Source organism: Agelaius tricolor, unplaced genomic scaffold (genome assembly GCF_023055355.1).
Source record: "Agelaius tricolor isolate 1412-34295 unplaced genomic scaffold, bAgeTri1.0.p SCAF_34, whole genome shotgun sequence".
Classification (NCBI taxonomy): Eukaryota; Metazoa; Chordata; class Aves; order Passeriformes; family Icteridae; genus Agelaius; species Agelaius tricolor.
This window is the reverse complement of record NW_027269294.1, coordinates 2,669,365-2,813,543: the sequence shown is the minus strand read 5'-3', so window position 1 is coordinate 2,813,543 and position 144,179 is coordinate 2,669,365. Positions and strand designations below refer to the sequence as shown.

At 40.7% G+C, this 144,179-nt stretch overlaps 2 protein-coding genes across 10 annotated transcripts; both read right to left on the bottom strand.

The window, feature by feature from the left end:
* Nucleotides 1-12,901: 12,901 nt before the first annotated feature.
* On the bottom strand, nt 12,902-35,860 carry SMARCA5 (SNF2 related chromatin remodeling ATPase 5). 2 transcript variants are annotated; one of them, XM_071452300.1, is made up of 24 exons: nt 35,484-35,860; nt 33,065-33,139; nt 30,700-30,866; nt 29,995-30,095; nt 29,246-29,346; nt 27,096-27,275; nt 26,594-26,749; nt 26,346-26,477; nt 26,009-26,077; nt 25,524-25,633; nt 24,476-24,702; nt 22,906-23,027; nt 22,665-22,817; nt 21,286-21,422; nt 20,685-20,829; nt 20,180-20,299; nt 19,836-19,946; nt 19,184-19,297; nt 18,443-18,565; nt 17,073-17,205; nt 15,998-16,116; nt 14,672-14,884; nt 14,095-14,205; nt 12,902-13,196 (listed from the first exon to the last, which is right to left on the bottom strand). In XM_071452300.1, exons 1-24 carry the CDS (start codon nt 35,625-35,627, stop codon nt 13,131-13,133), a joined length of 3,129 nt encoding a protein of 1,042 aa, XP_071308401.1. In that variant the 5' UTR covers nt 35,628-35,860; the 3' UTR covers nt 12,902-13,130. The 2 variants fall into 2 exon arrangements, with proteins under 2 accessions (XP_071308401.1, XP_071308402.1); XM_071452301.1 differs by lacking the exon at nt 14,672-14,884 and having other exon boundaries at nt 35,484-35,771.
* A 9,957-nt stretch (nt 35,861-45,817) lies between these two features.
* Nucleotides 45,818-137,814, bottom strand: GAB1 (GRB2 associated binding protein 1). Of its 8 annotated transcripts, none has more exons than XM_071452341.1 (11): nt 137,676-137,814; nt 82,839-83,133; nt 74,348-74,561; nt 67,237-67,838; nt 65,294-65,379; nt 64,784-65,087; nt 53,302-53,391; nt 51,455-51,548; nt 50,991-51,114; nt 47,918-48,040; nt 45,818-47,709 (listed from the first exon to the last, which is right to left on the bottom strand). In XM_071452341.1, exons 1-11 carry the CDS (start codon nt 137,745-137,747, stop codon nt 47,551-47,553), a joined length of 2,163 nt encoding a protein of 720 aa, XP_071308442.1. In that variant the 5' UTR covers nt 137,748-137,814; the 3' UTR covers nt 45,818-47,550. The 8 variants fall into 8 exon arrangements, with proteins under 8 accessions (XP_071308442.1, XP_071308443.1, XP_071308444.1 ...); XM_071452342.1 differs by having other exon boundaries at nt 45,818-47,706; XM_071452343.1 differs by lacking the exon at nt 50,991-51,114 and adding an exon at nt 48,658-48,733.
* Between the last annotated feature and the right edge of the window lie 6,365 nt (nt 137,815-144,179).

Here is a 144,179-nt window from a genome sequence, read left to right as displayed (position 1 = left end):
TGGGGGAAAACACCCTGTGCCTGCCAGGAGCTCTGACTCTGCTTCTCTACCAGCTCCTGAGCAGTGTCAGGGCCACCATGAGGGCCTTAAAATCCAAACAAACCCCCTATCCCACACAGTGAATAATCCAAATAAAGAAATGCATTCTTGTCATCAAAGCTCCAAACTGTGTCAGGAGCTCTGGCAACAAGTTAATGGGATTCCCAGGAATCTCATGAATGCTCTTGGTTTCAGTTTTATGTATTTTTAATCCCTCAGTGGGCAGCCTGTACAACTTATCCTGGGATTGAGAGGCTGAGCAGGGCTGGCTTTGGGTTGACCTTCACCTCTGGCCCCAGCCTGTGCAAACAGAGCTTGTGCCAGGCTGGGTGAACTCCTCACCTCAGCGTTTCCCTCCTAAATATCCCCTCCTTATCTCTCTGGAGATTCACTGACATTTTGCCCAAACCATGCACTCCTCACCTCCATGTGGCCTCCAAGTGTCCATTCTGTTCCTCACAGGTGCCCTGGTGCCACTGTGTTGGTCCCTTGGCCTTTCTCCAGCCCGAGGCTGCTCCTCTGCTCGCTCTCTGCAGTCTCATCCCACAGGGATCCTCTTCTCCCTTCCCTGCTGGCTGCTGCCAAGGAAGGAGGCCACAGGGAGTCTCCAGTGCTGCCCCCTCAGCCCTGGAGAGTCCTGGCTGTGGGCCCGAGGGGCCTGGGATTTCCCAGGGAAATTGTCTGCTGGTCTCCCTTCAATGACCTCAGCAATTCCCTCCAAAATGCCACCTCACTGCCCCTGACATCCCCTCACATTCCATTGCCCTACACAAACAGTTCTTGGATCCCCTCTAGATCACACCAGGTTTTCAGCCACATGAATGGCATCACCTGTGCCCACTGCTTGTTATTCACCCAACCAAAATCAAGAGCAAATGTTGGTTGGGCTTTAATAACAACTTGAAATAACTTTACAGCAAAATAAATCACCTTTTTCGTCTGTGGGTTTTTTTTCCCTTCAGCTGCTGGGCTTCCCTGTGAGGATGTGTGCTGAGCTCTGGGTGGAGGGGACTGTCAGGCTGAAGGGCTGTGGGTTTGTGTTCTTCTCCCTGGGCATCAGCCATTGCCCCAATCCCTTTGCCCAGGCTGTTCCCTGTGCCTGTGCTCAGGCTGGGGCAGCACAGGCAGACACAGCTCTCAGCACTCCCTGCTCCAAACACAGCTCTGGCCTCCGCTGCAATCTGGCTCTGCTGGGAGGTTTGCTCCTAGAGAAATCCAAGAATTGCTCGTGGCAATGTGGAGAATCAATCTCCACAAAGGGAGGTAAGGAATAAAATCCTGCTCTGGGAGCCCTTGGGATCTGCAGGGCTGCTGAGGGAAGGGGACATTCCCTGCCTGCAGTGCACACAGCCCCACCTGCAGCAGCCAGCCCAGCCTGCCAGCTGGGCTCTGCCAGCCCCTCTCTGAGCACCCTCCCTGTGCTGCTCCCTCTCGGTGCCTTTGGCAATCCCAGCCTGAGCCTGAGCAGCCCAAAGCTCTGGCTGGCAGCCCAGGGACAAAGGGACGCTCCCAGGGATGGGGCACATTCCCAGCAAACGCTCCCAGCAGGGCCCAGAGGCACCCCTGGAGCTCCTGGCTGGGGCTGGCAGGAGGGCACAGCCCCCAGCTGGGCTGGCAGTGACAGCAGTGACAGCAGCCAAGTGCCACGCTCTGGTGGCACAGCACAGACACCCAGGCCAGCACTGCCCGTGGGAGGGGCACAATGAATGCTGCTCCCTGTGCTGCCCCATGCCAGCAGGAAAGCTCCAGGGGCATGGAAACTCCTGCCCCTTCCCCCCAGCCCAGATGGGCTCTCCTCAGCTCCCAACACCCAGTTCTCACCTCCAGCCTGCTCCCGGGGCTGCTGCCACCTTCCTGACAAGGTGCCAAAGGCCCCTGGGCACAGGGCTCCCTCTGTGTCTCAGGGCTTGGGCACGGCAGGGACCAGGCTGCTCCAGCAAGGACAGCCTGGAAGCAGAGCAGATGTCCCAGGGCTGGCAACGGGCTGGGGACAGCAGTTCTGAAACCCAGAGTGCTGAAAACAGCCCCCAAAGTGTTCTATGGTCACACCTTGAACATGGCTCCAAAGGGCAGCAGCTCTGATGCCAGAGCAGCACCTGCACCATTCCCTGTGCCAGCCCTGGCTCACTGAAAAACAAACAAATCAACCACACCCAGGCCTTGTTTGCACAATTCCTGATCCAAACCCTCACCTTTGCTGCCCAGCACTGAGGCAAATCTGACACAGCATTGAGAAGTGACCTTTGCTGAGAGCAGCCATCATCCCAGTCCTCCAGCCTTGGCAAGATTGTGCAGTGAATGGACCTCAGCTCTACTCCTAAACCTCAATTTCTGTCACTTTTTGTTAGAAAGATACTGGACAGGAAATCATGCAGCAGAATTTGCAAATTGCACAAGGAATAACAAGGCCCAGAGCAAAGCCAACCACCCCCATCACTGCTGCAGCCCAATTCTGGGAGAAATGCTGATCTCATTTCTAAATACTGCCCTTCCCTCCCACTCAGTCCTTCCCTGCACATCCCTGCAGAGCATGGACTCCATCTTTTGCTGCCAACAGCTCCTCTCCAGCCCAGAGCCCACTGCTCACAGACACAAACTAAGCAAGCCTAAGGCAATGTTCCCAGCAGCAGATGCAATTCCTGAACTCCCTTTTCCCTGGATTCTGAGCCCTTGCAGGAAACTCAGCTCAGCCCAGAGTCTGTTCTGCCTTCCCAGAGGGAAATACAGCCTGCTGGGCCCCAGCTCTGGCACCACATTGCCCTTGTTCCTGCTGCCCTGGAAAGGCACAGGCAAAGCCAGTCCCTCAGAGCCCATCCCTGGGCCCCAGGAGAGCTGGAGCTGCTCCCAGATGCCAGGGCCCTGCAGGGCTGTGCTGACACCAGCACAGGCTGACCCCTGTGCCCAGCACCACCCCTCACTCTGCTCCCACGGCTCCCAAATGCTGCCAGCCCTGCCCCTGCCCCTGTGCCAGGGCCGTGCCTGCCCCCAGCCCCAGCAGAGGCTGTCACCCAGCCCTGCAGCGGCTGCCAGCCCTGGCAGAGCTGGGCATGCACTGAGAGCTCCCCAAGGAAGGCCCAGAGCAGCCCTGGGCTGCACAGACAATGCCCAAGCTGCCCTCAGGGCACAGCCAGCACCACAGCTCCAGCAGCCCCAGGGAACTCTGGCACTGCCTCTGCACCTCTGCCCTTCTCCAGCAGGCACAGCTGGGGCTGGGCTGGCAGCAATGGCATTGCCATGGCAGCTCATGCCAGCAGAGAGGAAAAGGGGAGCCCTGTGTCCCTCTGACTCACCCCACAGCGTGGGCAGGACCAGAGCCCTCCAGCGCAGAGCCCTGCTGCTGAAGCCTCTTGCCTTTGGCTGCTCCAACACCAAAGCTTCGGGCAAACATGGCAGGAGTTGGATGATTTTTCCTGCCCTGAAAGAGAGGAGAAAAAGAAAATTAAGTCCACTGTGGAAGTCCAAGGATCCCAGCTCTCATAGCTCTGCTCTGCTGGCTCACTATGGGGTTTTACCCAGGAGAGGTGACACCAATTCAAACACAAACATGTCCTTTGCCAGCACTTTTATTCCTGACTATTTCAGACAATGAAAGGATGCTCATTTTTCATCTTGCATTCTCTGCCTCATTTGAACAGAACCATTTTTATCCCAGAGCCCACGTGGCAGCCATTCCATCCTTTCCCATTGGACTTGGCACAAAGGAAGGGACACCCGGGATGCTGCACCACAAGAAATCCCAAAGAGAATCCCCTCCAAAACCTCCCAGGGAAAGGTTCTTTGCTTTTGGGACACAAGAAAGGCCTTGGGCCATTTGCACCCACATGGAAAGCCCACACTGAGCACTTGCTTTTAAAGATGTTGCACTTGAAGTTACAGACACGGAATTGCTTTGGGATTTGGCATTTCCTGCACCCACACAAACACATTCAAGGAATTAAGTGCAGAGTCCTGAAGTTTGGTTATTCCAGTGCTGTTTTGGTAGTGCCACTTGACACACCAAAATCCACAGCAACACTTCAAAAAATGAAAAGCAACTTTCACCCCCACAGCCCCCTTCCTTTCCATTTTGCAGTTCTGGGGGCTCCTCTTAAGAACAGGTTAAAGAAAAGAAGAGAAAAGGCCAGGACCTGCTCCCAGCCAGTGCCCCAGCCACCTGTTTGCCAGAGATTCTCCTTACAGCTGATGGCTTTTCTAAGAAAGCTCCAGCTCAGCCTTATCACAATGCCCTGGCAGCCCTCACCATGAGCCCCAAAGGCCAGGGCACATCTGTGTGCTGCCTCAGGAAGCTCAGGGGTTCTCTGGGGGACAAAACCTGGTTTGGGCCCCAGAGCTGACTCTGCTCCCTGCTGGCTGAACTGTGCAGCTGTGGGATGCAGCTGGGTGCTGCAGGGCAGAGTGTGTCACCCTCTGTGCCAGCCAGGCTCCAAAGGCAGCCCTTGGTGCCCCAGCAGCGCTGCTGGAAGCGCTGGCAGCGCTTGGCACGGATGGGATGGAGCCTTCCCACAGCTCTGTGCCCTGGCACCGAGGCTGGCACAGCAGAGAGGCCGATGGCAGCAGAACAAACCCAGCTGGGTTTCCATGGGCACTGATGGCACTGAGAGCCCCAGGCCAGAGCTGCTCCCTGCCCAGCCCAGGAGCTCCCAGTGCTGCTGCAGGGCACGGGCTCTGAGGGAACCCTGCAGCTGGGACAGGAACGCAGCAGCGACAATTCCCAGGCACAAAGAGATCCCCACCTGCTCCAGCAACTGAACCTCTGGGGCTCAGCCCCACGGGCTGTCCCTGCTCCAGGCAGGAGGAGCCACACAGCCCCCGAGGCTGGGCTCACCCCCTGCCCTGCCAGCAGGAAACAAGGGCTTCATGAAGCTCTGGGGACACCTTCTGTCCCCAGAGGGCTCTGACACAACATCCAGCAGTGTGGATCTTTAATAAAGACACCTCGGACCTATCCTTGCCACAGACTCGCCTTTGTTATTGCCTCACAGTCTCTGCTTTAAAATGTTTTGCTATTACAAGTGTTTAAACAAGACTGACCGTGAGCCCTGCACCCTTGCCGTGCTCCAAGCCCGAAGGCAGAGCTGGATATCCTCACACTCATCCAGCCTGAGGGAGCTGCTGCAGCATTTAAAACATTTACAAACCACCCCTGCCCTGAGGCTGTGCAGCCCTGGGAGGTGCCTGGGTGCCAGCCCAGCATTAGAGATGGGACATCAGGAGAGCGAGCAGACAACGCCCACTGCAGCCTCTGCACTCTCGGCGCTGCAGCTGCACGATCCTCACTGCTCAGCGACTCTCAGCTCTGATTCCAGGACTCCCGCCAGGAAACTGAGGGCCCTTTCCAGATGCAAATCCCCACAGAGCCACTGCTCTCCTCTCCACCCACCCTCCTGCTCCACCTTTTACCCCTCTGGTAGCCACCACCCCACCCAGGACACAGAGGAGGCTCTCGGGTGCCAACTGAGACCCAAATCGATCCAGGTGCCTCAGGAAATAAATACAAACCAACTCGTCCCTTCTAGGCTAACAAAATGTCCCGGTGCCCAGTTCCTGTTTCCTAAGGCAAAACCCACGGATCAGGGGAAAATGGCAAGTCCCAAACCCAACCCAACCTGGTTTGGCATCGGTTTCCATCAGGACCGTTCAGGTTTCCCAGTGCCCCTCAGCTGCAGCCACAGGAGCAGCTTCTCTCTGGGACCCAGGGGGGTGGGCACAGGGACACCCATCCCGCTGCTTCCCGGCAAACAGAGCTCAGCCCAGCCCAGAATGGAACAGAACAAATGCAGTTCTTGCCCTTGCCATTTATGTCTGAGCTCTGGCACGGTGTTATTGAGCACAAAACTCCCGAGAGGGGACAGCCTGTAACTACTGCTCTGGATCAAGGATAATCTGTCAGTTCGTGTATGCACTGCACAGCTTTCATAAACAGCACTGAAACAGACACTAGTTTAGACTGCAGCATCATAGAGACTGTGAAATGTTCAAATGCTGTTACATGTAAGGAACTCAGAAAATGGTGTCAGATAATGAGGTGATTTCCCACAGCTGGGGACAATCTTATCTGAAACACAAGATAACAGAAACAGAAACCAGAGCACTGAAAAACAAAGGAAAAATTTACTGACCCTCGTTATCAAATAATGAGGGAGTGAAAATAAAACAGGATGGCACCACAGGAAGAAAGAAAGTATATTGGTTTAATCCACAAGATGGCACGAAGGTTCAAACCAAGCAAAAAAACATCTAAACTGAAAAGGACTCTTTGAATATGTATAAACTCTAATGAATATGCACACCCCACTGCAATGGAACAGAATCTAGAGAACACGGTTTAAGAGAACCGGGTGCTCCTGGCAAACAGCCAAGCACTCCAGCGCTGCCTTTTATCCCTTAACAAACGTGTAAAAATTCTAGAGAGTGAACTCTGTTTCTCACCCAATAAAACGCTGTTCCCGCAGCTGGGACGAGCCCCAGCTTTGTTCCACGGCACACGATCCCAGAGAGCCGCAAGGCCCGGGACAGAGCCGTGCCACCCGCAGCGGGTCCCACGCAGCAGCGCCCAAAGCAGCCCCGGCCCCCTGTGGGTGCCCCCGGCCCCGGTGCCCCCGGCCCAGCTCCCTCCCCTCCGGCCGCTCACCTGAGGGCACCGCCCGCTGCCTCCCGGCGCTGCTGCCGAGCCGAGGGCATTGTCCCCGCTCCTGGCCCAAAGGCCGCGTTCTGCGCTGCAGGGCGCGCTCCGGGGGACGCGGGGGCGGGCAGGGACAGGGTGAGCCGGGCTGAGGCGGCTGTCCCAGCGCTCTGTCCCCTCCCGGGGCTCAGGCCGGGGAGCGGGGCCCTGCCAGCGGCCGCCATTGCAGCGCGGAGCAGAGTCAGGTAGGGCCGAGTGGAGCCCAGTGTGGCCGAGTGGGGCCGACAACAGCCGAGTGTGGCCGAGTGTGGCCGACAACAGCCGAGTGTGGCCGACAACAGCCGAGTGTGGCCGACAACAGCCGAGCCTACCCGAACGGCCGACTCTGGCCGGGATTTGCCGAATCGATCCGAGCTTAGCTGAGGTGAGCTGAACGGAACGCGACGGAACCGCGTTCAGCTCAACCGAACTAGATAAGCCCGACCGAACTAGATAAGCCCGACCGAACTAGATAAGCCCAACCGAACTAGATAAACCGAACCAACGCGAGATCAGCCGAACCCACCTGAACATTACGTCGTCGCTCACTCACCCATCTCTCAGTGTGGGCAGGCACCCTCAGCTCCAAGGAGCCGTGCAGAACGAGCGCTCCGTCCCTTGGGAAGCACGGAGTGATCAGCCCCAGGGACAGGAAAGTACAGACAAATGCCGTGGTCAGCCCTGAGGATTCAGGAGGATTCCGAGCCAGTGGCCCAGAACCTGCCACAATTCTATCTACAATTGCAATGTAATTACGGTGGGACAGTGCAAGGCTGGAGTTCAGAGAGCTCAGCCGTTCCACCGGGGCTGGGGACATGACTGAGGGGGTTTTGTGTCAGTCTGATGGGCCTGAGCAGCATCGAGAACTAAAAGGAAATTTTACAGAAATGTTTTGAGATGGATTGCCCCAAAACCTTGGGCTGCTTCTAGGGGGACAAAAGATGGAAAAAGCTTTCTGTTGAATTCCTGTCAGAAAGTCCAGACCCACAGCTCTGGAAGGGATGGATATGATGCACCACAGAAAGAGACAAAAGCAGAAAGGTAAAAAGGTCTATCTCCCATCCTTCTCCAAACACGCTCCAAGGAAAAAGTTTCAGACAATGAAATAACAAAGAACTGGTTCCTACCTCTGAAGTTCAGTCCTACATTTTGTCCAAGTGCTGAGTGGGATGAGTGGCAGTGCTGTGCAGCCCTCATCAGTGGAGACTCGCTCTTAAAAGCTGCCACACATCAGGTGCCAGCGGGCACATCTGCAGGAGCAAGGTCTGGCACAGCGCTGGTCTGGAAAAGGAATCACCCTGAGCACAGGAGACAGGAGCTGCCTGAGCAGTCCGGCCGTGCCGGGGCTCCTGCCTCTGTGGGCACATCCATGGCCTCGTGCTGCAGAGGACTTGGATGGGAGCCATTGCAGACACTGGCTTAAATGGTGTCATGTGCTTATCCATATGGGGGACTGCATCTACATCCCTGGAATAAAAGCATTGGCATATAAATTCCGTTTTGTAGGAGGGTAACTATATACTGAAGTCATACAAACACATGAAACTTACACTGCTCACAGAAAAAAAAGGAAGCACTGCCATTACTGTCAATAATACAGAACATGAGAATATGCACCTCACCTGTCAACATCTAAAGGTCAGAGCATTTCCATCCTGGAAGTGCTTCCCAGATGGATCCTCTGAAGATTTATAGAAGCATGCTGAAGCAAAATACAAGCTAAACATATTTGGGGTGAGAGGAGAAAAGAAGGAACTGAGACAATTATTCCAGCTGAGCCTCATCTAGTGTCAGTTCTGGGTCTTAGGTAGATCTGGAGGAGCCCCATTTCTGCTGCAATCCTCTTTCTGCACGGCCTGACGTGGTGTTCTGTGGCTGCCTGGAAACTGCTCCTTCTGGGCTTTGACTGAAACACTGCACAGTGTGCAAGGCAGCAGAGACTCATCCCGAGACTTTGAGACTTCTGAGTTATTCCTGTTCAGCTGGAAGCTGACATTCCTCTGACAGGCAGCTCCTACCTGCTCTATGCTCACAGCTTTTCAGTTTCCCATCCTAGGGACACAGAGCAGAGCAATGCTCTTTTCTTTTTCCTGGCTTGTGTTCTTTGTTGATTTGTGAAAACATCTCTCGGGACAGTTGATAACTTCTGGCTTTGTATTGCAGGCACAGTTTTTCTCCTGGTATCAGCTACCTTCAAAGCCTGAAAGATAAACTTTTTTTCCCTCACTTGCTAACTTCATGGAGGTTGCCTTCCTGCTACTCAATTAGATTGCATTTCTGCCATGTTGGATAGACAGGAATAGAAAGGAAAGAAAGCAGAAAGAGCCCCCAAACGTGCCACTGTTTCCCATTTTTGGCACTTCACATTGCAAAGAAATCAATCAATTCCTGTAACTCCCATCGTGGCAACACCAAAAATCTGAGGCTCATCTAAGCTCCACTGAATGAGAAATAGAAACAAGGAATTTAATTTTAATGCAATTTTAGGATTGAGACATAGGTTGAACATAGATGAATCTGATTGTTTTCAAGTTCCCTGATGCATGAGCCTTGACTTTGCACGTGACACAAAAAGCTGTCATTGATCTTTACTTCTTCATTTTGCCCTTCAGCCAATTAGGTACTATGAGCTCCAAATTCCAGAACTGCAGCTTTTTGCCTTAATTTAGGGTCAACAAAATTATGCTGCAGCCTCTGACTGTTTAGTAGAGGTTACTACATGAAATGAATGACACAAGTGCACAGGCAGAGTGAGATAAAGGCGAATCAAAACATTTTATCTACAACTTCTCCCCTTTTACAAATCATCTTGGAAGAATGCAAATCACCCTGCACTGCAGCTCACTTGTCTCTCAGCTTCTGCCCCATTAAACAGCGTTGTGTCCCTTCAAGTCTCTTTCAGTTTCTTACACTTTGCACTCTTCCTTCCTTCCCCCTGTGTCTGCTAGAACACCCCTCTCCTGCTCCATCACTCTCCCTGCCAGATTCCTGCCTGCAGCTTTGGCAGAGCTCTGCTTTTTGTTGTAGCTCCTGTGATCTGTTTTGGTGCCCAGGGTGTCAGCTTGTTCCTGAGAGGACAGATCTGATGGAAGTGAAGATCTCTGCTCCCTGAATTCCTCATGTAAACAACTCAAACTCTGCCTGGGGAGGGACTGGGAACCAGACCTTCCTTTCCTTTTTCCTTCACTGTGCATGAAGGAATGTGGGTGCTGACTCCCAGAGATGGGGAGAGAGGGACAGGTTTATATCAGAGCAAAGAAAAGTAAGGTGGGAGGAGGAGACTTTTCCTGTCTGACCATGGCTGCACCCTGTGAGAGCGCTTGCTATCAAAACATTTCCATCTCCAATGAGTCTGACATTATTCAGCCCCTGTGAGTGGCACAGGAAAAGGTCACGGGGATTATGCAGAGTAAGAGATTTTCTGGGCCCAGGATCATCAGATGGTTCAAGCTCAGCCCCTGTACAACACATGGGCAGTGACCCCACCCTGTGGCCCTGGAGTCCCTCAGAAATGGGCAATCAGACACTGCCTTTAGAGTGGCGTTTTGGGGATAAAATGTGCATTGTTACCTCATGCTGAACCAATTCAGAAAGTTTTGAAGATCCCTTCGTCTGTCTTGAGATGGTGAAATACTCCAGGGAATATGCAGGAACGACTCGAGGTGTTTAGGCCTTACTGAAAAGGAAGAGCCCTGGGAACCAGGAATGCTGATTGTTAAAAGGAGCACCAGGACTCACTGCAGAATTGATTTGTCCTTCCTGAGATCAGTCTTCAAGTGGTGACCCATCATCCTCGGGAGGACATCCTGCCCAAAGAGAGGGAAAAGGAAAAGGGATTTTTCTGAATGGCTACTCTAAGTTTTAACAAAAGCATGATCATATAAAAGGAGAAATACCAAGAGAGTAGGGAACTTTCTGGGGGGAAAAGAGAAGAGATTGAGCATTCCAGGCCAGAGACTGTCAGAACAGACTTGGCCACCAAGTTCAGCTGCAACTGCAGCAGTTGAATTTGCTGGATAGAACACTTGTACACCGAGGCTCCTTGACTTGGATTATTCTCAGTTGCAGACTGGATGCAGAATAACTCACCTAAAAATGAAAATAGTTCTTGATCTCGGTTTGATTCTGGCCCAGGGCAGGTGCTCACAGCCACTGAACTCACTCACTGATGGGAACTGTAATCAGGGAAACTTCTGGTAATGGCAGTATTGGACCAGAAATAATTTTGGTTTTAATTAGTCCCTCATTTATCAGTCTAAAACTCAGTTGTCCTGTCAAGAACTTTATTTTACTTGCTGTAATGTTATCAGATTGGTAGTTGTGTATGTGTGGTTGTGGGGTGCCCTCTAGTGAAGAGAAGAGAGAACTTTGCTTAACAAGAACTGCACTATAAGGGCCATAATTCAGGATGAATTGTAACAGAAAATGAGACTAAAAATGAGCCTAAAACCCATGATAAACCAGTTAGCGATAGTCATGGAACATACTGTTTTCACATACAAAAATAAATACACTTAAAGTTAGGCAATTCCTCTCCTGAGAGTTTTTGATAACAGCTTGGTAACAATGTGATTTAGTAATTTTAGACTGACTGGCATAAGGTGAAAGGTGTTAATCTGCTTTACCAGGGTCTGAGATCTATGGGTGGATCCAGTTCAGAATCTCTGTGACTCCTTCAGCTGCAACACGGAGGTGTTCCTCTGCCCTGGGCAGTGCCTAAGTACAGTCAGACCACCAGGAATAGGGATGGATGTCTGTTTGTTTGCTTGACAATAACATCAAAATACAGGCCAATACTTATGAAAAGGCAGCTTGCTTTTTTTCCAGATGACACTCGGAAAACACTTAAATAACCTACAAGCCAAATATTTTCATTGTTTTCCTTACTTATTGAAAGCAAATGCATTTTCTCTAACTTGTAGGACACCACTTGGGAGAGTAAAGTTTAGTTCCTTTCACTTCCTGCATGTGGACACTTGACAATCATTACAAATAAAGTGCTGCTTAACTACAAAATAAATCTTTCCCTTCTGTTTGCTCTTAAAGTTTTTGTTTAGATTAATTTAAAACAAATGCTCACGGTTTCTTTTGGAGTTTTTTTGATAGTATTTGGTTGGTGTTTTTTGGGTGAAAATGGATGCTTTTAAAGGAAGGCTTCAGCATTAAAGCATTTTTCTTTAGGGTATGCTAAGTTCAAGCAGGTAAACTGATTTCTTCAAGGGCTGCCAGGACAATTCAATGTGTGAGATGCTGTGGCCTGGCTGTTAACACTGCTACACGTTATCATGTTGTTGGACTATTTGAAGAGCAAGTGTGATTACTCATCCTGTTCGCAGCAGGTTTGCAAACCAGTCACAGACAAACAGACTCATGTCTCGTGCCAGTAAGAATTGTGCTGCATCTGGGACTCCTCAGCAAAACTGACTTTTCATAATTTCTGTTCTCACAAAGCTGCTGCCTTTTAGATTTGGGTTCTTACCAGGCCAAAACTGAGCAGAGCTTATGAGCATTTGCTCCATTTTGGTTTGTTTGTTTTCTTAGTAGATTCCAAAATTATGCTACATTAGATGATGGCATCTCAGTCAGCAGATGCCAGATACAGCATCAGGAAGGGACAATGTAGGGATCACTCATGCATGGCACTGTTTGACTGGCTCAGGGCAGAATGAGAGTTGCAAACTACAACTGTGCACAGCTGGAGTCAGCACCAGTTCCTTTCACTCCAGTCACAACCGTCACTGCACTTACCACAGCTGAGTGGGTGAGAGAAGGGGTTGTTTCCCACATTTTCCTTGTTCTGTCCTGGTGGTTGTTGGCCAACAGACCCAATTCTGCCATGCTTAGGCCATTCTAATGAAGTGCAGACCTCAGCCTGACTCACCAACCTTTCTTCTGGCTCAGATGTTAAGCAAAAAGTGTTAACAGTTTTGTTCCAATCATTATTCTAAAAGTAAATAACCAGCCTTTCCACAAATTTCAAGGAACTGAATATATTGGTACCATAAGTTCAGTAAAGGTAAAGTCAGAGCCACAAAATTTCCAGAAATAGAGTTTGAGTGGTGGCTGGTACCAAGAAAACACCACTAAACAGTTCTGTTTATCATAATGTTCACAACAACCTAAGATGAAACAAACTGGGGGATGACTAAATAACTATGCATTGAAGTGGAAACAGTAATGAAAAAAAGGCCACAAGAAGCCTTATTAATAAATGAAGACAATTTATTACTTCAAGTGTTAATGGTAAAAAAAATTCAGCACAGCTGTTGCATTTAAAAAAGTGAAACTACAATTAAGTACTATGTTCTAGTTCAATAAACAGATGAACCCAATGTTCTTCAAAACAGTTAAGCATTATACAGTACATCTTATGAAGACCCGTAAATTAAAGAACTACTTCTTAAATTTAGAGATTAAAAAAATTCTGCATTCACAACTTTAGCTTCTTTTTTCTCCCACGCCCATCAGGAGTGCCATCCATTTTGCGCTTCTGTGCCTGCAAGGTAAGATTTTCTAGTAAGTTGTTGTCATACAGAAAGGCTGTGAGCAAGCAATGTGTTTCAAAACAAAGCAGATGGAGAAGATCAACACCCTGGCAGCTTTAAAATATGATAAATTGCAAATGTGGCATTTAGCAAATACGCACATCTTTTCTGTTGTTTTTCATGCTCCAAATCTGGAAGAGCATGATTCACAGAGGTAGAAAGTGTATAAAAACAAGTAAGGATGGTATAAAGCTTCCTATTATGAAAAGGTATTTCTAAATACCCATTTAAATATTCTGTGAACACGTCTAAGAAACTTAATATTCCATCACTATTAACCTTACTGGTTTCTGCACATCTGTCAACTAAGTTGTGCTTTTAAGTTTTTGCTTCAACAGCTCTAGGCAACAACCTGAACAAATGGAGGTAGGAAAATACATAAAAGGTGATATTTTATTTACAAAACAGGCCTATTTGCATATTAGCAATACTTTGAATTTAGTCAGCAAAGAGCGCTGTCAAGCACTTGTGCTGTTTTCCCAAATCTAGCTCTACAGGCGCATTTGTAAATAGATCTGTGGATGATTTAGCAGATTCTATAAATCAAAATGCCAAATACATCCCTGATGTACTTACCAGGGTAAATCTATACAGTGTACCAACCCAGTGATCCAAAACCTAACAAGTTTATCTGCTCCAAAGCATGTGAGCTACACTTAAGAACCTTTTTTCTTCTATTTGACATCCTCAACTGGACTAGCTGAACACTGACATGAACTTTAGGCAGCTTTTAACATTGCCCTCTAAGTTGCTGGTTTCAAATAACTTTAGATATCACTTGTCCTAGACACTTGAAAAAACGCTGTTTTCAAGTGAGTTTTTTCACAGAAATGCCTTTTTAAATCTTACTGAAGATGGTTTTGGTCCACGTTTCTTCTTTTCTGCCTTTTCCTTTTCTTCCAGTTCCATGTTTTCTCTTTCAATGAGTGTGATTAAAGTATTACACCTCCTTTGTAGCTCCTGCATTACACAACATATTCAATCAGTACCTTAGGCAGCCACTTAATGTAAAAATCCTCTTAGAATATTAAAAATGCTGGTGAGTAGGTAAGTATTTTGCTGGATCTTGTCAGAATAACAAAGAAACAATTAAATGTTTCATGCTACTTACTTCCTGGCTGGCTTCACAGGGATGGATTTGATTGCAGATGTTTGCTTTGTAAAAGACATTTATATTTAACTCAAATTGGAAAAGCGTACCTTAGAATTTTGAACTTCTCCTCCCATCTGCCATGGCTACATTTGACACCCGTACAGTTGTCAGAAAGTTATTAAGAGGTAAAACCTTGTTCCCATGCACCTACCTCAGTATTTCAGCAGCAATTTAATTAACTTAATTTAATATTGTGATAGGCATTCATGAACAAAAAGGAGCTATATATATATATATTTTTTTTTTTTTTTAGGTAGATATATATATATATACCATTGCAGTTCTGGACTTGAGAAACCAGTCAAATCTGAATTGCGGCGAGTTTCGGATACATTGTCTTAATTCATCATAGACATTTTCTTTATCAAATCCTAGTTTGTGAAGCATACAGATTAGGAAGCGATCCTCCTCTTCGGTGTAATTCTTCCCTTTATTAGTACCATAGGATATTCTTAGTTGGTGGAAAGGGGCTTTATATCTCCCAATCTGAACAAAACAAATAAGACCACATAAAGCTAAGAAATAGGTCAGAATTAGCATGGAAGTCTTTTGTATAAAAGCATTAAATCACACGAAGACAGAAAACTATAACTTTAAGGATCTCCCATGCTAAGTCTTCACAAGAAAATGACTTTAGGTTCAGAACAGTGCATTTATCAAAGCTATCTAAACAGGCAAATTCTGGTTTCGACAATAGACAGCTTTGTCATTCTGACTAATGGCAGGCTTTCACTACACTTAAAAACAGGCAAGACTGGTCAGGATTCAAGTGGCAACGATCCTTTTGGACAAAAATCTTCAGGAAGCGGTAAAGTCAGAGTAAGAGTAAAAAGGTACATGACAGCTGGCACGTGGTTTGGCTGCCTTCTGGTTTATTGACTCTGACACTTCTTCCCTAGAAGACAACTAACTCAGCAAACCTGAAGTGGGGAGAAAATTGCGACAAAATGTCTTAATTAACTATAAATCTCTTCACTACCAGCTACTTGGTGAAACACAAACAAGAACAAAAGCTTCCTCTGTTGGATTAGTCTTTTTTAAGTGCTCTCTAAAATCATGTTTCTAACTCCGTCTTCTGCCATCTCTACCTGTTTCTACTTTACTCCAATTCTCTCCACCTGTTTTCCTATGTTTCTCTCCCCCCTATTGCTCTACCCACCTACCTCTCTCCCTTCTCTTCCTCCATTTCTCTCTCTCCATTCCTCTCCATTTTTCTCTCCATCCCTCTATCTCCCCCATTTCTCCCTCTCTCCATCCCCCTCTCTCCATTTCTCTCTCTCTCTCTTAATTTCAGTTCCATGTGTCCAGAAGGAACTGTGCTCCTCCCCAAGGCCTGTACTATGTGGAGTTACACAGCGCTCTGAACTGTGTGCTGTAATACAGAAGACTGTTACAAACACCAGGGTAGACCATAGCTAAGGGTGTCATCACAGCACTTCATGGGATGGAAAAGCCATAGGAAGAAATTGCTGAGTGTTATGCAAAGAGGCCACTGTCATGCCCAAGATGTCTTCATACATCAGCAGCACTGGCCAGACAGGGGTCATGCATCTCCCCTCAGTGGCACCAGGAAAAAAAAAGGAAACTGAGCAAACCCACCTTTGTATCGAGAGCCTTTTTTATGCTGATTCGTCTCTGAATTCTAGCTTCTCCTCTTTCAATCTGAGCCATGATCTTCTCTATGTCTTGGAGTTCATTGCATCTTTCCCAGAACACAGCTAAGAAAAGAACAACTTCTTAGTATCTTATCATGCATTGTAAAAGTCAGAGGTTTAACCTTAAAAAAAGGATGCTAGCTGTTCCTTTTACCAGAGCTTACTGCTGTGTAACAACAGACATGCCTTGAGCTGGTAAGAAACCTTCCCTTCCAGCTACCATGTGCTGCAGTAGTACAAATGCTGTTTTGAAGAGGGTAGATATAGGAATCTTCAGTTTAAGTGAGGTACAATACAGGCCAGTAAGACTTTTGTGTGTCAGTCTCCTCAAAGGAAACAAAGCTTCTTCAAATGAAAACGGATGTAACAGAATACAGTTTTATCAAGAGAAGCAAGAGGGCAACTGAGCGCCCGAAGACAAGCAAGTGCCTGAAAGACCATTAGGTGTTTAAATAAGGGGTTTTTGTAGAAGATTTTTTTCACATTTTCAACTTGCTCTATACCTCTAGAAATGTAGTGCCAGGACTTTGCAGCTGCACTACAGTGGAAAAAAATCTCTTCTAATGCGAGGTTAAGATTCAGGTTACCAGTGGTGGCTGTAGGTTCAATCGTGATGTATTTACTGAGTTCTGCTCTCGAGGAGGAGGTAAAGGTTAACTTCTCATTAATGAATACAAGGAAAAGGGAAATCTCTTCAGCTAAGCAGTGTTTCTCAGCATTTCCCTTTGCAAAAATTAACAAGAAGTGAAGACAGTGCTGCCCAGTTAGATTCAAGATATAGTGAAATGGCTCAGCAGGAGTTTACGTGTGCATTTTAGTACAGCCTTAGTTGTGCAGGGGGTAATGATGGTCAAAGACAGAGCAGCAGATCCAAAATACATCAATATAATTCTACCCCAAAAATCTTAAAACAGCAGTGTAAGAAATTCTCAGCAGTAGGATGTTACCATGTTCTCAGGCAGTTCAAATGAGCCAAGCAGAGTTAGATACTCTCAGAGCTGAGTACAGAATTAAGTTACCTGAATACTCAATGACTTCCTCTGGGGTTTTTCCTTCGACTTCTCGTGCTATATTTTCAATGTCATCACGGCCCCACTTCTCATTGGCTTTGATGAACTGGTTGAAATCTCTCTTATTCCAGTTAGTGAAGCCCTATACAGCAATCAAGAGGAAACATTGCACAGAGGTTCAGGATTTGTCCATCTCCGAATTTGATTCAACCGGCTTCTTGAAATTGCCTGTAACACTTCCATCATTCCACAGTGTTAAACCTTTTCTTTCTCTGCAGTTTAATTTAGTAGAACTCTTTTTATACTGCAGTCACTGTAGTCTCTCTATTTAAATACTGCAAAATGACTAGCACTAGTTCTTTATTTACCTAGTAATTTCTGGTAAGTTTTCAGCTGAAAAATTAATCCTTCCTCCTAATAGTCTCTCTGTGGGATTACTTTCTAAGAAAAAAAACTTGCTCAAGTGAAAGTAGTGTAATGGCTTTTGTTTTGTCAAAAAGGCCCCCCAAGTGCCTCACAGACACCCTCAGCCATTGCATCATTGCAGTGACCGCTGCATGGTCACTCTCCCTCAGAAGGACTAAAGCCACCTTGTGATGGTGATTTTCAGCAGAGACACAAGTAGCACTGCTGAAGTCATGAGCCAAAGTAGGTTCATTTCATATTACCAGTAGCTTTTACAAGTAGTGGGAAGTAGCAAGTTCTGCCAGCCATGTTGTGATTTAGCCACAGCTTACTGGACTGTACTGATTCCTGACCTCTGTGATTCTGGTGTCTCCACAGTGAGCTGTTGCAGCTCATTACTACGCAAGCAAGAAATCCTGTCCTGTAATTCCGATCCCCTGCCAAAATACAACGTGTAAATAAAATATCCAAATAAGGCATATCAAGCATTCACCTGGTTTTAAATTATTTAAATATACAGGCTTCCTAATTATATACCTATTCAGCTCACACCCTCTTTCAGTGAGGGGAACTATCCACTACCAGATGTGGTTTAGGAAAACTGACTGTTCAGACCCCAAGATTCACTTCCATAAGGGTGTGAAACTGAGGCAGAATATGTGCATTAAATCATGTGGAATCCAGCACACCCAGCTCTGCAGCCATTCTGCAAGGTTTCATGGAAAGACATCACAGTCTATAGTGAATGCCAGACTAGGATTCAGGAGAATCCTTGGTGCACATTCCTCAAAGATATCCTATGACATAGGCCTATGACAAACCTAATGCTGGAAACTCTTTTCAGTCTGAACCAAACTGTGCAGATGTGTTAACTACGGCACATGCCGATCAGTGACCAAGAAATGCTCCCATAATGCTGTGAAACACAAAACAAGCTTTGGCTGATTTCAGTCTCACTGAAGAACCGACAATACCTGGGTTAGAAGTTTCTCTTTTTCTTCCAGTTCTTCATCATTAAGAGGTTCAGCCTCATCAATCTTAAGTTGCTCTTCCTTTTGTGCTTGGGCTGCATTTGGGAGATCAGGATTACGAGGTACCTGAAAGGTTTTGCACTTTGTAAAACTGAATTAATTTTTCACAGATAATTACTAATTGTCACCTTTCTGTTAATATAACCTAATAGTTTCTACAGCTGAACATGATTTTATTTCATTTAAATTACTGTGAAAGGCTGGAAAAGTACTTATTCTCCTACTGTTGCATTAAACTGTTCCATTGCAAGAATTTAGGGAATAACACAGAAGGGACTGGACCTTAAAGATCACCTCTTTTCCAAGCCCCTGCTATGGGCAGGGCCACCTTCTGCTTAGACAAGGATGCTCAAAGGCTCGTCCAACGTGGCCTTGAACACTTCCAAGCAACTGCAATGTGGGTCATCCACAGCTTCTCTGGGCAAATTGTGCCAGTGCCTCACCACACTCACAGTGAAGAATTTCCTTCCAATATCCAACCCAAACCTGCCCTCTGTCAGTTTAAAGCTGCTCCCTTGTAAAAAGTCCCTTTTCAGCTTTCCTGCAAGCCCCCTCTAGTTACTGAAAGGCTGCAATCAGGTTGCCCCAGAGCCTTTGCTTCTCCAGACTGAACAATCCCAACTCTCAGCCTTTCTTCCTAAGAGAGGTGCTCCATCCCTCTGGTCAAGGAAATTCTTCAGTTACCTTGTAACCAATTGTTTTCCTGTAGTAGAGAATCTCTTTTTCCAACAGTTCAAACAGGCGAGGAGGAAAGAACTGGAAGTCCTGTACATTTGGCTGTTTTGGAGGCCGTGGAGCCTGAAACACAAAGTTTGCATTTGCTCCCTTTCACATCCAGAATCTGCTTGCTTGTAAGAAGCAATTTAAGTTTATGAGCAAACAAAAAGCATTATTGTTACAGAAATGCACTGTCTTAACATGGGGGGGAAAAAGTCACACCATGCAAGACACACCAACCACCACAAAGAATTCTAAAAGTAAAAGAGCAGTGAGAGAAGGGGAAGAGAGGTCTTTTGGGAGGAGGTGGCTGGTGAAAAAGTCACACGTGTTTAAAGCATTAATCTTCCACAGGAAAATTTACAGCTGCTTAAATAAGAACCAGAAAAAACTTGATCTTAGCCTCCCTAACGTCTTACAAGTTTCATACTGTTCTTATTTTTTCTCACAGAAGTTTGTCTCAAGTCTTTTGGAAATTTTTTCTAAATTTAGATAGTCCCTCCACTTTATAAAAGTGAACAGAGCAGTTTTTATGACTCAAGACCTATTTGTTGCTTAGAGCTTTAGCCATTTACCATACATATTGAAAAAATTTATTTCTTTTGATTAGTCAACTCACCTTGGGTGCTTTTGGTTCACTGACTCGAAGAGCCTCTCTGAAGTAAGCATCCACAGCATAATTGGCTTTTCTTTCTCTTTTAGGTGGTTCAATCCACTCTGTAAATGCCAACTATAAAAACAAAACCCATCACCCCCAAAACCAAAAATTAAGTCTTGCAAGATCATGAGACCAGCTACAAGTTTTATGTAAAATTAGATCTACATCTACTTCATTATAAGTGTTATAAGTGTTATTTAAACTATTTTCATAGATGACACTGTATTTTACCCAATACCTCTTAAAAAAGTATGACTAAAACATGCAATTCAATGCATTCCTCCAAAAGAAACTTAAAACATTACCTTCTGTTTTTCTCTGTAGTCTTCCCCTTCAAAATTATACACGCTAGATTCAGTATCCATAGTAAAATTCCTAAGGGAGCTTTCACCCATCTTTGAAAGTTTTTCGTTCATTTCCGCAGTCTTGGACAGGGGATACAGAAAAGAATAGTAGCCATTTGGATGGTACTTCATTATTTAACATCTCATTCCCAGATAGAACGGGAGCCATTTTGGAAGGCACGTCATTATTAAACACCTCATTCCAGAAAGGAGCCACTCTGAAAGGTACTTCATTTTAAAACATCCCATTGCCAGAAAGAAGAGGAGCCATTCTAGGAGGTACTTGACTATAAAACATCTTATTGACAACATCAGAAAAAACAGACACGATTGAGTAACACAAAAACCCTCTACAGCAAAAACCCCTTTTCTCTCCAGCTTGGAACCAAGTTATCATCCAGAGACTCACTATCTTGCCATCACATTTAAATCTACAGGTGAGCTTCCCCTTTTCAAACCTTCTCACCTTCTTTGCCCCTCTTTCCAAAATGTGATCAATATCTTCATCTGTAATCTCACTATCCTTTGAAGCAAACACGTGTGTTGCTCCATGTCTGATCATTTGCAGCATTTCATCCTTTCCAAGTTTATTCAGGTTTTGATCCACCAATCTTCCTAAAGATAAAAATGCTTGAGGATAGCAACTCACTAAAGTTTATGTTATGGAAGGAGCAATACAGGATTTTCTCCCCCTTATATTTCCACATACAAGCTACATATTACTGATTCCAAGCAAGTCAACTAAGGTTACCTTACTTTTCTCTGTCTATTAGAAAAAGGAAAGGCATTCATTTAAATTTAAAGTGAAAGAAGAAACTGAGTGCTTTAAAAAGTCAAATCTGACTATATCCCACTAGGCAGGTAAGCAAAAAGTTAGTGAGGAAATGCCTACTCCTACAGTAAAACAAATTTCCAAGTGGATGAGGCCTTTGCACATGAACTCCCTTCAGAGTTCAGATGAGGCAAAAGCAACACTCCCACTGGTTCTTACTGGCTGATTCCACCATGATTTACAATGGGAGAAGAAGGGAATTTCATCCTAGATCCGAAGTGCCTTCATATAATACTTGCCTTGCTGGATGACTATGGAATCCAGGCGCAGTTTCATTTCTGCACGCTCCACTATCCTTTCCTCCACGGTATTGTCTGTAATAAACCTGAACACACGGACAGTCTTGGTCTGCCCAATTCTGTGCGCTCGATCCTGCCCAAAACAGTAACAAAAAAGTCAGCACTTGCCTTCCAGCATGACTACATAATGAGGTTTAAGATCTTCATTATTTACAGCACACAAATCTACAAAACAGAACAGCACAGGTTACTAAAATGTTTACAGCTATCCATGGCTACCCAAGATATTACATTTTTATCTACATTGCAGGTTTGGGGTTTTTTTTTTCAATAACACTGACAGTGAGTGTGTCTCTATGTGTCATAGCTAAAAAACAGCAGGATTTGGGGTTTTTCATTAAATCACACAGAGGAGAAGATTTGGATGCTTCTGACCTTAAGCAACCTTCTGTAGAATCAAAGCATGAAGAAATCATCTCTCTGCTGACCAAAAGCTGCCTTTCTCAAAATCCTTCAGTAGTGCCATGAATAGTTCAAGAAAAATACAATAACCCTGCCTCTCCTGACTAGTGAAACATGAACCACTGTGAGAATCAGTATTCTCAACACACACCTGTAGTGGGAGCTGGTACTGCCTCATTTGAGCTATTAGACACCAGTTCCATCATTCTTTTGAAGTGATTTTTGCTAGAGTACTTGAGACCCACAGGTTAACTGAAATAATTTAAGATATTTCCAAGACTTGTCTCTGAAAGGCCTCATTTGTCAAAAAAAAAAGCAAAACAAAACAACCAAAAATCCACTGGCAGTTTTTAGATAGCTTTGCTTTCTTAGGTGGTCACTAATGTCCTTGACATGTATCCAGGATGGAGATGCATCCACATCCACTTAAAAAAACCCCTAAGGATAGTTACTAAAATGAGATCCTTTAGTTACCATCACCATAAAAGCAGCTTTGAAAAGTTTAATTCAACTTTTCTTTATCTCATTTTCAAGATCGCAGGAAAAACAGTGAAAACACATTCACCTCCACTCCCCACAACAGTAAAGCTTTAGCTTTATAGTTCTGGGATTACCAACCTAGATTTAATTCATTTTTACTTACTCAAATAGGCTATTTGCATTAAACAATACTATGAGGTGTAGCACACACCCAGCATTTCCCACTACATAAAACACTGTATAACCCAAATGTGACTGAGGACTAATGGTTCCACACAGTGGAAGCTGCACTTGAACTGAAAATTAGTCTTACAAATCCTGCTCCTGTGCTAAAATGGGAAAATACCAGTTTATTTTGGAAGTACACATTTCTAGCAAAGTACTGTGAGAAAAAGAAAAATAAAAACCTCATAATTTCCATCTGGAATCTTACCATAGCCTGGAGATCTACTTGTGGATTCCAGTCTGAATCATAGAGAATTACAACATCAGCAGTAGCCAGATTGATGCCAAGACCTCCTGCTCGTGTACTCAACATGAACACAAATTTTGAGCTGTCAGGATCATTGAATGCATTAATGGAAGCCTAAATCAATGAAAAGAATGTATCAGTTAAACAAAATGTTTTACAAGTAGTATTTTTACATAAATACAATCCCTGAAGTTGTAAATACCTGTCGCTCATTGTGAGGAGTTTGTCCATCCAGTCTGCAATATTCGTAATTTCTCCACATACAGTAATCTTCCAAAATATCTAGAACTCTTGTCATCTGACTGAAGATTAGAACCCTTGAGCCTGTTTGGGTAAAAAGGTTTCTTATGCTTTCACCAAAATGTAAGATTAAACAAACTCTCCAAGTCTGCACTACCAGAAAAGGAAGGAGGGCAATTCCATGTACTAAGAAGAAAAGTCGTTTGAATTTCAGACCCAAACTACAATGCAGGGCTGCAGCTGCTGCTGCCACAGCACATCCATGCCATAGGACACGTTTGTCTTACCCTGATATGTCACTGTCTAATTAATGGCTGGCTTCTCCTTTTCATTTTGTGTTGTACTCCTCAAGAAAAAGTTCCCAGACATGGCAGAGTTAGATGGTAACACAAATATAAAAACATTATCAAGTATAAATAATAAAATTTTGAAGTATTTGATTGTTTTGGATTTAAGATCTCTAGAAATAAAGTGAATTCTTCTTAAGTACTTGTCAGTTTACTTACCTGCCAAGAACAACTTAAATAAAAAAAAAAAAGAAAAGGTTCAGTACTTCATGCATATACACTCAACCATTTCCAGTCTACTGGAGAAATTTAAGTAAAACACAGGATATAACAAAGTTTCTACTTCCTTTTGTCCTTTGGACTCAAGGGTTAATACTGAACTCTCTTGTTTAAGATGCTAATTTGATTTGAGACCAGTCCAGTATTAATTACAACACCTCATCAATAAACCTGATATCAGGAAGAAACCAAGATCAAAAAAGCACAGTAACCACTGAATTGCTTGGTTTTCAGTCTTGAGTTATACAGTCACAGCTGCCTGGATGATACCTAGATACAAAGTACAGTTTACTTCTATACTACAGAAGGTTGAGGTTTGGACGTGGTTTTGTTTTCCTGCAAAGTGTCCCCACTCACAAACCTACATCCAACTTCTTTAGCAAAGTTACTACTGTAAGCATACTCAAAAAATAGTGAGCTAAAAATTTATTCCAGTGTCAAAAACTCTGTTGCAAGTGACTTTTACAGTAATCCATTTCAAAGCTCAAATAACTTTAAAACAACTCATGAGTTCCCCCATGTCTGAGTGTTTATAGAATACACAGAAAAACCTCAGGTACTGTTCAAAATCACATCCAGCAAGAAAGACCAACATTTCACACAGGATTTGACTTGAACTATGTATGAGGACTCTGAATCTGAAATGGTCCTTCATGGCAAATCAAAGGTGTGGCTAAAATACTACATAATTATATTTCAGATAGCTAAGAAAACTCTGAAAGAAAATCTAAAGCCCCAATCAAATGATGTTTTTATGGTGTGAACTTAGCTGGGATGAAAAAATGGGAAAAAAAAAAGAAATCAAAACACTTCAACACAAAAAGCCATAATGGACTATTGATCCAAGCTGGTATCGTACTAGAAACCAACAGTAATCCTGGCTAAAGTCCGCTGGCTTTTGCTCAGAATACACAAAAACATTACTGAACCAAAAAACTCTCAAAACCCCAGAAAGGAGATGCATACCTTGTTCTTTCAACTTAGGCAGCAATTTGTCTAGAACTACCATCTTGCCACTGTTAGTGACCAAATGCATGTCTGTTGTGTAAGGTGGGCCAGGCTCTGCTCCATCAAAGAGGTACGGGTGATTGCAGCATTTCCGCAGCTGCATCAGGATGTTCAGCAGTCTCATCTTGTCCAGCTTCCCAGCTGAGTTCAGGATATCTATATCCTTCATCAGGATTCGGGTATACCTACAGCAGGGAAAGAAAAAAACCCTTCTGTTCACTCTAAAATGAAGCTGGAGGATGACTTACAAGCTGCATCTTTTGCTGGTGCAGAGGGAGGAGGAGGAAAGGTTTGAATACATGTAAGCCAGGAAAAGCCTGTGGGAGACAGAACCTGCCCTCACCATCATGGCAGCCATGGGACATGGTTTGGGTGTCATTCTTTTGCCTCTGGGCAAGTCAGAAATGTAGCACAGACTCACAGAATCGATTGGGTTGCAAGAGAACTCTGAGATCATCAGTTCCAACCTTAGGCTAAACACCACCATCCACTGGGTGTCACGTCCAGCTGTTTCCTAAACACCTCCAGAGATGGTGAATCCACCACCTGTCTGAGCAGTCTATTCCAATGCTTGACAACCCTTTCCATTAAGAGATTCCTCCTGATGCTTGACCTGAACCTCCCTTGGTGTAGTTTGAGGCCATTTCTTCTTGTTCTGTTGCCTGGGAGAAGAGGCTGATGACCCCCTCGGCTGCACCCTCCCATCCAGGAGTCGTGCAGAGCAAAAAGGTTCCTCCTGAACCTCCTCTCCTTTAAGCAAGAAGTTAAGCAAGTTTTCATAAGTCTTTAGGCTACAAATACTGTCTAAAGCTCACCCTTCTCTTCATTTAATCAGGTAAATCTCCCTGACATGCATGGTTCTGTCATAGCAGTGTCAGAAAGAAACAGGAATAAACTGGGAGTATACCAGAGAGAATAAATTGAGTTCTACACAACCTCCAAGTCACAGACAGCACATTCCTTCTGAGCCTGAACCACAGCCCAGTCAAGCACATGCATTAATTACCATTCTCGCTGCATTTTGCTGAGGCCCACATAAATTTTAACTTCCTTCTTTGGAGGCAAGCTTTTCTCCACATCAGCCTTGATGCGACGGAGAAGGAATGGTCGTAGCACCTGAAAGAGGTTCACCATTAAATGCATTTTGGAAACTGAAACACTGATCAGGTCAATGGATGAAGCAAAGAGCAGATATTCTCTGTCACAGATACATGATCTAGTGTTAGACAATCTGAAAAAAAAAAAAGCAACCTATATGGAGAAATTATTTGCTATACATAGGATATACATGTGCTTTATTTGAAAGACTCAAAGATTAGGTCAAAATGATCTTTCACATGGTTCTGTGTCCTTGGACTTAATTTTGCTTGACTGAAAAGTTGTGGAATAATCTCTCTCATCCTAATAGTCTATCATAAGAAGCATGAGAAGAACTGTTTGGGATTTAACTTAGGTAAATGTAACCCTTGTATAAAAGGCAAAAGGACTCACCATATGAAGGCGCTCCACCAGTTTTTGATCCCCTAGACAGTTGTTGGTATCAAACCACGAATCAAAATCCTGTATCAACAAAATCATTGGTTTATAAGAGGCTTCCTTTCAAGGTACAATAGCATCACAATGGTGAACAAATACAACTCTCATATGGCCAGGAAGTAAAAGAACAAATTACCTTATTTGGCCTATTTTATGAAAAGCTTTATAACAAACATTTCCAACTCAATCTATCACTTATCAGTAACTGACACCACTAACTATACATATCCAGGTCTACTCTCAAATTGGGAAAACCAGCAAAATTAATTTGATTCAGAAACAAAAGACTTACTTCAGCTGAGTTAAAGACATCTGGCAAAAGGAAGTTGAGAAGTGCCCAGAGTTCATGTAAATTGTTCTGAAGTGGAGTTCCAGTTAATAGCAGTCGGTTGGTAGTCTTGAATTCCCTTACAATTTCTGATAACTGAAGGACAGTGAGACATGACCAAATATCAAACATATATATTTAAACATTACTAGTCCCTACACCACCACCTAAATAACCCACACAGATCTCCTGTTTAGTGTAAAACAAATTACCTTTGATTTTTCATTTTTAATCCTGTGGGCCTCATCTATAACAAGGTATCTCCAGTTGAACTTTTTGAATACTGACTTCTCTTTGATAAGCATTTCATATGATGTTACACAGACATCCCATTCTCCAGGCAGCAACACATCTCTCACAAAGGCAGCCTAGGTAACAAGGTGACAGCTGGTAACTGAGGCTTTGTCAAATTTAAAGCAAAAAAACCACAGCAGCACTGTTACAATTTTCCTGGTTTAAGTCTCATGAAGGCAGTGTCTTGTCTTCATAAAAAGAGACTGCAAATCTTTGAACGAGAAATTATGAACATAAAGTGATGAAGCATTATCTGGGCAACACACATATGAATTCTAAGCTGGTTAACCTCCAAGTAGGCAGCACTGTAGGTCTTAAACCACTACAAATCCAAGTAATGTCCCTCCCCAGGAAGCCAAGGGAAAGGACTGCTGGATTTACACAGGAACACACAGGAAAAACTACCACATCCAAACTTACTCGCTGGTCTTTGTCACCAATCAAACAAACTGCTCGAAGGGTTGGTACCCATCTCTTGAATTCATTCATCCAGTTCTGCAGAGTGGACTTAGGAACTAACACCATGTGAGGTCCAGGAATGTTTCTGTAGTGTTTCATATAGCCAAGAAGAGAAATTGTTTGCAGTGTCTTCCCAAGACCCTGTAAGACACATGAATGTGTTAGAAAAAAGAAAACCTCTCAGAAAACACCTTTGAAAATGAAAACCCAAGAGTGAGCTCTGAGCTCAGCACGGAAGGCACAGAAGCGTGAATGAATGAGGGAGCTACAAAAAGGGTATCAAAACATTGGTTAGGGAAAGCTTGCAGGGCTTCCCCCATTTCATAACAACAAAGTAGCAAAAGTATCACTTTGAAACCTTGGATTAAGAAGTTAGAATTTTGCCTTACCTTTCAAGTAAGACAACGTGTTAAAAGTAAAAGGAAACATTATTTCCTAAAACTTTATTTTGTAGACTATGGCGTACTCAGGTTATTTAGAGGTCAAACTTTAAAAATTGGACTTAGTTATTCTCTTAAACTTGACATAAAAGTGAATAAACTAAGAACCCTTAGGAATTTTTAATTTATTCAGTTACTTAAGTATTAATATTAATAACACTGTCACCACAATATTATATATTGTCATATATGCTGTCATATTTTGTATAGATTATGTTATTAATGCTTCATAATCGTAAATATGTTCTAAATAATTTTTAAAAGGAGGCTTCCACAGGCCAGAAATGACATCAGGTCCTGTGAGGCAAGAGCCAAACAAGTGTAAAAAACTGCATATCTCAAAGAAGAAAACAAATACTGAAAGTCTGGTAGAACACGATATCTTCAACATATAATTTTAACTAAAAGAAAACTGAGGAAGAACTGAAAAAACCAGATCATTCCTATACTTTAAGTAATTCAAAAATATGATTCAAATGCATGGGAATTAAAAACCCCAAATGCCATCAGCACAAGTAATTTGTTTCTAAAATTCAAGTCTCTGTCTTCAAAAAAACCAAAATGCACCAGGTACAAGAAGTGGAAAAGTGTTTATAGGCTGTGTCAGATGTGTTAATAACTTAAAAAAAATTAATACCTAAGAAAAAACAACAAAAATTTTAATAATAATATTTAATATCTTTAACACAAAATGGATATTGGAATACCACAAATCCAAGGACTCATAAAGCCTCTGAGGTGTTTTTGTTAACACAACCCTCTCCACTTAGCCAAAAAAATCATCTATTCATAAGCATGTATGTTTAACAAGACCTTGATGTATTTTAAAGTGAAGCATGTTACTAAACAGTAATTTAAACTCTTTTGTCTCTAACTTATCTATAAGTTTTATTACACAGAAATTACAAGATAAAGGAAATGCAATACACTGAAATGAATTAGATTTTAGAGTTTTGTTTCTTCTTTTCTACTCCTTATGAGAAAGAGATACATCTCAAATTATTAAGGGGACAAAAACACCTGCCTTTGAAACTACTACAACTTCTTCTGCATTCATCCCTTATCTTTTGGGGAAAAGGAATAAAAAGCACACAGTTGGCCAATGCCAACTGAAATGCCCATGGTCATGATGTATGAGAAATTTTAACACAGCTGCCTAGGTACATCTATCTTTGCATCATTTTTTCAAGAAAATTCCCCCTGCTGTAGCTGTTCTGTGGATATCAGTCCATAGAGGACACTCATATCCTGATATCTACACATGGCCCTAACAACAGGAAGTGTTTCCACATCTGATGCTCTTTTCATATATGACACTCTCCTCACAAGGGCAGCTGAAGAATACCATAACAAAACAGCTGCAATTTAGAAAGAAAACAAAGGACATGCCATTCTGTGGAACAAGTCCCCTCCACCAACTTCATGTTCCTAAAGGTTGATGGATTCCCTTTCCGTATTTTTGAAACCTGCCTGCATGATTTATTTGAATTAAAATACCTTTGACACTTTCAAAATTATTGACTTCAAACACAGTAGAAAAATAAGACTGGCAAACTATATATTGCATTTTGTGTTATTAAATCTCCCATATATATACACACACTGATGGACTAAAATGGCATTGTACTGCCTGTGTTCTTAAGTGATCCTAAACACAGGCTCTGTGCATACCATTTCATCTGCCAGGATGCCATTGATGCCATTTTCATACAGAGAAATGAGCCAGTTCAGTCCTCGGATCTGGTAATCACGCAGCTTTCCCCATTTCACATCTAAAAGACATCAAAGAATAGATTAAAAGATAGACAAAAACTTGGGAAAGAACTTTACCACCTGTTGGCTGCTAACTGACAATGATTACCAAAGCTACAGAACAAACTCAAGTAATAAATTCATGTAATAAATTCAAGGACAATGCAGAGTGGAGACAGCAACATATTAATTTTGTTTCTGCAAGTTGCTGCAACAGCTTTGTTTTCTACAAGGACCTAAAGCACATAGGAATTCTAAATCCATCATCATTGTCAAAATGAGAACACAGTCAAACATTAAAACAACAGAATACTGAATACCATTAAATGAATTGGAAGCTGTTAGGTGCTTTATATCAGAATATAGATTACATATGTAAAAATAATAAGATGACAAACTTAAAAACTCTTTCTTATTAACTGAAACATAGCAACTGGATTTCTAAGGGACAAGACTCACTGGACCATCTTTCTGGACCAGAACAAAAATAAGCAGTTCCTCAATAATACATTCTGTACCATTAGCTCAGTGCTCAGTTCCTCCCTCTCCTGTCCCACCAAATTATTTCACTCTCCTTGGAGAGTATGCAAGTCAAATTCATTTTAAACATTTTGAAGAAAAAGAACAGGGGCAAAAAAAAAAAAGAAAAAAAAAAGAAGGAAACACACATGATGGAGATTCTTCAAATCGAGTGCAGACATTTGTTGTCTTGGAGCTTTCTGTTAACAGCTCCTCATCCTCTTCCTGCTCTGTTCTACGGTGCCGATAGCTGGAAAAGTCCAAGAATGTAGTAAGTTTTTGGACAAATTTAAAAGACATCAAGTTGCTGCAAAATTAAATCTCATGTAAACTAATGTATATACTGCAATACAGAATGCAAACACTCAAAGAAATTTCTGGCAACATTCTTCCCTAGAATTCATGTTCAGCAGGCTCAAATACCAGCCCAAAGTAACTGGACAGGGATTAATGTGTGCATCAGTAGTGGCCTTTGAGACAGGGAACAACAATGCATTTAAGTTCTGCTGCACCTGCCAAACACTGCAGCCACACAAGCTGCAATGAAGGCAATCCAAATTTCTAGACTTACAATATTCAAGCCGCCTGCAAGGTGTTGCATAGTGATGCTCTCCATGAGCTCTTACAATTTAAAGCCATGACTGCCTTACTTTTCTGCCCCTGCTTTTCTTCATGCTGGAAAGCATCAACACAAATCTCTTGTAACTCCTTGAATTCTTAAGCAATTGTCAACTTACAGATGGGCAGTTGAAAAAAAAAGGCACACCCACAGACACAGGACAAAAGCTTAGCAAGTTCAACTTCCACTTTTAAAGTACAATAAAATCTTATTTATAGTACGTGTCATCACTCACTCGCCAGCTGACAGTAAATTCTGTTTCTCATCCTTCTTAATTCGTGGACGTCCAGGTTTCATTTTTAAAGGTGAAGTTGGAGTTTTCTGAGCAGCAGGCTGAATGAAATGAGCAAAGAGCTCAGTCTGCTTCAAGAGATACTCAAATCTGTTTGCTCTGTCTGTTTGCTGGTGACAAAGGAAAATTAAATGGAACAAGTGAGACATTCCAGTATGTATTAATGCAAAAGAAAAAACAAACAAATATTTTTCCATATAGATTCACATTACTTTATACACATCACTACAACACCAAAGAAGAGATGAGTAACATCAGTATACCTGCTGCTGACAGATTCAATACTCTTTTGTGGGGCCAAGGCTCATCTTTGCTATGCAGCAAGGTCCAAGCTGTGAGACAGACCTGTGGCCGATCTGACTTTGGCACAAAGATTGCCCAAGTCTCACTAGATAAGGCCAGACTCCCTTTAACAACTTTATTCAATCAAAAGTGATAGTCCCACTCCCAAGAAATTTTCCCCCACACATCACACACAGGATTCTTCATTGTACTAATTCATTTCTAACCAAACTGGCAACAGCTGCTCCCTGCTGCACTGATGACCTGCCTGCTCAGCGAGATACAGCACCTCCCTGTGCTGCCAGATAAGCAACAGAGCTGGCATCAAAGGGGACAGTGAGGACAGAGCAGCTCATAACCACAAGCCAGAACATCTGTTTCAGTAGCAGAGACCTTAGATATGCTCAGCCTAACTCATCAGGCTGCCCCTTTGATAGGAGTTGCTGTTTCTGCTGTGCAAGAAAAATTACAGCAGGCAGCACTGGTATCGGAAAGGTTCAGCTTCGTTGAGACAGGCTCCATTTGGCATCAACACGCCCTGCCAATGCTACACCAAAACTCTGGACAGACAAACAGGCCAAAAGCAGCTGCAAGGCCAACAGTAACCACTGCGACATGCTGCCACAGCATAACCTGGTATTTAGCAACTTGCAGCACAGCTACAGGAAGTCAGTTATCTTAGTAAAAAGGAACATATGTTCCAGGCTTCTCCAAGAGCAATGGCAGCTCTCTGAGTGTTTTCCTTCTTAGTGTGAGCAGATCCTGCACTATGGAAGAGACAGGAAGACAAAATATTAGAGTATAAAGAGACCACAAAAGAGACCTCCATGTGCCACAGAGGACTTGGACTCACTCTCAGGGTATTTTAAGCTTGAATGACACAGCTACAATCCACATCCACTATATTGAAGTTTTCCTGTCTATTCTTCATAGGTTGTGTTTCTTTACTTTGTAAGTTTCTGAGGTTTAAATTAGGTAAGATCTCACTACCATCCAAATTGCTGACCCTTTTTCTTTTTTTTTTTTTTTTAACTGGCTGTACAAAACAGAAGTAGAAGAGATGCAGACTGCATTGCAGATGGTTCCTCATTCTAAAATTTAAGTAAGGAATCTTCTACAAGTTTTGGCCCTGCACACACATCCCCACACTTGCTTTCACTGCACTTGAGGATGTTCTTTTAAGGGACTAACAAACATCATCTATGTCTTTAAGACAGCACACAGAAAAGAACAGGCTGTACTCTGCAACCCTGAGCTATCCTTATACCAACAGAGACACTCTACCCATTTTCTTTTTCAATGCATCTCTAAAACACAACTGCCCTTGTTACTGTGTCTGTCTAGAAATTAAGGAGACAATTCCAAGTTCACTTCCTCCAGTGTGCCACAAAGTAGCACAAATAAATATGCAGAAGATGATGGGGATATTTTCAGTGGAAAGAAGAAGTAACACAGGAAGCAGCAAATTTTAAAAATCAGTTTCACTTTCCTATGAAGAAATTTCACATGGAGTCGCAAATTACAAACAGGAAAAAGGCAAACAGGGAGCAACCAAAAAAGAAACTGCACTGAGATGGTAAAGCATGGGCAACTCCATCTCTTACATTATAAAAATTATGAAAAAGAAAAGAAAACCAATGAAAATAACAAATTTTCTCCTTTCTAACCTGTGAAGCACAAAATCAGCACCCATCTTCAAAAACCTGAAAACTCTAATTAAAGCTTCACAAAGAGATTCCTAGAGAATCTTTCCATTTCTGACTGAGAAGCTGAATGCTCAACTCTTTATAATCCCCCCTGCCCACAGGATGGACTGCTCTACAGGTAACTTTAAAATGATGAAAAGGAGAATGGTCCCAGGAGTGTTTTTCCGCATATTTTTTGTTTCAAGTTACTTAAATATTTTTTAATACCTAGACAAATCTTTATAAAATCCATTTAAGATATTTCAAACAATATTATTTTACTTTTTTAAAATAAGTGCATAAGTACTGAACAGCTGTACACAGTCCCATATATTACATACCATTTTCTCTTCATACGTAGGATCTGTTTCCTGGATTTCTTTTTGCTTTGCCAAAGACGCATCATCAAAAGACTCCTGAGATGAAAAAAAGAATTAAGAAGAAATATTTCTGAAAAAGGGAAGATAGCCATCTAAAGGAGAACAAGCTTGTCTCACATTGTATCAAAGCAGCAAAAGCTGGCTGTAGCACCTGATGGTGGACAGACAGTAGTCAGCTCTCTATTATTTCCTATACAATTACCTGGAGATGGATCAAGATCCCTGCCACGGGGTGAGGGACAGAGCTGATCCCTAACCTGATTTAGCTCCATCATCAAAGCATCACATCCATGTGAATGAGGGAGACAGCTGTGGTCCAGGAGATCAGCATGCCACTTCTAGGGTGCTGAGCCAACCCCCTGCTGAAGCTGGCTCTGAGGTGGACTGTCAAAGTACTAGCTCCAGGCCTGAAGTGAGGGTGATTTCAAGGTTTTTGCCAGATTACCCCAATCCCTCATCTCTCTGTATTAAAGGAACAAATCTAAACAAGAATACACACTGCACTTTTGTCCTGAAAGCTGAGGAGGAGTTTATGAAACTGTATTTTTCTCCTATGTAGTTCAATAAATTAAATAATGTTTATCACCCACGGTACTACTAACAACAGTACAACCAGCTGGCTGGGAGAGGGCAGTCCTCCCTCATTCCCTTCCTGCCAAATCTTTAACATACTGCCTTCAATTACCAATTCTTTTGGATCAAGGCTTTTTTATCCTTGTCTCTTCTGTCATTAGGTTAACACTTTCCACATCATCTCCCATATGCATTTTCATCTTCTGTTGTTAAAACTAAAAGCAGTGAGATGATCCTTCCCTGATAAACAATGCTAAGGTAACATATTACAAAATAACTCTTGAAAGGGTGAGAAAATGAAACAAACGAGATGCTTTCAAGTGTTTATTAACCGTCTGTTTATCTGAGCCAAGTAAGAATGGGGCTAAATTCAATCTTTACTGGCAAATACAGAACAAAGGAACAGGAAAAGTAAGAAACAGATGAAACAAAGGCTGGCAAGAAACAGGATGTTTGTCAGTGGGTATTTCCTCTGGCAGGTAAAGCATGTGGAAACAGAAAAATCCTAACACAAATGTTTAATTCACTAGTCAAAATATAAAGAATTGAGCATAAGAAATTATGGCTAAAGCTCTTCTGAAGTCACAACCAAATCCTCTTATCCCTCACCGGTCCGCGCAAACGCCCAGCGAGCACAAGCAGAGAGAGGACCGTTGGAACTTCTGCTCGCAATTCCCCTTTCTCCCACAATGCCCAACCTGGGAAGCACAGCGGCAGAGCAGCACGGCCATCCGAGCGCAGCATCTGCTGCACACATGACAAAACCTTGCCATTTAGCTGGAGACCGGGGAAAGGCAGTCCTTCAAACGCTCACGGCTCCAAGGCATTCCAACTCCAAACTTCACTGTATGCCAGGAAATCCCTTCCCAAGGTAAAAAAGGAATGGACTTGGCAAGCACAGAGAGCCCTCGCACACAAGCGCCGCGAGAGCACGCGTTGCTCAGGCTGCACACGCTAAACTCCAGCCTGGAATTGCCCTATTTCCACAGGTTCGAGCAAGATTTATTTCCCACAGTACTTTGGCAACTTGTTCATCCGAAAAACATGGCATTTGCAAATTTATTTAGAACAAGTAGGCTGAACAGCCCAGCGTGACTCAGGGTACAAAACACCCAGCGCTAAAAGCAGGACCGACCAGTTTCCTGCTATCATTAAAGAAACAACGCTGCGATAGAATTAGCATCTCCAGGCAATCACTTCCAACCCCTTGAAATTTCTGGAATATATGCACCTGTTGCCAAAACACCCCCCCCCCCCCCCCCCCCCCCCCCCCAACCCTCACACCGTCTTCCTCCCCCTCAAAAGAAAAAAAAAAATAGAAAAAAGTTTTGAAGCACTTCAGCAGACAAGCATCCCTCACGCTTTTTAGACGCCGGGCTGGCTCGCCGCTGGAGCAGGAAGTGCACAGGCTGGGCAGGGTCTCGGGGAGGCAGGAGCAGACAGAAAGGCTGCGGGTGCGCGGGGGGCTCCTGCCGCCCGCTTTAGACAACAAACAAGCGGCGTGACCCGGCCGCAGGGCTCCCGTCCCCGTGTCCCAGCGCCAGGATGAGCGGGGCTCTCAGGGCCCCTGCGCGGCGGGGAGGGGGCGCCGAGGGACGGGACGCCCCCAGACACCCCCACCCCGCCGGGCCGCGCTCCCGGCGAGAGGGAGGGCAGAAGGGAGGGCGGCGGGACAGGAGCGCGGCCTGGCTTTGCCAGGTGCGGCCCCGCGGCCGCTCCTCCATTGTCTCCCGCGGCCCCACGCGGCCGGGGTGTCCCACCTGCCGCCGGGGGAGCGGCGGGACCCCGCCGGGCCAAGCCGACTCACCTCCATCTTGATGTCGCCCCCGGCCAGGCCGGCGGCGCAAGGCGGCCCCGTCCCCGCGGCCTCGCTGGTGTTGGCGCCCGGTGGCAGCGGCGGCGCAGGCGGCTCGTCCGGCTGCGGCGGCAGCGGCGGCTGCCCGGCGGACATGATCCCAGCCGTGAGGAAACGGCGCTCCGCCGAGGCTCGGGCTGGCGTCCGGCGGGCTGAACGCCGCGGGCAGGCGCGGGCGAAAACCGGGATCCCGGCAGAGGAGGAGGAGGAGGAAGAGGCGGCGGCCTGCGGTTCCCGGAGCGCGGCCGGCGGACGGAGCGAGGCCCGGCCCGGCCCGTCCCGGCGGGAGCCGCCAAGCAGCGCGCAAGCCGCGCCGCGAGCCCGCGCTCGCGAGACTTCCTCCCCCCGCGCGGCGGGGACGGCGGGCAGCGAGAAGCGCGCGGCGCCGCCGCCGCCGGTGGGGGCGCTGTGGCCGGGAGCTCCCGGGACGGAGCGCCCTGGGATCTGCCGGGATCCCACCGAGGCGGCGGGGCCGCTGAGGCCGGGCAGGCAGCGGAAGTCGTCTCGGTAACTGCGGAGTCCTCACCTCCCCGAGATTTAGGGCTGTACAGGCAACATCGGGTCAAATCTGGGCAGGCATCAGGTTCCATACCCTGAGTAAGATCACAGCATATTCCGAGCTGGAAGAGACCCACAAGGATCGTGGAGTCCAGCTCCTGGCCCTGCACAGGATAGGCCCAGGGGTCACACCCTGTGCCTGTCAGCATTGTCCAAATGCTTCTTGACCACAATGCTACTGTGACCACTTTCCTGGGGAGCATGTTCCAGTGCAGGCCCAGCCTCCCTATGGGGGAATGATTTTTCCTGAATCCAACCTGTGAAAAATGCGTATTATATGATTGGCTTTTCGCAAATATTAAAATGAATATTGTATGTGTTAGAACAACATAACATTAAAATAGAAACGATGCGATGGAAGATACTTTTCTACCTACCTCAAGGAGTGGATAAGATAATCAAGAAATACTTCACACAGAAATAACAGTAACAAGACACTAAAATCCCAAAGAGAAGAATTACTGCCTCCTTATCGGGAAGAACCAGGCTTCTTCCACCTCCTTTCAGACTGCACGGAGCCAAACCATGATTTACAAGATGGGGGGGGGGGGGGGGGGGGGGGTGTGACAATAAACAGAAATTGCTTGAAAGGAATGTTCCTAGTTTGAAAGGAATGTTTGCATCATGTATGAGATATAGGAATATGCAACAGGTCTTGCTTTTAAGGGTTAATCCTTTGTTAGCGGACATGGTTTTTTAGGAAAGTATCTGAATGTTGGTCATTTTTTGCTTTTTTATTGTCCTTTATTGTTCTGATTGTCCAAATTCTTATTGCTGTAATTTGCATTATTTTTATAACCATTTTATTACTATTAAACTTAAAAATTTTAAACCAAGTGATTGGCGTTTTTCACAAACCTAAACTTCCCCAACACAACTTGAGGCCGTTCCCTCGGGATCCTGCCACTGTCACCACAGAGAGGAGCCCAGTGCCTGCCCCTCCTCTTCCCCTCAATCTATGCCTGCAATGGGGTCTCCCCTCAGTCTCCTACAGGCTGAACAGACCAAGTGACCTCAGTCCTGCTCTCAAGGCCCTTCACCATCTTCACAGCCCTCCAGGAAAGGCTGAGCAAGCACCTGAGGAGGTTGATGGAGCCAGACCAACTTTGTAGGTACAGAAGTACAGTTTTACAACCACCTGAATACAACAACAGTGTCTGCTCCCATCTTGAAGCATTGTGGGCTGCAGCCCCCTGCTTTAGGATGTGATTGAGCAGATCTACGTCTGCTCTGTCTCTTGCTCATGGGAGGAGTGCACCTCCTCACTGGTCACCTGCCAGGTGCCACCTACCAAAGTGGGCATCCCAGAACCCCGGAGTGCATGGAATAGGATGAAACTGAACAGGAAAATCTGCTTAAGAGCATTACTATTGCACTCCAGGTGCTAGCAGAGGCTGTCCAAAGGGCTAGAGCTGACCTAGTCAGAAGCAAAAGTCCCCTGACCGGTTCACAGCGTGGACAGCCACCTTCTCCACATCATCCGAATTGCTCTATACATCTTCTCCTGCAGATTGTCACACCTGTAGGCATTCCAGCAACATTCACAAGTGTTTCCAGTGCAGATGCAGCCACTGAGTGCACTCCACAGGTTTGTGAAGCTGCATCTTCCACATCCTGAGAAACCACTGTAACCTGGAATGTAGGAGCAAAACAGACCATCTTCATGACAATTATTACAACCTGCATTCCATTGTCTTTGATTACAGACATTCTTTAATATTTTGTTGAAGTTAAAATTATTAACTTTAACATTTCCAATAGATGGTGTCACCTTGTTTCTGCGAGAACTACTCAGAAGAATAAATTCCCAGAAAATCTCAATTTTCCTAGAATAGGATTTCTCAGCTAATCACCAATTTACTGACATATTTTCCCACTCCTCGTTGTCATCTCTCATCACAGATGAAAACTTAATCCCTGAGCTTTGCTAAATGCTTTTCTCTTCATTCAGGGACACATCTTGAACTTTTTAAATACATGCAGCAGCAAATTACAAATTAAAACAACTGTGTCATTTTAGCCAGCTCTACTCTTCCAGCACAGTCCTGTATCCACCTGCTGTGCCTCAGCTCCTGCCCCCTCTCCCAGAGCTGCTCCAGATAATGCAGTGCTCTCTATGTGGTGAGGAGCGTAGGCCATGGTGGGAACTCCCCCTTTGCCATTTTTCATTCTTTTGCCTCCCCTGCAAAGCACACAATACCAAACCACACTACTGGAGAATCACTGGTGAGGGAAAATGGGGTAGAAGGCCCTTGGGAAGAAGTGAGGTGTTTGGGAAGAGCAGTGAGGATATTTCAGCACCCATGACACCATCTCTTAGACTAAAACTGACAGGTAGGATCTGGTTTGATGGGGAAGAGAGAAAAGCACAACCTCCAGCCAAATCTCATTGATCCTTGGCCATCCAGCAAAATAATACAGCACCATGCCAGGGTGTGGGGGTGTCGAGATATTTGTGTGCTTGGTATCAGAAAAGGTGATCATTCACCTCTGCTTCAACAGGCAAAATAATTGAAAAAAAAGGAAATCTTCCCAAAAGTTAAAAGATAAAAGGTTCTAAATTTCTTTTTGAATTTTCTGAAGTCCTGAAAGCAGAGCAGAAGACTATGCAAAAAAACCCCCATAAAACCAAAAGTGAAACAAAACCCCACCCAACAACAACAACCAAACCAGACCAAACCACCCCCCTCCACAGAAACACCCCAACCAAAGCAGGAAAAAGGACTTTCCAAGTTAACATGAAAATCTTCATGAACCATACAGAGCCCAAATATGAAGACCTTAAATTGAAATCAACCAATGGCATAAAGAAGTTCATGGCAGAGGGTTACTGATGTGTTGAACACCTACATTATGGTCAAATACACAATAAAGCAAGAAATCCTCCCTCAGCCAGTACCCAACAGTAGAGACAACTAATTACTAACATGGTTACGAAGTTAGTAAAGAGCTGTTTAATTACAGATTTTTGTGAAATCTCTTGGGCAACACATCTTGCAATTTTGTTGCTTAGTTGAACAATCATAACTTTAATTAATGTTCTTTAGATGACTTCTTGTTAAACAAGAAATTGAAACACCATAAGTAAAACCAACTCTGATACTATTAGCTGTGTAGCAATTATGCTAATAGGCATTGCTGAACATGTATCAAAAATTTAAATCTTCCCAAAATTTGGGAAACAAAAGGAGTGAAATAGAGTTGTTTGTGGTTGCTCCATGAGACATTGATTTGGGTTCAAGAAGGTAAGAGAGGGGTGAGAACTTGGTTTCTGTTCAGATCTTGAGGGGGGGATTTATGTTTTTTTAGTTTACAATGCCAAAGCAAGATACTACCCACGTGAGATGAGATACTGCCAGTTTTTCTACTTCCTCACAAGGCTGATGTTGAGCTGGACTATCCCACCAAGAGTAAATACAATTATTTCAAGGCCATCACTTCTGTCACTGTCACTTCTCTTCTAGCCTCAGATTAACAGTCCTGCAGGCAAGAGGTGGTGTACAAACACACACACACATTGAACAGTCAAAGAAGCCATTAAACTCATGCTACATCTGTTAAACAAACAAACAGACAAACCCTTCAAAACAAAACAAAAACCCCAAACCCTGTGCCCATCAGCAAAGGTCACTGGCATCAGTTTCATCATAACTGTCAACACACTGATTTCCAGTAATAAAAAAACCCCAACACATGCAAACGATACCATCTATTAATTTCAATAGATTCCTTAATGCAATGGAAACTTTTTAGAGTTTAACATATGTAGGTGTGTAAATTTCATCAATGTGCTCTTTAAATTTTGAATACCATGAAGATGACATTGAGATTGTTTAAATTACAGTGTAGCCATCCTGGTAAAATTAAACTTCCACAGAAAATAAACAGCCCAGACTTTATCTGCTGTGCTTAAACAAACTGTACGCCTGCTCTGTGTGTATCTTCAAAAAGAAGACTACAAAAATAGTGACATGTGAAGACCAAAAGTCTTTGAAATTGTGCCCAACCACAAACCAGTGAATATTTGGTAACAGCAACATGGCATGCAGATAGCATATCAGACTCTGCTTGTGTCCAGTTTAAAACAAGCCCTTTGATCAATAAAATTTACCCATGCAAAAAAAAAATGACCCCATATGGAGTCAACTGCTGATACTCATTACAGAAATCCTCAAAGAATGGAGATTCTGTAACAAGCAGCACTTGCACAGAAAAAACCCCAGAATTAATAAAATGCTTTTAGATTTTATTTCTTTGCTGCTATGACTGAAAAGGCTCCACCAAAAGGCAAACATATACATATTTTCAATATGTAAAATACATTTTAGTATAAAAAGTAATGCACAAACACTTGATTAACACACACAGATTCTTCCCTCTTCAAAACTCCGGGTTCTCCTCCCTCTCAGCAACCAGGTTCTGCCCTGGCCCTGTTTCCTTTCCTGAAACTCACAGTGCTGCAACCAGAGTGAGACAGGGCAAGGAAAGACTCTTTGGAAAACTTACCTCCATGTATTGGCACAGCAGTTAAACCATCTGACTTAGAGAATCACACAATTAACTAGGTTGGAGAAGACCTTTGAGATCATCAAGATTTCCTCCTGCAGCTGTTATTCTTAGAGCAAAAAGGGACTTTAGAAGTTGGATATAGACCTTCAGTGAAAGATGGGGATAAATCTGAAGAAGAGGTTTTTTAAGCAGGACATAATACTTTAATTTTTCTGTTTTAACTACATGGGCTTTTTCTATTTTAACTACATGATCCCTTCAGTAATAGTTCTAGTTGGATTCCACATATACACAAGTATCTATCTGCCTCTACACCCAAATTTCATACATTGATGCCTCTGCCATGGCATCTTAATCTGATTTTCATGGTTATCTTGCTTTTCTTATGCTGCTATGTTTCTCCTCAGTTGTCATCTGGGCCAGTTTTCCCCACAGTGTTTAGATAGTTAAATAGTCATGAAAGACTTGGAAAAATACTTTGACACTTAACATTGATAAATATCTACTTACCTGTAACTATAGTACCAGATTAGATAGGACATACAGGGGCTTCCAACACAGCTTTTATTGGAAAAACGATGGACCCTCATGTGTGCTGTGGATTATGGTTGTTTTCTGCCACATTTATTTCCTGAGCCTTTGGTTTTAGACATGAATATGCTTTTTGTAGTAGCCTATAATCAATGCTTTGGAGTTACTGCTTTGTATACATCATCTGAATTCCTTTCTGCAGCAGTGACTATTCTGAATCATAACAGATATTTGCTACATTAAAAAAACCTTCTGCTCTCTCACAAAAAACAGAGCAGCTTTTATAAAAGGAATTGGTTTTCAGCCCTCCTTTAATTAAAGAGAATAGCTGGGGAGAAATTCATGTCAGAAATACACAGGAAATCAAAGTATGACTTCACCAAAGAACTACATGTCCTGGAGAAAATGTAACAGCATTTTTTCAGATCATTATGATGCAGGGGAGGTAAAAACTACTAAGAGAAAAGTCTGACACTGTGTGTGCAGAACGGCTAATTTTAAATAATTTAATTTTTTTTATGTTTTGTTTGGGTTTTTTAAAAGCAGAATAACATCCTAATTACAGAATAATAATTGCTTGCTTAATTTCAAGTTTCCATCCTTATACACAATGCACCTACTAAAGGAAAATCTCAAGATCTTAGAACTATCCATTGGAAATTTATCCTTAAATGTAAAACATTGTTGGGAAGCCAGTGTTTTGTGATTCTTGATCCCAGACTTTAAAGACAGCCCTTCTCCTGGTATACCAAGTGCTGTACAAAAAATACAGACCACAGATACCCAAAAAACGGGGTGAACAATAGTATTCATATTGAGATACAGCACAGCTCCCAAAGCGTGCTTGCATCACAATTCTAAATATTATCCTACTCATTTTACATAGAGGAAACAAACCCACCAGTCCTCTCCAAAACTAAATTTTTGCTTGAACTCTTGATATTGTTTTTAAGCAAACCACTTTTTCAGAGCTTGTTGGTGCTTCCCTGATACTGGCCACAGGATCTGTGTCCCAACTGCTAAAATGAGCACTGGAATTGGGGGCACCTGCACCATATGGTGTATGAGGAGATCAGAGGCTAAATCCTGGTCCTGGGTGGCTCCTTCACTTTTTTCCTTCTTTTTCAGAAGTTCAAGGGCCAAGTCTGTTTTGTGCTTCCTCATATTGGGCTGTCAGTGAGTAGAACTAAAGGCAAAAATGTCTTAAGAATCATCACTTCTTTCATTTATGGAGGAAAAAAACCATAGTTATAACACAAGGTGTGTTTTTCAAATTCAATTCCTAAACTTTTATTTAAATAATTGAGTAGAAAATTTTGGAAAAGTTCTTGGAACTTTCGCTTACTTAAAGAGGACGGCGGTGCCTTGAATATGAAATTCTGCTCCTCAAAAGATCCTAAATGGATTTGTGTGCCTGGGGAATTTGAACCTTGTTACACATAATGCCTTTTCAAATGCTGCTCTATGCCTAACTGGACATTAGGGACCATAACTCTGAACATTATTTGTTTCCAACATTTAGGTTTTGATTATGATTAATTAAAAAAAAATTAAATATACACACCATGAATAGGTATGACTATGAAGATCACATCAGCAGAGGGTTGAATCACTGTTTTGATGTAATTAACTCCAGACTCTGAGGTACACCAGCAGGGCAGTCTGAGGCATCCCCAAACTCACAGGTCTGCATCCTTCACCTCTAACACAAAATAGAAAGAAAAAACCCTTAAACCTTCAGCTAGTCTGCATAGTTTATAATTGTACAAAAACCAGCACAAATGCACGGAAGCAAGTAGTGATTCCTTCCTCTGAAGTATATTCCCTAAAAAGCACATAAAAATATGAAAATTTACATATTTTCAAGTCTGGTAGGAATTCAGGGAAAATAAGGCATATTTGCATTTTCCTCCTCTTCTGGCCTTCTGATTAAAACAATCAAACTGGCTGGGTACCTTGTGCAAGCCCCCCCCCCCCCATTAAACTCAGGACCTCAAAGAACATTTATTAAAATCTTATTAAGATTGGCCTTTCTGAAAATATGACACACATTTTCTTTTTATTTCACTGCAGATACAACTCACTAGGAAAAGGCTTGGCAATGATGAGGGATCCTAGGAGAATTTTCAAGAGCTAATCATGATGATTACTACAAGTGCTGGCTTTATAATTGCAGGAAAACTTTGAGAGTCCCCATTTTTCCAACTTGGTGCCTTATGTTCTAAACTGTACAGGATTTTATTCTATTCCATTTTAGCATATTATAGCTAAACATTTTGTGTGTGTGCACAGCAGATTACACAACTGTACACTTCAGCTAACCTGCTTCTAAAAAAGCTGAAGCAAACAGATAATGCCTTTCTAATGAAACATGGAAATCTTCTTTTCTAGACCATCTAGAAAGAAAACCACTGGCACCAGAACAGTCTAGTTCAGTTTACTTAAGGATATGGCAAAAACCTTTCACCTGGTCATGCATCCAATACCTGTTCTCCTCCCGTTTTTGCTACTGAAAATTAACATCAGGGCTGCGGAACCATAAACATATTCTGGAAAACTTAAAATGTCAAAGATATTGTTCATAACCCTCTCAACATCTTTTCTTGCATCCTACTCTGCACCTTGTCAGGCTGAGAGCTGAACACAAGATGTTTGTTCAGTGAAGGCAAAATCCAGAAACCTCATTGCTTGGGATTTGGTTCATCTACACCCAATCAACACAATGTTTTTGTGGAACATCTATTACACTAATTGCTAGACAAGCACCTTTTTTTGTGGTCACGGCCATATTAGTATTCCCAAGAAATAAAACAAACAACAGGAAATTAACATTTAAGAAGCAGTTCAGTGCAATACACAGAGATCAAGAGCAGATCTAGGAAATATGGAGAATAATCTTGAAATATAAGTTCACCTGTGGATACTGCTGAGCTTCTTAAGAACTACAGGTACAAAATATTTCAACAGATGAAGTGGCACTACTGCTGCCCAAATTGCACACTGATATTGTATGGCAGCGCTTTCTCCTTGAGCAAATAAATATCCATTCACTTGTCATGACACAAACCTCTATAGGCTAAGGAGGGAATGGAACTTCTCTCCGGGGCTGCCAAGTCTCCAAAGTACTTTTGCAAGAGTACTACATATATATATATGTGTGTGTGTGTGTGTGTGTGTGTGTGTGTGTATACACACACACACACTGCTGCAGTAATAGCTAAACTTAAATTTCACTGTGATAAAAATCTTGCTCGGCTCATAGTGCACTGTAAAAGCTAGAGAGGTGCCTGTCACTCCCTAATTAGCTACAAGAAGCAATAAATTCTAAATTACTTAATCAAAACTGCCATACTGTAATTTGTCTGTACTCCCTAGGTGTGGCACTACATCACAACTGTCATACATGAATGGTTTGTTATTATTTTTTTACATAAATACAAATATCAGTAAAGAAAAAAAAGACTAATGACCACATTTTCACCTTTTCCCATGTCACATTACAAAGTTCTAGTGGAACAGAACAGCTGTGTTTGCACCTGCACTTCATGAGGTAATAGTGATTATATCACAGTGTGTAAAAGTGTGGCTATTGGTACTTGGCAGATAAAGAAATGTTCAGATCACACCACGGAATGATACCAAATCACCTCTCAAGTCAATCTTAGTGTACAAGGCACCAAGTTTTCTTTCAATTTTTAAGAGCAAGATCTTGTGTACTTGTAAAAGACATATTGCATATATATATATATTTGCAATTTATAATGACACATGCTGCAATGAAAACTGTATCTGCAACTGGTAACATAGAGTTTGAGCAAAACAAGAGAAAACTTACCTGTTTGAAAAAAGAACACTTGACAAGCAACATTGACAAGCTACTTCTGCACCAGTATCTACTTGAGTTTCCACCAACTTGCCTCCAACTGAAGGGTCCTCACAAAGCTAGTAACTGAAAGTGACACAGGGCTGATATCAGTTTCACTTGCTTTCTATCATCTACAACTTTAGGAGTCACATTTCCCATTTTATATTCATATCCTTAGACCATCCAAGAGCTCAGACAGATCTGCACCGTGAAGCCCCTGTAGCTTCACTGGTGAAAATGAGATATATCATCAAAAGTTAATATCACACCTCTGATTCTGAACATACCATGGACAGTATGTAAGTATGGAAGATGTAACACTGGAATGTGGGGGAGAAAACTGCTTAGAAACCTAATTAAAGAGAAATTGTAGACTGATACTTAGAAAATGTTACACTGTCTGTACAGTGTGGAAGCTCCTGTTTTCCTTAACGAAAGAAAGGGGAAAAGCCTAGAAATTAAGAGTGGATTCTCAATCATAATAACAAATAATGTTGTGAATCCAGCCAAATTTTAAATGAAGGAAGAGTAAGTGTAATCTGTAAATCAAGGACTGATATCAGCAAACTTAGAGCAAACCCATCTCCTATCACTGGCTCAGCAAGAGAGGCTGGCTTAGGAGACTGATTTTTTCCTGGCTCCCAGAGGAGTGGGAATTCACATTATTTGGCTTCTTGGCGCAGGGTTTTAAATCAGAGATCCAAGTTAAAAATTATTCCAACTGTACATCTACAATTCTGAAAAAATGTGCTTGGTATCCAGGCACCTTCCCAGACACACTGACATCCGTTTGCTGCTTTGCAAGACAGAGTTTACACACCAAAACAGAACAACTTGATTTATTTAAAATTCACCTCAAAATGCATTGTGTTCAGTTTCTTTTTTCTAAATGAACATTCAAAGCATCAAAATATTACTCATTTAAAAAGAACATTTGTTAGGAAGAAGATAATTTACATACTGTAAATTGTGGCTGTGAGGGAGAGAAACAACTGATGGTAGATTAGGCACAGTACGAAGGCCAACATGCCAGAAAACAATGCAGCTTTAAGCTCAACTTTTAAATGATCTGGCCAAAAAAACCCCAACTGGGCAGGAAAATCAAACCAACCACTTAATTGAGGGTATTTGTATAAAACAAAAGTGTTAGTAAGTTCTCTATCTAGACCTAGCTCATTCATGTATTTAAAGAATTCTATCTTCTTCCAAATAACAAAAAACGTTTCTAAACCAAGGCAGATTATTATTTGGAACTGGCATAGTAAAATAAAGGATCACAGTATACAGAGTTTAAAATCCTGTACCAGGAAAGAACAACAAGTGGTGTACAAGGGGATAATTTAGGTACATTATCTAATTTTTAAAAACAGAGATATAAAATATCAATTGCATAGGGATTTAAATATAAGGCCAAGCAGGAGATTAAAGTAAAATAGAGCTCATAAGAAGGGCACTATGGTGTTAAAACATAGTATTTCCATTTGAGTTAATGTCTAATTCAAAATCACAGTATTTTTTGCTAGTACTACAAAAAGTGAATGTCAAACTGTCCCATTAATCTTGAACTGAAAACTGACATTAGAACTTCTAAACAGTACAAAACTAAAGCTCATTGTCTAAACCTGATCAGTGTATTAGCACAACAGTGCTTGGTACGTACCTGATTTATATACTCTACCTTCTGTAAATAATATAAAGGTTATTTCTTGTTAATAAGTGTGAGATCACAATATTACTGCATGCCATCAGTGGTTTGCAGGCTTACTTGACATTTAATTATTCAGTCTTTGAAAGTGTAAGATCCCACCCTGCAGAATCTTCACTGATTGAACACAGAACACTGTCATTAATAAAATACAATAGAAGTTCCACCACTAACAACTAACATATAAGCCAAGATTTTAGGTCTAAACCCAGTACAGTTCATTATTATTAACTCACAGCTATTTTTTGTTAGGAAGGTAAACCTGTAGACTTCCAAATAATTTTGTATGTATTAAATATAAACAAATATGTAACTAACTGTTGTCTCTCGGCATTTCAAGTAGATTATTCAATTGTGAAAGTGTTTCTGCAAAATCAATTTTGAGTTGTTAAAATGAAGTTCAAATATTAATTTCTGTTTCTACATGTAGCTTAATTAACCTAAAATTGTGAGGAATAGTAGTGTAAGGAAAAAAGAATTCTCCAGATTAATTAGACATTAAGGTACACTAACTGTGAATACCTGAACCAACATTGTAACTGAAAAAGTGCATAAACACAGTAATACTACAAATGTGTTAACTACAGAACAAAAGGTTTTCTGAAACCTAAGTAATATTATTTTACAGGTTATTTACAGGCTGTGATTTTTCCAGACACCACAGAGCCAATTCATGATCTTAAAGTTCCTTTGATATATTCAAAGCGTCTTTTGGCTTCCAACCTATTTGGTGGGGAACTGATTCCCACCCCAGGGAATCGGGTACTGTGCAGCTGAACAACACTGCCATTGTGTTTCTGTGATTCTTCAAAATTCACTTCTTTCCATTCTTCAAAGATCAAGCAGTGTTTTCACTTCACGCTTTTCGTGGGTGTCTCAGACTCCGTAGACTGTCTGCCATCAGTCCATGCCTCCCGCGTGCTCTTCAGGGCCAGCGTTTTCTGCTGGTCCACCACAACATAATCGACTCTCTCGTCTGCCACGCTGCTGCCTGAGCCACTGTTCTTCTTCTGGGAACAGTCAGAAACAAGTTCAAGTAAATTAACAACAAAAAAGCAAGTAGGTGTCCCAACCAGACACAGAACAAGCACTGGTTTCTCTGAAAGGTTCAACACTGTCTCTCCACTAAATCATTGGAGAAATTACCATTAGGAGATCTCACTGAAGGCAATTTTGAACTCCTGATGGCAGAAAAGCAAGAGCTGAACATCTGCTTACCTTACGAGGTGGGGTAGACTTTCCCGAATCTAGGTCCAGATCTAAATATTCCACTTGTTTATCTCCTTTAGGTTTTACCATAGGGCTGCTTCCTCCATCAAGGCTGTTGCTTCCAAACAAATTCTGAAATCATAATATAAACAACCTCAGCTACAAATGTACAAACTAATGTGGTCCACATAATCAAATACGCTTACTATAAACTGCCAAAATGTAAAAGCTTAAGGAAACAATTGCAATCACTTCAATCATGGAAATTTCATTGACCCTGCATAGCAAGGGCATACATTCTATGTCAAAAATGGGACAGAGTCAAAACCCAATGGGAGGAAAAAACCCAAAAACCACCCCCCCCAAATTTAAGGTTGCCAACAAACCCATCTGTCCTTTCCACTTAATGTCCCCTTCATATAATGAAATAAGAACAGATCATGTTTTGTTCTTTTTAAATGTAGCTATTATATCTCAAATTTAACATTACTTAAGCACAAACTTTTCTATTTCCCTCAATTTTTGTTCAATACCTACAATAACATCTGCTTGACAGTAGTGGCAAATCTAAAAATGAAACTTTTACATCTCATTCAAAAATCATCACGATTAAGGTGAAAATCAAAGAGTATTGTTCAATTGACAAGATTAAAATATTAAAACTTTGGAAAACATGTGTAGGGCTGCCTGAACTGAAGTTGCATTGTATATACCTAAATTTCAAATAGCCCAGACTTTTACAACCTCACCTCCTCTGTCCTCTCCCAGCCTGATCCCTCCCTCTTAACAGGTGTTATAGGAACAGTACAATAGAAGGACTCTTCTCTAAAAGATAAAGAAAAAACAGGAAGACAGAGGGCAGCAGTCAGCAAAAAATGAAGAAGGCAGAAGGAAAGACAGAAGGGTAAGGCTGAGAGCAACTTGAAAGAAAAAGCAGAATATTGCTGAATTTATTCACTAAAACATAAGTATGACATCAAAGAAGATGCTTCAAAGCTGATGGCAGAAAAAGTTGAAGAAATACAGATTCCTTGCTAAGATAGAGTTGGAACAAGTAAAAATTCTCAAAAAGTCAAATTTTAAAACAAAGGCCATGAGATATGCAGAAATCTTCTGGTTCTTTAGGAAGTAAAATATTTTATGGGCTAAAGCCAAATGGGCTGGGCTTTTTAAATGGAAGTAATCCATTATATCTCTACTGTCCAGCTCATTTAACATTAAGTGGTAACAAGGACAAACACAAACAACTAATGTGAAGTTCATTTTCCTTGCTCAAATTCTCAGAACAAATTTCTGTGTATTAAAGATACAAAAATCAGATTCTGTATCAATGTTTCCAAAATAAATTTAAAAAGCTGTTACTCATTAAACAAAAAATAATCTGTTATTTCAAACAAACTAAGCAGGTAGAACATAGGCATTAGGAAACAGAAATTTTAAATACATGCAAATGAAACAATGAAACAGAAAGGAAATCTGTTGAATAACCTTTAAACAGGACTGGTGCAAGCAAACAGAAGATATTAATGAGCTGGAGCATTAATTGTACCATCTTGGTATGGAAGTTAAGCCCCTGGAACAGCCTTCAGGACAGAATCAACAGGAACACGCGGGTTGAACTGTGATTCTGTGCAGGGAGAACTGTGGGCACGGGTGGGGCCAATCTCTGGTGTAATTATGGGATGGTTCTTGCACGTGTCAAACAGGACATCACCCATTACTTACCAATGGCCCTTGCAAGAGAGGAGCTAAGAACTAACATCAGCAGGTCGCCCGAGCTTGGTGCTTTTCCCCTGGGAAGCACAAGGCACAGCTTGGGGCGCTCCACGGGCTCTGGAGCCTGCACCCCAGCAACTCCCACAGGGAACAGCATGAGGGGAACCTGGGATGCAGCACCCAGAGGTGGCAGTGGTCAGCTGGGGGGCAGGGACACTGGAGGAGGCTGGGAGGGACCCAGAGCAGCAGGGGACAGGAAAGTGAACAGCATTGCAAGAGGAGAGCCCAGGGGCAGTGAGATGGGCCAGCACATGCCATATAAGAAGGCAGACACACAAACAGAACAAAAAAGGTGCTAGACAGGCCCTCCCCAAAGAAGGTCATACATAAATGATTTCAAGATGAAAAATACAGCTGTATCCCCTACTGAGAACCCAAACATATGAGTACACTGAACTGACTGGACAGGACTTGGAACAGCCTGGTCTAATAGACTGTCCCTGACCATGGCATGGGAGGTTGGAACAAGATGATCTTTAATGAACCTTTCAATCCATGATTTAAGGTCCCTATCAAACCAATCCATGATTCTAGACTAGACAAAAAGCTGAGCTCAAGATAGAGGTTTCCTCCAGTGTTTTATGCATATTCTAAACTATATTTTAGTTTAGGCCTAGGTCTACTGCTATTGTCTCTTCCTTAAAACTACTGCTATTGAGTCTTTTTCTCTCTCTCCTTTCCCTCACCGAAGAAAACCCACAGTGTGCATCATTAACTTTTCCTAACTAGCTGCACTCCATGCTGAGGATCTGAAGCTTCATTATCTGAGAAAATTCCCCCCAAAGGGGAAAAAAATGCAGACATTTAATACACAAAGACTCCTTCTATCTTCTTCTTTGAAAGACGCCTAATAAAATACACATGGTTCAATTTTCATAGAATGTATACCACAAGTATCAAGTGGTTTTTTCCCCTGTTCCTTCTACATTTCCTGGAAGATGTCCTTTTAATGCAGTTTTTTTAAGCATGTCTCAGAGGTCCTAGGACAGTTTATTTCCCTTCATGTCATAATACTGGACTCGTGCATAGCCCAAGGATAAACAATTGCAAAGAGGGGACAAATTCTAGAAAAGAGGTAGAAAAAAAGTCATGTTGTATACATGTTATATATCAACCATTTTCTTTATGCTCTTAACTTCTTCAGTGAAATCCTACCAAAATTACAGCTTTGCTATGGAGATTTTTTTATCATTCTGCTGATCTAGAAGCATAAAGGGAGTGATGTTGAATGAAGGATCTGTGTTTGCATGATTTAAAAGTAAGGACTGCACAGGAAGAGAGTAGTTAAGATGTAGATTTTACATACTGGGTCTTCAGAGGACTGATTTGGGTTCATGGATACATAATTCTCTTCACTGTCGTGCGAGTCACTGCTGGAAGTTGTGCTATGAACTGAATCCGGTCTGGGAGACACGGGAAACCTGGAGGAGCTAATTACCAGGAATTATTTTACAAACAATACATCTGCAATACCTTAAACCTCCTGGTAAACAACAAAAAGAAGCATATTAGAGCTGAAATTTTCATTCAAGCTTACTAGAGTGTCACATTTTTTGGTTATACACAGTCCCTTATATTTAATATCACAAAACAAAATTTCACACAGACACACTTTATTTCAATGCACAGACACACACGCAGACTCACACTCTTGCAAGGGAAACTTCAAGCTACAAACAAGCTAAAAATATGATACAGATGTACACACATTTATTAACACTCCAGTCACCAAAATGATTACTCTGAATGAGGAAAAGCCAAGGAACTTACTCTCGTGCAAAGCTTCTGGTGATGGGAGATCTAACTGGAGCTTGTAATTCTTCCCATTCAGGCAGAGGTTTTATTTCTAGTGGAGCTGGTTTTGCTATGTAAGAAACAGACAACTGTAAAGCACAGAACTTTCCTAAACAAACTTAAATTTAATAGCTTTGCACAGACTAAATACAGAAAAAACCTTTATCTTTCAAATAGTAAATACTAGTAAGGAAAGGGAGACACTTCCATTTTCAGAAAGACATGATATATTAACTTACATTTTTCATCTTTTCAGGTAATGAGAGGAAACATCAATTAAAAAATTAAAATATAAAATAAAAAAACCCACTGCAACTGCAGAATTTTGCAGCATATACTTGTAGGCAGTAATTCTGTTTTGAAAAGAGATTTTGAAAGTGGCAGCATCGTGTTCTGTGCTCATTGTGTCTTGACGACTTGTGGAGCTGGCAAGCCCGGGGCAGGGCTGATGGGCTGTTTCAGCAGAACCAACTCTGGGGACTTGTCTTGGCTCAGAGCCAGCTGTCAATATGCAAGCTCTGCCCTCACTGTGCACATGTGCCCTTACTGCTGAGGTTTCACAGCTCCATGAGTGGGCAGAACCCGCAGCTAAGACTAAGTCTGCAAAAGTGAGAAATGAAGCAACAGCAGGAGGAGCCTGGCTCACTTCAGAGATCATCCACAGTCGAGCCATGTGCCACTCATGACAGCTTGTGCCACTCATGACAGATAACATAGTTCTCAAAAAAATTGCCATTTTTAAATTTCATTTTCAGAACAGAACCATGAGTAGGCTATTAGCAAGAAACACATTATCCCTCCCTGCAGCTTATATGTCTCACACGTCCTAAACATTAGCAAAAAAGAAAAGTATAAAAAGGCTTGTGGAAAAAAAAATATCACAGAGTCAAACTGCTGTCAACTTTATCCTCCCTAAAACTGTTTTTAGAAAACAAAATGCAGTGTCATCATAAAAACTGCCCTTTCTGTCCTTGTGCCCCCTCCCACCATGAGTTTTCTGCCTCTTGGCAGGTTCACTGAGATCAAGTGTCAGGCATGTAGTAACAGAACTGAACATGACATAGGCAACATGATACTAAAGCACAACTGACACAAAAAATTATCAGCTTGGCTCAAGTTTTCTGTAAAGGTCTGAGGCTACCTGGCAGGAATAAACAGTGGGCAAGGTGCTGCTGCTGCAGCAGACAGAGACAGGATTTCATCCAAAGCCCACCAAGAACAGCACAAGTATTTCATCCTGTTGCAATGCACTTCAAAACCCAAAGGTAATCAGTGATACTTCTCTGAGATTTTTCAAGTTGTTCATTATTTTCTCTACTTCTTGTGACTATGTTAGGCAGCAACTCAGCATCTTGAATAAAGCCCATCATATTAATTACAATCCTCTTTAAGGTGCATAAATAGATGTCTGTACTAGTGTGTGATCAGAAGATCAATATTTTGCTTCATTTCAAGACCTAAGTGAACTGTGACTTCAGGTTATTGCCTAATAAAAGTTTCAAGTAACTTACAAGTTACTATGTACAATTTACAAGTTGTTACATATTTGCTTCTAAATAAACAGACAAAATATAAGCAGCCACAACTTAAGAGATCAGAACATTCATGTTAATATCAAAGAAAAATTTCCATGCACTGTTCAAGCCAGAAAATCTTTAATTCCTTATACAGGAAACTGGTTGCTTGGCATGGAAAATGCATCCATAACCTTAGACTATAGCAGACTAGAATATGCCAGAGTTATTCTAAAATAACAATTTTTTAAATTTTTGCTTCACTTATTTTTATAAAGCTCCATATACATAGAGTGCTAAAGTACATACCCTTTCTTCTTGTAGTAAAGTCACCTATGGTTTGTGAATCAGTTCGCTCTAAACCATGTGGTTTAGGTCTTAAAATTTTAGGACTTTGACCTAATTGGCAAAAAGAAGACTCTCTTAATAATATTCTATTTGCAAGTGGAAAACTGGAATTTTATAAACAAACATCACAATCCCCTGAAGAAAACTTAATCCCACAAGCATAAGCAAGCTGCTGAAGGAGATTTTACCCTCTAGCTGGGAATCACACTAAGGGTTTAAACACCAAACCAGAAACAAAGTAAAGACTGCATGCAAGTAACAAATATATTGGAGGCAAATGTAAAAGCTGTACAAAAAGGCTGAAAAGTGCATCAACAAATATTGCAGTGATCATTACTACTAACTGGTTTGATTAAAAAAAAAAATAAAAGTACATATTTGAGGTATATTTAGTATCAAAAGAGAACAGTCATGTTTCAGATACAAGTTGAAGTAGCCTCAGAGAAATTAAATCCTCCTTAGTCACAAAATTTCTTTGGAAATAATGACTCTTGGTAGTCTCCATTCCTGTGGAACTCTTGGGAGGTCTTCTACCTGATGTCTATCTCCCACTTGAGATGCCCCAAGAATCTTTTTTTACCAGTGTATTTCTCAAACTTGTTCCCCAGAGGTCTCCATCTGTCTGTACCAAACCCCACCACCCTGACCCTGCAGACACAGTGGGATTTTCTTCCCAGGTTTCCAGCCTGCATATGGCCCCTCCACCAAGGCACAACCCAACCTGCACCAGAAATGACCCTGGCATGAAAATGCTAATCATCTCCCTGCAGAGAGCAATGCAAATCACCTCCCAAAACAAGGATTTTCTTTAGCCAACTTGACCAAACTCTGCAAGTGTTCCAGGTCATGCCATCTATTTTAAATAAACATGATCAAGAATGTGTAATAGCCCTAAGCTTTCATTAAAGTCTATCTGACAAAGTATAATATTAATATTTATAAATAATAATATAATACTAATGATATAATATAATATGATATAATATATAAAATATAGAATAATATAATATTATAAAATATAGAATAATATATTGTTACAAGAATATAAAATAATATATTATATTTATATATTTAATATTAAAAAAGGCAAGTGCCTTCAAGTGGTACACCAAGAAGCCATATGAAAAAACCAAATGAAAAGTTTAAGTCTGGTTATGTCAGAAAGCTGCCCTACAGCGCAAAATGGAAAAGGACTGGTACAGACTAAGGTGTGGTACTCCCAGCAATGGGTGAGAATGCTTCACAAAGAATAAACTTGGCAACAAACACCACAAGTTTGCAAATCACTACCCCAAGGGTTTTGCATATGAAGTGCTCTATTAGTGTTATCACTGAAGTATTGGGAATAATCAAGTAACAACAAGAAAGGTAAATACAGGTTTTGTACTGTATCTTAACTTCTACACAGTGCTTCTGAGAGAGCATGCAGGTAAGATAAAATTTATTTATTCATTAGTAGTGCTGCATAGCAATTTCCTTAAAAAGAAAAGGACATGAAGTCATTTTTACACAGACAGTTCTTTTCCAATTTCAAAATCAGATGCTCCCTTAAATGGCTCAATGTGCTGATGAAACGGGTGAGCAGTTGGGCAATGCTGACCAAAGACACAGACTGTGAAGCAGAACATGAAGTATTCCTGACTAGAGCCAAGTCAAAAGCATGAGCCAACATGCTGATGTACTCAATTCTGAGCTGATCCAATATTCTCAAGTCCTTGCCTATAACTCTCTGATAAAAGCCTCCCTATTTAAAAAGACCAGGATCTTCAAACTGATGGAACAATTTAAGAAGTTGAAATCCAAACACTTTTTGATGTGATCATAATAATTTTGCATTTCAGTTTTATAAGCTGCTGATCATAATGATTTTGTATTTCACAGTTTTATAATCTGATTGAAAAGAAATCTGGCTCAATACAACTCAAGTTAATCTGCACTGACATAGACGCACAGATTGTAAGCACAGTGAGAAAACCAGCAGAGGTAACAGAGTTAATTCAATTATTTAAGCAGTGTGCATTTAATAACCTCTGCTCTTATAACCAAACAGACTAAAGTGCCTGAAACCCATAATACAAAGAATAAGCTCAAGGAACTCAAGGCTGTAACTCATTATTTCTCCTTCTGTTAATGATGCTACATGGTCTAGCATAGCCAACCTTTCTGAACTGGCTATGCTTTTGTAAAACGTGGCTATTTTGTAACTGCCTGATTCCCACTTAATTTAGCACTTACACCAACCACTCAGATTTCCAGAAGAGCTATATGAATAAGTACAGGTCCCTTTAATACTTCTACATCAGAAAAGAACATACAGAACTCACTGAGCTTTCATCTCTTGCTGCTGGAAGACTGTTTAATCTCAATAAATTTGGTGGCAAACCAGCTTGCTGCTTCCAACCAGCCAGGATAATGCAATTCTTCACATTCAATGTGTCATAGAGAATTAAAATATTTGTGGAGAGTGTTTTCTTTTTCCTCCCTACAAAACAAAAAGAAAACCCAAAGGCCTAAACTCTGTTAAGGAGCTTATACTGTGCAACAGGAAAGACCTGACACCAGGGAAAGGAAAAGAGGAAGGGGGGATCAAAATCACAAATCTGAGGTTACCTATTTGTGTAATTGCAGAATTCTTGCACCCTGTTTTTGCCCATTTAAGACGATAAAGTGACATGAGCCAGGGCACTGAAAGCCCTTCATAGCATCCCTTACTGCTTTCAAATGACAATTTTCCCCAGGAGCACATCCCTGTATCCCTGAAAAGCAACAAACTAATTAAAATATGGAGGGGAAACTGCTTCCCCCCTATACAGGAGGCTGGTTTCCCACATCTGTTCTATCCACAAATCCTCACTAAAGTGTCACAGGGCTGCTCCTCAAATCAGTGTAGTGACAGTAGGGGTCTATGGAGAGCCTGGCTCCATTAGGCATTCCAACACCAGCAATACTGAGGAACACATTTCCTGTGGTTCCCACAGGCCCAGATTTACCTCATCTCAGCAAAGATAATACTTTTAACTTACACACCTATTCTGGGAAAGATAAATCTGGGTAAAGGAAAGACAAGTTTCATTTATGCAATTTATTTTTTTTTCAAACTGAAAAGGAAATAAATGTTGAACACCACTGGATGCAAACCTACATGGGGGAAAAAACCCAAAAAACAAATAAATTATGACAAGTGAAACCAACCAAACAAGAAGTGAAAATTAGATGTTTTTACTGTTCTATCAAGTCACCACCTGTGAAATGCAAAATGCTACAGCCAGGAGAGAGAAGCTCAGTTTCTGCATGTTCTATCAGGCTATAGAAGGGCACTCTGAGCTGAAAAATCCTTAATGAAGTCCATTTTTTGTAACAAATGGCTGCTTGTACCAAGTGCCAGGCACAGCAGACGATTATGGCTGTGGCACTGGAGCACACTCAGATGCATGAATTCTGCTCCTGGTATTTGGGGCATGTCAATGCTGCCTTTGTCTGTCAAGTCACCAGGAGAAGAGTCCATTTGACATGTTGGAGTTAATTTCAAAAAATGGTTTAAACTGGAAACTCCTTTTTGGTTTTTGCATTGGCTCTTGTTGTTTTCCATAGAACACTTGGAATATAATATTGAGGCAGGTGAGGAAGTTGTCCCACTGCAGTAAGTTCCTGCATCAGTGGAGGTGGTCCTAATGGTTTTGTTTTTGAGGACATAATGCTGAAGAGATTAATTTGTTCTCAGACTATTGCCTTGAAACACCAGAACTAAACATGATTTCTGTTAAGGACACTTCTTTCCTGACTGGATGCTTGCTCCATGGCTTGCTGGCAAGGGATTTCATGTCAGGAAATTGCAAACATCCTCACAAAAGAGGCTAACACTTCTATTTAAATACTAGCTATTTAGGGCTTGAAATTTTTAGGCAAATATACTAATGTAACATAAAATTTGAGAAATGCATTATCTGTTTCTTGGACAACAGGAGATGAGACTGGGAGATCCCATGTAGGAATGCTAGAGCAGTGCTGTGCTTGGGATAGGAGGGGGAGAGCAAAAGGAGAAATCAGCCACATAAATGCACTGCATCCACACAAAAGTACTTTCAGAGAGAAAGAACTAACCACAGTTCCTTGTTTCCATCAACAAAACACATATCTTGACCCCTTTCCTTTGTAATTAGATTAAACTGAAATTTGCACTGAGCTCCAAGAATTCCCATACTTAGAATCACTGTAGATTTTTCCTCAAAAAACAAGGCTGAAATTCACTGTCTTGTTCCCAAACAATTCGTTATTTGGTTTTCAATTCTGCAGAGTAAACTCCTGCTTTTCTTCTCTTCCTCACCCAAGTGAACCCTGATTCCCAAGTACATGGTCTTCAACACAGAGCTCTACAAATATCCTGAATTTGCTTTTTCATCTCTGTTTTTGTAAGACTGTCTCCTGCCAAGGTACTTGTAATTAGAAACATGTATTTAGTTATGTAACATTCCAATACATTTCCATACTAGTATCCACCAACAAACAGGAGCATCAATAATGTGCTTTGTGCTGGCTGGGGATAAGATATGGATGCTGATAACTGTGGTCTCTTTAGGACAATAAAAACAAATTGAAATCAACTTATTCTTCAAAGTTATGAAATATAAAAAGCAGTCACATAAAGAGCTGCTCTTCAATCTTCTCAGACATCTTTATCCCCTCAAAACAACTTTTTACAGTGAACTGGTAATTTGAATGCTACAGAAATTAAGAATGAATTGGAAAAAATAAATCCAAGTGGATCTGACAGCTAACGTTCACTGTTATTTCTAAAATATTTGGCAAATGCTATAAAACTACTCCAAGAATGGCAAATGCCATAAAATTACTCAGTGAATACCAAAGCTATTAATCACCAAGATACTATTTGACTATTCTAATTTGTGAGTAACTCTACATGTCTGTATTTTATAAGCCCCCAAAGCACGATGAACTAAGAACATTCAATAACAAAGACTGTTTTAAAACCTAAGTACAGTGTTCTGGAGCATTTATTGATTAGCTGTTTAATGGTGCACTAAGATTTGCAAAGTCCAAAAGACTTCAAAAACAAAACACAGAAAAAAAAAAACCCACCCAAATTTAAATTATTCAGTGGAAAACTAAAGATTAACATTAAGCCTATTACAAAGTAATGGCATAGCATCAAAATATGTGCATTAAAAACTATGTTTTCTTGAAAAAAGTGATAAGGGCACAGCAAAGAAGAGAAAATTTTATGAAGATTATTAAAAATAGGGCATTATTACTCATGTTCTCTTGTTCCTGCTCTACCTCATATCTTTGGAGTTTAAAATTAGCTAAAAAAAAAATCCCTAGCCCTAATCCCTAAACTTAATCATCCCCAGCACTAGTATCAGAGTAAGTACTGCAGTTTATCTTTAGAAAACTGGCATGTTTCATTTTTTTACAACCATTATGTCCAGCAAATCGCAATCCTCTGCAGCTGTGATGCAGCCATCCAAATGAAATCATTATTGAAATCATTTGCTTTTTCGAAGTTTTAAAAGACAAATCACAGCTGCAAGTTAAGGACTGGTACATCACAGCAAGGAGTTATTTCAAGCCATTAAGTGAAAAACTAGACTTGTACAAGTAATTCAGTACAGGCATGGAGGAGGTATAATTTTCAGCTAAATGGGAACTTGTGGAAGATGAAAGAAGAAAAAAAAATCAATAAATTTGTACTCCACTTGCTTTACGAACTCTGAGGAAGCACCAAAACATCCCCCAAGTGCTTAATTTTTTTAAATTCCTAACTGGAATGAACAAGGGGTGTATTCTCTCTCCAAGAGAGAATTGAAGATAAAATGCATGGATTTCTCAAAAGCAAAATGAACAATACTTCTGTTCAGAAAAGTCATCACAAAAGTTACAGTTTCTTTTTCAACAGATCTTTAGTTCAGTTCTTGCTGCAGACAGAAATCACCATTCTCATATTTTCAATGCCTACTTGTTCTAAGCCCTCAGAACATAACTGAACCTTTATTAAAGAACATGCAAGACAATGATGATAGTGTAGAATACTGAAATGTTGCCAGTTCCTAATTATTATTATTATTTTTAAAGAGTTGTCAGTTCTCAGCGTCACAAATGCTGTCAGTGTTGCTCTGAAGTTTTATTTAAGGATGGTGTGGTACTCCTGCTGTATCAGGACATGGAATATGTTCACAGTGTCCAACTTAAATATTTACATGTTTGAATGTCTAACAAGGAAACTGTTCATCAGGCTATTTATAGCTACCTTCATGATTAATGAGGGTTCTTAATTTCCTTAATAATTACCTACTTGGCCTGGGATTTGTAGAGCACCACGCTACATTGAAACAATGGATCGTTATTCCAGTCATCCAGAAGCATCACAGTGGATCCTATGGGGACCAGAACGTGGCAGGTGCTTCCTGCCACAGGAACGCTCTGTACACAATTACCTTTTCAAGGGGGCCTCAGCTCCTTTATAAAGAAAACTGGAATTCTCTGTGAAGTTAATCCATCTGGGAGATGCTTAGGAGGAGTGGTGGCAAAGATACAGCCACATTTTTAGAAGCAATCCACGCATATTTGTGGTTTAACCACACAGATCATGTTTTTTAAGATTTTACATGAGAAAAAAAACTATGACAGAAGCAACCAGATAATTTTTTAAAACATTCTCAAAAACGACTAAACAATTAAACATTTTTAATCATGATTTCCAATTCCATGAGAATTTTCCTGCTCTCTCTTGGTTTCTTTTGTTTGTTTTCTTGTTTTCAAGCTGCAACTGGGTATTTTCTTGGCATGAAAATAAATGTGTGCATCACTTACTGTCTCTACATCCAAGTTTACCACATGATGGGCTGAAAATTACCAAGGCCAAGCAGCAGTCTCTTTTAAAGGCAATCATGCAGACTTAAGTTGTAGGATGCCTCTCAGATTAAATGCTGATATATTTTTGTTGAAATATAAGTCATCAAAAAAAACAACAGAAACAAACAAACAAACAAAAAACCCCACAAAAAAACCAAACCCCAATCCCCCCCCCCCCCCCGCCAAAACAACTGAAGCACCACATTTAACTATTGGTTATTTCTGCTATCAGCAAAATAATCTGTGCCACTCAGTCCAAAACTAGGACTGAAAATATTGTTCAAAACAACCTTGAATGCAATTAAACCCTAACAATATTTTGACACACAAAGTTTCTATTCAAGACAAATGAAGCAAAGCCCAGTGACATGTCATAAGGTGGGAATTCTAAATTCTGTATTGTCTCTGTCAGCAATTTGCTGAGTGATCCTGAGGGCATTGTTCTATCTCAGCTCCCCATGACCTGGAATTAGGACCTGAGCTAAATGGAGCTCCCTCAGAATGTGCTTTTAAGTATTATTGATCAAAAACTTTTAAAAAATGACATTTATATTAATTCATGCATGCATTACAATCATATACTATATTCAAATGAATAAGATTTAACTTTTGACTTTCATTTTACCATGGCCATTGTTAGTTCAGCCATATGCCCACTGTTCAAATATTTTTTTTCAGAATCTTAAAAAGCCCACTTTGGTATAAATGTGCATTAACACAGAAAAAAGAAGTTCACAATTAAATGTAAGCTGGGCATCAAGCTGAGATTTTGAGGAGGTCAACTCCACCATCTCCAATTCCATTGTTGCCTTTCACTTTGATTCAGATATTGAAAAACTGCATTTTATCAGTCAAGATGTCAAGCACATATTTCTTACGAGATTTCAACCTTTCAGATAGGACAATATTACATAGCTATAAGGAATTTCTCTGGACAGCTCCTAAACTGTTAATTAAAAAAAAAAAAAGTCTGTTTTTGTAGTTGTTTGGTGTTAAAGTCTTGTTTTAAGATCAGATACCCCTCTGCCCAAGCCATGGAAACAAATCCCACGGCAGGAGAGGGTCACTGTCAGGCCCAGAGACCCCCATCTCTCAAATGCTGCACCACTCAAATGCTTCCTCCTGACCCATAAAAAACAACTAACATCTTTTTACTTTTATTTTTGACCACAAACTTTTCACTTGGAAAGAGAACCTGGTTGCTCTTTGCTGCCTGATCAGTCTAGGGAGTCCTCCTTCATCTCACAGTATTTGGGCACCTTTAATTCTACTGCTCCTTCTTGGACAAACAGTATTTTGAAGAAGGCATGTCACCATCACAACAAATGTCACTTTTGCTCTGTGGCAGAACCAGCCACTGTCTTTGAATAATTCAGAGAGCAAGACCCATTTGCATGGGTGGATGCAGTGTTTTTTCTGCTTGAAATCTTTTACCAGCAAACACACTTCCAATTTAGCATCAGGACTACATGCAATTGCGGAAAGCTAAAGCAGCCAAAGCAGAAATACAAAAATAAATATAGCAAATGGTCCTCCATAACTAAAGAAACAGCACTCTGAAAAAAAACCAAACTAAAAAATAGATTATTTTTGTCATTCAGTTAGAGGTGAATGCAGAAAAGCACCTGCCAAACAGTCTCCATTTTGTCCCAAGCAATACATCACTTACCTTTTGGTATTCTTCTCTAAAGAACAAGTAAAAGTGTTTTGATTCAAGTTATTGGGGCAGAGAGACAACACCATGTTCTGAAATTCCTTTCAAGATTTCCAGAAAATACTGGAAGCTCCCCATAATTACAGAAGCAGCTGTGAGCTAGAGAAATGAAACTACACAAATCTGTATTGTAATCTCAAGGCTACAGATACTTTTATTCATTATTATTTTTTAGCCCACTTTCTGAAACAAAGGTCTCCTAGAGATCAGTGGAAAAAGGAACAGACTGGGGAGATCAAAGAGTCTAAGGCTGTAAGCAGCAAGCCCTTAAAATAGAGTAAAAGAGATGCTAAACACATACATTTGACAACAAAAAGCAGTGTATCCTTCCTTTATGTGCTGGTTTCACTGCATTATCCCTTTGTCAAATGCATTTTTAGCACTGGATATAACAAACCTCCCTGGCCCACAGAAACATGACCTGAACACGACCTAAAGCTAAAGCTCATGTGAAAGGTGTTGATGGTATTTCTGACAGCTTCCAAAAAGCTCAGAGGCAGTGCAAACACTGCTTTTGCAGCAATCTGTAACCAATAAAAAAAAAGACAGAGCACCTTCTTCTGACAGAACATGAAATATGCCCTCTTAACACCTTACCCCCAACACACCTCATCCCTGCAGTATTTTAGGGACCATCTTTTGGAGAAGCACCAGCTGTCTTCAACAGACATTCTTGAACCAATGGCATATCAAATCCCCTCAACATTTATTGGAGCAATAGCCTGAAGGTAAATATTTTATGTTCTGTTTCCTCCCCTTCTGTGTCTGCCAAAGATTTATTGAACACACAGACCTACTTGACACTTCCTTTGCACTAATTTGTAGCAGAAGAGCACTGCAGTACATTTACATAAACAGAAACAACCTGATAATAGAAGCTGCTACAAGAACTTGAAAGCTGAAAAAGCAAGACAGAAGAATATAAAGCACACCATTGTTTTAGTTAGGTAAAGGTCCATTTCAACAAGGGCTTTACATAATTTAATTCAAAGGAACCTACAGTTTTATTTTCCCAAAGGTATATCTCGAAGGAGTTATTTGTGTAGAGCTCTCAATTACTGAAATGGGATTATATCACCATTCCAATGTGTCATCAGATCTGTTCTTCACAACAATGGAAAACTTGCAGTGGTGCATTTGATAAAATTAGAGTGAGGCAGTCTCTGTGTGTGTGCTACTAAGATAAAACCCTTAGTGGTAAATCAGAATCATTACCATGCTTGGTAGCTCAAGATACTCACAAAACTTTTTTCAGCCCCTAAACACTATATCATATTTACTTTTAAGGATAGTTTTACTTTAAAATCACTTTAGTTTCTAAATTACATTAAACAATCCTATTATTTTACAGTGATAACGTTTTCCAAAAGTATACAGGCAAAAATTTCATCCAGTAACTCTACATTAATTAAGAAGTATGTTAACACATCTTGAAGTCCTTCCCCTGGTGTTAGCTACATCTTTCTAGCTATAAAGCATTTGAGAATGGGAGCAAAGCAGGAGCCTTAAATGCCACTCTAAATGTGAAACACTAATTCTGTTCCAAAAAGAGATATCCAAGAGCAATGATGCTGCCCCAGCAAACATCTGTGTGGCAGCTTCGTGCTGCCAACAGCAAAACTGAGATGTTTTTCAACACATACTTTTATTACTTTTGAAGGTCAAACATTTTATCAGTAAAATACACAAACTGGCCAGTCTGGAAAAATATTTTAAATTGGTTCAGTTCAATTTATTCTGAGAATGTTTTCCAGTATCAACTTTCATCAATCTCTTCCTGTCCAGTATTTCTTAAGGACAAAACAAAACTGCTGTCTGATAACACAGAAACAATTAGACACAAGCAGAGGGCCAAAAGTCTTAAAAAAGGCCATGTCTCAATTTTTGAAGATGGACAGGTGGAATGGTGCTTTCCATTGCACATACCTCATCTATCAGAGTGACACCCTCTACTCCCTTAATTACAGACGGTTTTCACTTAGTGGTAAATACTAATTTAAAGGTTTAATTAGTGAATATTTTGGATCATCTGAATATTAGCCATTATACTTTCCCACAATGAAGTCAGCCATTGTCAATGTAAATACTGATATTTTCAAGTACATAAGATTAAAAATAGGACTTACTCAAATGCAAAATAGGGCAGACATTTGACCTGATGTTCTTTAGTTCCCCCTTCTACAAGAAAGTCAGTTATCTTGTCTCAAAAACTTAGTAGGGAAACAAGTTTTTTAAGTATTTGCCTGTATTTTTAGTAAGATGGTTGATAAAACATTTTAGATAAACTGGAAAATCCAAGCTATTTATTAGGGATTCTCTATATGAGTATCACTTATAGACACATTGCAACCCAATCATCTTAGTTCGTTAGAACTCTGGTCATCCAAATAATTCTTATTTCAAGGAAAAGTAAACATGTTATGTGCCAGATTTTAGAGATTAATTTTTTAGGACAGATTCAAAGGGGCCATCTAAAATGAATACGTGTGCTGATCCTGTACCAAGCATTGCTATGGCTATAAATTTGTGTTCTACTCAATGCCTTGTGTTCTCACTCTGCATCACAAGTGTCTTCTATATACAAGGACACACTTCTGAATCTTAGGAATTCAGTGTTATTTTTTTCATTAGTATGAATAAAATCTAAACCTATGCTTTCATTTGGCATTGTTATTGTGGTGCTTTAATAAGGTTAAAAATAATGCCAGGGCTCCTCTGCGATTTAGTTATCTCATAGGACAAAAATGATTTCTAAAATAATTTCTAAAAACATGATCATTTTCCTCTAAGCAGAAGTTGAGAGAGCGATGTTATTTTCTGAGATGATAAAAATGAGTTTTTCTTAGAGGTTTTCCTCACCTTTTCTGTCTGGTTTGAGGTTCCGATCTACTGGCGGTGGCTCACATTCTGCAGCAGGCACCGACCGTCTGGGAGGGGTCTTTGGGCTGGACCTGAAACCCATGTGAGCAGGAGGAGGGACTTGCTTTCCAAACAATGGAAAATCAAACGTGCCAGGTATCATTGGTACATAGTTTGTTTCCTGGATGGGTTCAGTGAAGCTGCTGGAATGCTGTCGTGGAGGAGAGTTGGGATTCATTGGGACATAATTTTCATCTAGTTCTTCACTTGAAACACTTCCCACTGTCAACATGCTTCTGTTTTTCTAGAATTAACATATATTTCCTTTAACAAAATACGTTATGCAATCAGCTGTGAATCATATGAGTCTTTTAACCTAATCTACTGAGATTAATGAATTCTATTGAAAGTGAAAAATGACAAACACCGCACAGCTTGCTTTCTTACACCGGAACAAAGAGCATTCAAACACTGTCACTGTTGCCTCTCATCAGATCAAGTCATACTTACAAAGTGGTTATGGAAGCCCTCCAATGAATTAGATCTGTCATTCAGAAACGTTCGTGGAATATCATAACAGTCTTGAGAACTAATTTCTAAGGAAACAAGAAGAGAAAGTAGCTATTTATCACCCCTGTTCCTGTCACTTGGCACAGGCATCCAGAGTCTATTGTTATTTACTGTCTGCTTCTGAGAGTACACAAACACACTCCTGAAGCTGTGGCCCCTAGATACATCTATGTTTGAAAGCACTGTGTTCACAAACAATCTTAGCACTCATCAGCTACAACTTGAAGCACTCACAGTGGCATTTTTCCATGGAAAGTAAAGAGAAAAGAATTTTTGCTTTTAAAGAAGCAGCAGAGTCTATCCTTTAATTGAGCATGTGTAAGAACTTAGTGCAATGAGTGAGAATCTGGGCCCTCATGAAAAACCTAATCTAAAATAAACAAACAACAGATGTAGTTTAACATCTGGAAAAACGTTTTCTGACTGATGCCCTTTGCTTGGAAAGTGCTGATTCAACAGGATCCCATCTGTTACATGAACAGGTGAATCCCTTCTCTCAGCTCCCCAGTGTGGTCTCCAGGGGCTTTCAGCTGGAGTGGACTGCTGCAAAACCAAAGATTTCTCCCTTTTTGGAGTCCTGGCTCTTGGCAGTCCCCACTAAGCAGGCCCTCAGCTCTGTGGCTGGTTCTTTGCTGGACAGGGGTCTTTGTTAGACTCCTGGCTCCCAAGTGCTGCTCATCCATGCATGCAGCAGGCTGCTTTACCCTGTGGCACAGATGCCCCTTCTCATGATGCCAGCACAGAAACTGGGTAAACTCTGGGATTTATCCCCATCTTGCCCTGAAAAAAAACCTTTGAAGTTTTTTTAAGATTTTCACCACAGAGGAAAAATAAACAATTCTGCTCTTAAGTACCAAATTTAACCAATGTTTTCAGAAAGCCTAATTTTCTTGAGGCAGACAATCTCAGATTCAGTATAGGAATACTCACGTATAAACTTAGCAAAATGAGTGTGGTGGTTTTACTTGGGAGAAAATACTACATGAGGGAAAATAAGCAAAGCAAACAAGGATCTTTCACTGTGTTCGCTTGTAATTTTAAAACACTAACAACCACCAATATTTTATGCTCAGTCTACAAAATGAATGACAAATAGGACAATAGTATCTGAGCATCTGTATGATCCCATCCATTCTGCATATTGCCTCCTCTAAAAGCCTTGTATTCATCCCTCATTTCAAACAATTCTCCTTTAAAATCATCTGTAACATAAATACTGACTTACACAAATAAAAAATTTCATTTTAAAAACAACACTGTAATACCCACCTGCTTCAGAAATCTGAAAGAAAGTGAAATCCTTAGCCCAGAAGTGGTTAACAAGAAAATACACATGGCAGCACATCTGGAGGAGCAACATTTAGGTGGCCACAAGAAACAACTTTAATTTTACTAAAAGACTGTAGTAAGCATATCTATCATGGACATGGACAGAAAGAAAAAGCTGGTGGCAATGATCATCAAATCAGGGTTGATCTCAAAGCTCTGGGTATACACCATATCCCACTGATCTTCATGAAACAATTTCAGCTTCTGCAGATTGCACCACACTTCACTAAGCTCACTTTGGTCATTCTGAAAGACTGAAAATGGTAGTACTGAATTCAGATAAATGAGCTTATTTCCAAATAAATATGTCTAGATCTCCAACTATTTTTAGAGGCTGAATGCCACAGTGCAATATGCATCCCTTATGGATGTTCTGTGCTTTGCTGTTTTGATGGTTTCCTTTAAAAATCTCTGAACATCGAGCACTTTGTGAGGGGCTGAACACTTGTTCCTACAGGCTAGAGATGCCCCTCACCCTATTCAGCCTGTCGGTATCATTCAGATCACAGAGCTCAAGACCAAAGGCTCTGCAGGATAACGCAGGGAATGCTGACCTTTGCGGAAGACATGGAGATCTCCGGTTGAAATGGTGTTACTGCGCGAGGGCGGCGCTCCTCCGGCGGGGACGCAGTAACTGCTGTCAGGGTCGGAGGCGGTGCGGCTGATGCCGCAGGTTTCCACGGGAGATCGATCCGCTGCCTGGTGAGGTTTGGGTGGCCGAGGTGGAGGGATGTCTGGAATAGTCTCCAGTTTTGAAGTCTGAGACAACGTTCCCTCTGGAAAAGTTCGTGGGATCTGATAAGTACCTCCAGGCGTGGGGGGAATGTCATAGCTAATGGAGATGTGCCTCATCTGCGTGTCTAACGATGCTGCTGATGGGGCATTGAAAACATGCTGCTCTCCTTCGGCATCGGTTCCAGATGGAGACGCTGCCTTGGGCAAAACATCCTGGGAGTAACTCCTAGGCAGGTTGTAGAGGCTGGAGTCTGCCAGCGTCAGCGCGGAGCGGGAAGGCGGGGAATCGTAGACACCTGGCTGCGGGAAGAAGCCGTTCACAGCATGCTTGCTCCCTGATGCAACAGGGGTTTTGTGGGAGGGCAGGTTATCATTGCAGTCTGTTTCTGAAGAGCTGGATTTTGCAGAGTCAGCCTGAGATCTACATGTGAGATTGTGAGATTAGAACGTTGATGAACACACAGAGAAAAACCAACATGGCAAATCATAAAGACAACGTTTCTCATGTGACCCCAACTGAAAAGTCTAACAGTGTCTTCCAGTTTTTTTACTTTCGTTTTTTAAAAATGAGATGCAGGAACTCTATTATTAAACAAACAGGTGTACCTAAGCATCCTAAGTGACTACATTCATACAAATTCATTCATGTGAAATATAAAGCACAAATGCGGAGCTTTACCAACGGCTTCACAACAGGCTGATGTTTCATAAAGCAAGAGATTTTCAGTATGCCTGTTTGAAGCCAAGTTTGGGGGCTGGAGGTTTTTTAATCAATTTTTTTAACCCATGCTGCAAACCAGCAATACTTTATTGGCACTGTTAAAGGAAAAGATAAGATGCTCAGTTCTTGGACTTAGAGTACTTGCTCATTATAATAATTTAGAAAAAAATGTTAAGAGAAAAAATATGACTGCTTGCAACTCCCCTAAAGTGCCTGAAGTTATACTGACCACATAAAACCCATTTGAAATATACAAGGAAAAGAGAATTAAGAGCTAAAATCATAAATAGGAGGAAAATTGTATGTTCTTTGAGGGGAAAAAAAAAATCCATAGGTTGCATGCGCAACAGAGACCTTTTGTCTTGAATGCAAATGAAGGTGGTATTGTTAGATGAGGAAATTCTTTTATGAGAACAGCACTCATTAGTACTAATACTAACCACTACCAGTAAACTTACATGGAAAGTAACCACATTACAATAATTTGATTTCCTTTCTAAACCTCTCCATTTACTGTGCTCCAGGCAGAGAAATTCTGTTATCAGTCTGGATTCCTTGCTTAAATGAAAGTCCAAACAGTGGCAAAATACTAGCACTGGAGATGTTAGTGGTGTAGTTAAGGAAGTCCATACACTTTTTGATCAAACATAACATATTTCCTATTTTCATTACCTCAATAGCATACCATTGTGTTAATTTATACATGCATATGTAAATATTTCAGCATGCGTGGGTATCAATGAATACCTGCAACACAACTCTTAGTAAGCTCTGTTAAGCAATTGGACCACACAGTTCCAAAAGTTTTGAGGAATCAAATACATAAAGTACACCCACTACCATAAGAATCATTTTCCCCCTTATTTAACAGGCTCTGCACCTAATTTCCATTAGAAAAAATACAGTAATTTTGCTCTGATTACTACCTTAAACATAGATTTCAGTTCTGTCACTGGTCAGAACAGGTTTCTAGGTAACTCTGAACTTTAATCTGCATTTAGTTTAGTCGACCCCCCCCCCCCCCCAAAAAGAAGATACTTTTCTCATTATTTGTTCTTTGCATAACCAAGCAAGTAAAACTTCCTACATTCCTCATGATGCTGACCATGAATATATATTTCTCTTGTTTCTTAACAGTTGCCTCAGAGCTTCAAAAACTCATGTATGAACCACTAGAAGTTTAAAACACTTGCAAAATATAGAGCACATAGGACTGAAGGAAGCACATGAGCTTACAGAGTGCATAATAGATTGTGAACACTAAGCTCAGGCTCTGCTCCTCTGCTGCAGCCCTTCCTCTTTATTCAAAGGATTGATTCAGGAGTTCCTCACTTTCTAAATGTACTCTCCTAGTTCTATGATATTCATTTAGACCAAAATCCCAGAAAAATTCAAGCATTTTTCAAATATGGCAAGGATTGGGATCTTTAAATTTTATACTATAAAAATAAAGTGGGCAGTCTACACCTACTGAAAATCAATTGTGGAACCAAAGTTGTTAGTTTCAGTTCACTGGGATATACTTTAAAAGGAAAAAAAAAATCTAAAACTACAGGAATAAAACATAAACACTACATTTATCTTACAAAAACATGCAGGAGTATATAACCAAAGCTCAAAAAGAAACAACAGCATATTTACAATGCCAGAGCCTAACGACTATCCATGAAATGCAAGAAACAAATGCTATCCTTCTAAATATAGGAGTTTTTCTGGGTCTAAGTGAATGATGCTGCTTCTTTCTTGACCACAAGCACTTGTGCAAACAGAAGGCTTTCAAAAACCATGAGACAGCTAGGTCTGTCATTTGCTTAGCTGATGGCAACAGCTTACATTTCTTATTAGAAGAGGGAATTTCTGATTTAATTCACAATTTTGAAAGCAATTTTTTGGAATCAACATCTTAGTCTACTGAAACAGTTTTCAAAATATGAGTGGGTTGTAAGCAATCTGATTTTGCACAACTGAAAGCCTGAAGACACTGTGAAACAAAGAAAACAGTTTATGCCAAAATGAAGCCAGAGAATCCAGCCTTAGAATTTTAACTATCTTTAAAAGTCAGCATTAACCATTGATCATGATAAGAACACCATATATAATTCTGAAAATGTACAGTGCATAGTTGACAGGAGCAACCATACTCCTGGTTTGTTTTTTTAGGGTTTTTTTAATGACTTCTATACTTTAGGAATTTTATATTTTCTCTTTAGTACAGCTCAATAAAAATTGTTTTAAATATTCCATTAACAGATGGTTATTATGATAAGTATTAAAGGGTTTTTACACCTCCATTTAAAATAATGGCAGGGCTGGATGTAACACAATGATAACTCCTCACTTTATTGGCAGAGCATGACTATGACATGAATTCAGTGTTATCACATGTGTGATATTATTATCACATGTGTGCATCAGATATGTGCAAATTATGGTGAGTGGCCAAACTACCCCTTACTCAGTGCTAGGACTGGCCATTTCCTTCCACACACCAAGAAAAGAAAACTGTCCAGCCAGTTGAGCTACAAGGACTGGGCATCAAGATGCACTGAGAGGAGGTGGGGCAGTGAGGAAGGGGAGCCCAGTAACAAGCCAGGCCCCGTGTACTAAAAACCACTTGTTGACAGAGACCCAGGAAAAAGGTTTATCAAGAGTTTTAGTCTGAGGGGTAATAATCTTATTTTTGCAAATTAGGTATTTGGGCTGGCTTGACCACTCATCCTTTTCAGCTGAGTCTTTTCCCATCCACAGGAATCAATATGACTAATTAAACAGAATATTATAAACAAAATGGCAGCAAAACTGGTCTTGTGGGACAGCAATGGCAAGCATAGATAAAACAGGATAGACATAAAAATAAATAACATCCTTTTCAGAAAATGGAAGCAAAAGTTATACAGTTTTTCTGTTAAAACTCATGGAACACCATGCAAGGTGAGTCTCAGACAAACAATATTTTCAGGCAAGTTAATGGCTCTGTGATTAATTTCTCACACATGTTCCAAGAATGGCTACTGTTCACTCACTGAAGTGGAATCTTTTTACTTTCAAAGTCTTCTAATAGCAGGTATTCCTGCCCTTCTTCTGAGAGAAAAGGTGACCCTTGGCTGGTTCATATACAATAGGAAAGATGAGGAAGACAGCATTTAGTATTTCAATACACCTACTGAATGAGCCAGAACAATAAGGGATTTGGAAGCAATGTTTGGCTGCATTCTCTTATCTAGGATGCAAATACAACCTTTAAAATGTCCCTAAATGCTACAGTGAAACAATGCTCTTTCTTAAGTCAGCAGTGATCAGAGCATGAAACTATTTTAGACAAAGCACTGCACATGATAGTTACAGCTGCAATTGCTGCATACAAGACATTCTCACAACAGCATGTGGTGCACTCTATGACACTTTAATGGAACATTTAATAATTATTTTCTAGGTCTGAAACACCACAATTCTCAAAAATCCCAAAGAGGTGACTCAGATCCATCTACGTTTCACAGTGACCCATCTCACCCAGAAAAGAACATCAAAGCCTTGAAATAAAATTCAGTGGTTCTCAGGTTACCTGTAAAGTAACATGCAGAATCAAAATAGAAAATGTTCCCTCTGCATATTGGTAATTTTTAAGTCTAAAGGGAAAACATTTAAGTAACAGTACCTGCCTGTTTCATTACAGCTATTAAGCCTTGCACTTTACACTAAGTCTGTATGAAATACCCAGATAAATTGTTCCAAGCCTGGAAAATAGGAAAATGATGCAGCCATTTAATTTTTATTCTTTGTCTGTAACGATATGGATTGGGGTAAAGTGCACTCTTACTCATCATCTCAGCAATGTGCTACTGAGATACAAAAAGCTCTCATTCCATAGGAAAATGTCTATATCCTCTATACTCTGTCCCAAATCCAGCAGCTTACCTCTATTACCAGACATAAAACCTAGGCAGTCCTTTTAGGTGGAACTGAAAGTCCAGCACAACTGTTATTCTGAATTTTCATGATCACAGCCTTTTTAATTTAAGGACACAGCTTTTTAGTTACAGAAAATAAACTAAACTCATATAATCTCCAAGTGATCATAATGTCAATGTCCTCAGATTTTCCTATAAAACCATCATTTATTTAAACAATCTCTACACTCCCAAATATTTTGCTCTGTTCTTTGAGTTCACTAGGTATTTTATCACCACTGGACCTTTTGCCTTCCCCAGCAGTACCTTCTGTGTCACCAGTGACTCCTTGAGAAATTTTGCAGGCTAATCATGGACTCTATACCACATTTTGTGGCCCCTTCTATGGTCTCCTCATCCTCTACTTAACCCACACATGACATAACTGTGGAAGTCAGGTCAGAAAGTCAATTACACATCCCAACCTTGATCATTCCAAAAACCACCTTCACGTTGTGGCGGTAAAACTCTGCTCTGAGCCCGTCCCTTGCAGAAGCAAATGGACCCTCAGACACATTTCTGATAGGCCAGGATTGCTGAAATCCAAGCCAATTCCTCTGCCAAGCTGCTCAGGAAGTGATACCAAACTTAAAAGCTTTTGGCAGGAACACTGACATTCCTCTTCAGCACTATCAGCTTCTAAACATCACTAAACACTGAAATCTTCAACACTGGGTTTCCCCTTCCCCTGCAGGAGGTTCTGGGACATTCCAACCTTGCCTGCAACATGCACATTCCATACTCTGTATGGGGGAACTGTAGGCTCATTCCCTTGGTTTATAAGGAAGACTGTAAAGGGTGGATACTTTTCTACATCATCATCAGTAAATGGAGCAGGGAACTCGAGCACAACAGAGCAAGATAAAAATGCCAAGGGAGCGCAGAGCACATGGCACAGGTAAAACTGGCAGAGCATCAAGGTGTGGATGCAGAGGGCACTGCCACTAAAAGGTATGGCCCTAAGGAAGCCTATGAAATAGTCATGAAAACACTCTCAAAGGAAGCTTTCCTCAACCTTCCATGTACTTGTCTGTAATTACAAAAATAATATGATGTTTTGTTAATTTTTCTGTAAATGTCTCAGCAGATTTTATTTGAAATTACTGCAGAAAAGAAGCTTCTCAGAGGGATTTATAAGGTTCTCCTACAGAATGTTTAAGGTTGGAAGGGACCTCTGGACATTATCTGCTCAGCTTTTCCAATACCTCTAAGCAAACCCTTCAAAATCAGGAAAGGCTCCTCAGGAGCTTGTCCAGTCAAGTTCATTTTTGGTTCTTTTAAATACTTTTTTTAAAAGAGGACAGAGACTCCAATATGTCCCTAGGCAGCCTGCTCTATGATCCATTCTGGCAAAACACAGTGATATTTCCCAGGTAGCTAATATAAATATCATATCCTCCTATGCAGGAGGTGCTGTGGATTTATTTAAGATAGAAGTAGCAGCTGGAAAAATAAATATAAATTTAATTCTGTAGAAGTTCTAAAATTTTCCTTCAAATTTCCTATTGCACACTTCTCTAGAGAACTGACTGTGTAGGCACTCTTTATTCAGTAAAAAATAGGGTAAAATTCAGTAAAAAAAAGCGTATTTGAGTTTCCTTTTAAGTATCTGTTATTAGGAAAAAGCTGAAATTCAGGATATGGAAACCGAGCGCTTTCAGCCTCTGCATTCTTCGTTATCATAAAAAAATTGGGTTTTCTTCTTGTCTGAGAGTCTGAACCATGCTAGTAATAGTAAACAAATGCCACTTGAAGATCACTGTACTCAGTGATGTGGTAACCTGGCAGGTGATGATAAAATCAGCATGTTTTCTTAACCCCTTCTATGAAAGCTTCAACTGGCAAAACTGGGGAACCAAATGCCAGGAGGGAGAAAGGCTCAATTCCTCCATTTTTTTCCAGTACTAAACTGGACTAAGCACACCAGATTGTGGCTGAAGAAAGCGTACTTTGTGTCATGCATCACTCCAAGCTCCAATGGAATGCTTGGATTGATGCATCACTGTGATATTTCATGTTGGCAATTGCTGTCAACACTTTTGGAGAATGCAATGTAACACTGATCAAACAACTTACTATTGCAGCAAAAGGTTTAATGCATGGAACAAAAAAAAACAAAACTAAGAACAGTTACAGGCAGCTTCCCTGTGTAGATATGTGCATCCAAATGCTCACTATCTCAGTAGTAAAAAAATGCATTTAGCACAAACATTCTTGGCCTGTAATATAAAAAAGTGTTATTAAGAAACAAAAGCCACTTACCTCATAGGTTCAGGTTTTTTACTTTGGCAGTTTATTAGCAGTAAGTAGTCTTGAGGATCTTCTTGACCAGAGGAAGACTCCAGAGGGGGGACGTTAATAAGCCGATAAGGAGAAGGAAGGGAAGATTCTGCTTGCATGGAAGGCGGTGAAGTGCTGATGGGCAAGGGTAACTCAGTAGATGGTTGTAAAGAACTAACTGGTGGCTTCACAGCATCTGCAAACACAGAAGCAAAGATTACTTTATATAGTGAAGAAATAGTTCTTCAACAATAAGAAAAGAAAATTAACAGAGGATGGAAAAAATCTCAGTTTTTAGTTCAAATTGGTTAAATTGGACACGATAACATGTGAGTGTTAACGCTTGTTTCAGGGGATTTACATTTATCTATCAATCTTTATCTTTTCAAACTGCAACCAGTTTCTTAAGTAAGCCTTGGAAACAGAGGTTCTGCCTTATTTAAAGACTTAATTAACCTGCTTTCTGGCCACAGAAAGAACAAACATGTTGACAGCTGTGGTAGTACAGCTCAAAACACAAATGTGTTGTTTTAATCAAGGGCAGGCAAAAGCCCAGAAGTTATTACTTGAACATGGCAACCTAAGTCAGCACTTGGAGGGATTCATTCTTTTTTGACCAAGGTCACTTCAACGTTTGAGATTAGTTACCAGGCAGGACCTGGCCACTCTCCATATCTCAAAATAGACAGGAAAACTGCTGCTTTGGCCATGGAAGATTCTTTAAAACTAGAAAAGTAATGCAAAGGTACAACAGGTAACATGTTCCACTAAGCCCCCTGATTACATACCCTAATTTTTTATTGTTGTGCAATAAATGAAGGGGTTGGGTTTGGTTTTGGTTTCCTTTCCTTGTTTTTTTTTGGCTTAGTTTGGATTTCTTTTGCAGTGGAGGGAGAGGAGGTGGTTTTCTCTTTTTTTAAAAACCTTATAATTCTTATAAATAACCTTATAATTCTTATCCACTTCCTATCCATGCAACTTCTTTTTGCCTTCCAAATACATATATCCAGACTATTAAATTATCTGGGAGACAAGAAAATATCGACATCATCAAATATTAAACAATCATTTGGCTTTTTCATTGTTTTAATGACATTGACTAAGAACAACATAATTAAGCAAACTATTTCCTAATTATCAAGGCTTACTTGCAACTCATTGTACCTTCCAATTTGCACATCCCAAGAATGGATGCTCATTATTAGCATTGTTTAAATGAACATGTTATTATCCAATGCTCCTGCTCCTGTCAGCCTTGCAGGCCAGCTATGCACTACAAAGTAGCTTCATTCATCTGATTTAATTCAGAAATTAAATCCCACCACACCCATGTGGTTGGAAGAAGTCTAGGTGTATGAAAATTCCTCAACTCAACCTACCTGAAAAGGTAGGACAGCCTAAAAAAGGTTATTATGAAGGGTTGTGGCTGACCTATTCATCAAACTAGTGAGCAGAAGAAAAGAAACAGACTGTACCAAGGGATCACACGCATAAAAATAAATTGATGCACCCGGATCAGATAAATAATAGTATGGAGATGTTTATAATTCATAAAATCTTTATACATGACATTTCTTGAAACACATATTCCTAAACCATGTCCTGTGGTTTAGAAAAATGTGGGTAAAAAAAGGTAAAATTCATTACATTAATTGTTATCTAAAAACTGTTACTTAAAATAGCCGATGTTTACTTAAATACCCTTGTCTTTATAATTACTATGCACATCCTATTCATTTGTATTCTAGAGTCACTTCATTTTTTCCTTTCAAATACAGCAGTACTTGGATGTAAAAGCTACTAAAAAAGTAGCTTATTTTCTACATGCTTAAATATAAAATATGAACAATTTTCTATCATTTAGGAAATTCAACAGCTTGAAGGAGCCTCTTTGAGGCACCTACTAATGTATCTTGATTCCCCTAATGCAGCAGCAAGAACAGAGAAGTGCCTGAATGGACCTACCAGCAATGTACTTTTTGTACTTTCTGGAAAAGTGGCAGTGGGAGAAAGGACAAGCAGCTGTCTGCCCTGTCCCCTGCAGAACTGAAGAATAGAAGTAAATTTATACACCAGTAAGGGAGGGGAAGAAACATTTCCTGCCAAATACATCATTTTTTGACCACACTTAAGAGATGAGATCCTTAAGAGCTTTCCTGGGCCTGGCAATGCACAACCTTCATGCCATTGGAACTGCTCGGTGCCAAGTTCACAGGAGGAGAAAAACAAGAAATCAAACAGGAAATCCTTGGGGCTTCCAGGGAAGATGGGTGTGTCAGGGAGCCCTCATGGAGAGTCAGGAGAGCCCAACATGTGCACAGTAAGATGCCTATGTAATCTGACACAATTAAACAGATCATGCACTAGCATTCCCAGGAAGAGCAGCAGAACTCAAGGGTCACATTCCAGGGAAAAATAAAATCACGAAGTTTTAAAGAGGGCCAATGTATCCACAAAGTCTGATGTACTGCTCCAGCTTCTGGGGCATCCCAAGACATAGGCTGCTTCCACAGCCTCTGCTGACCTACCCTCTGACACACTGTTCTCTGAATTCCTCCTATTTCTTTGAGTGCCTTTGTATTTTTGAACTTGACTACCATCCTGTGGCAGTGAGGTCCACACCTTACTACACATGACATGAAAACCCACTTCCTTTTAAACCTGATATATTCACTTGATATATTTCAGCTCCCATCTTCAAAGAAACTGTGAACAATTACCTCCTACTCACAATTCCCATTCCCAACTTCACACAACTTTGTCATAGTTTTTACTGAGTTGGTACTGCTTAATTTTTCCTGGTGCAGAAGCCATTTCATTGTACATCTGGTTTCCCTTATCCTCACCTTTCCTAGCTCTGCTACATTTTCTTTCCTGAGAAGAGAAACTAACTATTGCACACAAAGCACACACACACAAAAAAAGGTCTAGGACACACTGGTTTATGAAGATGTAACAATGATTCATTCCATTCCTTTCCTAATGTTTCCCTTTCAATTGTTACTGAATTTTCAAGGTGATGCTGTCCAGCTGTCTGGAAGCTTTATGATCTGTTCTCTGAGCAAGGATTTGGAGCTCATTAATGTTAATGGATCATTAGGGAAACTTCCCTTCTGCTGAGTCGTCTCTTTCTTTTGACACAGATAATACTTGATAAAATCCCTGATCCTCTCACAGATCTGTGTGGGGTTTGTTTGAGATAGGTGTTTGTGTGGTTTGGTTGAGGTTTGTTTGGTTTGGTTTTTCCAGCATATAGAGCATTAACTATTAAAATATCAACTTTCTGATCTGAAATCCATCCTCATACAGGCATTTTGTATGTGTTAAATAGTGTGGGCTAATGCCAGATTGAAAGACCTACTGAATTTGGTCTAAAGCACTTCAGATTTGCTTTATGCATTGATGCCATTTCAAATTTGACTACAAGGGAAGAAGTAATGCTAAAACTTTCATCACTGAGCAAATGAAAGCTCTTTGCCTATCTGTACCCTCTCAAATATTCTCTTGAGCCAAGTACTCCTGAAGCTGATATGAAGGAAAGTTGCTCTTCCAGCAGCCATTTATGATTTCAAAGAGTACATCATCAACTTGCTCCACTTTGGACTAGCAGATTTTTAGGGAAGGGGTCATCTGCACACCAAAGAGCATTATAAGTCATTTGGTTTGTTCCCAGAGCTCAGACACTCAGACTGCTTTGAAATAACTGGGAGCTGGAAAAACAGCCAGAAAATTTAACATGCAAATTAGTCTAACAAGAATTCTATTTTGTTTTTATAATTCCTGGATTCAGTACAGCTAGAATAATCAGCTTTCTCAAAACAGGGCAAGAGTTTTATCTTTTCTCAGTTGGTTTGTTATGAGTAGTTACAGGCTTCATTTTCACTAGAATTTATACTTTTTTCTTCATAACCATTTTGATATCTTGTAAAATTTATGATGCAAAAACAGCATTTTCTGAACAAGAATAACAAAAGGCTCCACTTTCTTCCTCCTTAAATATATAAAGCTGCTTTATCCCACAAGTTCCTACATATCTTGCTTTGTGTCCAACCTAGAAAATCTGAGTGTGGGAGTTTCTATTTAGGATTGGGTTTATATTTTGGTGTTTGTTTTTTAATGAAAGCAAAAATGAAATTGTTTTCTATACTATGATGTACAGTCTCTTACTATTCTAATTATGCAAAAACTTGAAATGTTCTCATAGTAAAAAAACCACAGAGGCCTCATTACAGCATGCATTTCTTTAAATGTCAAAATTGTAATCAAAGTAAGAAAATGCATTCTTTGCACACTGTAGGTAGAAATATGAAAACAGAAATGGGATTTTTCCATTGCAACAGTGAATCAGCAACAGATGTGCAATGGCATGATTCTTCCATTCTTCTGAGATGTTTCATTCCATCCACTTACTATAATGCATGTGTTATTAAAATAACCAGTGGCCAACAAAATATCAGAGCCATAACCTTGTCCAAAAATTCACAGATACAATAATAAGAGCCATAATTTAAAAAATCCCATCAAATAAAAACTTCATAACTACACCTGAAGCCTTAAAAGAACTTCTTTGTTTGTTTGAGACATCCTGGAATCAAAGGGCCACATATGCACACACAGAGCACAAGCACATGTATGCTGGTGGGCACTTGCATTGTTCACACATGAACTCAATAGATGAGAGCCAGATCCAGCCCAAAAGAGGCACAGGCACATGAGCATGGACTTGGGATTTGGCATTAAGTGATCAGCTTGGCATCAAGATGAAATCTATGCAGTAAAGCTCCATACCGAACCGTTCTGCTATAGCCAGACAAAGTCCTTTAAAATGCTCCAATAAAAACTTCCTGTGCATTTCATGTGTTTGTTTTCTTAGTTTGATATAATCTCACAGTTTCTGTCTCTTCCTGAAAATAAACATGATACCTTTTTTAAGGAATGAAGAAGTCAGCTTCGCACCTTATGTCCAGGACAACCCTGCCTCCTGCATCTGAACCAGAAACACGACTGACTGCTCCAGGTTCCATCACACATGGAAGTTCCCAGCTTTCAGAGCTAACACCTAAAATTTAGTTCTTGCTATCTGCAGTTCATGTGTAATTCTAAGCTGTAGTTTTGGCTACCCGTTTAAAATTTGAAAATACCACAGCCATTTGCACTTGGAATTGACACCCCCTCTCCACCGGCAATTTTGTTTTGAAGACTATTCATTTAAAAGGAGAAATAAGGAAACATCTGTAGCCTGTTCTCCCCATCTTCAGATGGCACACAGGCTGGGTGACGCAGGAAAAATAACCAAGGAGTCGTGTTATAGACTAACTTCTGTAGGTGCTTGTGAAGAAAAAATAGTTCAGCCCACCACACTAAAAAGCTTGGAAATTTTTCTTCACCAAAATGCCCTGTGAGCTTTCCGTGGTAGAGCATGCTGCTCTGACCACATGGTGGCTTCTCCCAGCTGGGGCTGCAGCTCGGTGCCTGGACTGTAGGTATCTATCTCTGTGCTCCAGAGAGGCTTCCAGCATTCCACGTGCTGCCTCTCAGCACCTCACGACTCACGGGAACCTGCAAAACCCTTTGCCAACCCTTCTCCCAGAGACTCATCAGTAATGTTAACAGCACAAGGAGTGTCCAGCAGAAACAAGAGAAAATTAAATTAATTACCTAGGCATAATAGATTCAGTTTATTTTTCCTCAAGGAAGAGCAGAATCACCTTCCATGTGAACTTCTGTTACATGCAGCTGTGAGCTTAAGATAATGACCTCAAACACTCAAGATTAACACCCTGATCATACCCCGATAGTAAATTATTTTTTAAATATATGTATTTTTGCCTCACATCTTGAAAGGGAAGATCTACTGCTGCAGATTTTTTACTCCATTCTTCATCATCATAATCATCATCATCTCACTTAACCACCAGTTCTTTTACTACAGTAGAAGTCATCTTAATCCTGTCTGCTGTCTTCTCTTTTCCTTTGGATAACAGGCAGTGATCATCTCAGCTTGAGCCACCAGCTACCAGTTCTATCAAACCCTTGATTATTCCTATGCAATTTTGCTAGAAAGCTCTACCATCATTCTTCACAGTCTATCATCACCTTCCTCTCAGTTATTCCATTCTTAAAAAAAAAAAATTATATTCTATGTCTGAGTGGCCATTATCCCCCCAACTTTTTTTACTCAAAGTAAGCAACCAATAAAGCCTTCAAAAAACAGATGCCTTTCTGCCACTACTCCTTCTAAACCTACTGCCTCACTTCTGTGACAACAGACTCATGACCCTGCTCTGGAGAGTTTCTCTCCTAGTGCTTAACTCAGTCCTTTTGTTACTTTTCACTGCACTGCAGGTCATCAATCACCCATCCTTCTGGCATGTCCCTGGACAGTTATGAGCAACTCTTTCTCCCTCATTCGTCCCACCACCAAAACATCAACTCCCTAATTGTTTTCTAATAGCACTAGCCACTGCTGTCTTGCACATTTTTTCTTTATAAATCCAAGAGGGCAATGTTCCTGGATTTCCAAATGAAGCCCAGAAGGAACAACAGGGCAGTGGTGCTCCTAGTTCTTAATTGAGCAATGGATGCCAGTGACAGGACTCTCACAACACAACCCTTAATCAGTCTGGCAAGAGACATTCTTTCCAGCTTCAAAGAAAACTATCTTCTGCTTCCACAGGTAACAGAAAGACTTGTTATGCTACACACTCCTTTTGTTTAGCTCCAGACTAAAATAATAATTGTTTTTACTATCTGAATTTCACCTGTTCTTTAACTTCCCAAAATAAGCTGCAGGTGAACACAGATTTTTAAAGTACATTTACGACCTGCTCTTCCACTGTCAGGAAGATTTATCTTGGTAAAATAAGAACTTGGCAATAAACACTCAGCAACTGATTTTCCATTTTTTAAATTCTTGCTCAATGCACTGCAAGGCATCACTAAACCAATAAAACAGACAGTGCTGTCAACTCTCAGTTGTGTGAAGTAAAGGTGTTGGAATAATTCACTGTAGTAGCCACCTGTCTTTTCAAACCAAAACATTCAGCCAAAGAAAAAATGCCAAAAATTAAACATGCAATGAGAGTACAATGGGGAGAAGTTATCGATACAATTGACTGAAACAAAAACTCAGTTTATGAGGGCATAGTTACATCTCCCCACATCCATAGCAGGTTTCATCTTCAGTTCAATGACAGAAACTAAGGGCTAACAACACACCAGCTCTCAGAGGAAAGGTCTGATGGTTTTGAGGGGACCCCACCTCTCTGTTCCATGCAATGGCAAACATGTTTCCTCCTTAGATCCAAGATTTCCAGTTTGTCCCCAGAAGCGAGGACTCCTGCCCAGAGCTGCACTGGTGCATTGCCCCCTGCCCACGCCTCTCTGGAACACAGGGATGCCTGGCAGGCTAAGCACTGAATGCCATGGCAGCTGCTCTCTGAGACGTGCTGCAGGTCCTGTGTGCGCTCAGGGTGCCACAAACACCCACTGGAACTGTCAAAAGAAGCAACCTTCCCTGAATTTGCTATTAGACTGGCAATTCATGGATGAGGTTTTCATGACAAAGTTGTAGTTCAAAACTGCAATAAGGAGAAAGAAAAGGGCCCCTTCTTCATAACACAACAGTATTTTCCAGTCACTTTTAAAGATTTGGCTGGAGCAAAGTGATGCAAGCCCCTTTTTCTCCCTCACCTCCCTCAATCCACAATCCTACAAAAAGCAGGGATTTAATTCTAGCCCCTTCAGTCAGGCCTTATGGATAACCCTCTTAGGCCTTATGCATAACCCTCTTACCACTCCTATTTAATGTTTTCTTGGAACTTGTGCACAGATCTACAGCAAGTCCTGTAACCCACTAATCTCCAAAAGGAATGCAGGAATAATAAGTAAATAAAAAAGAACGGATTCAGGACAAGCAATGGCCACGAGGTATTTGCAAGGAATTAAACACACCATCGTGTTTCCTACAAGCTGCCTTCACACAGTATCTATTTTGGTAGGATTTGAGTTGGACAGTGCAAAACTACAGGTTATTTTTTGTTTGTTTTAGCTGATGGGGGTGGACTTCTTTTCCCCCAAGTTTCAAAGCAGATGGGGAAATGATAATATTAGAAACCTGACATTTTGCACTCATTCCTGCTTGTATAACCATATGTTTTTATACCAAATGGGACTCCTTTGATGATTATGAAGATCTACTGCCACACATGATTTTACTTGAGATTTTTCCTGTACTTCCAAGAACTAACATCACACAGAAGAGCGTCATCCAAATTCTACGGCATACTTAATTTCTAACAAATTCTGAGCGTCTCCCTCTGTTCTGCATACTTGTTTTGAGGACAACAAGGAAGTTTCAATGCCAACACACACAAGTTTTAAAACACATGCCAGCTAAAGACAGTCATCTGATCTCTGGAATGTTCTTCACACATAGGCACTGCACTTTCTCAGAAAAAGCAACAGAACTTACCCTCATCTGTAGGGTTGAACCCACAGATATCACAGATACATCGAACCCACTTATTCATCTCCTCCTCGCTGTCTGCTACCAAGTAGAAAACTCGATCTATAGTGTTGATATCAAAAATATAGCTGTTCTCAAACTCCTTTTTGTTGAATGTTAATCCAGCATCCACTTGTTGACACAAATTAAGGTCAATAATACGGATAGGCTTCTTGGCATGGTCATTTTTGTAGTATTCCAATACATCTGGATCCCCCGTTAAGCGGCCACTCCGAAGCACAAACCACCTTCTCTTCCATGCCTGAAAATTGGGGAGAGAGAAAGGAAGAAAAATTAGAAGGAAGAATCACACTTGAAGACCTTTTATGTGGGGTTCCAACCTGGGTTGAACCAAGTAGTAATAAATAGTTCAATTATTATACTAAGAGATTACACATCAAATACCCACATTTAACACTATTGAGGTATTGTTACAGCAGTGGACTTAAGGATTAGTGAATTGGTATTTTAAATTTTATATCTTGACTTTGTTTGTAACAAGTGGACATATAAATTAAACCACTGTTTACAGAATGAGAAAGCATGAATACACTAAAGAAAAAAGTGAGGTGGGGATCAGGAGAGGGGCAAAGAAACACACAAAAAGGGCTTCTGAAGGAAGCTGTCACAGGCATGAGAAAGACAAAATAGAATACATCTTTAAGTGTTCCATGGTTTGTTTCCAAGGCTGATGCATTTTAACTGAATTTTTCACTGATAATCAATGATATGACCTGCATTTAAGGAACAGACAATACTCACACTGTACATGCACCTCAATTCCAGGGGAACTCTGCATTTAGAACCCCATAATATTTCTACAGTAGTACTTACAGAGAAAGAGCAACATTATTATTTTTTGAAACTGTTAGAGAGATGGGGATGGAGAGAATGACCAAATGTAGTTTTACCAGATAAATGCGGTTTTTTGGAAAGATACAGAACAAATTAATTTGATAGTCTGACACTATGCCTATTATACCAGCCCTCCTGATGCTGCAGAAAGAAGCTGGTCTAGGAGGGAAGCAAATGCAAAATGTCGTATTCTCTAACAATCCTTAGCTGCCTTCCATCCCATGGGCCTCCATCACCTGCCATAATCCTCATCAAAGACCTTAACTGAAACCACACAACCAAGCTCAGCATACAGCTGTCCTGCTGCTTCCAACAGCATCTTTATTGCCCTACTTGGCTGCACTTTTGTTCCTCAGCTCTACCAGCAATACTATGACAGCAGCTTCTTTTTATATACCCCAGTGCCAGGATAACGGGCACAGCAGAAGAAACCAGACACACTGCCATTGCTCACGAGGAGAGCTGCACGTCTTTCACACTGGGAAACTTGAAAGCAGAGCCCAGACACAGTGGGGAGCCACCCCTGTGTCATCCACTTTCTCTTATACTTTTCAGCAAAGCTGGAGACCAAGGTAAATCAGTGCAGTAGCCAAGACACTGTGCATTACACCACTGACTCACATCATGCCCCAAGTCACCCTACTTTAAACTTCCTTAGGATATTCAAACAAGGTTGTCAGCAAGTCCTTTGAAAGATTAAAAAAAAAAAAAAAAACAAACAACCCAAAAAACCCAAAAACCCAGCAGAATAAATGCATAAATAAGACGGGTGAGGGTGAGGGAATTTTCCTTTTGGCCATCCCTGGCTGTGTGCTAACCAAGGAAAGGAACGGAATCAGCAAGGATGGTCCGGGAAGGGGTCAAGATGTCTGATGTCCTTTAAACACTGGGACAAGCAGCTCTGAAAACAAGAGTTTCTTGCTGTGTATTAGGGAAAGATTCAGAGCCATTTTTGTGAGGCACAAGAGTGCATTGATTTCATTTTGTAGGTGCTACCTGCAAACAAACTAGCGGAAGGGGGACATAATGGCCAAGGAGCAAGTGCTGCACTGCTGTCTCCCCACTCTGAACAAGTGCTGTCAGTTTTGCCCCAGTGTTGCAATAGGACACAAAATGAACGACATGCATGCTGAAACTTCCAAAGTAAAAAGAAGAACGTTTATTTCTTGATTTTGATATATTTGGAATTTTTAAAATGACTCTGGATTGGAGGATGAAATTGCCACTTCTCCAATGACACTGGTCAAACCAACAGTTTATCAAATTTCTCCTCCTCCAGAAAGGAATGCAAAAACAATCATTATTTACATAGAAGTGCGTGAGAAACTCCATTACAAAAATGTAAACATCAGAAGGCTTAGAAGAACTTAGAAGAACAGGGTGACACCCCAGAGACTCATAAAACCCCCACTGTGCATGCCTGGTTGGGGTATCAAGCTACAGAAGCTATTATGAAAAGATAATACAGAAAACAGGAGAAAGGGAAGAAGGACAGACAGCATATTTAAGGCTTGTGATCCATTCTCCAACTAGCAAAGCTCTGAAAGTTTTTTGATTTTAAGATAATGTCTATACTTTACAAAACAATTGTATTTACTGCAGTTCTGAATAACAGCATCTGTTTTTAAATGATGAATGGTGTGAATCAAGTCAAAGTCTCAAGCAACTATTTCCATAGTAGCAGTAAATTTAACTGGTGAACAGTTAAAACGTAGAAGATGTAATAGATTAAACCCCTTCAATTTAGATTTCAAATGTGAGTAGATCCTAGCAGCACAGCTAGATAAACAGCATTTAACATCGCCCCAAAAACATGAGCAGAGTTTTGTTTCCTGCTTCCAAACCAAGTGACAACTTAGATGCTGGGATAACACAAAACTTCAGCAGATGAGCCTCTCTCCAGGCAAGGCTGATCACAGATAACTGCTACAAACTGCTTCAGAAACAAGCTTTATCTTTAACTTCAGCCTTCAGTCACTCAGATGAAATTTTCAAAGCAGAAATCAAGAGGAAAGAGATTAGAGATAGGAGAGGAACAAGAGCAATTGAGAAGCATGATGTCTCACAGTTTGTCTCACAGTTTGTGCAACAACAAAATGCCAGGCAAAAAAACCTCTATCATCTCTGCATCAACCAGGTGTGCCTCTTCTAAAAATTTATTTCTAGTACTGTGTTAGGGAATGAGAGGTTCTTAGAAATCATGACAATTTCTTTTGAGTATTAATGGGTAAATAGGACTCTAAAACTGAGAAAAAACACTGAATTAAAAAGAATTTCCTTTCAGCCCTTCAGGCTACAAAACAGCAAGTCTTAAATATTTAAAATATTGACTTTAGACTGCTGGCACCTGCTACTATTTTTGAAGGGTTTTCACATAGTGCACATGCGAACATTTATTTCGGTCCTATAGTGAGTCACACTCTGAAACTGGCACAGATTATATTCAAAACCAAAAGCAATTCCATAAACTACACACTCATAAGGCAGATGCAAAGGTTGTCTGGACTACAGTACAAAGCACAATTTAGCAGCAGAATAAAGCTTAAAGCTAGACAAGCAAATTGACATCAGCGCCCTTGCTAATCATAGTACAAAAGCGCCTCTATACTTTGTCCAAGTGCAAAATGAGCTCACATAAATCACCCTTTGTTATTTGAAAATATCTGGGATTCTTAAAGCTTGATCTATTTTTAACATTTCATTATTTGTCGCTGCAAAGAAAGCTGTGCACTGCCCCACTGAAGTACAGAATATTGTGCTATTTGTGTTATATGTGGAAGGAAGAGCTTTTACATTAACAGCTTTCCAAAGAGCAATCTCCAAAAGTGAGAGTGCACATGTGCAAATATGTACTTATGCAAGTTTTATCTTTTTTTTTACCCATTTGGGCATTTTTGTTCGAAAATTTTTTGTTTTCTTTTACAGAAGTGCATGCTACAAACTATTTCTCATAATCACTCAAAAAGATGCAACCAATTTACATCACAGGAAAATTAAAGGTACCAATTATTTAGCTGTCACATAACTTAGGTTATTACCAGCCATACATTATCAAACACTGGTTTTCTGTGCCAGAAGTCAACTGCTTTAAATTTGACAAGTCGAAAAAATACCCAGAATATGATTTAAGTATTTTGTAGTTATTTAATTCTGGAAAGAAATTTGAGCAAATATTTTTTAAATGAAAGATTCACTCAAATATATAAAATATCTTATTAATATAAATATGGTTTAGTAATATATTTTATAAATAAAATTTAGTCACTAAATAAAACAGTCACTAAAGCAAATACCTAATTCAGAAGAAAAATGGCTCCTGTTGTAAGTGTTGTAAGGCAAAAATCACGGTTATCAAGTTCACCAAAAGCCTGCGTAGGCTTTGTAAATTATTACAAAACAGAGTTGAACAAGGTTTGCTGCTTTTCCTTCAGTCTAAGCAAGGCCCTGTGTGCCTCTCAGCTTGTTTTCCCTTCTGGGCTGCAGAGCACATCAGCTGGCCTAACACAGGACCCCACCATGCCGGCCAAACATTGTCCTGCTCCTGTCACGAGACCGTGGCTTCATGGCACCATCCTAACTACAGAAACCAGTTTGTTTACTTGCTTTTGAGAGAGGCTGAAATGTGACAAGCTGCTCACCCACAGAGCATCAAATGAGCAAGGCAACAGTGGAATTCTGTATTTTTTACACAGCATTTTGAGTAGGTTACAAAGTAAAACCAAGACATATCAACGATTTGGGTTGATTTTTTTTTTTTTTACTAAGGTATATGCAAACTGCTGATTTCAATGTGAATGTAGAGCTAAGAAGTTGATAGAAAGCAGCATGCAGCAGTGTTAGGGTTTAGTTGGTTTTTGGCTTTTTTTTTTAACTACTCCATACTACTGTGTGCAGTACACAGAATTTACAATATATTCTACTTGCAAGAGGTGTACCTGTTGAACAAGTTGTAGCTATGCTTCCCTTAATCTTTACATTTATGGATTATTTTCCCCTCCTCTCTCCTCATACACACTCAAGATGTACTTCATTCAGCTGCTGCCTGTAGTTCAAAGATGTAGGAAATAGGAATGCACACGTAAATGGAAAGGGAAAGGGAGGAGGAAGGGGCAGGAAAGAGCAGATAATTTAGATTTTTCAAAGGACTTAACCTTCCATTTAGATCCCCTTAAGCAGTTTCTCAAGAGGCCAAAACGATTACATGACATGTTAAAATAAAAGCTTAGAGATGTTAAATCAAAGACAGCTTTTTGTGGTCCATTTTTTACAGATTTAGCTCTCACATGGCCAAGTGACTGCTTACTGCTAAACTGATCAATTATCCTTCTGTAGTTTCCTACTGTTATTACCCACCATTCTAAGGCTGCTTAAAACTGATTTTCCTCTTCTAGCACATTTGCTGCCATTTTTCTTCTGGGTAGCATCCAGTCAAAAAAACCCATCAAAACTTCTGAGAACTGCCTAAGTCAAAGACAGCTCCTTACACTCCACCCCAGTAACACTGCTAATAAATATCTCCCTATATATGACCAGGAAACCCAAGAATAAAATTACAAATCTCCGGTCTTCCTTCTCATCTCCCAAGTGTGTGGATGTTTGTGCTTAGGTTTTCATCTCTGCACTCACAGAGTTCTTTGAAAGGGCACTATTTGGCATCCTTCTTTCTCAGAGACATCAACTAAGACCTGGCAGAAAGAAATTACTTGCCCAGGGGCACAAGGAAGGCTTCAAAAAGTACCTGGTGTTTCATAAATGCACAGCAAGACATTTCCTTACTCCAAAAGAACTTAGGAAGTAAACAGAAGACAGCAGGCAGAACATGAACCAGAGAGATTCAAAATAGCAAAAGACACAGCCTGAGGTGACTTTCTAATGGTCTTATGGACATTTTAGTCCTGTGGCTACTATTGAGCACTTTTCAATTGTCTGCTGGGATCAAGCTTTAATTTTCTTTTGCTTTTTGCTCCCATCTATTTAATCTATTCCTCTCTTTCTACTTACTTCTCAGGGCAAAGGTTAAATAATAGTGAAACTGGTAACATGTCTCTGACAAACAACCAGAAAAAGGATCCCAAACAGCAGCTGAGTATTTCTGCTCCTTTTTGCCTCCACATTTCCAGTATGCAGGTATTCCAGCCATCACAGAAGACAAATACACCTCTGGCACAGCTTCACTGACTTGTGGATTAGACCTGTGCTCTGCATCCCAGTAGAAGCTCAAATGAAACAAAAATAAGAGTGTTCTTTCACACTGTGCTCCTTTTTAAATCCTGTTTGTGGCCAGCCCAGACCAATGACAGCTATAACTGATGAGTTGCATCCCACAGGGCACATACCTGGGAGGACTGCTGGGAAGCAGCACAAAGAGGTCACGTTAGGTAACAATACTTCAAGTACAGGACTTGAATTTTTCCACTTGCTGCTCTTCCAGCTTGCAGAACTAACTCCAACATGGTGAAAATGCAAAATATCAACTGTTTTCCCTAAGAAATTAACACTAGCAGATTTCCATATGGATTTCTATATAGATTTCTTATTTTGGGGTGTTTTAAGGAAAGCATTTTCCGTAATTCTTTTTAAATCTTTTAGGTTCGTTGGTTTTGTGGGGTTTTTTAATCTGGTTTCTTTTTGAAAGGCCATATCATGAGCATCAGGAACTGAAGAGTATGTATTTACTAGTTATTTCTGAAACCCTTGTCGTAACACCAACTGGCAACAGACATCCTCTTATCTGCTTCCCTAAAAATGATGTCCATTATCTTTTGAAATCTAAGACAGAACAATTAAACCAAGAACAAAAAAAAACCCCAAAAACCCAATGCATATTTAGTGTCCTAATTCTATACAGCAGAATCTACAATTCCATGATTTGACAATAGTGCAAATATTCTACTCGAAGTAGTACCAGATACTAAGAAGTGTAAACAGATTGCTGGGAAACAAACAAATGGGATATGAGGGAAATAGTGAATATGTTATGACTTTCTTTAAATACTTAAGACTTGTTTTCCAGGAAGCACCATCTTTTCTCACTGAGCAAAATAAGGAAAAAACAGTCTCAGTGGAAGTTTCCACTCTCCTGGCCATCATCCTGATCATCTGTTCCGAATACACACAAGGCCAAAATTTCCTGTTTTCAAACTATTGTCACCATTTTCTAGTCTTGTGCTGTCAATTCCAACTTTAGCTTGTTAAACAAACAAAACACTGTTCTGTACTGCAGAATAATACCTCCACACACATTTACTGTGAGCTGTTTCATAACCAATGTTTCAGCATGTGAATTAGTCTCCCAGCATTAATAAAGCTCAAAAAAAAGTACAAAATAAAATGCAGACAGCGTAGCATGAACTGCTGCTTTATTTTGTGAATCTGAAACTAACTGAATATCTTCATTTTTCTCTTGATTTTGCATAGGAATTCTTAATTTTTTCTTGCCTTTTACATCTTTTTTTTTCTACATACTTATTCCTATTCCCAATGTGCAATAGTGCAGCCAGGTCTGTATCATCTAATTCACATTAAACTGATCTTTATTACAAGTGGTTTCAGTAAATACTTTTCTGCAACATGCCAGAAGTTTTCCAATGGCAAGCACAAACTTACTCCTGCACACCTGGGAATTGTCACCAAAGGGGAGAATCATCTCTTCACCAAAGAAGAACCTACTCACAGCTGCACAGAGCAATGAAGCAGGAGCCCTGCAGCAGCGCCAGAACCTGAGCCCCCATTTCACTGTCTCCAAGCCAGGACCAGTGACCAGATCCTCTCTCTCTATTCCTACATTCTCTAATCCAACTGAAATGCCTGTAAATAGCTCCAGTGGTTCTGATCTCTTGCAAAGCCACCTTTTCACTTCTCCTCCACCACCCATCCTGTGTACCCAAGACATAACTCCCAGGAACTTGCTGGGAACGTGTCCCCCACCACTGACATGAGCTTTGCCATCTCCTTTCACCACTCCATCTCGCTCCTTTGTCAGCAATGCAGACACAATACTCACAACATAGGGTCTGCCTTGGCACAAGGAGAAATACAGCTCCTGCAGGTCCCTTACTCACACATCTACGTGGTCTTTCACTTGCTGCCCTGTTTCCCAGAATATTTCTAAAATTTGGGTATTTCCTCTCTGACCATGAGCATACTCTGATCATCCCCCTCTATAGTCTTTCCCATATCCATCCTATTTGAAATAATGCTGCCAGAGGAATCTCCCTTCTCTCATTCTGATTACATCATCTTCTATTTTCAAGTTCTCCATTTATTGACTTGCTGTATTGTACTCTTTTCCTATTTTGATGCTTTTTCTATTTAGTAAGGTCTGTGTTTTCTTATTTGACCCTCTCCCTCTTGCAAGTCTCCCCCCATTGCTTTTTGCTTTACCATTGATACCAGATTTGGGTGATTTTTCCTTCTCTCTGCCATCTCTCTTTCTTTTGAAGGCTTTCTGAACAAATAAGCAAGGACAAGACATTGCCTTCCTCCAGATTCCTCCTAAAGATCAGCCTCTTTGTCAGTGCTTGTGATCACCCAAACAAATGACAATCTGGCTTTGCATCACATGGATTTATTTAAGAAATGATGGTTTTGTGTATTCACCAAAGGTTTTTTTTTGTTGAGTTTTTTTTCTTTTAAGTTGCTTCAGTCTTTTTATCAGCTTTTAATTAGAATTCACTTCTCCCCACAGCTCTTAATTTAAGAAAGCAAATAATTTGGGGTTTGCTCTGCCCTGCTTTTAGAACTCTCTGCACATTGCTTATCACAAGGATTGCCACCGTGCTCACAGGACCCCCTTAACAAGACAAGGCAGAGAAAACACCAGCCATGCCATTTGACTTGGATTCCAACTGAGCTCATGGGTGTAGGTTGCATGAATGAACACCCAGAATAAAAAATCAGCATTTATAAAGACGTGAAAAATTCAAAGCTGAGAAGTCAAGCCTACACTCTACTGATACCAACAGCTGCTTGCCTTCTAATGGCTGGGGATTAACTATTTCACCATGTGTTTTTATCCATTCATTCCCCATTTCCTAGGAGGACAGGAGTTTTGAAGCAGTGTTTGTAACATGTTAGGGAAAAATTCCCATTCCTCCAGATCACAAGCCCAGTGCTTCCTGTAATCTTTTGTACAAACTGAGTTTTATCTTTTTTCCTTCTTACTCTCCTGTGTAGATATCTATCTTCATCATCTGTGAAAGACTTATACACAAGGAAAAGAAAGATGAGAGACTAGAATTTTGTAAAAACATGGCATTTCTAACATGGGTTTAGATCCTGGGACACTGCAGTTGCATTGACCATACAACACATGCTTGTGTCACTGCTTCATGTTTGGATCACTCAAGCATGCTCATCTGCAAACAATACAAGAGTTTTCTACAGATGGCAAGAGGCCAAGCGTTCTGTGTATCATTTCTTCAACAAAATATTCATAAACTGAAGTCCTGCACTTTGTACACCCTACAAAAGAAAGGGGATTTGAGCTACAGAAGCATCAGTTTCTCCAGCTTCAATAGGGAATGATGAATTAAGAGGGATTTAGCAATGAATTAAGGATGATGGTACAAAGATATCCCATAATTTCTACAATTTGTCTCCCAAGTAACTAATCTGGTTTAACCTACCAGTTGCATTAAAGAAGCTCCTGGCCATCCATTAACTCACAGTCTCCAATGGAAATTCAGACTATGTTTTAAATAGTGCCTACAAATTAAACTTAGGACATGTTGACACTCCATCCTTACCCATTCCTCATGAGAGCAAGGAGGTACAGCCACTAACATCTTTGCAAATCAAGTATGTGCAGACCTAAGCATCTCTTGCAAATGAGTCAGCCACTGCTACAGCAACCAAAGGACTGACACTCACTCAAGCCCCTTTCCTCAGACACAGTGAGGGGAAAGCTAAAGGAAACCTATTGTTCTGCCAAAGCTTCACAGCTTTGGCACAGTAGTTTTTATATACTGTGAGGCATTGCAAGGAATTCCCTGTTCGTATATAAGGAACGTGCAATTTTTCCCGTCTGTAAGAAATGGGAAGAATTAGGAATGGCGATTTACATTTTAACACTAAAACTATAAACTTTCCCATTGCAAATCACCAGATCTGAAATGTACATATGCAGAGATGGCAGACAGAGTTGCTAAGAAAAGTAAAAGCTAAGATAAAATAAAAATCAGTATTCTGTCTGATAAATACATTCTCACTCGACACGGCTAAAAATATTTACCAATTAGGCTCCAGCAGTTTTTTTCTGAGCAGAACTGACCTGAAGAACTCCAGAGAAAAATTAATTTCAAAGTAAACAAGCATAAAGTCCAAATTTTTTTCAAGACATTATGATATATAGATTCCTTTCACTATGCTCCTTAACCCTGAGTTCCTATTGTAGCAAAAATACTGTTTTTCCAACAATGCAAACAATACTTTTAGATACAAATAACTCACTGGCAGTAACAAAATAGTTAAGAAATTCAAGAACCAGCAACCTCACATACCAATAGCTAATTCAACTACATACCATTGAATATTAAGATGCTTCAATATAATTACTTGGATTAGCTTACAAAACACTCCTCTAGCTCTCATGAGCTCACATAAAATGTTTTCTACTGCTTCCTGGACTGTGACAGTACCCTCGTGCCATACATTATTAGGATGAACAGCTTTGCAGAATGTAACCACCACAACCAATTCACAGACATGTGGACTGACAAGGAATCACAGACAGCTCTTCAGTAACAGTACAAATATTAAGATAAACTGTATTTTTAGAGGGCTGTGTTACACACCTAACACACACCCACAATGTACTGAAGCAATACACCAGAGCTTCTGTTTGTACTCCGTGGCACAACACCTTTCTCTTGTTTTTCTTTTTTAGAGCTAGTAGATATGAGGCAATCAGGTAGAGAGGTTCAGGCTCCTGCTTCAGCAACAGCATTCACCAAGTTAACTTGTAAATCAAAACGAAAGCTCTTTTTGAACAAAAAAAAAAAAAAAATTCAAGCACAAAGATAACATTCTTTAAGAAAGCCCCCTCAGTCCAATTCATTCTCCCCATACCTAAGTTACAAAGCAGAAAATAAACAACACCAAGAACACAGTTTTTGACTAGTTTACCTCTTTAACTCTTCAGAAAATGTAAGCAATGTCGTGGCCATTTCTGTAGTTTTGTCCACCCCAAAATAAGCAAAGCTTTCTTTTTCCTGCCAGCTTCCCACCTCACTCTACACCACCCTATCCTCATAACCTTTGACCAACAGGAAGCAGACACAATGGACTGAAAATAACAGCAATTGTAAGATTTCAAATGATTTAATACATGAGGGGTGGGCTTAAGATTTGAAAAACTTCTCTTGCTTTGGTTTTTCAACAGCTACTTAAAACACGTTACCTACACAGACTTAAAATGTTACTCAAAATCCTAGGTTGAATTGGGCTAAAAACTGTGCAACTTTTACTAGGGACTATTACGAGCACAGAGGCACAAATGCTTGCATATGTTGAGATGTTGTGTTTAAGCCATTAGGCTGTTATATACAACAAAATTAATTTACCAGCAGTGTAAAAGCAAGAGCAGTAGAAGTTTCTTAGATCATTTTGTCTTTCTTTAAAAAACTTTTATTTATCTGAGCTTTTAGATCAGAAATAGGTGTACGTCCCATAGAATTAGAAGACATTCTTGTAAGAAATGCAAGCGTCCATTTAAACACTGCAGTTAATCCATGGTGATGGAAAGTCACAGATCAGTTTGCTAAGGGACTTTTGCACTTTGCAGTGAAGAAGGAAAGATCTTTACTCCTCACATAAAAGCCCAAGCAATGCTCCCATATATATCTTCATTAACAGTAAAAAATTCATGTACTTTAAACTGTACCAATAGCTTGACATAAACACTGGAGGATTAGAGATTCCAGAGTCCAAACAGGCAATTAAAGCATTTCTTTTCATTAGTTTTACCTGCTGATTATTATTTTGCACGGCCACAATCACGTCCCAGGTTCCTCCTCTGCTGTTACACCGTAACACACAGAGGCCACAGTCAAACAACAGAAGCACCAACTCAGAGGGACTCATCTCTTGTACCACAGCTACACTGTGTTTTCTGTACAAAGGAAGGGGGGGTGGATGGCATAAAGAGTCAGTGTCATTTTCACACAGACTCCTGGTCCTGAGCACAGGAAGACCAAACCCAAGGTTCTCCGACAATCAGAGAGGTTGGTAACGTCCTCTGCCTTGCAAACACCAAGGAAAATCTCCAGCTATGAGTATTACATGGAATAGTTACAAGCATGCTGAAATGCCAGGTCATAATAATTTTCCAACATTTTGTTAATGCTCCAACATAATTCTGAGCATATTTGCTACCCCATGCACACAGTTCATCAAGCACTCTCTGCACCTCTATTGCACGTTAGGCACCGCTCCATTTCATAGGCATTTTAATAATGGAATTACAACAGAAACATTCTTTTCTTGGCAGGGTAAGCCCAGGCACTGCATTTCTGCAGGATAACACTTGGATGTACCTTCTCAATGAAGCATTTCATTGAGGTCTGCTAGAGCTCAAAATAACCACAGAGAAGCCCCTCACGGACCTGGGTATCCAACAACAACTTCCAAACACAGAACACTCAAACAGCACACAAGCAAGCTTCTGGGCACAGCAGCACAAGCCACCACTGGCATGGCAGAGGAGCAGCTTGAAGCACAAATAGTCCAGCAAGGAAAGCAAATACGGGGTCCTCAGCCAGCCCGCAGTTTAAGAGTCCCTTGACAGCACTCTGTCTGCTAATAGGAGCCTCCTCTTCCCTTCCCCCATTTTAAGACACAACCTGATGCCATTACACCAAGGAATAACAGAGAAAGGATATCCTGCCTAGATTTTCCATTATACAGATCAAATCGTCAATCCAGAGAAGTCTTTGCTTACACATGGGATAAAAAGAAGATGCTTCCAACTGATAAACCCTGAGAGGAAGCAAGGTTGACTCCATGACTATTTTTAAGTAGTTAGCATTCACAAAATGGCCTAAAATTAATGGCCAACCCCCACAGTTCATCAAACCTTCATTAAAAATAAAATTAAAATTAAAATATAGGGAGTTAGCATGTTTGAGAGAGGAAAAAGAAAACCAAAAGAACTGGAAGGTGACAGATATAATTACGCTTCCTCCCAGACTCACCTTGAATTCAATTCGGATGCTAAGTTTAAGTAAGTGAAAAGACAGAAAGCTTTATGTAATTTTTTCTAAAAATGAAGCATTTCCTTCAACAATTGCTGGGAGAAATCTTTCTTCAACAGCTCTTGTCATTTTGACTAACACTCTTTTGCTGTAAATATCATATGACAAAAAGGAAGTAAAGAGAGAAAAATAAAAATATCTCTATGTAGCTGTATTATGAAAGGAGGAACTTGTTTCTTCGCCCTCATTTTCAAAGCCAGATACCACAGCTGTGCTGCAGCTCCAGCTGAACAGCTCCTTGCATCTAACCACCTACCAGACAAAGGGCATTTAGTTTACCAAATGTCCAGTGTTTCACTTTCAGATCAGTTAAAAGCATCCCACATCTAAGGCTTCATCTAAGCATAAGTGAAGTCATGCTTTGTGCATCTGGACAGATGATGAATACAAACATCTTCAGTATAATCGAAGGATAAATAATTTAAGTGGCATCATTTCGACGTTAAATTCACTAAAAATGCATTCTTCTGTCAGGCATTTCTCTGGATAAAGAACCAGATGAGGCAAAAGGCCCTATAAGATCATTCCTGTAATCTAGGAAATGCCCACAAACTCAAGACATTTTAAATATCACCATTTCTCTCCACTTTTTACTGCTAAGAAGGATTTCTTCTTTTAAGCACTTATCCTTGTGGAGGTTGTTGTTCTCGTTCTTTTTAATAACAGCATCCTTCTAATGAGTAACTAAGAGATTCATGGAAATCAAAAATTTCTGATCTCACCACAAACTATTCTCTCCTCCTCTGTGCACTCAATAAAAAGTGAACAATTAGCCTGCTGTTTGCTCAGTACAGTGAGATTGTTAATTTCTTCATTTGTATCAGGTCACATCATGGAATAGAGAAAAACATTAGAAATACTTTAAAGAAATAAAATCTACCATTAAATTACCAACACTGCTCTGAGAATTTAAGCCCTACCAGATTATTATTGCTTTTCTGGTTTTGAGCAGATTCAAGTGTTACACTTTACCCTATCTGGCCTGCAAAGTACTACACATTTTTACATTTTGCTCTTTGACATGAAAAGCACTGCATCATCCAACTTTTTGTTGTTGTTGTTATTAGTTTCATAACTGGTTTCATTCGCTATAAAAATGTTTCATTTTTAACTTACAGGCAGGAAAGAAACTCTAAAATTGGACGCCTTGTTACTTTACTTGTTGTCCTTCTTTTACACCTAAATGGCACCTACTTTGTTTACTGACTGGAAGCTCTTACCACTGCCAGCACTTCAGGAACAATGTGACTGTGGAAAGGGAAAAACGTGTTTTTTTACATTTTGTTTGTCATCTAACAGAATTATAAGGTACACATGTAGAAGTTCCAAAATATTTTTAATAGCGGATAACCTCAAATGGACAAAACAACTTAGGTCAGTAGGTACTTCATCTCAACTCTTAACCCTTTTCATTTTTCTGGAGCTGCTTGTAACTCATAGCAATGTAATAAGTAGTAATGATTTGCAACAGCACTGGTTGTTTTTCAACATCTGTATCATGACATTGAAAAAGCGTAGGCTATTTCTAACAATGACCATTTTTAGTCCTTAAAATGGAGCTTCGAGACAAGAGCAAGAGGCATGAAATCAGAAGCAAGATTTAATTTTGTACAGCATCTTGTACAAAATTTTCCATCTCTTAAACCTACATAGAACATTATTATTATTATTAATCCAGTTAGACACACAACTGATTTGGTGATATAAATTTGAGCATGTTGTTTTGCCTCTGATGGAAGCCTCTTCCTCCCAGAAAGCCACAGAGCTGAAGCTGCTTATTCACAACTTGAATCATGAGAGACGAACTAAGACCAACAATAACAAGGTCAAACCAGAATTTTGGAAACCACTGATGCAGAGTGTCTGTATCTTCACTATCACCAACTGTGCAGGCAAGACACTACTAATGTCACTTGGTTTGTACTGGTGCTGTCAGCTCCAGCCCCCAGCCAGGCAGGTGCCACCTCACTGGAGCTACTACATGATTTGAGAGCATTTGTTATGCTCGACAGGCAGAGAGGCCAAAGGCTGACTGATGTGGAAGCAAAGGAATTCTCACTTTTGGTAACAAGTTGATGTGCCAGAATGGCCAGAACATCCACTCTTCCACTCCCATTTAAAAATTTTTCACAGAAAATAAGACATATTCCAGCAGATTGGGCAAGTCAACTCAGATTTTACTAAAGCAAAATTACACTACCACCTAGTAAAGATCAGAAGATTTTGAGGATGGGACAATGGGATGATATAGCCAGAGTGTTTAGGTTCAAAAACATGAACTTTAAAACATGAGGCCCCATGGCATGTGAATAGTATAAATACTGCTAGAAGTGCTCACAATCAGCTACTGATGGACACAGTCCAAACTGCTCCAATCCAGAGGAAAATTATTTTGGTGATCAAAGTCGCTGAAACAAAGTAACAATAAAAAGCACTTATTTTAATGTCTTGGCACCTCAACCGAAATATGCTGATGAATCAATTTTGCTAGTCACTTCATGACTAATAAATAAGCATAACCAGTATTTATTGTATGTTTTCTACCTCTTACAACTCTGCTTAAACACTGTAATAAAAGCATAGTTTAATGGTTCACAGTTCAATGGTTTGCTATACTATGAGTTCCTGCCCACAGTGGCAGGCATAGATGATTTTCTGCAATTCCATGTGCCTGAACTAGACATACAAATTAATCACCTTCTGCCCAGCTGCATCAGATGCAGCTTGGGGGAGAAGCTACAGCTGAACTTTTCTTAGCATTTAAAAGAGGTATCACAATCATACCAACAGAACTGACAAAATTCCCACAAAACATAAGAAAAGTTTCAGTGACTCTATCACACTCAAGAGAAATGAGCTGACAGGGTAGAGAGGCATATACAAATGACTGCTTTCTCTTTGATTCACAATACTTGTATTTTTATTTCCAGCCCAGGTAAAACAAATTGGTGTTATGATACTATTATTAGGCTGCACATATTAACACAGGCTGCATGTATGAACAGGCCAGTCAGCTCAGCAAACACATTGCAAAAGAAACAGCAAAGAGGTAGAGCATGAGGTGCTGCTCAGGTTCACCCACTAGGCTGTTATGGGAGGTGGGAAGGAAGAAAAACAGCACAAAACAGTGGAGCAAATATGTTGTGAACACACTATTTTAAGAAATGTGGAAAATTTCTTGGGAAAAAAAAAAAAAAAGAGACAGCTCAAGAGCTGGTTCATGTTTAGCAAAATAACTCCTGAACATTTCATACACACAGACAATCAAGTAGTTTAAATCACCTGGCTTAACCCCAGGCAAAAGAAACAAGGAAACAGTGGATATTGATTTCGAGCAGTGAAAGGAAATTAGTGGGCAAAGCACAAATTACCATCATGAAAATTTTAGCCAGTGGAAAAAACCTATTTGTTTTCTTAAAGAACAAAGAATAAGGACACAACACACGTCCTGGATAACCTCCATCTTCCACTGCATTTTGTACAGAGAAGGGCTCAGTCTAACCTTCCTCTCAGGCACCTGACTCCAGTTCTCCACTCTACCCAACATTTATCTAAGAAATTACATTAAAAATAGTTTTTTCCTCACTTCAGCCAGGAGAGGAGTTTGGAGTCAGGTTTTTTTACAGTTGTTTTCCAGGGGACTCAGGTTACAGACACAGAGTTGAAACAAGTGTATCTGAACCAAGAGAGATGATGGAATTTTCAGCCCTTTCACAACCAGCCTATATAAGCAGAAAAAGAGTTATAAGTTTTAAATAAGAAAGACAGACTAACAAATACAATCATGGGTTTATCTCCTTAGCTTACATTCTGTCTTGGTGATCCTGAAGTCACTTATCTGTTCCAACAGCCCAACAGGGCTGAGATATCATCCCTGGAGTTCATTTTCTAAGCACATGCAGCATGCAGAAAGAAGAAAGCTGCATGAAGAAGTAAAGCCAGTGACTCAGGCCCTTTGGAAAGGGTCTTGTGAGGTCCCTCATTTGTGATTTTCTCTCCTTCGTTCACAGGAGACGCTCTGGAAAGGGTAAGCTGGGTGCACTCATACCAACAAAGGAGGTTTTCTGTTCTCATAATCCAAACTCTTGCCTTGTTTCATGGAAACACTTCATAATTTTATATTCTGTTCAGAACAGGTCCTTCACTGGCAAAGTACAGGTGCATAACATTTGTTCTTACAGTAAGAAGTACCTGCAAAGTAGTGCCATTAACAGAGTAGCCCTAAACATTTCAGGAAGCATCATGACTTGACCAAGGTCTCCAAAAAGAAGATTTTGAGATAATTCATACTTGAGAGCAATCTAAAGTTGAAATGGAAAATATTTGCCTAACTATACATACCAGATATTGTAAGAGTCAATTCACTTCAGTCTACAGCACAGAAAGATAACTACAGTAAAATAACACTTTGTGAACATTTCAAAAGTTTTCTTCAAAAGGCAAAAATTAGAACACTTATCAATTCTTTTATTTTCTTAAATAGTTGGTATTTGAAGAAATTTTATTTGATTTTGCATATAAATAATTGGCCTGTCTCTAATGTGCCATCACTAATAGCCAGTATAACCCTGGATTTTAAAATCAATGGCATGATGATGTCTCCTATCATCAAGCTATGCCATTTTTAGTAAGCTGATAAAATTAAACCTAAAAAATTGATGTGTAAGATTTGCTCTGCAGATCAAATCCACACAACACTGGTGGTCTGTAACCTGTTATTAATTTAATATCAATTTAATATTAATTTATTATTAATTAATTATTAATTATTAATTTATTAATTTATTTATTATTAATTTATTATTAATTAATTTAATATTAATTTGTTATTAATTTAATATTAATATAACCTGTACAAGTTTGTGATTTTATTTTTTTGTCGAATACACATGAAAGACTATTTTCTTCACAGTGTGTACATTGCCCCACTTCTTCACATACTGGAATAGTCTGTAGTGGTGGCTTCTTTTATTTTTATTTTTTTTCTGACACCAGATCCAAAATAGTTCCTAGACAAAGGTCATTTCCTTACAGAATTGCTAAATAAATAAACCACATTTGATGACAGAATTCAGAAGATAACGCATTGCTGCAGTTCCCTTGCCAAAAAACAGAATATGTGTGCTTTTGTCTCACTAGACGTGCTTATTAGTGTCCTACTGTACTTTCTGGAAGCAAAAGAAATGGACAAACTGCTCAGGACACACAATGCAAGTTACAAATCTTTCTTCTGTTTGTACCCAAGCTCCCAACATACTAACTGGACTATTTTCTAAGTGGTTATACAGCAAGAGTGGTCATTACCAGTCTTACAATAGCAGTCCTGACTTGCCAAAATTCGGTTCTAGTAACCCTTGCATTACAAATACTGTAACACTGGAGATCCAGAATTAGAAATTTTGTAGCTTGCTAACAAGAGCAAAGCTCAAGTAGAGGAATAATCAAGCATACTACTTTTAATCTGAAATTCAGTGTTTTCAATGAGCTCCTTAAAACAAGTAGCACGAGAAGAAGTTAAGTGGGGTTTCTGTATACCACCAGCTCTGGTATGAACATGTGGTGCCTACCACACTGCTTGTAAATAGGACAGGCAAGAGGATAAGGAGTGACACACTAAACCTCATCACAAAGGCAGAGCCAACCTGAAGGAAAAACACAGGCACTACAAAAACACAACAGTGATACATACACTGCAATATTCCATAGGAAGTTACACAAAGCATATCCTCCCAACATAAACAGTACAGAATTTCACAAAAAAAACAGCAAAGCATGATAAGGCTGACAATGATTTTAAGAGAAAATGACATCATCATGCAGAATCTTACTTTTAAACACAGAAAGATGGCAAACTCTTCATCAGCTTCCAGATGCTGCAACTATTATCCTACTGCATTTCAGCATCACTCCAAGGAGAGCACTTCACTTATTCAGCATCAGCCCCCAACAGCAATACAACTGAAAGCTCTGCAATCTGGTGGACTCAACGAAGGTTTTAATCATCTAATGAGATTACCTCATCCATGTGTGGTTTCACGATGCAGTCTCAATGGTAGCCCATTATGCCAGACCCCTGACACGCAGTATCAATCACACTAATCAGCTTACTCTCCTATCACTCCCACAGACACAGACTGCCATGCACAGAAACCAAACCTGGGCACTGTTTCTACCCCACAGGTTGGAACTGTGGAGACAAAACACTGCTAGGTCCAAGCCTAAAATTAATGTCACTTATACCCAGCAGCTTATGAGCCATGTTCCGTTGTTAAATGTTACATACATATCCTATGCATTCTATACAATAGCTCTCATGGAGAACATGAAATTTACATATAACAATTTACATGCTTACAGTTAATAGATATCACACTGGAAAAACCTTAAACCTTCACAGAACATCAGTAGCTACCTTTTCTGAAGCAAAAGCTCCTTCCCAAGGTACCATCAAGTGAAGCTCACAAAGCACAGCCCCCTGCCTATTTTACTGTTACCAATACAAAAATGCTACAGTAATTAATGCCTTTCATTCACCAAAACCAGGAGCATCCAATCTCAAATTAATGTAAGGCATGTACAAATAAAACTTATTCTGTTTGACAGATGAGGGTAACGAGAAAGTCCAAATATTAAACACACACAACTGACACAATTGATATGAAGCAGCTTTACCCATTTACAACCCTGATTATCAGCCCATTTTGCTGGGCCAAGCATCCACTACTCCTCTCAATGCGTCTCACTCCACTGCAGGAATACTCACTCAAAATGGAAATGCAAAATGGGAAAACCAGCAATGTCAGGGAAATAAGGCTTTGGACCTTGTTATCCCAAATTAACTGCCTAGTCAGCCACTGACTCAGTTGGCCCGGACCTCACTTGGGACTCTTGCTTTGCTGAGCAATATTTTTTTAGACACTAAGATACCAAAAAGTGACTTTGTGTAATTTGACATTCAAGACAAAACACATATCTTTAAAAATATCTAGATTTTCTGCCCCACTTTTCAACAAGCACATGCAATTCAAGCAGTTGTATTTTTAGGATACCATCTTTGGACATCCCAAAGTGAAGGCAGACAGCTCTAGTTCAAAAAATTAAAGACTTATAAATAATTTGCTACCCAAATACATACTAGCCCTTCAGATTAGAATGTAAAATTGTAATATAATTTTAAAAATGTACAAAAATCAAAACCGCAGATACAAATCAACAATGCTTCTTCCACTATTTCAACAAAATAACTGAGCTGATAAAAAGGAGACAAGACAGAGGAGAGGAGAGAAAATGCATGTGACTTGGCTACAAAGAGAAGGAAAAATAGCTCGCTAATAATGTTTCATTTCACCTAAAGTATCCAATATTGGTATTAAAAGGGGCATTATTATTCTGCCACTAGCATAACACTGAAACCTACCTAGAACTGGCAACTGTTAGCTGGTCTCTGCAAGCATGGGACACTCACAGTGCATAAGTGTCTGTCTTGACACTGCTGAGCTGTTAATAGACTTAAATATTTAATTCTGTCCCATCCACAAACTTTCTATTGTTTTTGACTTTGAACAATATTCCAAAAATTTCTTCCTTCTAAGACCAGTATTTCCCTTCCCATCTCCCCCAAAAAAGCTCTTGTTGAAAAACACTGAAATGCCTTCCAGGTCTCTCAGCCTTGCTACTGAAACAATTTAAGAGGGGTAGAGGACAAAGAAGGACATCTTGCTAAACCAACCAGTAGTTATCTCATTTTTACTCCTTTTCTCACAGCTTACAACAGATACCCAGGACCAAAAGTGGTCATGACAAAAGTCATTAGCATAACCAGTTCAAACATGATTTAGCTAAGACAACACTATTATGGGAGATGTTAGGCAACCTAAAACTTTGAAATTCATTGGATGATGTACCTGTAATAAGATTCCTGATGTTATTATGTTAGTTTTCATAGGGATCCAATATGTTAATTAAATGAAAAATCAAAAAATGTGTGAGTTGCGCTCTCAAAAAAAACCCCAAACAAAACAGCAAGAGATCAACTTTATATGAAGTCTGTTTTACAATGCATCCCAAGTTTGCTTAATGCCTCCGTGTGATGCTTTATAAAATTGTCATTTAGATGAAAGTAACTATAAACTCAGGTAGGAGAGTTGCATAAAGCCCAGAAGAGATGCATTAGGATGAGACAACTCATTTCTAATATCATTTTTCTAATATAATTTCTAATAGCAGAGCAGAGAATTTACTGCCTTTCTGTCACTCATTTATCAGTGGGACCATTTTTCTCCCACAATCACTTTTGTTATTCACAACAGAAAGGCACTACGTGGCCAGAAATAAGCACACTGTGCTGCTGACTAGACCCAGTCTGAGCATCACAGAGATACCCAGCTACTAGCTCATTATGGTGAAAGACCAGTCAATCACCTAATCAGAGGATTAATAAGGAGCAAAAGAAGTTGCCCTGAAAAAAAAAATTAAATCAAACATATCAAATCACTGTTCACCTTTCTGTTAATTTTTCTGGAGGAACTGGAATGGGGAGGAGGGATAGGAGAGAGCAGAAGATAAGAATTTATGCAGGCAGGTGAACCTATCATTCAGAATAGAATGAGACCAAATTAAGAAATTGCCTTCTTTTTGATAGAAACCAAGTGACAGATTCATGCTATTCCTGCATTTGCTTATTCTTGTTGATCTCCAAGGTTCTAAAATATTTCTCCTAGTGCAGGATAAGCATCTTAAAATTGCATGAACATGCAAGCAAACAGTGAATAGAAAAGAGTGAAAGACAGTAGAAACTGATTTTCAGTGCAGGATAAGGGGAAAATAGGGATTTGTTTTGGAATAGGAACAGCAATTATAAAAATAATTTTTAAAAAATACCAATTCCTGCCACATATCAAGAAATTATTATCTCAAACTTGGTATGCAAGACAAGTCATTCTGGGTTATAAAAACAAGCTATTTCTGGCACATTTCTTGTTGGCCAGAACCTATAGATTGCTACACACTTCTAACCAGGGCATTGCAATAGGTGCAAATATTGAAAGAAGGCTTTAAGAAATATCTTCCCACCTGACAGTAATTTCTTTCTGACTTCATTATGATGAAGCAGAGTGTGAAGCTGCACTGGAACTTACGCCCACAGAAAACTTTAAAGATGAGAAAATGCTTCTGGAGGTGGACATTTGACCACATTCCACATAGGATTGGGGTTGTTTGGGTGTTTCTGTAATTCTGAGTATTTAAGAGTCTGTCCTGGGAAAGTGCAGGTGCTCCTCAGGCCAGCATGCTTTCAAACCTCGCCTACAGGATTTGCAATGGATGCAGGTCAGAACCACAAACCTCAGCGCATTTGCTGCACGGCACCGCCAAGACCTGGGCTAGAGCAAGGCATATCTCAGCCTGCCCAGCACATGAACAACTCCCTGAACAGCACCACAGGAGGGACACACACACATTTACACACAGGCTGACAGAACCAGCGTATCCCAGCTTCTAGAGCAGGGAACCCTGACCCCTTCTACTGATCTCATCCTCTGGCCAGCTCTCTCAGACAGCTGGGCAAGGAACAACCACTACCAGGGGACACACCAGCTCAAGAGTAAGGAGCTCCAGGGCACTGTGCTACTAATGGGCAAAATAAAAAGCTGGCCTAGACAAGTCTTCAGCGGCAGCAGAGCTCTAGCAGAGTGAGCTCCAGACCCAAGATGCTGCTAATGAGCAACCTGTGATATCTTCTAATCTCTGTAGTGAAGATTCAGGGATGAAAATAAAGGATAAGATCTTTTTTTTGGAATCTGCCTCCTCTGTTGTACATTATTACATGCAGAGATATGGTATGCATACACCAGAAACAACATGATTTCACAATTATAAATTACCAACATTTGGTAAGACACTGATTTCAACTATTGTTCCAAGAGTACCAAGTAGTCATTTGCTAACATATGAATTGACACCACTAAAATGAGATTTTATGGTATAAATTTATGATCAAAAAGAAAAACAGATCAGTCTCATTAATTTTACTTACTAAAAGCACACTTGAAATGTTTCACAAAGTAGAGTGAGTTTTATGGAAGAGGGGGAAGCACCAAAGTACACTCATGAAACCAGAGACAAGACATATGTATAGGGTAAGCTGTTCCAGGGGCAAAATATCATGGAAGAAACACACCTGCAAGAAGAGGGAAAAGTGATTAATGAGCCCCAAGACCTGAGGAGCTAAAGTAGCATTAGCTAGCAGTAATACAGCATGTCTATTCCAGCAAAGCCCTGCCCACACAGGGCCAGCTCTGTGCCCTGTCCTGCTCTGGGGGGATGTGTGGGGTGGCACACAGCTCCCCACCCACTGACCCTCCTCCTAGGGCCACAGTTATCCAAGGCCATCTGCAGGAAGCATCTCTGTACAGGCTGCACGTGGCTGCTGCTCCGATGCTTTGGCTTCAAGAGTCCAGCTTAAAAGGGAATGCTGCTGTATTTATTTATTATACTTGATCAGAGGTGTCTCTTAAGATCATAAAGAACACAACTCTTGCTCATCCCCCAAGCACCTCCCTGCAGCTGTGCAAGGGTGCACACACACTCGTACACACGTGTATTGGGAGGACAGGGAGAGCAACAATTGATTTCCTGCAAGTGTGACGTCCTGCTGTATTTCCCATCTAGAGAATTATCACAATCCCAGATGTTTACAGAGTGAAAGACAAACTGCAGTACCTCTGCACAGGATGAGACAAGTGACTGCCTAAGCACGTGATTTTAAGTGCAAATTCAGAGTTTTACTGCTTTTTCTATAGAGGCTCTCGTTTCCAAACTCTGGACCTGCAAGGTGAGGGATAATAACAAGCATGCATGAGTTTCAAGTCACTTCAAGTGTGTCTGAGGGAATTAACTTAAACAAAGTATTTTTAAACTTCTTGCAATCAAGTGTCCTCCCAGCACTGCTCAATATGACACACAGTTGTCTGAAGGATGCAGTTGTGCTACATACAGTTTCATTTTAAAGTTTCATTTCTGTGTTTTCCATAAAATAAATACTGGCAAATTTTCTCATCCAACAAGTTGAATCACAAGTGATTAAGGGTCATCTAAGCCATACCATATTGTGTAAATGCTTGTTAAATTATACCTATAAAAAGGAACTCATTTTATCTACATAAGATAATTGTGTAAACTACACAAAACACTAGTAATGACTGGGTGTGTGTAGCAACAAGAGATGGCCAAATCCTTTAGAATTTAGATGGCACAGTAGAGTTTTGCCATTACAGCGTCTCACAAGCCTAAGATTAGTCTTGCCTGGAGATAACCTACATTATCCGGGAAGAAAAACAAAGAAGAAAATGTTGCCTCTACTTTATACATCCTGCAAGACAGAACAATTGATCTCTAGGAGCTGTTCTATTTCCTGGTGTGGGGCAGAAAATAATAAACAGTTGAATTATTTTGAGGAGGAGCTAGGAAAGAGGGTGACAGCTTGTATCATCTGGGAATCTTATGTGTCCAAGAAAGAATCAAGATACATCAGTGCAACCATGGCAAGCCAGTCAGAATATCCCAATACAATATGTTCTTGCAAGAAAATAACCATGGACAGGGTAATTACTGGAACAACCTAATTATTCAGCAGCATTGAGTAATAAATCATTATTTGATGCAACTTCAGACTATCCACTATTATAATAAATACTGTCACTAACCATGATCAAGCATTATCTTTAATGAAGATGCTTCAAATCAAGGAGCTTGCTAATTAGCTGTGTCCTACATCTCAGAGCAAACAAAGCAATCTCAGAAGTCTTCTGCAACCAATTTGTAAAAATGGGTGACTAGAATTAGAACTAGACTGCCCAATAACACGTTGACAATACTTCTTCCATTAAGAAAACAAAAGATGCCATCAAGAAATGGTGCTATGATTTTAAATTGTTACTGATATGTTTCTTTTGGACTGTGACTGCTCTTGGTGTACTTTAGCACTGTGACTCTCATTTAGAGAAAAAACTGACTGCTACTTTTAGCAACTGTGTCAATTCACCATCTCCTCACTGCTGCCATTGCTATTTGAATACTAAGTCACAGAAATATTGATCACACTGCCAACTATTCAGAAAAAAATTATAGTAAGTTTCACAGACTAAAGCTGATGTAGAGACTTAACTGAATTGCCTTTGATTAAAGGCCCAGCTGAAATTACAATGCAAATAAAGCAGTTCATTTTAAACAGTCAGTTTTCACAGTAGTGTCCTGTTGAGAAGAAATTCAAATTCCTTCTGAAGAATGACATCAAAATGACCTCAGTTTCATGTTAATAAGGATGACTGTTTTTCTCAGACTGAATGATAACAGACAAAGAATTTAAATGAAGGAAATAGTCATGAGGCAGGGGGAATCCTCTAAAAATGGTGAAGAACTGAGCAAAACAATCAGAATTACACTGGATGATTCAATGCTGCTGAGACTTACCACACTATGTACAAGTGACAGTAGAGCATTGTATTCCTTTTTTCCAGTTCTCATCTTGGTCTTGATAAGAATAATTTAAGGAGTGAAAAATTTAGCCACATACAAAGCAAGGGTCCTTCTTAGTAAGCATAGAAAGCATTTCTTATTATGATAAGAATGGGTTGGATTAACTGTATTGGCAAAAAGAAAAAAAAAGGCTCTTTTGCCATTTGAGTTTTTAGAACTCCTCTCCCCTTCCGTGCAGCACAACCAGCAGCTCTATAAATGGACTATCAAAAAAGAAGGTTTATTAATTTGAACAAATTTACATTTGGTAAACTGCAGAGGGTCCTTCACTGGCCAACACATATGCAAAAGGATTCAAGCATCTGTTTTACGTAACTGTTAGCTCTCTTTGGTGTCACATGCAAGAGTTTTTCTGCAATACCATCTAAATGCAAGACTATTTTTGCTATCACCTGCAGGTTCAAAAGTAGCACAGCAATATCAAAGAAACCTTGCCCACACCTGCAAATGCCAAAAATTTTGGTTATATGCTACTGTTTTCACCACAACTTCAGTTCAAGTTTAGACATTTAGCAGAGCAGCACAAAAAGCAGTAGCTCCAAGAGCAAACCAAATCTCAGCTTTTCAGAAGTTAAAAAGAAGAAAAAATAAAAAAAAAAAACACCAGGCAAAACTCCAGTTGCCACACTGAGTTCAGGTTAACATGTGCAAAATATCACCAGTGACAACAAAAGGCAATGCATGGGGTCCAAACCAACAACTCCTGCATTCGACATCTCATTGACTCACGTGAATCACTAGGAAATACAAATCTCTCTTATTTACAAGGATATATGAGGTAAGACAAAACCCATATTGTCACTGTAATCCTGTTCATGTGGAATAAAACCAAGTTTGTAAACAACCGAAAGGAAAGAGAAAGCAAACTCCTGTCAGTCAACACATTTCTTTTGTCTTATATTATGAAAGACTAAGAAATACTTCCATGGGAATTATGTAAATGTTTTAACTGTAAATTTTAATCTGAGAGCTACAAATAATGATTTCAATAGCTATGGATTAGAGCAGAATCTCTGTTATATTGAGGTGAAGCAAAGAGGTTGGTATTTGTGCCATGAGTACACAAACAATTTGTAATAAAGCACAAGTGATACTCTTGATACTCCTAAGAAGTATTACAAAAAATACATACAGCTGGAGAAGCATGCACACACAAACAAAAAATAAAATTAAAACCACAAGAGATCTCAAACTCAGTTTTATGCCTATGTCATCTATTTTTTCAGACTGGAAAGGTGGAAAACCTTGCCATCTCCCCAGTCCTCTCTGGGACACTTAATATTCTTTTTTTTTTTAATTAAGCATACAGAAAGTCATACTGAAATAAGTGACTGGAAACTATTTCACTTCTCTCTACAGATATTCTCATTTTGTATTACCATCAGATCTTGACACCTAAGTAAGAAATCCTGGTTGTATTTTATATGGGCTGTTAGAGAGATTTGCCATTCAGAACATAGTTTGCAAATTATTCTCCAGTGCTTTTAACTGCATAGTTAAACGCAGCCAGAGCAAAGTGCTTGAGCAAGCCTTATAAAACAAAAGGCAGTTACAGCTAAAACTGCATGTATAAGACACAAGAATTTACAAAAATCAAGACATATCTCAGATCCCAGTCTTATAAGCATCTATCCCAAAGTTTACAGTTAAAGAAAAAAAAACCAAACAAACAGAAAACCAAAAGAAAACCACAGAATAAAGACCTTCACGTGAATATTTACTACTGTTGGGTGAACTTGGAAACACTGTCATAGTTCCTCCCTTAAAATGAAGTCAGTACAACAACTCATAAAAGCAGAAATAGTGCAAGAGTTAAGCTTATTTTCAGTATGAGAACATCAGTACCTGCAACATAATAACAGCCAAGGTTAGTTTTACATTTTCTCACTTGATGTGTGCAGTTATCTCTGGACAATACATTATCTCACACAAGTTTCTTTAACATAGGTGATGCATGAGGGGGGAAAAGTCTGTTCTTCACATGGAGAGAGACAAAGTGGGCAGGGCATCTCCAAAACAGTTTCTCTTTTCTCTTTACCTTTCACAGTTTTTCTTACAAGCAGGGACTGAGGCACTTGCCAGATCTACTGCACTAAGAAGAAACAAAATGTTTTGCAACAGCCTTGGTAAACTAGAAGTCACAGCTTTAAACCTAAACACCAATCATTTCAGTCACACAGAAGTTGGAAAAAGCTACTGGAATAGCAAAGACTGAATTTCAACAGTTTATTAAGTTTTTTCAGGCAGTTATTAGAATCTAGATAGTTAGCAAAGCCCCAGCAGGATTTTTTTTTTTCTCCTTCAACCTATATGTTCTAAGGAAGCAAAACCCATTGGAGCTTTTTTGCTAGATTTCTGTGGTGTGTTTTCAAACATCATCCCTTTTATTTATTATTGCAGTTCTTGAGAAGAACTCATAAAAAGATTATGAGGAACTGCTTTCTCTAGAGTTGACAAACATTGTTTCAAGATAAAAGCACATTACACACTGTAGTAAATCCGGTTAGTGTTTCACCACACAGTCTCTTTACATCCAAGTAAAAAGGCACTGAGATTACAAGCAAAGAGAAATACCAGTCCTATACCTGTGAAATTGCTTTATCAATTTAGGACAGGAAACCCCTGTCAAGATGACTTCAGATTTCATGCATTTTTTTTTTCACCCAAATTTAGTAACCTCTACATTAGTTTAGGCAAAATGCTTGACTTTTTCCAAAAAAGAAGCAGCTAATACAGAAATTTTCAAGATAATAATGATGATGATATTTCTATTTATTTACAATGATATTTATGATGATATTTCAGTAGTTATCATGTGCAAAGAACCCCTGCTACAATTCTTAAAAGTTTGGCTTGTATAGATATACTTAGAAGCACATACCTGCCCTTTTGTTACCCAGAGATCTACTGACCTTAAAAGCCTTAAAAGTTCAACAGGCTTCTGTTGAACACGACTTTGACCAATGAAGTGTGCTTGCTTAATGACTTAATGGAGGCAGCCCATTAGCTTACAAAACAGCATCACTCTGCCTACCCAGAGAGAAAGCAGAATTATCCCAGCGGGACAGAGAGAGAGAGAGAGTCTAGTAAGGGGAATCCAGGAAATGACAAGTGCAGGATTTGGATGTACTGAAGATGGCAGGGCAGGAAGACCAGACATACCTGTGCCCTTGCTGCTGCCCCTCTCCATGGCTAACATCCCTTCCTGTGGGTTTCAGTGGTCCTTACATCCAGCAGCATATCCAGCATATTCTTTTAACAGCAATATGCCCTTATCTCTAAGTCTTTCCAATCAGTGATATTCTTCTCTCCAGTGTTCCTTAGAAATCCTTCTTTCTTTAAAAAGAAGGGAGGGGGATTAATGACTGTCTCAGTTTTAATCCTTCCTCACACTCCCACACAGAGGCCTTTTTTTTTTTTCTTAAGGACACTTCACAAGTACTTCATTATGTTCAATTTTTTTTTTGTGCCCAGTATATATAAAACAGCTACTTGCCATTTTTAACTCATCCAAGCTGCAGCCAAGCATCTTGCCACAGAAAATTAGGCACACTGCTGTTAAAAGAAAAGTCTCTGGATACTTAGAGCTATAATGGTATGCTTAAGCAAGCAAACACATGAAAATGCCAAATGTAATTTCTTACCTATGTCACTTGCAGACTCCTTATGAGTCCACATGAGTTTGATTTGTTTGGGGTTTTGTCAAGCTTCCTTTAAATGATGGAGAAATAAAAGCACCCATATTTTCTACAACCAGCACACTCCAATAAGAAAACTGACAATCTTAATTACTCAAACCTGTCTAGTTCACAATTAATCAAGAATGCATAGCATGAAGAGGTTCCACATTCAACCAGCTGGTATTTTAGTGAGATTGCATTCATATTAAACATGATATGCTACAATACTCAGAGAGGGAAGAAAAAAAAACCACAGCCACATATATGCCTTATTTTCACACCTCATACTGTCAATAAAGCTTTTCAAAAGCAAAACACCCAAAAAGAAAAACCCTGTCTCTTAATGGAACCTGGCACTGACTTGGGAAGTAAACAGAATACATTTAAAGCTGTTACAATTTAGTAATAGTTTTGCAGTGCTCAAACCACAATAAACCATGCACAACTAATATCCAAAAGGAAGACTCCTAAGTAGCAGAGTTTCCAGGCTCTCCTTCAGAGAAAACCTGCAAGGTATGTACCCAGCACCACTCATGCCTGTCATACACCAGTGCACCTGTGCCACTTGGTACTTGTGCTCAAAGGCTGAACTCTGCTCAGTCCTTCACTGTAAAAGCAGAGGAATACCAAGAAACCCAGCACATTTTTCACACCTTGTTTCAGCTCTCCCCTCTCAAGTCACCCTGGGGACACTGATTTGCCCCTCCAAAAAAAAAACAAACCCTGTTACCACCAGGTGCTGTGATCCACCAGAAAGTAATACTGAAATTCCCCAAGAGAACAATTTCAGCCCAGCTGACAGCAACTGTAGGTTTGAATGATATATTAAAAAGCAATCAAGCTGATTACATTATGCGTCAAAACATGGTTAAGTGGTACAGTTTTGCTGCAATGTTAAAAGAACATCTGATCCTCCTCTGAAGAAATACAGTTGCACTGTCAAGACAGTGGCAGGGAAAAAAGATGAAAAAACTCCAGTGGAAGAAACAGGGTTTTGTCAACAGTTACTGGATTATAAGTCTATGGCTTCCCACACCCAGTGAAAGTTTTATGGAAGCAAAGGGTGAATTTAATGACCTTGCCTTAAGAAGATGGAAGAGACTGTAACATTACAAAATGCTATTCCTTTTGGCTTTTCTTGTTTGTATTTTTAGGTGCAAGTGTCTTGTGTTATTCCCCCCGCTTCCTTCTCAGCAGGCGTAGGCTCGCTTCTAAAGCTCCCAGTAAACCACCTCTCCTCGGAAGCACAGCCTGGCTGCTGCAGGCCAGCTCCTCTCCAGGTTTCTACACTCAGAGCCCAAGATAAGAACAAAAGTTGCTGTAGGAAGCAGGAATAAGCAGCTGGGAGGGGACACAGCTGGGACAGCTGACCCTGCCTGACCAAAGGGATGGATATTCCAGGCCATGCAACACCATGCTCAGCACATAAAGAGGAGGGAAGAAGGAAGGTGCGATGTTGGGTCTGTGGTTAAACCAGGACAGTCACTCAAGGAGACTACAGAGCTCCACTGTGGATGTGCTACGTTTCCACTGCAGACAGAAATAATATACACACGCATTCCCCCCTAGCAACCACAAACTCTGGTGCTGCTCCACTTTGATCCAGAAAAGAGGGAAGTACCTTAGGAGGAAAGGACACTGTCAGAACTTCACCGGCCTTTCCAAATGCAAAGGCTGCCCTTCATCCAAACAAGAAATTTTTGATCCCTAGTAAGTTCACCCTAATAGGGAAGCATCTGCTGGACACACAAGCCAGACACCAAAAAGATACCTCAAGTTCCTCAGCCAACGCTATCACAACATGCTGTGATATCTGTGACCCGAGATAGCTCTTGGTTATCCAAACTGACAATATAGTGTCATGACTTTAAATGAGAGATCTCCTTCTATTTTTAATTCAAAACTTTCCACCTGAAGTTTCCTCCAAATTTTGGAAGCTTGACTAAGAGAGACAGTTCAAGTCAAAACAGCTGCAGAGAGAGATACAAGTTTGTACACACTTCTGCATACCTTTGCGTTAGTACTTTTAACGTGGTATGGCTTTTTCTTTGAAGGACTAGAGAAACTTTAGAAGTAATATTGTGAATATTAAACTTATGCTTGGATTGAATGCAGGGTAAAGATAAATTAGCAGTGTAAAGGTATGCTTTGTTGCACCACCAGCAAGTCTATCTGTGAACCTCACAAAGCTCCAGAACTGCATTTCTGAGACTCTGCTGTGCAGCCCAGGGGGCACATGAATTTATTTGCCCACAGGTGGTTTGCATCCGCACGTTAAAAAATCCATCTGTCACTTACCCAGCATTTGGACCAGCAAGAACTCATCACCCCACAGTCTGCTTTTAGAACTGCCTTTTCCCTTTTTTCTTTCCTGTTTTTAACCCAGAAGAGTTTTGCTGACTCCTCCTGTGAAGAGCAATGCCACAGAATCGCTCCCAAGTCTAAGGCACTCCTCCACTGCAATTCCAAAATGCAGACTTTCGTGGGCAGCCAAGGAGATACAACAGGAATGCAACTATTAAAGCAAGACTTTTCTCCCAAAATACTGTTATCAGCCTGTGAGTCCTGTACACAGGATTGCATCACATCTGTGGAATAAAATGCAAAAAAGTCATTTTCCAAGGAAAAAAAGAAAGATTATGTCCCACAAAGCTCTCTGCAGGCAGCTGGGAAGTGGATGTCTCCTTTTCCTACATAGTGAGTAAGAGACTAGCAAAAGAGTATTTAAGTCAGCCAACACGTAAAGTTTCCCTTTCCAGCACTGAGAAAAACCCAACCAAACCCCTAAAAAATCCCAGCAAAAACAAACACACACCACAAAACCAGGAAATTCGGCTTCCATGCATCCGACCTGAGCAGGAATATTCACTAGTGATGGCTTCTGACTCCAGTAATAACTTCAACAGAAAAGCTGTTTCAAGTTATTTTTTTAGCTATTCAGTCAAAAGTCTTTGCATTTTATACCACGATCCAACAAATAAATTTCCTTCCAAAACCCCACCCTCTCTCCATGCCAGAAGTTCAAAAATCTGAAATTCTAGTCCCATCCTGGACTAACAATTCATTGCTCTGTCACCAAGACATATTTTGCAATGCCTCTTCAGTCTATTTGTGGCAAGAACAATCCATAAAATCCCGAACTGCCAAAACCTGCTCTGATATTTCCACTCCACTTGCTCCCACCCTCACTCAAGACTCCAGTGCAGCCTGAAAACAGAGACAAGGAAAGGGTATCTCTGCCAGGAGTCCAGGTATTTTCCTCCTATGGCTACTGAGTTCTCTATCAATTCAAATTGAAAGATTCCCAACATGTCAGTAAGTTTGAAATGGAATCAATAAAGCTATTTGTCTCATTTCATTCTTGCCTCATGAATGAAGGAAGAAGAACAATTATTGATCAGAAATCAGTTCACCAGGTGCTGCAGACTGTGTAACTTTAGGTGCATATACTTATAAGAATAAATGAGGAAATCCTCCAGAGCATAGCAGTCATTGTTATTAAAAAAACACAGTTTCTCTACTCTACAAATGTGCTAGTGTCTGTATGATCTTAAATACTTTGAATTTTATTCCTATAGATGTTTCTTTCTGAGAAGGCTTGTCAATAGAAACACTGATTTCTGAACATACAGAGTGAAAGCTGTAGACAATCTGAAATTTGAAGACTGAAAAAGAGCATTTGATTTTGGGCTCCCTAGGATAGCAGGAAATTGAAAATGGAAGAGTTTAAGTAGTAAAGCAATCTGGAAGTGAAGCTTTTAAGGAACAACATAACAAAGGAAGTGTATTTATAGGTTTGAAAATGGGGGAGGGGGGAAAACACTGAAGCAGCTGCATGGTTTTTGCACAGTGGACAAGAAAAAACAATTCAATGGGAGGAAAAGGCAGACCAAGAAGAAAGTAAAGTAGTTAAAACCAAAGCTGCAGTACTTAACTTATTCCTGTCTCCAGTATCATGAAAGTGTTGCTGCTTTTTGTTTTTACTTTAAAACTAGTCCTTTTTTTTCCCCCTACCTGATCCAGTTTTCCTAAGTGCCTTTCCCAGTTTTCATAATTAAACCCATTAAATAAATTATTATTCAGCTATGACGTGTGTTGCTATGGCAAGGACTGCGATAGCAAAGATTCAAGCTTTTATGACTTCACTACAAGGTCATGGAGAAGCCTGCAAGCAAGAAAAATGCGTGGTGGAAAAAGGCCATTTCCATTAACACCAACTGCAAGGAAAGACACCAGGATGAAGTACGTGAAGATTGGTCTAAGGGCGAGTGTTTCATCTTGCACTCCAGCCTCTGCACCACGTCACAGGAGGAAGAGAAATTTGACTGCTGACTGCCTCATCCTTCTGGTTTTGTCTGAGCGCTTCGTTAGGGCAGTGCTCCAGCAGTGCATGAGGCGCCAGGGCCACATCCATTCATCTGCCCACTAACCCAGCTGAGTGCTCTTTTGCCTTTCAAAGTACCCATAAAAACACTGCAAGACTGTCATCTTTCAAGAGGGTGCACTCCCTGCCAGATAACTTTAAAGCGGTGCTCGAGGAAGAAAAACACAAGAGCCTGGCTTCCGTTCCCACCAGCGTCCAGCCCAGGTGGGAGAAACCCCACAAGGTGCACAAGCAAAGCAGCAATGCCAGCCTAAGGTAGAGGGGCAGGAACTTCTGGGAATTCCCTGGGGACAGTCAGACACACTTTGTAGTCCCCTTGGAAAGCCGTGCATGGAGTGAGACAGAGCCCCACAGCAGGGGGGAGAGGTGCAGGGAGCAGCCTCCAGCCCTACATTCAACAAGGCTGAGGGGGGAGAAGAAAAGCTGCCCTCACATTTCTGACCAAACTTCCTCCCCAAACAGTCAGAAACCACTTTTGCTGAAGGCCATGACTCAGAAGAAAGAAGTGGCCACTCGCAGCACGGTGCCCTCCAGGTGACAAAGGCCACCACACAGACAAGCACAAACACCAGTCTCTAATGAGAAGCATAACCAAGCTAAAGCAAGGTGCCTCTAACTTGTTGCTATTTTTACCAGTAAATCTTGTCCTAAAAATATTTGCGTGGGGGAGGAGGAAAGGAAAAAAAAAAAAAAAAAAAAAGGAGGATTTAGTGAGGTGTCAACTAAAAACTTCTCATCAAATGCATGCATGTATTTGAAAGCAAATAAACAGCTTTGATGCTGGTCCGCGGTGGTGTCTACAACTCAGCAGAGAGGACAGGTAGGCAGACTCTGACATTAACAGAAGAGGAGGGAGATCCAAAACCAGAGATGAAGAAAGCACACACTTGTACTGAACTTTCCAAACAAGTTATTCCAGTTTAACATTTTCTTCCTGAACTGACATAGCATAAACAAGAAGCAATGAAGTAATGAAATGCAAAGCTAATCCCGAAGCATGAAAGTATTATAATTATGCTGCGCTTTGCTAATTTTAGAAGATGAAGAAGAATGACTCTACCATAATAAGTCAAATGTAAATATACAAGGCCATCCAATCACCCACAGTGCATGCAGCCCACATTACTCAATTCTCTGCATCCTCTCAGTTTAATGCAATAAGAGCAGCAAGGAATTCTTCTATCTCCAGTTTGCTAGATAAACCTATTATACTCCAGAGTAATTTAAAGATGTACCAGTCACAATTTCCTTTACTTCAAGCCTGAGCTTCTATCTGCAGGTTTCTCAAGACACAGGAATTGTAAAGTCCAACACCTTCACAGTGCTCCTTGCCCCTTGCTGGCTCCACCAGCACCCCTGAATCCCAGGGAAAGCCAGATTTTCATCCCTATGGTACCCACACACCAGGCTAGCATCATTATAGTCTGAAAACAGCAGTTTCTTACATGGCACACAAAATAATTACACTGAAAATTCAAATAATGAAAAAAAAAACCCAACAAAACCACTAAAAAAGCAAACTACTGAGAAGTTTGAAATAAGGGACCATCTTCCCTTCTAGCTACTATTTCCAGATAAAAATCACTATGGGTCATGGCCTCTCCAGTTGTAAAACCAGCATTTTGCACAAACCTTCTTTCTGTAACAAAGATTATGGAGGTCAGACAACTGCTCAGAAATATTGAGATGCAAGACACATGGCAAACTATGCATAAATATAGGCTCACTACCTCCACTTTAAGTTACCCTAAGAAACTAAGAACAATCTATCCCAAGCAAACTATGATCAGCACATTAGGAAAGCTCTCAAAATAGGAAAAGTCAGGAAAAGCAAAAATTCTGAAGCTATATTTCCTTCCAACCTTTTGGAAGAGTGGGAAGAGCGGAAGAAAAAAAAGTCTGGAAACATAAATTGCTTCAGTGGAGCTGTATTTTTAGTTTTCTCATTAAATTTTATTATTGCTTTCATGTAAAATTAAAATATTTTATTTTTTACTGTGACAGAAATAATAATTAAATATTTCTGTTTTATCAAAATATTTTTATCCAAAGGTCATTAAATCAATGGATTATAATAAGGTACTTCAATTCATTGAGATAACTACTCTGAATAACTCTCTGGAGGGAAACAAACTCTTTTGAGAAACTTGAGATTCTTGGAGACAAATGAGTATTACATACTGATGTTCAAAAGGGATTCAAAAAGTGATTCTAGACATCAAAGCCCCAAATTTTTACAACAAACCTGATTCTATAGTTGAAGCAGTTCTCATGAACAAAACTGGTAAAACATATATTAACTGCAGAACTTGATTCACAATGAGATTAATTTCAGTTTTTCTGTTCAGCACAATAGGGATCAACTTACAGTAGCTCTGATTAACTGTCTCACTTGAGAAATTTTTTCCTAGATTTTGCTTCATATTAACTGATGAAGCTTAGTCCAAGAGGAAAATAAAACTTTCCTTTGCATTGGAAGTGTTATGCACAATGACTACTACATTCTTATTACTCTAGATCTTCTCAGTAAAAGAAGCTGTTCATAGTAGCTCTATTATATGAAATACCAAAAATATTCTTGTGATGAACTCCAAAAGGTCACCAGAAGACCAATAAGGCAGTGAGCTTAGGAAAGGGGTTTAAAAAAAACAGAAAAAAAAGTTGCCTCACTTGATACAAACTGTCCATCAACACATTTTCACTACATTTCAGAACAATCTATAAGAAAAACTGCAGTTCCCATTTTCCTCTGTCAGGAACTCACGTCCCTTGATTTATATTTATTTTTTTAATACAAAAGGCTGGTATTACAGTATTTTTGAGTGTGCCTGATTTCCCAATCATTCTGAGATGTCTGAAAAGCACAGAGATTTTGTGTGCCATTAGTGTGTCATAGCACAGGGGCACAGTTTGTAAATGCCATGTAAGATCTTAAAGTACATTCGCGTAGCTCTGCAGACTTCACCACACTCACTCAACAAGACAGGCTAGTTTGGCTTATACAACACGTAAACAAGCCTTAGAGCAAACATGCAGTAGAACAAGTTGAAACATTGGTTACATTAGTTAGACCTCATTACACCTGAGTAGGCTCTTCATTTCCAGTTATTCCCACTAAGAACATTGCTGGTTAGCAAGATCAGAAAGTAACAAGCCATCACCTTTTCTCCACTCCACTCCTGGACTCCCCTTTCAGGAATACTTTGCACAGACTGATGCAGCAGGACAACTGGAGAGCGCACACACAGGTCTGGACCACTTCCAATTTGCTTTCCCATCCATATGCAGACAGCTCCATCTTTTTCTCCCAGTCAGGGTCATTGCAAAACTCAAACCATGCAGCCCAGTCAGTTTTAGCTCCACCAGCAGCAGCCCTCGGTGCCTTGATCTGTGCAGGATCCTGGTGAGGGGGCTCACACAACTATTTCCTCTTAGACAGCAACAGGCTTGGATCACATCATCAAATCACAAAATATTCTGAGTTGGAAGGGGTGGCACATAGAACACACGGCTTATCTCCTGTGCATAGCACTTAATTCTGCTTTGTCACACACGATTCTTAGAGAACTTCTCAAAGACTTGTGAGACTAGAAAGCACTAGTGCCAGTGGCCATGTCACCACTATAAATGTATCTTCCAGCTCCAAATGGCTTCAGACTTGCATGACAGTTTGGGAGAAGAGTACCAATTGAGGCATCATCCAGGGAAGACATCACTGATGCTGTAAAAGCACCTGAAGACTCCAAAACTTTCTACCTCATTCAGATGACGGAATGAAAGCACGTTGTGAATTCCACTGCCTTTAGGTTTTGTTACATTAAAAATAAAATTTAAAAAACCTAATTATTTTATTATTAGAGTAGTGAGATCATCAAAGGAAAGAAAAATGGGCTTTATAGTTAAAATTGCATTCCTTTAGGGGTCAGCTTTCATATTTGTGTTTGCTTTTATAGCTCAGTGGAATTTGAACCACGCACTCTATTTGGAGCTTTACTGGAGGATGATCACAAAGAAACTTTAAGCTGATACAGAGGACAGCAGCTTATCTTGGCAGCACTCCCAAAAGAGCAGAGATAACTCCCGTGCTCACCAGTCTCTAGCCTGTCAATTCTGTCTACGCACAAATTCAATCCACTTTGGCCTTCGTGGATTTCCATATGGGCAAAGTCCAAACTAGAAAGGAATCTCTAAATCTGCCCAGATCAGACTAAAAAAAGAGCAATTACATGTAAAGCCTGCTACATGCTTTCCAAGCAGAGAAAGAGATGCGTTCCACCATCAAGTCTTGTGAAAAATTTGTACGTAGTTCCTTCCCTCAGTATAGACATAAGAACATCTCACAAAAATACACAAGTGAATAGAATAACCTCACAAATCTTTTGTACACATAACAGGAGAAACCAATCCTGATTGAGAAGAGAATGCAAAAAACACCCTCTAGTTCTAATAGTTCAGAAAATAGTTTTATCACTTAATCCCAAACTTAGTGCAGAGTTTAAAACTAGAGAAAAATCTGCTTGAACAGTCAAGAAAAATAATAATATATAAGTCTCTATAGAGATTTAGTGCAATTATGAATGGCTTTAAAAACCTTCAAGGAAACTGCATTTTATGAATCTATGGAGAAAAAAAGAGTTGTGGCATTTAGAGCTATATAGGCCAGCCCTGATTAATATCTTTACCAATGATCTGGATGAGGGGTTCAAGTGCACCCTGAGTAAGTTCACAGATGACACCAAACTGGTTGGGAGTGTTGATCTGCAAGAGGGCAGGAAGGCCCTGCAGAGGGATCCAGATCAATGGGACAAGGCCAATGGTGCGAGGCTGAACAAGGCCAAGGGCTGGGTGCTGCTCCTGGGCTGCAACAGCTCCAGGCAGCAACACAGGCTGGGGCAGAGGGGCTGGAAAACTGCCCAGAGAAAAGGAGCTGGGAGTGCTGGTCAACAGCAGCTGAGCACGAGCCAGCTGTGCCCACAGGGCCAAGAAGGCCAGGGCATCCTGGCCTGGAGCAGCTGGATCAGCCACCAGGAGCAGGGCAGGGACTGTCCCCCTGTATTCAGCACTACTGAGGCCACAGCTCAAATCCTGTTGTTTGGGCCCCTCAGTAAAAGGAAGACATGGAGATTCTGGAGCGTGTCCAGAGAAGGGCAATGGAGCTGGGGGATGGTCTAGAGCACAAGTGCTGTGAGGAGCAGCTCAAAGAGCTGGAACTCTGTAGCCTGGAGAAAAGGAGGCTCAGGGAGGACTGACAGAAAAAAAACCCAAAACAAGCACCCAACCAAAAACTAAAAGCAAACAAACAAAAACCAAAACAAAAACCACCAAAACAAACAAACAAACAAAACCAAACCAGCTACATTGAGCTCTGTCTGGTAAATGCCTACATGCCCAGGCAATGATGAATGTGGGCAAGGCCATCTACAAGTTCCTGGAATAGGCAATTCTAGAGCTGAAGAGTCTTAAATGTCAGCAAAATGTTTGGTTTCTGTTAAAGGAACAGAAATGTCAGCTGCAAAACCAACTTCCAAGAAAAGAGAAAATATACTTAATTTGGTAGCAAAACATTAGTGGTAGCACTATACAGAAGACAAGTCTTGAGAAAAGGCAACATTTAGGAGCAGAGAGATTGAGTGTGTGCCATTGATGCAAAGTTTACATACAATGAGCATGAGGAGCCATCCACAGACAGATCAATGGCAATGCAGAGCAAAGATGAACGGATACAAGCTGACACAGAAGCTGCAGAACTTCAAGAGAAAGTGAGACCAAGAGGAAAAGGAAGAAAATCAAATAAAAGACTACTACCTTTTAGGAAAGACAATTAAGTTGCAAGGGTAGCAATAATAAAATGTCATGAGGCTATGTAAAAAAGCTCAAGCAAGGAGTTTTTGATTGCTTCTAAAGTGAATAAAGGTGAAAAGGGAAAAAAAAAATAAATAGAATGAATCGGTATCAGCTTGGAAAAGGTCACCAGTAGGCCTCTGCAAGCACCTCCAAAAGTCTTGAGGAAAGATTGAGCCAGGCTAAAGCCAAGGCTTCCCTTTCTAGGAAGGCTCTTGGCTCCAAATTTTGCTCCAGCTGACCCCTCAAAGAAAACCTTCTGGACACACTGCAAGACTTACTTATTGACCTACATTTTTACCTGAACACCACAGGAATGGAGGTTTTGTAAATTCTCCTATTTCTTACTAGGAAGGCACAGAGATTTCTTTTGTTGGCACATCACTAATTCCTAAGTATATACATATATATATATATATATATATATATATATATATATACACACACATATATGTATGTATGTATGTATATCAAGAGGTTCTGGTAATCACTGAAAAACATAAACTGAGCTTTTGGAATTTATCCTTTTTTGCACATTGAGGTAAGTTTTACCACACTCAATTGAATTTCAATTGGTTCTTTCAAATAATTTCATTAACAACACTTAATTTTTAACCAAGACCCATAACAAACTTGGAGGACTCTCCCTTTTTTTTTTTAAGTAACAATAACACATGACTAACTAGCTACAGTTCAAGCAATATGTCCCTGTTATCACAATAATTATCCCAAACAAACCTTCTGAATTACGCCATTGAATCTTAAAAGATTTGCTGGGTTCTGTTTAATCTTTATGATACACCCTTGGGTAATTTCACCCTTGTGAAACAGTCCTCGTAAATCAAAAGCTCAGTCCTGCAATCCCATCTGCACCTTGGGATCTTTTTCTCCAGGTGAATAAGAATGCCTGAATGCTACCAGAGCAAAACTGCAGTTCAGAAGAGATACGTTTAATAGCCTCAATGAAGTCTCTTCCAACCAGCCTCTTCCTAACTGTGTAGCCTGCACTTCAGGGATCTGTTCTAAAAAAATAATTAATCAGTGCTGGATGCTGCATTTCTTCATGAAAAGCCAAGATTGACACACTGAGTCGACAAGTTGTATTTTGAAATAGTTTAATTCGCTAAGGAGATGACTCTGTCTCCAAATGATGCAGATTTGTCTGCTGTTGTCTCAGCCAATTCTGAGGCTTGTTATTCACTACTAGGTTGATTTCAAAATCAGACTACCCCTTCAGAAAGTTGCAGAGACTATGACATCACATTTATGACACTTTGTTGCACAATTACAGTGGCTACATCCCTGGATTTTATTTCATGGGAAAGCATGTTTCTACTATAGCCACAACTATTTCCTTGGCTTACACCTGTCCACAGTCACAAGTTTTGTTATAAAGCTTAGCATGATTTTTTTCATACTACTATATAGGTGTTTAGTAGTAACTTAAGGCTGCATAGTTCAATTGCATAGAGAAATACTTGCACTTTACAATGAGACTTACTGAAATTTCACAAGCAACTCAGAAGTGCTGCTTAACAAGTTGCTAAAAATCATACAACACCCCATCAGATTTCACTTATACCTCCTTAAAGAAATAAAAAGCCCAACATTGTTTGAGAAGGCAAGATGGTCATCAGATGAATGGCAATAATGCAATCACTGAAATCCAATTCAAGAGTCTAATTTAATAAACTCAAATTCCAATGGAAAGATTTGGACACCACTGTAATGTTTATTGACAAGAACTGATAAAATAGTACTGTGGAACATTACAAGACAAAGTAATGCAAATGACTGCAAAATCGGGTTTCATTGTACTTTAGTAAGTGTTATCTTCATTTTAACCAAAACACTTTATATTACAAGCTTAAAAGACAACAGTAGACAGGCCCTATAATACTATAATTAGAGCACCTATCCCTTACATTTTTGTTTCTGATTCAGCAAAAATTTCACCACATGGCACTGAAAGGACACATAAGTATTTTCTACATTATTTAACATGGCATTTATTTAAATATGTACTGTTAAGTTCCAAGATTTCCAAACTGCATGTCGCAAACAGATAAAAATATTTTCATGTAATGGTTTCCACATGGTACAGTATTATTATGAAAGAGATTGCCATGATTTTAGACTGGAATATACTATTAAGAGGATGCTGTCTTCTATCACAATGCTTTCCTTCCAATTCCCTAGTAAGTATAGTGAATAGTACATTATCCAAATTGCACCCCCAAGAAAATTACTTTCATACTCCACAAACAGAAAACTCATTTCAACCTCAACCATAGGAAAAAGTAACTCCTCCCACTATTGCAAAATAAAATGTAAATTCTTTCATTACACACAGGCAAACACTGCAAGTAGGCAACGATGGCAAAAAGGGTATCCAATCCAACCACAACTAAAACAAGTTCTCAGATTCAAAGGCTCTCAACCTTATCTTTCTGAAGAACTTCATTAATTCATTTACTGACTGGATGAGAAAAAAATGACACAAGGGAAAGCCCCATGTCCCTGTGCATATGCAGCCTCAGCCAGAACAAACTGGAACATGAGACATTCCCATGGCATGTAATAGCAGGGCTCTTTTGCTTCAATTGTCTTTTCTGAAACTGGTACTAAACTAGACTAGAGTAACATTCTGTTGCTTTGTCTTATTGGCAAAACCTGCAAAACGGTTTTGGTAGCTTTTTTAGATCATCTGTATAGAGAATATGCTTCCCATGCTATAAACTCCACTGTCAGAAAAGTCGGGGTAAATTGTAGCTTAAGGAAAAGGCAATCTCGTTATCTTTTACAAGAAAGCACAATTAAGTCAGTCATATTCATATTCAGGGCGTTCTTTCCTCATCTAATCTATCCCAAACATATTTAACTTATTCTTGCATCTTGACCTTCTTGCATCTTAGTAGTAAGAACCAGAGAGAGAAGTGAGGAGGCAGAGATGAGCAGGAAGGTACAAGTGCAAAACTGCCAAACAAAAGCCTGGATCTTTCCCCTGCTGTCTCCATTTACCAGACAAAGTCCATTTAATAGTGCCACATGCCATGCAGGAGCTGTAGTGCTCAACACACTGTGAGGCTGGTCTAGAATGACTCAGGATGAATTTTCTTCATAAAGAACAGTAACCAGTAAAACGTGTGCAAATGCAACAGGAAAGGTGGGAAGCCTCCGTGGGTGTTAGCTGTGTCTTCTCCATATTGTTCTGGAGTCACAGTCAATTCAAAAATAAAATAAAGGATTTTCAAAGCTAAGAAAGAGGAGTAATAACATGAAAAATGAGGATGACACACTTCTCTTTTGCAGCTTTTACAAATGTGGTCCAAGACATACAGCAGGCTGATGGAGGCTGACACATGCTCCAAAGTATCCTGTGTTACCTTCTTGCCTTGCAGTGAAAGAATCCAAAACATGAGCAAAGCCCGAGCGTTAGACCAATCAGTGCTTCTCCCAAGTGACTCCAGAGATGAGCCACACCATGTACCTCAGCACCTATGTGGAAAGTGCGAGAGAGCCAAGAGGCACCACCAACAGCAGCCACACTTGAGGCAATCTACTTGCTACTGTTATTAACTGCAGAAGCTCATAGCCCACTGTTTATGCTCTGCTTTTATCTCTTGGGTTTTTTTTAATCTGTTGTTTTTGTTTGTTTTTTTTTAATCTGTAACCATTCACCTGCTTGGCCCTGATTAGCCCAGCAACTCCATCAGTTTGGAAGATTGGAAAGACAAGGAAATCAGCTGGGCACAGAAGCATGCAGTAAGCAGCTTACCCAACCTGTACCCAACTGAATTAGCTTCCCAAGCACACTGCCAGAGGGACCCCCTCCACCTTCATAAACACAATCTCAATGTTTGGAAAGGTGCCAGGAATAAAATGTTTGTTTACTGCAGGCAGGAAGAGCTACCTATGATTCAGACATTAGGAAGTGACAGGAAGGACTAAATTATGTAATTTAAAAGTAGAAAAATAAACACAAAGTAGTTGCAATGAGAGGAATGAGGAGGAGGAGGAGGGAGAGGAGGGGGAAAGGATGAAGAGACACAAGTTTTGCATCTCTGATCCCACTTGTGCAGGGCTGAATCCATCATTGCAGCAGGAAGCCTGCACAGGATTCCTTCACCTTTTAACCCTCCCTCTAGAGTCCCTAGCCAGGGACTTTCCTCCTCAGTACTGAGTAAGAAACATCTGTCCAGCTCAGTCTCTCAGCTGGAAAGGACAGATCACAGTCTTCCTAATTCTTTATTTTATTTAAGCAGACTGAGATTTCAGAAAACGTTCCGGTTGCCCTCCCTTTAAACAACAACTACCTGAAGCAAAGGATCAAAGACCTCATTCTCCAGCCAGCTAGAGGAGTTGGGAACACTCTCCAGCTGTCTGATGCTGGTTGCAGAGACTGACAGGAAAGCCTCTTCCCGTAAGCAGAAGGCAGGAGATGCACCCCGATGGGAATAGCACTGCATTCCCAGCAGCTGTTGGAAGCAATCTCAGCAGTGCTGCTTACGACATTGCACCTCCCATCCACAGTTTGTTAGATCCCAACACAAGTTTAAAGTTTCTTAAACTGCAGTAATAATCTGCATTATTAACATGCCCATTTCAAGGCTAGAACTGCAAACAAGCAGATTTGTATCACACTAAGTTATGGCTTACCCCACCAAAGAATACTCTCAAATTTATGTAACAAGAGTGCTGTCTCCACTATATTATCAGTAAAGATCTTCCAGTCATTCTTTTTCTAAATCAGACAATAAATTCCTGCCTTTTTTTTTTTTTCCTGGAGCTGCAGAGATTCACAGACCAACAGAGCCATCAGATCAAGGAAAAACTCCAAGGACTTGGAATTAACTTAGCACTGAAGTATACAACATAGCAGAAAACTCTGTAGTTACTTGTCCTAGGACAAAACTACCCTGGGATGAAACCTGGTTAAGTTTCCCAGTTTACACTAATGAATCACTTGTATACTACTCTTCAGTTTACATCTTCCCCCTGCCCCATTTACTCCCTTTCCCACACCAAAACTCCAGAAAAGAAAAAACAGGTTTTATTTTAGTAATGGCTGACTCCTAAATGAATACAAGCATGTCCTCTCTGCTAAGAGGCCTTTGGTAGTGAAGAGTCATTTTAGTTATCTCTGACAGTGCTGAGAAGCTGATGCAATTTTCCTTCATTTGCGCACACAGACAACTGCATTTATAGACGTCATAACGAGGAGCGTGACATGACCTCAGCTTTGAGGGCATTATTTCACACTGAGTAACAAGCCTGCAAAACTTGCCCACACAGCATGATGCTCATAATTTTAGCAATAACTGCATACAAACAGTGAAGGGAAAGGCACTAAGACATGCAGGATTCAGGAAGATACACTTATTGACATCCCTACTCCTGCACTTACTACAGTTATCTCCCTTAGCAACAGGGAAGGATTTGGTAAACAAGAAGTTTGTCTAATGCTACCATGAGAGCATCACCCAGTGTAATTGAAAGAGAAAACACTTCTTTAATGAAGAGCAGCAAAAGAAATCATAGAATTATGTAACAAGTAATAGATTCAAGAATTAGATTTAAGTAATAGATTCAAAAAGAATAAGTTTTTGCCAGTTTGTGGTTTAAATCTCAAATTAAGTTCATAAAGATCACTATTTTCTAGGAAAGCAGAACTGCCAGATGGCATCACACTCAGAGCCTACCTCTGACTCGTCCTGCACATCAGCAGAACTACAAAAAGACTGGATCTCACAAGTGAACCAAAGGAACCAGTTACAACATGACATTTGAGGAGTTTCCTCTTATCACAGCCTAGACCTCCAAGGGTTCATGTTTTACAGACTGGGGATTCTCTCCAAGCCTCCCCAGAATCTCCTGCATTCCCAGTGTGGATACCACGTGGCAGAGCATTCCACAGCCTCCTTTGCCCTGGAAAACACCAGCCTCTTCTGTTTCTAACTACACTCCAAACACTCCTCTCTTTCTCCCTGCCCTCTCTTTTTTTTTTTTTTTTTTTTTAATTAAACAATACAAGGACAAATTGTCAATTCATATCAAGTTCATCCATTACTCTGACATCCTCTTTCTTGGTTGTTTATTGATGAAACAAACACATACCAATCCTTATAACAACCATTAGTAGCATCAAATAAATTATCCCCACCAGCTTTTTACTAATAAATTCCTTGCTTTTCAGTGTTTTCTGCAAAGGGGCACATTTGCTGTCAGTATTTTACCCTATTTTTAAGGATCACAGATATGCACGTGTATTTTTATAAATCATAAATGTCTGTTAAATTCTTACAACTGGTTTCAAAACGTTTCCTTATAAAGCAGCAATTTTCCCTGCACCATCCCAAAACCAGGTGCAGCTTTTCCACTACATCTGATCCTGTTTAAGAATCTAGATGGAAACACAAGCATCAGAAAACTGTAACAGAAACAGGCATTAAGTGTGAATGGGAACATTAGCCTAACACAGTACGTGACTCAGTGCAGTTATTCCTCATACAAAGGCAAAGTGACAAACTGACACATAACATTCAGAACTGCTTTTTTTTTTTCAGAAATGGGTAGCATTCCATTTTGAAACTCAAAATCTATTTTTCATCCGATATAATTTGTGTGTTAACCCTTTTAATAACCTTCCCAAAAGTACTGTAATTCTTCAGTGTTGATTGCATCAAAGATCTGTTTGAACTGTTTGAAGAGCTTCCTGTATTCTTATTCCATACCCCAGAGTGAACTCCTGCTGTCAGAAATAAACACCTACAGAGGGTTTATTTTGCTTTTAAATCCCAAACCCCAGACAACATAGAAAAATAAACCGAAGCCTAATTTTGTGTTGTTTTTCTTTTTCCCCCATTTTCCTTTGAGGCAGAAATGCTGAGGAGCTTGGTGATGGCTGCAGCACCAGAGAGAGGAGCCTGCTGGCCTGCTCCACTGAAACCCATGGCATTGCTCCCTGGGTGGAGACACGCTCACCCAGGAGGAAGGAGAGAGCACATCTGCCATCACCCTGCCCCAAGGCTGGCTGTGCTGGGAAGCGGGTGGGGAAAGCAGATTTATTTTGCGACAACCACTATCTCCCCTGCCACCAAGGGTTGATCTGGTGTTGTTTTCACTTAGGAAGCAGCAGAACAACCCACGTGTCACCAGCAAGATGGCTGGAAAACTTGTGTGGGGAACAGGCAAAGGGACGAGGCTGCTGTTCTCCTGCTAGCAGGGTTATCCCAATGCCTGGTCACCATCCTCAGCCACTGGCCTGCACAGCACTCCCCCATCCAGGTTTCTCATCCGAGCTAGCCAGCCTGTGGCAGACAGCAAAAACTACCTCGCTTTAAAAAACACAGAGAGGGAAAAGCTTTTTTCTGACTTCCTAGAAATTGTCAGACAAAAGAAAAAGCACAGCTCCGGAAAAAGCGTAGTTGTTCTTGAATCAGTCTGCCAAGAAACTGCTGTACAAAATAAAAAGGAGCAAAAGCTTTTCATTTAATTCACTTCTCGATTTGGGGCCTAAACCCGGCTGTCTGAAGAGAGAGGCTGGATCTGGGCACAGCTTCCTAGCTAAGTATCACCTCCTTCTCCAGGTATATTTTTAAACACAATTATTTGTATTATGCACAGATATTATATTTAATAATGCACAAGCCTTATAAAGCTATGGACATAGCTTCCTGACCTTTTTAGTTACATGCTGCTGTGTCACCAAGAGAGACAATTCCAAATACCCCATTTGCCATTTACCCTGAAAAACTGCCATTTACCAAGGAAGAAAAAAGGAAGAAAAATGTGTCACCATAACCTCAGAGAGTTTAATCATAAAGTTGTTATTTTGGGCATAAAAAGCAATTAGATATATTCCTTCTCCTCAGATGAAAAACAAAAACACATCAAGAAAAAGATGGTTAGAGAGCTGAACAGCTAATTCAGTCTCATCTCACACAAAGTTACCTCATAAACATTTCCTCGCTGGATACTGCTACGGAGACAGTCAGATACTACATAAGATAAGAGTACTTTTTACAACTAAAAGCACTGTGGCACGTTTGAAATAGCTTCAAAAGTTCTTCATGAGAAACAAAACCTTTGTCAACAGCTAGTAGCAAACACCACAAGTACAAAAAACATACTACATAACCTTTTATTGGAAGCTGGGGTGGGGGCCGGGAGGGGGCTTTTCTTTAAAAAACAAAAACAGCTTCACAAATACAACTAGAATACTGCACTGAACAATACTTACAAAGCTAACATTATTTGTGTAACTATGAACACTATTTCTAAAGCAAACAAGCAAGAGAATTCATAAAAGAACCAATGTAAAAGCCTAATCAAGAACTGATAAAGAGGGAATTGAAAATAAATAGTATATAGTTGCAGTGGGAGATGGCAGAATTCTCCGTCCATCCTTCCAAAAAAAAAAAAACCAAAAAAAAAAGGAAAAAAGAAAGAAATACAAAGTACTCCTTTAGAGCTAGTTGTTTGTACATATAAGGAGCTGAATTCACATTAGAGTCCCTAAAACAGCAGCAAATTACACTGTACTACAATATTCACCTGTATACAACACTCACCTCCCTTGACAAGATTATCCCTTTCTGTGTGATCCTTCTGCCTGCCTTGCTCAAGTAATTTGCAAGACAAAGTCTGTCCCTCCTAATGAAACGCTGCAATGAAATTGCAACAGTTGAACTTGCTTCTATTGGCAATAAAATGATTACTCACTGAAGCACAGAAAACATTAAGGTAATTCTGAAAGGGTCTCAAGAAGTCTGGCACTGCAACACTGCAAAAGTGGGAATGAAAAAATAAGGAGGTGAATCTTAGCTCTATGTCAAAACAAAACTTGCATCTCATCGGTTGTACTCCCCTTCCTGATTTAGGAAAATATTTCAACCAACAGTGAAATATAGTTCAGTGGCATCTACTTTTAGACTAGGAAAAGATGAAAGAAGGACCTAAGAAGTCTAAGATGCCCAATCCAGAGTTATCTACAACCCACAGGTTTATCCTCTTCCCTAAATTTACTACGTTTTGAATAACAGATGTTCCTTTCACTTTTTTGCCAACACTTCTATCAAAGGCATCAGTAAAATTTAATGGGGAGTAAATGTATTCTAAATGTCTGTAGAAGAGTGCATTTGATTCTAATAAAGTGATACAAAAAAGACAAAAATAAAACAAGCCTCAGAAGTGACTATTATTCCAACATTTTTAAAACTTAAAGAGGGAGAGAAAAGAACCCTAGAAACAGTTCTGTTTGTCACTTCCTTCTCCCTGTTGGACTGTTGAATACCAAGAATTACATCTCAGTTCAAAGAGTTACCTGCTCTACCAAAGATTTCCAGAATTGATGCTCATTTTGACAGTCAAGGTCTATACTTTTCAAAGCCAAACTGTCCAATAAAACATTCTTTTCTCAATTTATCCAACTGACATTTCACACAGCTGCTCTGGGCTGATGATTGACTAAAAGGCATGCAAATCAAGATCATCTGTATATAACTGGAAATTAGAATCCTATTATTTCATTATTTCCTCTGCTTAGTACATATGGTACTTATACTTAATGTCAATGATGCAAGACTCTGTGCACACATGGAGGAGCAGCCGCTATGCAGCACCAAGAAAGTAGCAGACACTGATTTGTTTTCCCACTTCCTCTCCCTGATAGTTTCTAATTGAAATGTAATCTCCTGTGATTAGCTGCACCAAATCTCATTAACAGACTTATCAAAACACAGAAGCAATACTGAAAAGGTATCCATAAGTTGCTATACATCCAATTGAAAACCATCTCCAATATAATGAAAAGTCTGAATTTGATTGTTCCTTCATTTCTCAGCTGCTCTGTTCTCAAATTAGGAGTTATTATTTCACAGATGTTAGGAAAAATTTTTCACATCATTTAATGTATTTAGAATATCTGGCTTATTTCATATATCCAGTAGTTGACCTGCACTTCAAGAGGAACAGGACAATTTGTGTTAATTAGGTTACCAATTTTCCTATCTACACCAAGGAAAAAAAGCATTCAAGTGGTTCAGGTACCATCTCACCCCCAAGCTCAGAAATGCTTAAATTAGTAGTATAGTAAACTACATAAAAATTAAAATAACTAGCAGAAGATAATCTTATTATGAACACATTAGACTTCCTAATCTTTTTATATGCTGCTCCCTACTCTTACCCTCTGCAACCATCCTCTGAGAGTTAATTCAGAGCATGCACCACAGGTCAGTCACTAAGAGCACTGCAGCTTTGGCAGCAAAGCCAAAACCAGGTGCTGATGTCCTGTCCAAGATGAGAAATACTTGCATGATGAGTTCCATGCTCCTCAAGTGAGCCTTACACCCCGACAGCTCGCTCAGGACGCAGCTACAGCCCTAAAGTCATACCCAAGATCGTATCAGCATTTTCAGTTGGCACACAAAACAATGCAACTTCCTCCTGTAATCCACAAAAACACTGTGTTTAGTCATGCCTTCAACTTCATTGTTTAGGGTTTACTAAGCCATGTTTGAAAGGATCAAAAGTGAAACTGCTGTTTTCTGACCAGCGCGCAGCAGAAGGGGAGGGTCAGACTGCCTTCCAGAAGGAAGGCTTCCTGCCTGAACACCAATCCCTGTGAGGTCTTCAACAACTTCTTGAGTAGCAGAAGCACAATCAAGTTCAGAATACAAAAGATGTCACATCATGTTTCTTGATGATACTCATCTGTCTCGAGTTAACTTGACCCTGTTCCATGGGGACCGCACTGAATGATGTCAGGCAAGCTCATCTTAGTTTGGCTTGGTTTTTCTCCTGTAAACCAACCAGCTTCTTAAATTTGCTCACTATGCTGATGAAAGATCATAAAAAAACCCTTAACACAAACAGGTGTCTTCCAGAAGAAGGGATTTGGTCAGGCACTGCAGCTTTTACCAAATTACAACTATTCTGACAAATGTAACAGTTGTTAAAACCCTCACATATCATAGCACAGTTAAGTATTACTAAAGACAGAAGATGCACCTACTATGTGACTAGTGCCAAAGAGCAACTGCCAAACAAAAAACCCAGCAAATATTCCACTTCTGTACCTATACTGTCTGAGCCTCTAGTTGAAACATCAATAACTAGCTTAATAATCTGGCACTTCTTCAGTCACTGTCTACAAATGAAAAGATTAGAAAGTAAGAGGATGCTATCTGTAGCCTTGTCTGAATCATATCTGTGCCCCTTACATCCTAGGGAGATCAAGCCCATTTCTCATCTTTAAACTCCTTGCTTTAAAATAACTAAATGAACTATCAACAGGAATAGTCAAATAATCACAGGATTTTTAGCCATACTTACATCAAAATTAAGGTTTCTTAATTTACTTTCAAAAATCATCTTATGAACTGTAAGAAGAATGGGGAAGTCCGTTAGATACAGAAAAATCTGAACCAATTTATCCCAAAGTGTTTCGTCTACACAGAGTATTTTTGACTGAGTTTTACCTTTTATCCAATAAAATGTATTTCTAAGTAGGACATAGTAGAACGACACAAGTCAGGACTGGAAGGGTCCTTTGGAAATCATCCAGTCCAAACCCCTGCCAAGGGAGGGTCAGCTGGAGCAGGTAACACAGGAACATGCCCAGGTGGGTCCGGAATGTCCCAAGAGAGGGAGAGCCCATGATCTCCATGGGCAGCCTGTTCCAGGGCTCTGCCACCCTCAACGTAAAGTTATTCTTCCACATCTTAAGGTGAAACTTCTTGTGTTTTTAGTTTATGGCCATTGCTTCTCACCCTGTCACTGAGAATCGCTGAAAAGAGTCTGGCATCAACCTCTTGGCACCAGACTTTGAGATATTTATATGCACTGGAGAGATTCCCTCAGAACACTGGGAAGTATTACACTACATCAGTAGACTTTCTACAAACTGGTTCCATAAACCAAGCATCAATGCTGAGATTCTGTTTTAAAGCACATCCAGGTGCTTTAGAGCACATCCAGGTGGATCCTATTGAGCACTAGCCTACCCCAGACCAAAGCATAGTCGTTCTAGGAGAGAACTTAAGACTTATTCCTATTCCCTCAAGCTTTTTTTTCCTTCCTTTACCAAGGACAGCTGTGTTTAAATATCTGGTGGTTTCCTAGCATAATGGCAGTAAAAAACCGCTGTGCTGCCACCACAAAGCATCAGCAATTTTAACTGGCACGTGCACAGCAGAACTGCAATGCAGCAGAAAACCATGAAGCCAAGTTTACTATCACATTTTAAAGGACAGATGGAGAGAAAGGGGCTTTCCAACTATATTTTTTAAAAACAAGAGAACAGAAAAATCACGGCAAGTTAAAGTGAGCACTTAAACGTTTGCAAATTTTAAGGCAATGGAACAAGGGAAGAAAGAAAAACATACAAGAAAATAGCAGAAGCTGTGAAATTTAACAGCCCTCCATCTCTCTGCACAAACAAGTTCTTTCATGTACTCATGAAACCAGAGCACAGTCTGTGGACAACTGTGCAGGATTTAGCCCCAACTCCCTTTTCCTTCTCCTCTGCTAAATCCACATCGTGACCTCCCCACCAGCACCAAAAGTTACCTGTACTTTATTCAGAGATCTGCTGCTGGAATCAACCAGTCTGTTCCCTCAGACAGACTGTTCTGAACAGCAGCTCCAAGGAACTGACAGCAGGTACCAATAGCAGTCAGAACATTAATTCCATACCAAAACCACATAAAGAAGGCATGAGAACAGAACTCCTAAGAGGGGAAACAGACATTGGTGGCATTAAGGCATACACTCAAATCTGACTATTCCACCTGCAGGACAGGGCTGGTTGGAGGGTTTTTACTTTTTTTAGCCTCAAAATGACTACAAGCTAGCTTTAATACCGACAGTTAATGTCCAACAGTTTCAAACTAAAAATTAAAGTCCCTGCGAAACATATGTCTGTGTACTAGCTTCGAAGTCCTTTTCACCCTTCCTAAGAACTAAACCATATTTGACAGCAATATCAGACTTTTTATCTTCATTCCCAGATGATAACTTGGGTTTGCCCCAACACTTGCATGCAAAACCCAATAGAGCACGAAGTTACAATTTTTCATACATACCTGTGAAAAGTATGCATTGCAGAAAAGCAGTTTCCTATTAAAATCACTTCTTTTCATATGGTGCAGCCCCTTGAAACACCACTACCATAAAATATGGCTTTGGAAAATGCAGTTCTCTGCTGTGCCTCGGCTTAAGCATAGAATTACAGGGAGCACAAGCCAACTTTCCAGCCAGTGCACTCAGCTAAAGTTCATTGTCTTAAGTACATCAACTTTTTGTTTGCTTGAAGACGGCAACCAGAATGTAAAGGTCATTTTTAGTCTTTGAAGGGAGTGTCAGCCTTCAGCCTGCTACAGATCAGACACTACATACAAACAGGAGGAATTTTACTTTAAGCCCTTCTTTAAATGGTACCTTTCTTTTATACAAGCAGAGAAGAGTCAAAAATAATGTGTAGGATTTAAACTCACGACCTTAAGGCCTACAATGCATGGCGATGTCAAACCAGATCATGCTCAGATAAGCTTGCCATATTATCACCCTGATACTCTGCCTACTGAAAAAGCAGATTGTCCTTTCAAGTGAAAATCGAGGCATTACCTCTTTAGGACAGGGAACTCCCTGACCAGAGCTGTAGTCAGGGTTTTCCCCTCAAAGGTTCTTGTGTAATTCCACTATGGAAATGAAGCTATAAATACACTGAAGTGGCAGCTATATGGAAAAAAGTTGGCATATTAAGAGACTGATTAGTGAGATTGATTTATGAGGGCAAACCCCTTCCATTTACAGGCAGCACCCTTCCTTCACGGGATTTAGAGTTTGAGCAGAAAATTTATTAAAAGTCTTTAAAAACATGAATACTGCCCTTAATTCCTCCACACTGGTAAAGATATCCTGTGAATACACACACAGACATAGAGAATATTCATAAAGAATACAGTCCATGTCCAATTCAGCAGAGAAGCAGAACCCTGCTATGACCCATCAGGACGTTCTCTTTCTTTCGCACAGAGAGGATTTTTGACATTGGGAACCAGAGACCAAAAAACCCAAATATTGTTTTTTAATTTTAGGAGACACTAATTTCAGAAGTTTCCTGGCATTAAAATAAAGCCCAGAACAGTTCTTCAAGAAGAGACTGCTAATCCCTAACAGACAAAAATAAGGTGGTCACGTTAAGATCTCTACTCACAGATTCACAAATAAATCTGAAGTTTAGCTACTTAAAAAGGAAAACACCGGGGGAAAAAAATGAAGGAGAAGAAAGAAAAGAGAAAAAAAAAAAAAAAAAAAAGGCCCAACATTTTGTCCCAATTACACAGATGCCGCGAAACAAGCCGGCTGCCAATGGGAAAGGGCTCAGCCAGCAGCATGACTCCTGGCATCACCCATCCCTCCTACGTGACCTGACAGCCTCCCCAGCGGCCCCGCAGCTCCGCTGTGCCCTGTCATGGAATCTGCCCGCTCAGCAAACGCGCTCCATTTTCTCGCCAGCAGCGCGGTGTCCGCTCTGCCGCAGCCCCTGCGAGCGCAGCCACTACCGAGCAACAGCGGGAACAACTTCGGGAAAGACACAGGCGCTTCCCTCACAACTCCCTCCCCTTTTTTTCCTGGAGCGGAGAGCAAGGGCAGAGCTCCCCCCGCCCCACCGGGAGCGCTCCCGGGGCATCCCCGGCTCCCGCCGTCTCCGGGCCGCCAGCCTCGGGTGCAATCCCGCCGGGAGCGGCACGGAACCGGGGCAGCGCCCGCCCTCCATGGGATCGGGCACCGGGCACGGGACAGCAACTGTTTACGTTTAAAAATACAGATATACCGAGCCCGGACCCAGAGGGAAGAGGGGAAAACTCCGCCCCCTCCCTTGGAAAGGCAATAAAAGCTGGGCTGAAACATCCGACCGCTCAGCGCCCCTTTTTTAAGGAAGAAAAGAAAAGAAAAGGAAAGGAAAAAGAAAAGGAAAAAGAAAAAGAAAACGAAAAAGAGAAAAAGAAGTAAACGCTAGGGAAGCGGCAGGGACGTGGCGTGCAGTAGTCCCGGCTGGAACGGGGAGGCGGCCGGGAGGGCGGCTCGCCCGGGCCCGGCCGGGAAGGATCGCGCGGGGAGGCCGGGCCGGGCCGGGCCGGGCCGGCGGGAGCGGGAGGCGAGCGCGGAGCTCCGGCGGGAGAGAAGCGGGGCAGGGAGGAAGGGAGGGAGTAAGGAGGAGCGCGGCCCGCAAGTGGGAGAGGGCACTCACGTAGCGTTTCAACTTCTTCTCCGGCGGGGACTTTCGGAGCCAGCCCGAGCAGACCACCTCCCCGCCGCTCATGGCTGCGCCGCTGCCCGCCGGGGCGCTCCCTCAGCCTCCTGCTCCTTCTCTTCCTCAGGCAGCGGACACGGGGAGCCGCGATCTGCGGCGGCGACAGCACCGCGCCCGGCCCGGCCTCCCGGGGCTGCGGGGCGAGGGGCGGGACGGGGCGCAGGGTGTGTGTGTGTGTCTCTCTCGCACAACAGCCCGCCGGAGCGGAGCGGGGCGGCGAGCGGGGCTGAGGCGGGAGGGTCCCCCCTGCCTCCTCCTCCTGCTCCTCCTCGCCGCCGCCGAGTTACACGGACATCGAGAGGGACGACAGGGGCGGCCGCCTCGCCGCCACAACTTGGGCGTCCCGGGGCAGGATCCAGGATCCAGCCACCGCCCCGCGCCGGTGGCGCCTCCTCCGCGGCGCCGGGACCCTCCTGCTGGGCAGGGCCGCGGGGGGCTTACTCTTGCCCGTCCCTCCGAACTCAGCGTCGGCCGCCGTGGCTTCCCGGTCGCTCCTTCCCCTTCTTCCTCCTCCCCCTGCGCCGGGAGGAGGGGATCGGCAGCGCTCCTGTCTTCCCTTCCTCGCCTTCCTTTCCGCGGGGAGTGGCGGGGCGGGGGGCTGGCCTCGAGGCTGGGGCCGTGGCCCGGGGCTGGCTCCGCTCCCTGCCGGCCAGTGAGGGACGGCTTCTCCCTGGAATTCACGGCGCCGCGTCCTCCCCAAGCCCTCTTTTCCCCGGCGCCGAGCGGTGCTGCCGGCCCGGCCGGCCCCGCCTGCCCCCGCCCAGTGCCGCTCCGAGTGCCGCGGCTCCCCCCGAAACTCTGCCGGAGCCTTTTCAAACAACAAGGGCTTGGAAGCAGGGTGGGAGGGATGGCCGGCCGGCGCTTCCAGAGGATCCTGGGAGCTGTAGGCGGCGGCCGGGAGAACTGCGGCGGCGCGGCCGGGAGCGGAGGGGACGAGGGCGAGGGACGGACTCGGTCCTGACGGGGAAAACAAATAAACAAACAAAACCCCAAGCAATAAAACAAAGAAACAAAACCCAACCTAAAGATCTCTATTAAAAGTGCATTAAAAATAGCGCGGCCTAAGTAAATTCTTCTTAGCAAGTCTGAAGCTGCCGTAGCAAAAAAAGGGAAAAAAAATTTAATTATCCAAGTCGTTCACCATCTCTGCTGTGAGTGCTGTCTCTTCCACTCTCTCAGAAAAGGGTTAAATAAGTAATAACAAATAAATTAATAAATATGATCAATAAATAATATCTTCTTAGATAAAGAAAAAGAATAGTACACTTTTAACAAAAATAGTTATATTTTTTTTAACAATTTTTTTTTTCTGATTACTAAATGGCAGGTTCTGGAATGGGATCACTGCTGTGTTATCTAGCCCTGGTGATCTTCCACTGCAGAGAAATAGTCCCCCCAAGTAGGCAGAAGGGAGCCCAACGATGCTACCATTCATCTAGGTACAAGTGTATTAAAAAGTTACAAAGCACTGGTTGTAGCATATAGGGGCATTTGAAGAAATAACAGGAAAAAAGAAAGGAGGAAGGCTGAGGTGTTAAAATCTGTGCATCAATTTCAACATAAATCTTTTCAAGATAATTATGATATTATGACACATTATTAAGCACTACAAGAAAGAGCATCAAAAAGATATTTTGCCAAAAGCATTTGAAATAAGAAAAGAGGTGAACATTGGCCTTTAGCAATACTCAAAGCACGTGAATCTGAGCATTCAAACCGTGACCACATGTGACCACAGAAATCCTTGCATGAATTTCTGCACACCATTTCAGCTTCCTTTTTATGGAAACCATAAAAAAGTGATTTGGTTGGTAAACATGAACTCAAATTGTATTCTTAGGTTTAGATTTCAATCTGGGTTTCAGTGCAACTCTTTTGTTTAAACCACTAATGCCATTGTTTAATAATCGCAACATTTGAGATTATCCAAGTGCCAGATAAGACCACAAAATTTTCCAGTTTTCTTTAGAACCCTGGAGACAATTTAGTATTTAGAACATGTGGAGTCAGTGTGAACTAACTAAAAATGCCATCAGCACTCGGGCATTGTGACATGATCCAATGGTTCCTTTGAATCCCATTAATTAACCCATGCCTTGAGAGCCAATCAAAGAAAGCAGTTTTGGCTTAAGCAGTCTCCACGGAGGCACCAACTAAACAAGTTATCTGGTCCAGAGACACTGAGGATCGTCCCTGAGGTCAAATTTCAAAACATTACATTTGTGTTCTAAAACATGCTGAAACCAGTGTCATCCTGGACTCCAGCTTAAGTTTTCATGTATTTGTTTATCAGTTTTGTGAGGGGGTTTCATCCCTGTCATGTAACAATGAAACATACACTAGGGGAAAAGAGTTAATGTCATAGTTGAATAATAAACAATAAAGCTTGCCTTTTTGGCTGTACTTAGTTGTTGAGCTTAGTCACAAGCCCCAAGACTGGACATAAAATGCTTTTATTGCATTGTGGATCTGAAGAAAACATAATGCAGCAAAGAACAATTTCCAAATGTTAAGATGTTGTCTCACAGACTGCTCCTTTCCTAGTCATGGCAGTGGATTTCCTTTTCTGCTCTCATTTGAGCTACCCATCATCCACAGTCCCACTGGTGCCTTCACTTACCATCTCAGGAGAGGGCTGCACAGAGCTGTACCTCTCTTTCCGAGTTAGTGAACAGCTAGAAAATCCAAGAATATTAATTCTGTGGATTTCTGTGCATATCCAGCAGTGTTCCACAGTTCATAATATAGATGCCCTGTATTAGGGTAAACTGAAGAAATTAAGGGTAATGAAATGCATAAAGAGCATAATATTTCGATCTGACTCGTAACAACTGCATATTTATAACTGTAAAACTCCCTATGAAGAGAGTGGTGAAATAATTACACTAGTCAGTTCCTCCATGTAGAAAAATTTTTACACTCAGACAGCTTAGGCTAGGGCATAATTTCCTGAACTTAAGGATAAAAGACACAAAGACCTCTGTTGAGAATAACTGTTTGAGCTATACTTCTGTCTTGAAAGTTTAAACAACATTAAGCATGCCCCGTTTTGAAATGCTTCTGCAATACAGCTTGTGCTTGGAAGAACCAAACTCCCTTCAGGGCTTGAAGGACTGTAACCCTGTGTCAGAACATGACCACCTTCTCCCCTCACTTTGTTCCCTCAGGTTATTTCTGGAAAGCCTGGAAGATAAAGGTGTTTCAAGTTCAATTATTTGCACTACATAGGTCTTTGGTATTTGAGCACAGGGCCTTTGAGGAACAAGAGAGAAAGAAAGAGATTTTTTTTCTTGAAGGAAAAGTTATTTTGCCTGTTTTTAACAAGGATGTTGCAATGACAGCTGTTGGTTTTGAAGAAGAAGATGTGGCCAGCAGAGCAGCTCAAGAAGGGAGCTCTGAAGGGATCCATCCTCTGCCTACAGTGCCAAATCCCGCTACAGGATTGGGAACGTTTGTAATGTTTTCATTCCTGGATCCCACATAGCCATTGCCATCTGAAACAGTGCCTGTGCTGTGACTGGACACTGTGACCAACCTGCAGCACACACAATGCTCAGTAAAGTGCACTTTAATCAGCGAGGTGATGCCACGGTCACATGGAATGTGATGACTACACACATGTGGTCACGATGCTGGTGCTGCCTCCCGGCTCAGGAAGCATGTGCAAGATGCCTTGATTCCTCCAGTGACCTTGTGTTCTTCCACAGCTCCATTCCAAAGTGTTTAAATGGGTTCTCCAAAATTCTGGAGTAGACTATTTATATATCTTGCCAGATAAGTAGGTCATGTGGAAATCCATTTGTCTCTGGTTTGCTTGCCAAGTCGCCTTGACGAAGGAAGCAGGAGCTGATAGAAGAGGAGAATACACATGGGCTTGCTTTCAAAAATATAAATGGTGCTAATTTCTCATGCAAACAGCTTAAGAATTCTGGACTTGCATAATAAGATGGTGCTCACTACAGCACCATCTTTGTGTTATACTTCTAGTATGAAAACCTATGCATTCCTCTCTGGTTTCACCTTGAAGTCACAGACAGCTGCAGCTCCTGATAGAGATCCCTAAACTCCTCTATGCCCCTTGCTTATATTTGAACACAAAATTTGACTAAAAAAAAAGAACCAAAGGTCTAATTAAAAAGTATAAATTAGTTTAACAAAATTAAAAAATTTTTGCATGTCAGTCTATATCCCAAAACATCTTTGGGTGTTTATGTAACAATGAATCAGTGAAAAAACAAAGAAAGATTCTTTAAGTTTGCAAAAATCTGCATTTATATATTTCTTTTCATCTCAAATACTTCCATTTTGATTTCAAAATTAATCCCAGGTAAATTTAATCTATGTAGTTATTTTGGTCAGTTTGTGGATGACATTATTTACTGTTTCTTTCAGACTGTAGTTATTTAGATTATTTGGCAAACAGATTGAGGAAAGTAATACAAAACAGACATAATTAAAAGAGATGACTGTATGTCCACACACTTTAGAGTTGTTTACTGGTTGTTAAGCTACCTCATCTCTTTTCTGTGATTACTTTTAATATTGATGTAGGCAAATAAAGGCAAGAGTATACTGCAGAACTCATACAAAAACAGGAGCAGTTTTCAGTTCTGCATAGCTGTAATACATTGAGATTTCCTTTGTGCATTCTGTGGAAAACACTCATTCCTGATTCTGGAGTGGAAATTCACTGGTAAATGTTTGTCCTCTGTTTTTTTGCCAGAGGATCAGTTGACTACCCTATTTCATGCAAGGGAATTTCCCCTTTTTTCCTAGGCTAGTCAAGGAAGAAGGAGCAGGCTGGCTGATTGGCCAGCCATGCAGAAACTTCGTCAGGTCTATGCTGTTAAAAAATTAATTGGAAGCTTTTCCCTCCATAAGGACAGTACCTTTGCATCTATATACTGAAAATGTGTGGATTTTTCCTATCATAGGAAGCATTTAACAAGTTCAGCACAATGGAAACTTAATTGTTCAGCCACCTTAGGCTTGGTCTTGTAACAGAAATAAGAATTATCGTAGACACAATCATGTTTCCAGGAAAGAAAGTAATGTATGGTCATATGAGAGACAAGTGCTCCAGAGCTGTACATAGTCAAAGGACACACCAGCCAGGCTCTCTGGTTGAGCATGGTTTGTCCTCAAAAAGCACAAGGTGGAATTTGTACTGAACACCTCCCAAAAGAAAAATTTATTGCAATGTAGAATCCTGAGGAACAAATTAAGTCTAAGAGACAGCAAATATGGTAACACTGCAGGCTGGTGGTTTCTGTTACTGCTTTAAAAATAGTAGGCTTATATCAGAGAATGTTTTGGCTAGAGAGCCATTTTGTACAAGTCAACAATTTCAATAACTCTGCTTACAATGCAAGTGTAATAGTAAGTTATGTCAACTAGATGTAATGCTTTTTCTTATTTTTCTCTGTCTGAATCTCCATGCTTAAACAGTTCATTACAACTGGCATTTTGAAAGTAAAGTAGGGAAACCAAAAGATTACCTAGAAATATCTGAAGGGAGAGGGAAAAGTGTCTGAATGTCAGACAGGGTTAAGGGGTGTTTAGCCAGAAGTCCTCTCTTCCACTAAGAGATTAATCCAAGGACAATGCACAGTGCTCCCAAATTTGAATTATTAAAATAATTTAAACCAAACAATTTTGGATGTTGGATGTCTTGGAATACCTAGCGGGAACATATAGTCAAAACCAAGGTAATTAGGCAGTAAAGAAAAAAAAATATGGTGTTGCTGGAGGCTCACCTAATGAAAACACAAATGGCTCTAAACACTGCAAAAAAAGGACCTACCATGACAAGATGGGGACAATGGCAAGGAAGTGCCTTTCCAACCAGTTCTCAGGCTACACAGGGACACATTAGGGCCAAAGCTCACATTTTGGTATCTGGTACTTTGTGGGAAATTAGCACCACTACAAATTACCTTCTCTGGCAGACTTGAGGATGCCTTCATCAAAAATGCTTCAGCCTCATTTTGTGCTGCTACTTTTCAGACAGACATATTTCCTTATCTTATATCTTATTGAAAGAATAAGAAGTGCAAGGTAGTAACACTTCCTGCTGGAGTGAGGGCACTTTCAGGGGTAGTGCTGACACTTGCCTGCAGCCTCAGACACAGGAATTCTTATCACAGCATTCCAACTAGCAGTGCCAGTCAGCTAGGCTGGGATTCCTCTACCTGTACCACCTACAGCTCAGGGGTTTGCATATGCACCACTCACTTACACCTCCTTTATAGTCAGTGAGAGATATGGGGAGCTGGCAGCTGGAACACATCCCTTCCAAAGGCAGATGGCTAAACTGAATTGTGTTCTTGAAGCTCTTGTTTATCTCCATTGTCTATAAAACTGTCCAGACACCTTGCTCAGAGGAAAGTAGCCAGGCTTGTGACATGTAAAGTCAGGGAAGATGAAAATCATAGCGTGTAA

Bases quoted from the DNA above. Each gene is read 5' to 3' on its own strand.
- GAB1 (XM_071452341.1), bottom strand. From the start codon at position 137,747: ATGAGCGGCGGGGAGGTGGTCTGCTCGGGCTGGCTCCGAAAGTCCCCG. The intron at 65,088-65,293 runs GTAAGTATGACT...TGTTAATTCTAG, and splicing joins AGGGCTTCCATAACCACTTT to AAAAACAGAAGCATGTTGAC. The intron at 48,041-50,990 runs GTATGTAAAATC...TTATGATTTCAG, and splicing joins ATCAGTCCTCTGAAGACCCA to AATTTGTTTGGAAGCAACAG.
- SMARCA5 (XM_071452300.1), bottom strand. From the start codon at position 35,627: ATGTCCGCCGGGCAGCCGCCGCTGCCGCCGCAGCCGGACGAGCCGCCT. The intron at 23,028-24,475 runs GTATGCATCTCC...TTACCCAAACAG, and splicing joins GCCTAAGTTGAAAGAACAAG to GCTCAAGGGTTCTAATCTTC. The intron at 17,206-18,442 runs GTATTGTCGGTT...ATTGCTGTATAG, and splicing joins AAGAGAAACTTCTAACCCAG to GGCTTCACTAACTGGAATAA.